This window comes from Cuculus canorus, chromosome 1 (genome assembly GCF_017976375.1).
Source record: "Cuculus canorus isolate bCucCan1 chromosome 1, bCucCan1.pri, whole genome shotgun sequence".
NCBI lineage: Eukaryota > Metazoa > Chordata > Aves > Cuculiformes > Cuculidae > Cuculus > Cuculus canorus.
The window spans coordinates 195,147,000-195,291,178 of NC_071401.1; the positions used below are offsets into that span (position 1 = coordinate 195,147,000).

Here is a 144,179-nt window from a genome sequence, read left to right on the forward strand (position 1 = left end):
CTCCTTAATGAACAGAGCCTGTAAATGTTGCATGAGAAAGAATCCTTGTCTTTGGGTTTAGCGTGTAGAGGTTGAAATGCAGAGGTAAGCAGAGGGGCCTTTGTAATCTGTTCAAAGAAAGAAATGAGAATTTCTGTTTCTCAGAGTGCATTCTACTCCATAAAAATCATTGCCTCCATGTAATTGCTTAAAAATAAGTCTGTAAAACATTTATTTTCTACTGTGCATTTCTAAATGTTTGCATACTATGGTGTAATATTAATTATACTAGTAGTTTTTCTTGATTATATGAACATAATTAGGTAATTTGGGATGTTTTCTGCAGTTGTTATTTTCCAAAAGGATTCTTCTGTTAGAGAGATCAGAAAAATTTGGTGAACAATGACTTAAAAGATAGTATTGATTCATATCCTGTCCTCATGACTTGTGTGAGGATTGGATTTGACACGTCATCTTAAAACATTATTTTCTCTTTCTGGTTACCAAATTCACTTCTTACAGAAATATTTTAATTCCATAAAGGTTTAATTGAAGCTGTAAATTAATATTCAGCTGTAAAATAAATCAGTTTATTAAGTGAAATGCTGGGGTTTAGTAGGGCCTGTGGATAGTATTGCTCAACCGCTTTTCTTTGGAACTTTTGTCACTCATATATAGCATATAATTTTTCTCCTGTCTTCTGCAAAAAGGAATGCAAAACACATTTATACAAATATATTTCACATCTTTTTCTTGGTAGGCCAATATTTAGTTCTTACCTCATCTTTTTCCTCTATGAAAACTTGAAGTTGCATCCTTCATATTTTAATATTTCTACGACATGTAAGGCATAGAAGCTAAGCAAATTTGGCACCATTTTTCTATCTATTTTGATTTAAGTTATAAACATGGTGTTCTAGCTGTGGATTGAGAATCATCTTAATTTCCTTTGAAGATAACCACATAAATTCCAGTTTATTGTCAAACTACCTGTTGTTCACAACTCACTCTGTCAGTTTGACTGCAGTGTTTCCCTAAAAAACACCATTACAGAAACAGGTATTTGCATAACAAAGGGAAGAAAAAAAATCACTGCTTTCATGCCTTCTTTTAATTTCTTCTCTTTTTTTTCTTCAAATTTTTTTAAGCATTGCATAGGAAGCCAAGACATTACAGTCTACTTGGCTGAGCACATTGAACAGATGGGTTTGTGCCTTTATTTTTTGGACACAGCCCGTAAGAATTTTGCCATCAAACCTGGTATTAGTAAACTTCTTCACTAAAATCCACAATTTAAATATTAGCAAGATCATAACCACAAGTGTTTTCATATGATAATCAGTGTTATGTAGAAGCTTTAAACTGGAAAACATGTTTTGAATTATTAAACCTTAAGCAGAGACCAAGTGCTTTTGTTTGTATAAAAAATTGTATGCTTTAATTTGGGGTAGTATTTCTATTCAAATGCTTTGATGAAACTTGCATGTGATCTGAAAGGTTGTAACAGAAAATGGGTGAATTTGCTTCTCCTCTTCCATGTTAAAGATTGAAGTTGTGTAAACTCTTGATTTGGCAATTCCTTTTTTCTCTACCAACATATGAATAGTTTCAAAAATATGTCTGAGATTTCAGCCTTTATTATCATCTGGCAGCTGAAGTGTCATGAAATCAATCTCTTGAGAACTATCATTACTAGCACTCTTCTGGCATGTCATCTTTGTTGGACATCTCGTGTTACCTGTGTTTTCTTATTGCTTCAATTTTTAAAGAAAATCCATAAAGCACTTTGTGATTTTTTCTTTATAGCCTCCATAAATATCTATGACAGTAGTACAGCTTTAACAGTGTGACTTAATTTTATTATACCAAGTTAAAACAAAAATAATGCTTGCAACAAGTAGATGGAGTTACACTTTGTAAAAATAGTACATATACATGGACATTCAGCTACAACAGTTCCAGGCAGGTAATATTCAGAGTTGTGTAACAACATTACAACATTATGCATCTCTTTTCTTTTCTTTTCTTTTCTTTTCTTTTCTTTTCTTTTCTTTTCTTTTCTTTTCTTTTCTTTTCTCACTTGCTCATTCTGTTAAAATTTCTGTGTTTTATGAAGTTTCCTTTAAACACGATGAATAAAAGGACAGTTTCTCTTCTAGCAACTTAGCAGGAAAAAGACATTTTCAAGTAGAAGCTTGTAGATACTGGAAATCATAGTTACCATACAATGAATAGGAGCAAACTGTACATTTAATGCAAAATGATTAAATGTCATCATATTACATATTTGCTCTTCTAAACTATACTTCATAAGTTGCTCTTTTTTTTGTTTAAACAATTCTTTTTTATCCCAAAATAAATATTCTATACCTTTTAAACATGTTCTCGAGTAAAGTTTATGCATCTTGCAATTAAAATTTTCCATTACTCTTTAAAATTGGAATAAAATAAACCAAATCGCACTTCACACTGAAATATCCTTCAAAGTATTTACTTCCTTAAAATATATATATTAATATTTTACAGTTTAGCAATTGCCACTGTTGCTCATTTGTATAACTTGTAACTGCAATACTTCTTGTTACCATCTTAAAAAGCAGTAAAGGTCGTATTTGTAAAGCATAAGGTCACGCGTATACTTTTTTCCTTTGTTATGTGTCTTTTAACCAAAAAGGTTATGCCAGCAAAGTCTATACATTAACTGGTAAAAAACCACTGTCTTAATAGTTTATCTACATCTCAAGATTGGCGTAAGCAATATAGCAAAATAGCTTCTTGCTAAGATAAATTGCATCTCTGCTCAGAATTGGTCACTGTAGGCTTTGAGCAATCTGATCTACAGAGCGGTGGCCCTGCCCAGAGCAGGGTGATTGGAACTGGATGATCATTAATGTCCCTTCCAACCCAAACCATTCTATGATTCTGTGATAATTGTAGAGATGTCCTTTCTAGGATAGGCAGTAGATACATGTAGTCAAATTTATGCTGGCTGTCTGCAACACAAGCTTTACTAAACAGTATCTCTAATTTGCAGTTCCTGAAGTATTTAAAAATTTGATTGCTTCATTTCTAATGTTTTAGAAGAAAAAAAGTTTATAATTGCCAGCGACCTGTTCTGGTTTCTGTGGCTACAAAAGAGATACTCAGAAAATGAGGAGAACACAGTCTTTTTGTATCTTACAAAATATTTACAATCCTTTTGTAACTTTAAGCCTAACAGTACCTAGAGTGAGAAGTACTTAAATGAGAGGTTGAATCGCCACAAGAGTAATGTGGAAGCAGTTGGCTTACCTAAAAGATTCAGGAGAAAACAAAATGGCACTGGGAACTGTTTATGTGTATATTTAGAGGCATTAATGAGAAGGCATTAATTCTTCTTATGTGTCTTCTTCCTACATTTCTACCTGCCTACATAAATGTGCAAAAAGCCATATAACGACTCCTTTCTCCCACAAATGACAAATAGGACCTTAAGCTTGAACAGTGGAACCAAAATGAGCAGGAAATGTTCTCTTTCATTACATACTCTCTACAATATTTCCACTTGCTTTCATTCAATTCTTTAACCAACTTGTTAGAATACTCTTTGACAAAGGAGATAAGATTTGAGGAATCGTCTTCAGTTTCTAAGTTTTCTTCAAGGCTTTTTTTCCTGTCTTTGGACCAGCCATGTGGCCCTCTGTTTTCTTGTCCTTGAAAAAGGACAAGTAGTACTTCTCCTAGCTTGTATTGATATTGCTATGGTACACCTTTGAAGTTGTGTAGGAAAGATGATATAAAACACCAAGCTGTTTCAAAAAGACTAATTTTCATTCTAAGCGTTGACAAGTTTATATGTTAGCAGTTATACCTCCGACTTAATTTCAGGTTAAATTGTAGGTGTTCATTCAGACACAATTTGTAGAAGACCATTTAAATGTTTTAAATCATAAAATCTGGTATATCACAGTCAGTAAAAGCACCAAAAGCAATGTTTAGAATATGTACATAACAATACCAAGACTTAAACTGTGCTAAATTTTAGCAATAACTATTCAGAAACATTCATGCTGTTTTTAATACATTATATGGGACCAACCATCTCTAAAAATTTATGTGGAAATATGTTGTTTTGCCTAGGACTATTTTATGCCAAACATAACTGAATAGTTGAATTCTGAGTATAATACTGAGTAAGTATGACTTTGAGTGCATTCCAATGCAAACTAGTTAGGAGAAAGATATAGAATTACCTCACGAAACTTTTGGGTCTTATCATGATTTTTACTGATTTAAAGGCTTGCCTGTATCCACTGGGAATACCGTCAGACATACCATGCCATGTACCCCAGAAAATGCCATTGCGAACACCTTTGTATTTCTTGTGGTAGTACTTGCCATTGAGGTTGGCAGACAAGCATGCATCAAACCACCAGCCAGAGCTGTAGTATGCTCCACAGTTTCCTGAAGGATACCTATCATTGTCCTTGTCTGGAGTTGTGAAGAACTTTTGGTCATGGTTGTAGTGCTTGCTGTAGTGAAGAGCATCTCCTGCTGTGCCGCTATAGCCGTGAACACTTAGACGGTATTTTAGATATTCGTTGGCCACATAGAAGTGTTCGTATTTCGCATACTCCCTGATACCATCGAAATCTTCAAGTTCAATTCTCAGTTGCATTTCCTGGCTCTTTGTCAAGAGGTGAATTTTGTCATTCCCAAGCCAAAACTCCCTGCTGAGGTTTCCAAAGCCATTTTTGTAGTCGTTCCAGGTTCTGTTAAAGTTAGTGCTACCATCCTGTCGCCGTTGCAGCACTGTCCAGCCACCTCCTTGTGTTTGCATGTCACAGTAAACTTCAAAGCTAGCATTTCTGGGGTCAGGGCTAATCCTGTAGATTCCGTTACTCCTTCTGCCTGCTGTGTAATGATCACCACAGTCTCTCTGCATTATTTGTATAACTGATGGAAGAACAGATAGTGTTAGAATAAACATAATTTCAATCTTAAAATAAAAAAAGTCTTTACCCAGACTGATGTGACATATAAAACTTGAACTGCAGAGATTGGCTTATAGGAAATAGTGTTACAGCAGTTTCAGTTCTAGGGACAAATGTGATTTTTTCTATCGGGTTTGCTTTATAGTGGGTACCACCCAGGATCTCTGCATCAGATAGCTGTCCCAAAAAGCCCATTTAAATTACTTTTTGTATCAAAACTACCTAATATGGGGACATTTTGATTTTTGCTTTCCTTTTTCTCCTTTTCTCTACACTTCTCTTTATCCTTTCATTACCTCCTGTAAATTCAGCCTGATTTCTTCAGTTGACATTTCCAATGCTTTGTGTTTACATACTTGCTGGTTTTTGTATTTAAATATATACCATCACACCTTGGCTGTAATTTAAATCTTCACCTGGCAGTATGTCAGGGAAAAAGTTTGTCCATATGGGAATGACTTTAACCTGGCTATTGTTTAGTTGACATAATTTGATACAGAACATAACATCATTAGGAATGTTTCATGTGTTAATGTTGACTGTACTTTAGGAAGCAGGAAAAAAGTAATAAATTTTTTTCATCTATTGTAGTCATACTGTGATTCCTAGAAAGATGAAGCTAGAACAGGGACAGTGCTTTCCGGTATGTGGTCTTGCTGGCTTTACAGCAGGGAAAAGTTTTAGCATTTACTGTTAACAAAGTTTTTCCCAATGCTAAGTGATGTATTTTATTCAGAAGAAAAATACCCCCAGGTTTTTCCTGCAGAAGGAAAACCCGTTCTTGATCCACAATGTCATCCAGTAGTGGCATTGTGTTCAACATCATGTACTTCAGTAAATGATAGAGAGTTCTCAGAAGTTCTGCTTTAAGTATCAAACCGCTAATGTTCATTCCTTTGAATTTGTGGGCATATTAATTTGCAGGCTTGAATTGCATATTTTTCCTAGAAAAAAAATTAAATAATTGAACTCCTTGAAAAAGAGTTCTCAGGCTGCAGCAGGGGGTGAGGCTCAGGACTCATTGTTTGCCAGTACAGAAAACCGGACATCTGTAGGAGCAAAAACTATAGGAATTGTAGGCTTACAAACCAAATCTAAATCCACTATAGATTCTTGTTTATTTCACTGAACTTTATGTAAGACTAGGTTTCAGAACAGATGTTGGCAAGGGATATACATTTCAGCTAAAATGCCTTTATAATCCAATTCAATTCCTTTTTAAACAAAGTTTTGCTATTACTTTCAGTGGAAGCAGGAAAAGTTCCTGTATGGGAAAAAGTTGTAGCTGTTATGCTTGCTAGTTTTCATAATGGATGTATTGCTGCTACGAACCCTTTTAGCATCAGTTACTGTAAAATTTAAGGAATATCTACATACTCATGTGGTGAACAGTACTCAAAATTTCAGTAAGTATGAGAAATATCTAAAATTAGTTCTGTCTGTTATGAAATAATGTTTAAATCTGAGTCATTGCTCATTATCAGTATACCAAACACCATTCCTTCTTTTAGTGTATGTTTTATATGTGAATTAAAGTAGTTGATTTATACTAATTTAAGCTGATTGCTGATATAGAAAAAGCATTACCTTTATTGTTATTCATTTGCTCTTTTTACTCTATTGCGAATTTCAGCTGTGCATTCACAGTGCCATCTGCAGATCCTTCAGTGTTCAATATGGATAGGCAGAAGAACAGTTTTATTTTAAATTTGAATGCTAAGGAACAGAGGCTTAAAAGCTGTAATGCAGTCTGATCTTTCCCTGTTTTATCTGTAGAGAGCCCTATCTTCATAGATGTGATATCTATGTCCTAGAATACACTGACAATCTCATGAATATTTCTTGTGTTCAACGGTTCTTATATGTGACATAAAAACCTCATGACTTAAAAAAAAGTAAAATTTCCCTTTATAACTCAACATTAGAAAGAAAATCATTAGTTCTATTTCTCAATTTTGATTAGGACAATTATAAAGTAAAAGGAAAAAGTGTTTTTCAGTGATAACACCTGTTTTCTGTTTTATCTTGCTTTTGTATTAGATTAAAGCTAAGGGTTTAGCATTAAAAGGACGATACATACATTAGTCACCTGAGAAGTAATGTTAATAAGCTTTTTTAGCTGAACCTGTCAGATATTTGCTGTGATGGTGGAAAAAATATTTTATTATCCATCTGTTAAATACTAAACATTTTCTAAATTCATTTGATGTTTAATAATGTCTTGCAGACCTTTTCAGAGTAGTTGCAGTTCAGCATTGAGAAAAACCCACACAGTTTTCTAAGGTACACCTGGAGAAAATTTACCCTTTGTCATCCAAGGAGAAAATATATGTATTTCATTGATGCTTGATATCCTTAATGAAGGGTAGTACAGTGTAACATAAAGTTATGTTTTCACATTTACTAAATAAATTGCAAAAAAAAAGACCTTTGAAAAGTCATGTTTTAAATCCCATAATAAAGACCAATTCTAAGAGGAACTGAACACCTGCAGCTCTCAGTAACCCTCTAGTGGCAGCTGAAATGTTTTACAGGAGTATAAATAAACACTAAAAGAGCAAATACTTAAACTTGTGAAGTTAATAACACAGCTATTTGGTTAAAATATTTTAAATTGTTTACCTAGTATTTGTAAAATGCACAGAAAGCTTATACAGGTAGTAAGAATTAACACGTTACATACCAGGTTTTGGTTGCATTGCTGGACATTTAGTAGAACATTTGTTATCAAGGCTGTTCACAACAAATGTCAAATTAGCAACTTTGCTGTCAACATAATGTTCTACATTGTTCATATTTATGAGGCTCATCTTCTCTAAACGACCCTGCAGTGTCTGAATCTGGTTCTTTGCATTTTTTAAGCTGGTTGCCATTCTGTTAACTTTGCTTTGCAGTTCCTTCACTCTGTTATCTTGGATTTCACTGTTTTCTGCTAGAGCTTCTGCATTTGGTGGAAGGAATTCATTGCTACTGTCTCTTTCTCGGTTGTCATCTGCCTGCAGCTTGCAATCTTGGCAGCATTTCTTCAGCTTGTTTACTGCTTCCTTAAGTGTCTGTACTTCTTTGAGAGTCTTCTCAAGCAGTCTGAATTCTTTGGGTAACTGCATGGTCATTGGAGGCAGATTTATCTGATATGGACAATCCTCACCTTCATCACATTTCCGATTAGTTTTGAGCTTTATAGGACAGGTCTCAGTAACTTTTCCTTCTTTAGCATCCTCTTCATCTTCTAAAACAACTGCAAAAACATTTGTTACAGCAAGGAGAGCTGTCTTCAGCAAGAATAAGTAAAGGAGAAGCTTCATCTTTGCAGAGAAACTAGCAGTATGAGGAAGTATGTAAAAGTGGAACTTTATAAGGGCAGCTTCAAGCCTGGGAGTTATCAGACTGCCTACACTGTTCTCAGAAATGGGTGGGAGTGCTTGCATCATGAGTGATTAATAGCAGAGCAAAGTAGGTAGTGCCTGCAAGAGAAGCACATTTCAGTGAGTATTCCTGACTCAGAGTTAGTGTATGTAAGTAAAATTCTGAAATGCATGTCTACTGATCACTTATGCATTTTAATTTCATTCCTTGTTGTACATGGATTTTCTTTTTTTGGGAAGAAAAAAAATCACTTGGCTTGTGTTATAATAGTCTTCTAACATCTGTTTCTTAACATCTGAGTGTTCTAAAACTGCTTTTGAAAACCAGACTATGGTTTTACTTCAGCAGGTGGAAAAGGTGAAAAAAGGCCCCTTTCTGTCTGAGATTTATCTCAGCAATGACTTCACTGACACTCAGTTCCCTTCTTCCTAAACCTTTTTAAAACTGAATAGATATTTTTGTGAAAATGATTTAAATTCAAAAACATGTTGAAACACATGTATAATTTTGGTTCCAAATATTTTTCAGTATAGAGTCACAAGCTAAGGAAGACAAGCAGCAGTTTCTTCTTCCTATATTGCCTAGTGCTTCTTAGGATAATTACCTGACTATCCATGATTTGTATGGCACATCTCAGTTAAAATTCTCTGTTACCTGATTCTGCATACTTCTTATTGAACCCTTCTTAAAGAAGGGAACTTATGACCCAGTTCCTCTCAGTGTGTAGATTCCTAACTGTTGGATTGGTTGTCCAGAAAACACAAAGCAAAGCCTGATGTTCTGAATAATGTCAGAAATTCTAAATGTGAAGTAAGGCAGGCAGCTGGGGAAGGTATTTTCTTCTGTATTCCTGATTTTCAGTTCCTACTTTTCTTTTTCATTGTGCCTTGTATTAGCTTTAAGGCTTCATCATGTACTTTGTATGACTAATCACACCATATGGAATGCTTCAGCTCTAGGTGACAGTTGCCATATACTTCCTTATTTTTATTCATCAGCCACATTTGCCATTCTCACATGGTGACTATGAAATTTTAATGATCTATGTCATTTTCCTTGTGCCTCAAAGCAAGGCTACATGGACATGTCTTTGTGCATTTATAACTCAGTTAAGAGCCAAATAACTTGCATGAGTAAAGGATTTTTACACCAGTTCTTGTTTAATTAGTCCAACCTTAACAATGTATTTCCCCAAGCCCTGTTTGAAATTACTCATAATATGGATTAAACATTAAAATATGGATTAAAAATTAAACAGACATCAGTCACACACATACTCCATAAGTTCACGATCTCTGGAGTGTTACTAGCTTTTATAGGGACAACAGGCTTATATTGATGGTACAGGAGGGAGGCCTGGTAAAAAAACCTACTTGTCCAACCTGCTACAACTATTCCTTTAGATTCTTGCATAGCACAATGGTCAGAGTACTCTTTGGGGAAATGGATTTTGAATCTACCTTTTCTGTATTCTAAATGAACATCCCAGAACGTGCCATAGTGCTTTTAGTTACGTGGCAAAACTGTGTATCTCTCCCATGGTAGTCCCCTAGCAATAAGGTAGAAGACACCACTCTAGACTGTAACATGGGTGTAAGACATTGACATGACTTTGTTTTTCTTAAAAATGCATCAAAACTGAAATGTTTGTAACAGATGAAATCATTTTGATTTGTGAGTAAATTTTTTAAATTTTTCACTTCATCCTACTTTTTTTTCTATCAGTCTGAAATCAGGTATTTATACAGCCTTGTTCTCCTGTATGACTGTTGTGTTGAGGAAAGCTATACCAACCTCTTCTGAGAGTATTTAGAAATATAATAGGATTCCTAAATCCCTGTGATTTGGGGAGGCATTTCCCCCCCCCCTACACTGTTTTTTGTTCTCTTTACAATGAACTCTGCCATCTGGTGTGGGACTTTGGACTGGACAAACTATTCTGTATCTATAAAATTAATAATAATTATCCTTGGTAGGTGACATTTTATTAATTACCTCAAAATGTTTACATTCATATAAAATATTTTTATTATTTATGACTGTTGAGCTGCATTGGAAGCCTAAACTTAGTACTCAGTAACTTCAAAAAGGGCAGAAATATCTATTATCACTGAATGTCAAAGCAAAGAAAGTTCAGATAGAAATCAGAAGTATCTGAGCTTTTCAAATGTCTTTGCCCTGAGACGTTCCTTCCTTGGTCCCTCATATACTTTCATTTTGTGATATTTACTCCCACCTTTGGAGATTTCTGTAACCTTGAGATGCTCTGCTATCGTCCTGGTTTTGTTCTTAATCTGATGTTCTGCTGCTTGGCATCAGCACACTGTTTGGAGCCCGAAAGAGCCGTTTCTCCATCAGATATCTGTATGCTTCTACCCAGAGAAGTTTTGTAATTGGGGACTGGTCTTCCTTCCTGTTCTGTGAAGGAATGTCCATTCTCAACAACTTGTCAGGCCCCTGTTCTTCCTTCGGGAACTCAAAGCAGTACGCCACAGCCTTTTTTAGTGTTTCAAGCCTCTCACCTTCCTTGGGATGAATGAAGCAAACTTTCAAAATTGAGCTTTTCACAAGTCCCTGCTCTCTGCTGAGGCAGCTCAACTAAAGGCAAAAATATTGGACCAGATCAAAATTGAGTACTGTGGGACTGTGGGTTGTTTATATACAAAGTTTCTTCCCAGATGGGGCTTTTCTAGATCCCTAGAGTGTTCTTTATAATACTTAAAATTTTGAAGTAGTTATGCAATCACAAAACCCCAAAGCCAATCTTTTTCAACTGTGAAAGGATCTGACCAAATAAATGCTGATGACCACAAGCGAGAATTTTCTGCCAAGGTCTTTTGTTGGGTTAAAGGTCATTTTCTTGTAGTTTTTCATCTCTTAGTCGTCTTTTTAGGAATCTGTTTTTCCTCCTGTGGACTGAAAACATATCTTACTCTTACAGACATATCTTCCTAAAGATAAAGAAAATAACTGAGAGCTCATGACATTGTTAAATTCTACTGAAGATTTGAATTCCATTCCCAGAACTATCCGGTGGTTACAAGGTTAAAGAAGTAATATATTTTGGTTTAACTGACTTGTCAGGGGACTGTTTATTCAAGGTTTATCAAAACCAGCTTAACCATTTCCCATGATTTCTTAGAGCAAGGTTTTGGTTTTTTCTGGCAGATAATGGAATGTAGGTCAAACAGAAACCAACAAAGTTCAGACTGTAGGCAGATGTTAACTTAACAAGTGACTATGGCAATTTAAAACACAACAGTTTGCCATCTGCTTGTTTTCTCAATTTGCGCTGGGAGTTAAAATTTCCTGTGGAAGAACTGCTGCAAAACATCTAGGTTTGTCTAAGCAGTTCAAATAATTGGTACGAACAAACCTGAAGCACATCTGGACTCATTCATATTGCCGTTTTGGTGGCAAAGGTGGGATGTGTTAAGATTCAGCTGCTGTAGTAATACTTTTGGTATTTCATAGAATCATAGAATGTTTTGGGTTGGAAGTGACCTTAAAGATCTTTCAGTTCCAATGTCCCTGCCGTGGGCAGGAATGCCTTCCACTAGATCAGGTTGCTCAGAGCTTCATCCACCCAGGGATTGCTTTTTCTCATAAACGGGGGACAAAACTACAGTGATGAACTATGCCTTGGGAAAGAATTCATGATATTATTTTTCTTAGTTCTTATTTGTTAGTTTTAGAAAGCTTTTCTGCAGTTTATTTTTCATTAAAGGATGCCTAGCTCATCCATCTGTAATTAAAAAACTGTAAATTCTGTGTAAGGTAATACAATTCTCTATCTACTCTAAATAGGTATATCAGTGTTTTTGTGTATTCTTCTACTTTACCCTCACTCTCAGTTTTGTCTTGTTTCAATCTTGTATTGATATAGAAGACTCCATATCAAAATAAAGTGAGTAGACATTAATAATTTCTCATTTTTTTTAACGTTTGACTTTTGTCTTCTGAGTTAGTGGCTTGTGGTATGTGGAACCAATGTGACCCACTCACTTTCCTTTAAACAACAAAGTCCAAAGAACCATAAACCTTATGCCCTCACTTTGTGAAATAATGATATGCTATATTTTAAAAGTGCATGCTGTCTTCTTATTCATTACATTTATGGTTTTATTGGAAGAGCAAAGAGGGCAAAATAATTTGTGAAGCACTTTGTGAAATACAAAAACATAGTTTTAAAAATTATTTAAGTTATTTTAGCTTCCAAATAGACATCGCTTAGAAAAGCGATTTTTTTCCTGTAAAAATAGCTCTTGAAGGGAAAAGAGATTAACATATAAGTGTGATTTTATACAAATGTACTTATTACTTTTTTATAGTTGTGCTCATCACAAAGATCAGGAGAGAAATATCTGCCTGCATTTGTGCAACCAGTAGCCTCATCTCAGTGACAAATTTTTTTCTACTTGAAAGTCTAGTAAATAGGCTTTCACTGGCGAGTTCCTATACTTACCCTAAAATATCTACTGCCTGTCACTCTGTAGTTACAGATGAGGGGGATTCCACTGGATTTTTTAACCTCAATGACAGCATTAATTTAAAAATTATACTACATTTTTCTTTACCTTCTACTATCATAACCTTTCTCTGGAATAATAACTTGGACAAGGCATATAATTCTCTAAATATCTGCAGCATAGCTATTCCTGTCTGTACTTTTAGGTGTTTCCCCATCTACAAAGTAGAATGCAGAACTGCATTGAAATGCTGGTACCTACAATTTATAGTGTAACTAAATATTTACAGTCTTAAATTAGTGATTTTTATCTTCTTGTCTAAAAATGCTTAGACACATATTCTGGGGCCTGTAACATTGTTGAGTAGAGAAATTGTAGGTTATTTTAGATGCGTTAGTCTTCTATAACTGTGTATGAATATTTGAGGCTTACTGAAAACTGAGTTGATCCAGATGACTGCATAAAAAGTGTAATGATGATATTTATTGGACATATATAAGTTCTGATGCAACACTTTACATTAAAAACAGAGCTTAGGTCATCTAAAGACCTGGTGTTTAGTCTGAGCTAGTTAGTCATCTGTGGCTCCCTCTATTGTCAAAGGCAAAAACCTCAGTGAGGATGTTTCTTTTTCTATAAATGCTGAAAGCATTCTGAAGTAATTTAATCAGTTAAATCGTATTATTAAAAAGAATCAGAATATCAAATACACTGGCTTGATTATTATCATCTATTCTGGCATCTTGCCTTCCTTTTGCTTCCTGAAGTCTAAAGGCAATACTTTTCAGTCTAACTGCATGGGTTGGAAAAGATGTGCAAGTGAGACAAAAAAAAAATATGCAAGTGAGTCGATGTTCAGACACAGTGTACTTCGGGACAAATCAGTGTCTTCTTTTGGGTAAAAGTTAGAGAGAGGTGTTGGTATATCAGCAGAATATAGACACTATCCTATACTTGGTGCAATATTTATTTAGTTACTGTATCCATGTTTGGACACTGCATTTTCAATATTTGTCAGGACAGAATCCTGAAACCTGGTCACAAACTTGGAAGCTATCCTTGCTTTGAGCAGGAGGTTGGATTAAATGGCATCCAGAGGTTCCTTTCACCCTTAATTTTTCTGATTCTACTCCTTTCTTGTATTAAATGGAGTTTGGTTTTTGCTTTACCGTATGTTGTAATAAAAATTATGTAAACAAATTATTTTGGAAAATGAAGTGTACACTTCAAGCCCTTTAGCAAAAGTGGTGGAGATGGTAAAAAATGTCCTATATGTTGTTCAGGGAATCAGATGAAATTGTCGAACAAGTCCTTCCAGTCATTAAATTCTCTGGCATCTGGACTGGTAGTTTTTAGAGCAGATTTTTGTCATTTTGGGGGATTTTTTAAGATAAACCCATTACTATAGAGGTTACAAATACTACCTCTATAGATTATTTTTTTTTAATATTTGGATGCCCTGTCTTGGAGTAGCCAGGAGCTGATCTTCAGAAGTAATGAGAAGCCATAGAAATTCTCAGAAATTGAGAACAATATAAACTATTGTATTTAGCCATTTAGAAGCCAAGTTAGTATTCTGCTTTTTCTTCATTTTATCGTTGGCATATCAGTGACACTTCTAGTTGATGACAATGGTGATGCTAAGGACCCAGAGCAGGTGCTCCTCATTTTCCATTTCTGTGTAGATTGTTCTGCACTGTTCTGGCACAAGTGCAAGCTCAGTTACGAACTTGCTCTGAGCAATGGGCTGAACTTGTGGACAAAGCTTCAGTTCCATTAGTGCTTTCTTATGGGTCCAGCCTTTCCTCCAGACAATTTGTAGCTGTCGGGCACAGGTGAGCCATACACCAGCAGATATCCTTGGCTCACCTCTTCTAAAGGGTTAAATAGGTTCTGTGGAGAATAATAGCCAGCACTATGGATAGGAATGCAAGAGTCAGCATGAGTTCAGAGTGCTTGTACCTGTTTTCCTCCTACAGTGTAGGAAGAAGCACTGAAAAATCGATGGGAGAGGGTGTTGCCTTCTCCCCAGACTAAAAAACACCCAAGCTGTGTGGTAAGTGTCCAGACAGTGTGGACTCAATGAGGATTTTGACAGAGGATAAGGAGTTTTCTCTTCAAAGAGAAGAACTTATCCTTTTTCTTCCCCTAATATTTAAACATATAGATATTATCCAAAAGAGGTAAGAAAAACTCTTCAAATAAACAACATAGAGAGAAAATTCCAAACCTCACATAGCAGACTGGACAGAAGAGCCATTTGCCAGTTGGCTAATACTAATCCTAGTGTATACAAACTATGAAATGTATTAATCCCTTTATATTTTTCTGTTCTCTCCTATTACGAGGCAAAAGAATTATTTGATGAGACCTTTCAGATATTTGAAATAAACTAAATAAGATGTTGGATATTCTATGTGTTAAAATAACATTAAGTGTATTAACAATGTCTTGTTATAATTACAAACCCTACAGTTTAGAAAGAAGTGGTGGAAAGTGTTATTTTTCCATTCAAGCTTAGAATACATTTTAGTTATTTTGCAGTATCTGCAAACATAATTAGAAACATGTGTTGGTTCCATCATTTCCCTGAAATGCAGGGATACTAGGCACTGTTCAAATTAAATGTTTCGTAGGAAGCCTTTAAGTTTTTCACTTTCATAGTGATTATGAGTAACTGATGTTAATCAACAATTTCCTGTTGGTGGCTATATTTATCCTCCATGCTTTTCTTGATGCTTTTTATAAAAAGAGTGCAAGGAGTTAGACCAACATTCAGATTGCATCATTTTTTTTCAGTTTAAAATTTGGCTTTGTTTTATTCAGTTCTGAAGAGTCCCAAAAGAAGCTTAAAAACCCTTGAAATTCAAAATAAGGAGCGTCAGAATTCTTAGACTTCTTATTTATATCACATTTGAGTTACAGGAAACTTGTTTTGAAATTCCAGATGAGTTCCTTGGTGTATTGCTTTGAGCTGACTCTTGGGAGTGAGTATAATCTGTTAAAACGGAGAATGTAAAAGCACTTAATGCAGGGGTGAGGAGGTATCCATGTAGTTAGGGCTGGATTTAACTAGCTTTGCTCATATGGCAAAATATCTCATTTATCTGTTGGGTCCTCTACCTTCCATGGTTTTAATTCTCATTCATATTCTGACATCTTGAGTTTCTTACCAACATCTCAGCTGTATCCACCTTCCAGCCTTGGAGAAACTACTGTGGTTCGACACCAGGGGCTAGTGTCGAATTCCAGCTGAATTCAAGCTGGAAGGATATACGAGAGCTCCCTCAGATTGTGTGTGACCTCAGATTGTGCTCACTTTTTCTTGGAATTTTCTTCAAGAGATTTTGAAAAGAGCTCTGATGGGCACCTGTGGGTAGAAAACGAATATGAACAACTTATTGGTATGGGTAAAGAGAACAGTGATGCGGGTGTACGGAACAGCTATTTAAGCATACGTATTTTATGTTTTCCTCATGGATTCCTATATTTAAAAGGTTCTTGCCCAGAGCCAGAAAACCCACCTTTTCCTGATAGAAAAATATGAAGGATATGTCCTTCCCTTTCCCCTTTTCAGCACAATCTTCCTCAACAGTCTTTATCATAGGACAAGAATATCCTGTACTTTATTTCATGGAAGTTTTCACTGACTGAAGGAAACAAATTTGTTTTGGAATTTGAGTTTGGGTTTGCTTTGTTATGTTTTGTTTTTCTGGTAGGAAAGCCAAGCTTCAAAGAGCAAGGCAACATGAAAAAATGTAACCAAGTTAGAAAATTTCACTCATGTTAATCAGTTAAAGATGAGTGTAAAGTAAAAGAAAGGGTAACTTAAGAGGATAAAATAAGCATAAAAGAAGATTTAAATTAAAGGGGAAAGATACAAATAAATCTAGCAATAAGATACATACTTCCATAATTTTTATGTAATTGCATTTATGGGAGTATGGGGAAAAGGAAAGCAGAAAGTTGCCAGGCAATAATCCGTTAGCAGACAAATCTTCATCCAACTTTCCAATAACTCTCCATCTAGATAAGGAAAATTTATTTTTTATTTTATCCAGATGATCTATGAATTTTGAGCATGTGTAAAAACGTATGAGGTCCCATTTCATTGTATAATGAAAAGCTGAGAAAAGCTTTTAAAAGGCTTTTAAAAAATTAAGTACAACTGACATGGAAAGAGACAGGAGGACTCAACCGTTTAAGAATATCTACCTAACTATATTCCAAACTCCAGAATTGAGGTTATCAGTTCTTTCCAGGGCATGATGTTTAACACAGGACAAAAAAACCCGAACTCATTTGCCAATCACAAGCCCTTTTTTCTCCTCACTACTCCATCTTCTCAGTCATTCTCTTCCTTTTCAGTGTAGCAGCATAATTAGTTGAGCTAAGGAGAACTGCTATTTTATTTATCCCAGCATTGTGAGAGCTTCTAAGCAATAAAGTGAACTGTGAGTGCATCTTGGGAGGAAGAGGGAGGAGTGAAATGTAACTTCTTTTTTTAAACTTGGGATATTAGACTTGTACACGGCATTTTTTATGGAAACGTGGCTAATACAGATCCAACAGACTGGAGTAAAATGATCATAAACTTTCATTTAGAAAGGCTATGTTTGTGTCTCTGTGTGTATGTCTGTGTGTATGTCTTTGTGTATATATATATAAAAACATTGTTGGCTATTTTATCATTACTTGTTTTATTTGTGTGTTCTTGAATGGTGACTTTTTTTGAACTAACTTGCAAGCTTACTTCCCTCAGGGTGAAATCTGGAAGCTCTAACACTCATTCACTGTTGCCAAAGTACAGTGTTTTTTTTAATTAAGCCAGAACTTATTCAAATATACGTTGTTTAAACTCAAGTGTTTTTACAAATTTCCATGTTGCTATTATTAGGAATTAATGAAATTAATCAGTGTAGTCTTGTGTTAGATGTGAAGATGGGCCATTTAGAGATTTTCTTTTTTTTTTTTTTTTTTTTTTTTTTTTTTTTGAGTGATCTCCACAAGACACTTGGCACCAGATTTCACAGGAATCTGGGGGCTTTAATACTGACCTTTATACAAGACATTAATGCAAGCATTCTGAAACTCTGAGGTACTAGGTACCTTGTACAAGATATCTCTCTCCATACAGCCTGCTGCCATGCGTATTTATCATTTGCATGCAAAATCAAATTTATTCTGGATGAGGTGAAAAGCATCAGGAAAGTGAGTATTCACTTAATCCATTTCAACTAGACTTTTTTATTTAACTCGTGCTGCATTTTAAGTAGTTGTGCTAACTACTGTGTATGCCTCTTATAACAGATGTTATAAATATAGTATGAATTTTATTTAATAACTGGTGTATGTAATAGGCACGTTTTTACAAAATTAGGATAATCCAATTGTTGCCCTTAGACTACAGTTTTCCAAATGCTAATTGTATGGCTAAAGGGAAACTGTTCTCTACCATAACAGGTTTATCTTTGAAAACAAAAATATATAAAAGATATGTGAGGAGATACCTGGGATGGACCAGAACTGACTTTCTGATGGCTCTCCAAAGGAAGTTGTCGTAATGGGAACTATCTGGTGATGATACTTTTCACAGAAGTCTCAATCCTTTTGACATGCTGGTATCCTATCAATGCGGTCTTTCTTACGGAACCCTCAAAACTACATGTCTTTTCATTGTATAAGACAAACTGTATTGGAATAGAGCTCTTCTGAACTGAACTGAGAAATCCAAGTAAAAGTCTAACTTGTGGTTATAAAGGAGAAGATGTAGCTTCAAGGACAAGTAAAAGTTTATTACTGCAGAAATATTGTCAAACATGTCTGCAGTGATGTATAGATCAGAGGAGCATGCAGAAAGGACATTAGTGAGGTACCGCCCACAGAACAATTATACCTACATATTCGGCTAAGAAATAAATGGGTTGAAGTAAGGAAAAATTTTCTTTCTCACGGAAAACCTAGTTAGTATTATGAACCTAAGTGAATACTATCTTTGGATCATAGAGGATGCCCAAATAAATATTTCAGAGCTGCTTATCGTTAATCTCGTGTAAACAAGAGAAAGATAGATCTCCTTTCCTTTTCTCAGGGCTGCAGAGAGCAAAGATCGTCTTCGCTGCCATGAAATATTTTCAGCAGATCTTAAAAAAAGTATATAAAATCAAGCAGCTATCAACAAAATGCATACATCTTTTGACATATTTGCTTGAGGTCTCCTTCTTGCTTCTTGACAGCAGGACTGGTTCTGGACAATTTTTCCTGGATATTCAGAGAGGGGCATCCACAAAATAACATATGAATCTCTTAGATGGCCGTTAGTTCAGCTTACGAAAAGGCTTTTCCCTGGAGGTCTTGTCAAGCATAAGGGTTGAAGTATGACTCGAGGGATTTTCCTTGTGCTGTAGTAACTTCTTTTCTTATTTTAGGAGATCTGTGCAACCGCATTTCTTGGCAGGTTCCCACGGGAGCTGCAAATTCAACTTGCTGCCCCCAAAAGCTAGCTATGGACTTCTCTAGAGCCAGATCACCTTACATTTCTTTACCTGGATTTAAACTGGTTCTCCTTACCTGCAACCAAAAAAGGGGAAGAAAAATTTCTTAAATAAATACTCCAGGAGATGCTGCTTTGATATTTCATAGCGGCAAAACTAGGCTCCTAGTCCATTTTACTATGTAAATTAAGAAGGACTGGCTTATTGTCCCAAATTACTGTCCTCAAGACCCCTGAGGAATCTCCTAAAATATGTGCATGCTGCATCACACACATACTGAATTTTGGTATTAAATACATGGAGTAGTTTGGTTTTGGTGGTTGGTGAAGGCCTGCTCAGGCATGTAAGGCAACGTGCCTGGGGATGACCTAGTTTGAGCCCAGCTCCTCTTTTTTGCAACCATATTGCCTGTGGACACAACACTTTAGCACAAAAGAGACTTTAAGCCTCAGTTTCCCCTATTCAGGCCAGTTGATGTATACCAAACCTGAACCAATTAAGCAATATAGAAAACAGGTGACTTAGAGTCCGAATTCAAAGTCAAGACAGAATTATCACGAAATATTAATACAGACAGAAAATCAGAGAAGAAATGGTGGTGCAGGTAGCACTGTAGTCGTGACAAACATTCTCTATATCTTCATATTTACGCTTTGAATTGTTATGTAAATAAGCATTTCTTGTCTATGTATTTCATTTGGTATGTTACCAAAGGCTGTATAAACTGAAAGGCTGCTAATTATAATTATAAAAAGTTGCAGCAGAATGAAAATATTAGCGTTTAAGGAGATTTCATAACTGTCTGTTTCCCTTCCATAGCTATTTTCTGCTGGAAAAATCACAGACACCAGAGTAGCTGAGCTGAAGGGAAAGTACACCCTCCTGCATAAGACTGTGATAAGGTACAATATTCCTTTTTTAGACTTTAAGTATCTAAAGCATTAGACATCTAAGGTAATTTTCTGCTGATGCAGAAGGCCTAATTTAAGGATTGTAAAACTAACTAATGTCGTACGTGCTTACTTGAGTTATGATGGGAGTTGGTGTGCCTCCCAACAATCTAAATAGTAGTTATTGCTAAGTAGTGAATAAAAAATAATAAGAAATTTGAAAAGAGGTTTGCAAAATCCCAAAGACACGATTTTTCCTGAGGTTATCCGAGTCTTCTAGTTTCACCTTAATAGAATGGGGAGTTTGAATATGGCCCTGACTCTGTAAAAAATCATCTGACTTTATTCAGATTACTGCATAGCAAATATATTTGGGAAGAAAAGTTAAGAACACTCCTAAACCAGTTCAACTGCCTAGAATATGCAAGCAGTATGTTCTTAATGCTCAGAACTCAACATATTATGTGGGGTTTGGGTTAGTTGATTGAGAAGTCTTCTACCACATCTACCACAGTCTTCTACTCACTGAGCTGAACTAGAAATTCAGTAGCTGCTGAATTTTGTTGGCTTTTAGCCAGTGCTAGTTTGAAACCAGCTTTTGGGTGGAAAAAATAGGAGCATAAACATATTTTATATGTTTATAGAGCATTCTTTTATACAGAACATTCTTTTATGTAAGGAAAATTCCTGTGTATGTATAATAAGTGGAATATGGCTGAGCAAAAACAGGACTCAGCTGTCTTTTCTGTCACACATAAAACTACCATAAATAGCATGCACCAAAAGAATGAAAAAGTCAGATGGTAGATTACATCTCTCATTCTTTCCATGGTTCTGATAGAAGTGTGAAATCACCATACTCCTGTGAAAAAGTTGATTAAAGGGAATGATATCACATTCTTTGGTTAGACATAGTCACGTGTCAAAGCAAAACACTGATGTGTGAAAGAGTTCTAACTCCCACAGATAAAATTCTTGTACTGATGAAAGAGAGCAAGGGAAGTCAGTTACCAAAAACTGACTGTGATCTCCCATATATTTTAAGGACTTTTCACACATCAAAAGTGGGATTCATTTGCCCATGTGTTAACATCATTAGACACACACATCTGAACTAGGCATCTAGAGTCCCTTAACAATCAATAGAATGAAATAAGGACCGCACACTTCCTCCTTATACAGACATCTGCAAGTGTCTGGTTTTCTCCACTGGCTATAAAAAGAGTCCTGATGATAGGGTCAGGATGTGTGTTTACTCTTTTCCTGCAATGAACCATTCACAGAATCAATACCACTTATTCATTTTTAGTTCTTCACCCTTATGTGTGCAGTACAGTTGATCAAAAACTTATTTTTTCAGTTATTACTATTGAATTTAACCTCTTTTCTATTTAATCCTTATCTGTCCCTGTGCTGTTACAGTGCCATGTGGAAACAAATTATGCTGGATGAGATATTAAAGCTGTGTGTGTTCTTTCCTTTAGTCGCACACTAAAATATCGTGAATAAAGTCCTATGCATCTTAGGCAGCGTAGATCCCTGTGACAGTGATGCCAGATGATTGTAACTGATCTCTCCGATATACAACACAAATTTCGCTAATACAATGAATGAACGAAACTAGTCTGTATGCAGATAGTTTCCAAGGTTGTTGCTGGAGTACATAGAGGTATAAGTGTATAGTGTGGTCCTTCGTATAGAGGTAAATAGTCTTTTAATTCTTGGATTCAGTTTTGTACAATTTGGCATTCTGGAAAGCTGAGAGATGTTACGTGGTAGATAACTTCTTTGGTAAATTTTGAAACACTTTGTAAGTGTTACCTGCTTTTAAATTTATGTTTGCTGCACAACTGAAATTGTCATCCTGTTCTGGTGCTGTGTCACCCATCCATTTTGCAGTGAGGCTGCACCTAAAGCTGATGTATCTGAGCTCTTATTTGGCCCATGAAAACCCATTTGGTCACACAATCATGTGGATGTATTGTAAACGTTATTTTTTATGATCTCATTTAGGAACCTAATATGAAAATTCTCATACAGAATTGACAGTTTAGAAATCTCATCTTTTTAAGACTATGTTAAATTATTAATCACCTCACAAACTCAAAAGCTCTGACATCAGGCTTGGCAAGCCTCCTTTTGCATTCATGTAATTTTAGATGTGTACATTGGGTAGATGTCCAGCTATTCCTTGTCTTCAACTAAATTTAAATCTTCACATGAAAACATACTGTTAGCAACTATAGTGCGCAAGATCAGTTTGTTGCTAAGCTATAAGTACAATCTTTGAGCTAAAATTTATGTATAGAATTTATCAATATGGTAGATTCTAAATTCCTTTATGTTAAATTGCATTATATTTTTTAATTAATGAAAGGTAAGTGATAGAGTTCTTTACTCTTCCATATAATTTGTAGCTAATTTTAGTATACAATTATAGAAAAGTTATGATGTAATAATATTGAAAAGGCATAGACAATGATTTCTATAGCATAAAGAATAGATTTATATGTTGTGCATTGTATATGAATTTCCATACTGTTGCTTCCTTTAAGACTTTTTCGTAATAATCAATATATTTTACTAAAAGCCTTTCAGATCTGATATTTGGCTATTGCCACATAGCTTCCTAATTATATTACAGATATCAGCCTCTTACTATTGGCAGAATATTACAGTTCGTTATTTCCACGAAGCTAGACTTCAGTGATACAAGTCAGTTCAGAAACTGATCATGTCTTCAAGCCTTATAATAAAATTCCACAGCAATTCACAAGCATATTCACAGCTTGGATTTCTTTAAATTAATTACTTCCGATACTGGTAACACTACAGCAATAAGAACATGCAAATCAGCACTGGGTAGTTGTTCTGGTATTTGCTAAGAACTTAAAGGTATCATATAGCCTAGACTGGGCTTTGTCCTGGCCTGTTATTTCCCTTACAATGGCCTGTTATTTCCCTGTTATTTCTTCCCATGCTGATTTACATCTAGTGTTTGGCACTTTTAGCATAAAACTGATTGCCGTATTTCTTCACTGATTCTAGAAAAATAATTTAAACCAAGACGTGGATGTGTCACTTCGGGACATGGTTTAGTGGTGGACTTAGCAGTGTGAGGTTTACGGTTGACTCGATGATCCTAAAAGTCTTTTCCAACATAAATGATTCTGTGATTCTGTGTCATTAAGCAACTTTCCTCTGGTTAAAATTAGATGACACGAATCCACTCCAAATCTAGCATGCAGAAAAAGTCTTCATATCAGATTCCAGTGCTCTCATAGCATCATAGGATAATTCCAGGTTTGAACAGCCCTCAGAAAGTCTCTGGTCCAACTTCCTGTTCAAGGCAGGGTCAGCTAGGAGGTCAAACCAGACCATTCAGGACTTAATCCCATCTCATCTTGAAAACCTTGAATTAAATATTATATGTAGGTAAAGAAGTATAAATACAAAGTTTATGCTTCTCATTGCCCAGTTCTAAATTTTTCTATTTAATGTAGTTTACAGGAATCTGAGATCCAGCTGTTGCAGGAAGCCAAACGTCTTAGTGTAGAACTGGAACAACAGCAACATGAACTGGAAAAAGCAGAACAGTTCCCTGAAGAATCTTCCAGTGAAGTTTCCCAAATAAGGCAGCAACTTCTTAGTTGCCAAAATGAATACAAGGCTATTAAAGAAAGAGAGTATGAAGTGCAGTTCAAGTTGGAATGGTAGGTGATAGTGGTGAAACGCTGATAATTTTATTATAGTTTATTTAGAAAGATGATAACATAGAAAATAATTCAATCTCACCTCCATTTTACATGGATGCAATTCTTGATGGCTGTTGTTAAACAAATTGCCACAAACTTTCTAAGCAATATTTCAGTGATGAATAAAATTACCCTAGTATGAGATTTGTAGATAATTTTAATTTCAGAACATCCTATAGTGTCCTTTGAAATGCTGTTTAAAATTCAGTACATCGCATGATTAATGTTTGAGTAGGTAAAATTAACAGGAATAATTCTAGTCTAGGACGCCTTTAATACAAATGATTAAACTGTCTTAGAGAACTGGTGACTGGGGTTTTATAGAGACAATGTCATAAATAAACCCAATGCTATTTTTAATACCAGAAGCACAGCTTGTTCAGGTTTTTCTATTCAGGTATTTAAAGGAGAAGTCCTTGTATGTTCTCATGTTGAAAAAATTAGAAATGTACTTTGAAAGAAGTGAATACTTGATGTTTCTATAAAAGGAAAAAAGTCCAGAGTAAGCTTGATAGTGTATGTATTTTAATTATCTGCATATATGAGTGTGTTGTGCTTCAAGTTTTTATAGTAAAATTACGAACAGTAATATTGCATCTTTAAAAACACACACCTATGGAGATGAACTCATATTTTCATTTTATGGGGTGCATGCTATTTTTATCCATCTTCAGTCCAGCTAGTTGGTGGTAGTTGGTGTGTATAAATCCAAGTAAATAATGTCAGTCATTTAAACTGGTTTTCTGCAAGGAGAGCAGGGGCACTGTACAAACTGCAGATTTTTCTGGCAGTTCTTTCTTGATTATTTTTAGAGCCAAATGTTTGCTCTAAAAGAGAAAGAAACTTGAGAAAAAAGCAAATGGGGAGCGGGAGAAATAGAGAAACATGGATAGCATCTGGAAAAAATTATTTGCTATGAGATAACTAAGCAACATGAAATTTCCTGAAATAATTATTAAATACAGAAATTTTTGCTATTTCCAAGCAGTCCAGAAATGAGCTCTTCAAAATATCGTGCTTTTTACCATTTGTCCTCATATCTTGTGAACATTTTGCACTGATTTTGTGTTAGTTTTCCAAAACATGATGGGGGCTTATATGTTTAGGAGCTATTTACTCCCATTGTGTTTTCTGCCTCTAGTCGAAGGGTGACTTCTGGCTCACACAAAACACGGTTTAGGTATTATTTCAATTACCCTTGCACATTTACTGCATTAATTTTTATATTTGAATTGACTATCCTATTGTGCAGATTGAAAATACAGGTTTTGGGTCAGTCATAACATGAAAAAATGTTCTTTCACTTTAATAAGAAACTTCCCCTGTTTGGTTTTACATTTTGCATGAGATCAAAACCAGCTGTACACCCTGAGCAGAGGTCCATATGGCACAGTATCTAATGGTGACCAAATGTGTGGCCCTGATCATTTGTGATACAGGGATATCATAAGGCAAATGCCTCTGTGTTTAGGAATACTCAGTTGATCCCTCTTCCTTGAACTTCTGTCTCCTCCTTAACTATTTAAACTTCTGGCATTGCAACACCCTGGGCAAGGAGTTCCACAGATTAACTGCACAAGAACTGCCATCTCCTTTCTTTTTTGAACCTGAATTCTACCAGCTTCATTTCATGTCCTGTAGTTCTTGTGTGGGATGAGATAGTGAACATCTGACCCTCTCTTCATGTTCACTCCTGCAGGATGGTTTGATAGACCTTTTTTGTATGTGTGCCCCCCCCCCCCCTTCCTTAATTCTTCAACTTTCCAAACTGAAGAGTTACAGATTATTTAATTGTTCCTTGTTTGGAATCTGCTTCATGCCCTGTGCTAGCATTGAATCTTTTGTGTATTGTGGGTGTGGAGTGAGGAGGATGTGTGTCTTGGTTATGTGTGGGTTTTGTTTGTTGAGAAAGACACTGCTTTCCAGAAAGGAGTGGGATTTTAGTGTTGGAGTAGTATAAAATGAACAGAGCTAGCAGATACAGATCTGTGCGGGGGAACAGGTGAGTGAAGGTAGAGGGGTGACGAGAAATGAGCTACGAAGAAAAGCAGATAATGGCTGCAAATACCTTCGTGAAGAAGGGATGGGTTTGGTGCCTATGAAAGACAGTGAAAATGGATGTTCAGAACAGAGTTGTGAGTAACAGGTGATCTAATAGCAACACTGATGTAAAATTAAGATCTATTTGGCTGGTGGTTTTAGAAAAATAAGTGATGTCTTCTGATGTATCTGTGTGCATGGGTGGTGTCACAGACAGAGGGGAAGCTGCATCAAAGACACTGTAAGTTTGCTGTTAGGTGACTGCTTGGTTTCCTTCATTTCTCAGAAGGACAAAAACTCATGGTCCAACCTCTCTTGGCCCTTGATCTCTCTGGAGCACAGTTTCCCTTGTTGTCCAACTGTGTCAGTACAGTCCCAGCTGTGCTTGGCACTTACAAGTCAGCTTCTCTTTGGGAATTATGACTAATGCCTGTTTAGTCTGAAAACAAACATATTACTCATTTACCTTCTTATGTATAGCAGGTGGGGAACGTGGAGGGCAAAAGCTTTTGAAGGGAATATTTGTGTCTCTTAGATATTTGTTTATCCTTTTCTTAAAAGTTTTGGATTTTATCTACTCAGGAATACTGCTGAGCTGGCAGTGAGAGAGAGCCTCTGTGGATCTTCTGCTTCTCTTCTGTAATCCTGTCTCTGAAGCATCTCTCTGCTCTCTGCTGCCTTTACTTCATATCTCAGTTTACATTCTCTGATAGCTAAGGGCACTTACCGCCCTGCTGGCGTTCAGTACTTTTTCTTTTAAAGAGTCACATAGATATACCATAACAAGAGCAAAGTTATTTTTGTCTCAAGTTTCCTTAGTATTCTACATTCCATAATCCATTTTCTATTTCCTTGCCTCTGTAAATATATTTTCAGATCACATACCATTTTCAACAGCTGACAGTGATATTTCGTGTTATATTTTGATTCTTTATTTTTCCAATGAGTATTCAACATTCCAAGAGTAAACTTAAATTGCTTTCAGCACTGTAGTATCAGCAGGTTTTCAGAAATTTTTGACATTTTTCATAGCTTCAATAGGTACACAAGATATTCAGAAACAGCTCTGATGCACTTTAGCTGTCAAGAAAGTCACCCGGAGGGTGATTGCATGGGTGTGGTGCACCCCACTGTCTGTGTGACATAGAATCGTAGTATCATTCAATGGTTTAGATTGCAAGGGACCTTAAAGATCATCCAGTTACAACCTCCATGCCATGGGCAGGGTCATCGGCCACTGGATCAGGTTGCTCAAAACCTCATCCAATCTGGCCTTAAACCTAGGGATGGGTTCTGTCCTTTTCTGGTTTGTATTTCTGTTGTACAGTTGCACTGGGTTCACTGATAGTGTGTCTGCCCACGTGCTCAGCACAGGAGGGGAAGAACAGTTGCAAGGATTTAATGTTTGGGTCGCTGCCTCAAAGTCAGACCTGACTCCAGGGGTATTCTTCCTCTCAAAAACTATTAGGCAAGTGTAATAAAATAAGAGAAAAAAATAGTGACCCCAGTACGGTTCTGGTAGAATTGTATTCAGAGCCATAAAGTTTCTTCATACAGATGGGACTGAACATGCCTCAGAAAATAAGAATATAAACTGAAAAATCACTTTAGCGCAAGAACAAAGAAAGGATTGATGTGATCAGCAAGGATTTCTACTAGCTTGAGGAATTTTTTTTCATTTTAATCTCCATGTGAGGTTTAGAGTCCTGGTTTGTGAGATGAAATAAAGAAGAGCTGCTTGTCTTTATTAGGCAATAGTATCAACAATAGTTTATTTCTTGAGAAATAATAAATTTATCATCTAAATTAATTTATCATCTGACCTTTATATTTAAAAGTAAGAAAATAATTTGAAATTAAATTATCTATAGCAAGCAAACATTTCTGAGGTTAAAGGTGCCTGATTATTAAAGCCAATTTTCTTTTACATCCTAGGTCCAATCTATAGCCCTCACAGTCATTTGTGCAGGTAGCAAAATGACTATTCACTGAAGTACTATGTGCTATTGCATGCAAGTCATGATTGCAACACTGAGTTTGTCCTTGTAGAAGGATTGCAAATATGGAAAATTATTTCAATGCTTGTAATTATTTCAGGATTAGTCACTTAGTAATGAATAAGTGAAAAGTTAAGTTTCTGTCCATAGTTTTTCTAGCAAAGCGTTACAAGTCATAACTAAAATAAAGCGAGTTAGACTTAAAGTCATTTTCTGCTAATCTTGTGACTGCCTTCTCCAGTACATGCAAAATAAGCACAGCTAGAAGCCTTACAAGAATCTCATGTTGCAGCTTGTCAGCTGTGATATCTTCTACTTGTGGTCACTATATTTTAGTTGTGAGGTGCTGAGAACCTTCTGTGGATTCCTCAGCAATTCCAGCTATGTGTCAGAGTAGCTGAAGGAGTTTGCTTTCTTACATGATGAGATTTGTAATGATAACAATGTTCTAGCTATTTTTGTGAGCTGAGGAACTGAAATGAACCTCTGTTGACAACTACCACTACATTTCTTAATCTCTCTGACTTAATTTTTTGTTTCTGTGTCAGTTTGCAGCTGTAGACATCTCCCAGGGAAAAGTTTGGAATGTATTTTCATTAATGGTCCAATTTTCTGAGTGCTCTTTTAAAACTCATTAGATCTGCATCCATTATAGCTTTTCATGTACAGTACTGCTATTAAGCTTCATGAAAATAAGTAAAGCAACATGAGAAACATTGGCAAACATTAACACTCAAATGTCCTCTCTTTGTTATTTTTGTTGTTGTAGGTATAATAATGATAAAAAAAAACCACACCATGTTGAAAAGTACACCCATCAAAGAAGGGCTATAAAACAATGGGAATTATAAATGCGTAAGCCAGTTGCAGCTATTTTGTTTCTTGTGATTGACATCTAATTGTAGACAGTGATGAGGCTGATGTCCATATCTCACAAATTAAAAGAGTCATATCCGAAATGGAAACATCAGATTTTCTCTGCTTACCTTACATGAATGTTCTCTGTCCATATAGCTGTTACATCAGAGAATGAACATAACATTTTTGAAGAATCTTTTTCAATTTCTTAATCTGAGTTAATTATCCTGGTCTACCTTTACAGTCAACAGAGACAGACATGTTACCTTCAGCTGGTGATTTATCTCATTATAAAATAGGTACCTGGGATGTCAGATGACCTGCCCTTTGGTGGTTCCTGCTTTTGTCTCTGACAGTAAGGAAATCTAGGGAATGTTAGCATAGATGTTAGCATAGAAGTACCTGTCTGAGGCTTGGATATGGACAGCCGAACCAAACTCATTGCAGAAATGGTGAGAAATAACTTTTCTTCTACCTTCTTTTTCTTTTTACCCTTTCACTGTTTTTTTTTTTTCTGCAAGTAGTTAGTCTACCAGCTCTTAAGATAACTTAATTCGGTGCTTGCAGTTCACTGTTGCCTCTGTTTATGTGACAGACAATGAGGTGTTCAAATCATTTTACTTCTGATGGAGGGCAAAGTCTTTGTTGTGAAACTAGAATGGCTCAACAGGAATTTGTCCTCATGAGTGGAATGTGACAAAAGAAAAGCAGTGTCAACTTTGTTCTCCCAATTTTTAGGATTGCTCTTTTGATCGTCTGGCATAGTATTAAAGAGGACACAACATGGACTGATGGGGAGCAATGCAGTGCCGCTTTAATCAGTTTGCATAGGACGTATTTAATCAGTTTTTGTGCCAGTCAAACCGTTACAGGTATTTGTGCAGAGTGGACATTGATTATAATTATTATGATTATGCCAGTCACAAAGAGTCCAACTAGGAATCCTGCCAAAATGTGTTGGGAATATGAATTGTCCTTATTAACTTATTTATAGATTTAGACAACCTGCTGGTAAGTGAAAACATTACGTTTGACCCATGTGGCGTTCCAACACAATATACTCTGTCGTATCTTACGGCACAGTACAGAGCGGCTGACTGAAGCTGCCAGCACAGATTCAAAGTAGCTCATTTTCAATGCAGTTTGATCCTTGTGCTCTCCCTCACTGACTTTAAACTGTGGAACATTAAAGGAGTAGTTCCTGAGCCTCACTGGAGCAAAGAAGAAATCATCTTATGGTGTTTCCTTCTATTCACCTATTCACATGTACTGTACATCTGCAAAATCGTCCTGTGTCTGTTTTCGCTCTTGTTCTGTGCAATTTCTCTAGTTATAATGTATTTTGCAATAGAACTTTCTTTTATAATTCATGTTATCAATTTTGGAGGAGGAGTCATCTAAATTCAGCTTTTTTCCTTAGAAATATTTTTTGTACAATTCTTCACTTTGTGGGTGTTAAAATGTTCTGGCGTTTAAATTAGTTTTCAGACTTGCCAGTCTTAGGGGCATACTTTCTATCTACCTATACAAATATTCATACATGCCATAAATCAACATCTACTCTGCGCTTTTATTTTTCTGTTTGTTGTTCATCTGAGCCAAAGCTTGCTCTTCATGACTTTTTTTTATTGCAACACTAGCAACCCAGTTCTCTTTTTTGACTGTGTTCTTTCCTTGACTAGAAAGATGTTGCCTGAGGTTTGTAGGTATGAGGTTTTCTCCTTTTGTTGAAGGACCAAAACATAAAAAACAATTAATTGTGAGGGAAGAAACCTTAAATGAGCACTAATGAAGAACGGAGCACAAGATCCTAGGGAGAATCCTTGTATGAAGTTTTTGTGGCAAGATTTTGGTAGCAGGGGGGCTAGAGGGGTAGCTTCTGCGAGAAGCTGCTAGAAGCTTCCCCTGCATCTGATGAAGTCAATGCAAGACAGCTCCAAGATGGACCTGCTGCAGTTCAGTCATGGATATCCACCACCAGCCTGTGGAGGACTCCATGCCAGAGCAGGTGTATGTCCAAAGAACATTGTGACCCTGTGGGAAGAGCATGCCGGAGCAGGCTCCTGGAGGACCTGTGGACCCATGGAGAGAGAGGACCCCATGCCGGAGCATGTCTGCTGGCAAGACTTGTGAGCTTGTGGGGGGCCCGAGCTGGAGCAGTCTGTTCCTGAAGGGCTGCAACCTGTGGAAAGGACCCATGCTGGAGCTGTTTGTGAACAACTGTAATCTGTGGGAAGGACACACATTGAGTTCATGGAGGATTGTCCCTCATGGGATGGACCTCACACTGCATCAGGAGAAGAGTGTGCAGAGTCCTCCCCCTGAGGAGGAAGGAGCAGCAGAGAAAGCATGTGATGAGCTGACTACAACCTCCATTCCCAATGCCCCTCTGCTGCTGTCAGGGAGGAGGTAGAGGATTTGATAGTAAAGTTGAGCCTAGGAAGAAGGTAGGGGTAGGAGGAAGGTGTTTTTAAGGTTTAGATTTTATTTCTCAGTATCCCACTCTGATTTTATTTGCAATAAATTAATGTCCCCAAATCAAGTCTGTTTTGCCCATGATAGTAATTTGTGAGTGATCTCTTCCTGTTCTTATGTTGATCCACAAGCCACGCATTATATTTTCTCTCCCCTGTCCAGCTGAGAAGGGGAGTTGTAGGGCTACTTCAGTGGGCACCTGACATACAGACATGGTCAACCTACCACAATCCACCCGGAGGCTGGTTGCTGGGAGACTGATCTCTCTCCCGATGACCACCACCTTCTGCAAAATGAGACACCACCACCACGCAAAGTCTTAGGCTGCTGCTGAAATGTGTCAGAGAAAAAAAAATACTAATCAGCTGCCTCAGAAGCAACATTTAGAAGCAACTGTAATGCTTTGTGTAGATGAGGCTGCCTCTCATGTCATATTTTATAGTTCAGCTGGTTCAGCCTCTCTTTTGTAGTCACTCCATCTTTCTCAGGGCAACATTACTAAAAATACACTCAGAAGATCTAAAAGCTTTCCTAATTTTCCTTTCCTCCTTCTGTCCTTCAGCATCTGTTTCTATTTTTGTCTGAAATGAATTTGCAATGTAGTTTTGCATATAGGTTATGATCACCATGGCTATTCAATTTAGTTTTCTACTACCTCATCAACTTAGTCTATATCACCTGTTTCTTTTCAGGATGTTTTTTTCACAGGAGCCTGTTCAGACTTGGGGAGCTTCACTTACAGTTGTTTACAGTGTGAATGTGTATGAGGGCAAACTCTCAAAGGAAGAAGAAAGTTTCTCACTGGCATCTGCACTTTCTTTGATGCATGATGTCTTTGTGGATGTTTATAGCCCAGCTACTCTTTCACTTTGCCTCAGTTCCGCATTAAAATTTTGTTTTCTGAGATTGGAAGGAACTGTGGGTGCCTTCTGACCCATTATACTCTGCTAGTATAAAGACAAGTGTGAATGGAACACAAATACAGCCCTGCAGGAGGGGGTAAGACTAAGAAGAATCAGGTTCAAAAGTTTAGGTGTGCATTGTAGAAAAAACCTGCATATGTCTTTCAGGACTTCCAGTTACCAGTCATCAACCTTCCTTTAAATCTGGATAACTTTCAGTTGTCCCTAATAAAATTCACCATACATTTTAGTCTAGCACAAGATAGTCTTCCATACTTTTTATTGTTGGGCATATTACTAATATATTTGGCTCTGCTTTTATTTTCCTGCAGTTTGCAAGAAGAAAAAAGTTTTCTGGAGAGTGAATGTGAAAGAATTCCAAAACAAAGGGTAAGTATGAAACATGAGAAGATCAGTGGTTTATGGTCTGTGAGCTGACAAATCATCAATGAAAATGTTTTCATATTGTGGACCTCTAGAAGTTTTTAAAATCTAGAATACATAGAAATATCAAGACGTAGATTTTAATGTACCATTCTTGTTTGATAACTCCAGGGCAAGCAGTGAAAAGCTGATTCAGAAAAGATATGGATTTTTTCAAATTTCCTAAAGACATTTTTTTACTGTATTCAGTAAATGAGTACTGCATGTAAAAATATCTGCAGGTTTTCAGTTCTAGGATGTGAGTATGGAAAATACATTTACAGTCACAAATCCTGATGGATATGACTGGTGCTGTTGGAGTAAAATTCTGCTGGTTGCTGATAGACGAAAGATGTCTGAAAAAAATTGTTTCATATGTGTTGTAAAAAATGTTATCATCATTCAGTCTTAACAGTTCTGTAATATCACAGTCCTGCAAAATGTAAAATAAATGAAAATAAAAATTATCTGATCTTTTTCGTCACTTTTTTTAAGGAAGCAGATAAGAAAATTAAACAGTTGAAAGAAAATTATGATGACCTCTGCAAAGAAGTAATCCAAAGGAAAGCAGAAATTAATGCATTAAAGGAAGAGGTTTTGTCCCAGCAAAACCTGATATTAACAGACAAGAAGGAAGTGGAAGAGCTCCTGGAGAAGCAGGATGATTTAAAAGTAACACAAAATAAATTGTGTGTACGGATATCTGTGTGTGTGTGTGCGCATGCACACGTGTGTATGGGTATATGCATTTGTCCAAGGAAACAGTGAATCTTCTGGATGTTGTTTGTCATTCCAAATTCATGAGCTGGCTTTACATTATATATTACATCATATTTCAATAAGCGTGAAACATGCTGCTCTGCCAAATCCATTATTACTCCTTTAGGAAATAATAATAGTCATGATTTTGATTAAATAAGCGGTTTCTGTAATGACATGTTGCTATGTTGTGTTATTGTGGGCTGCTCTCGCAGATCCAAGTTAATACAGATTTATGCTGAGAATTAAAAAGCATACTCAGATCTTTGCCACTTTCTCCATGGTATGGAGAACATAATCAGATATACTAATAATATTCAGGCGTAATTTTTATCTTGCAGACATAATGAAATTGTAACTATCATAATGTTTAATATCAAAACTAGCAGCTACGGTTTCCTGGGACAAACTCAAGTAGTCTGAAAATATGTTTCTTGTCCATTTTCACAGCAGTTCTAGGTGAATATTTCTTCTATGAACACTCACCGTATTTTGAGGCTATCAATCTAATCTTTCTGTTTTGTCACCAGGGTGAGCTAGTTAAGGTCCTTCGTGTTCCAGCGCATCATCGAAAGGAAACTGAGAAGATTAATCAGGAAAAAATGTATGCTTTTAATAAATAATTATGTACACCTAAATATGTATGCATGACTTCTTTTCATCCATTTGTTACATAAACAATTGAGTATAGTTGTTGATTAAACTTAGGATTGACATTTTAAAAAGCATCTATAATCCACTTAAGATCCATACACTGTACTGAAAAGTATAGTATGTGCAGTGAAACATTTTAAATTTAAGTAAAGAAAAATTCAGAACAAAGCTTAATGAAAAATTGCTGAACCATCTTACTGTGCTGTGCTCCTATATAGCAGATCTACTTAGTCGACTTCTAGTGAAAAATACTGTTACCACGTAATCTAGCAATCAGGCTTTTTTACAACTATATATTGTTGTAAAAACCTCAGTGACTATATATTAGTTTAGCTCTTTTGGCCTCGGTGGAACTAGCAGCTTTCACAGCTAACAGTCCGGCCTGAGCTAAATACCCGTTTTCCCTCCTCACTTCTGCACCAGTTTTTCAGCCAGAGCTCCTGTAAGCACCTGATGTGAATCCTGGTTTCTGGTATTTCAGCATGGAAAACGTAAGCCAGTAGCCAGCCATTTCTTTTATGCAGTTGGGTTTTTTCTCCCCTGAAGCATGACATGTGCTGCTTTCTGTGTGTGTAAAATCTGATTAGCACTGTACTAATTTGATGCTCTTTTGTACTCTACTCAGGCACAGAGTAACACTGAAGTTTTTGTGTCTCCCGCATGAAGTCCCTATTTGTAATATAGAAATTGTTTGACTATGTTATATTTCTCGGTTTTAAAAGTTGTATAATGGTTTTCTTCTACATTTTCCTCACTATTCTGTTTAATGTAACTCTGCTATTGGAGATGTAAGAATTTTTCTTATAGCATTACAGAGAAGCAATTTAAAAAACCTAGTACACTCTGTAGATTGCTATTAATGAAGCATTTAAATGAGTCTTTCTACTTGTTCTGCATCACAAAATGAACTAACCAACCTTGGGAATAGTATTTTGAAATGTCACACCTGTGTAATTAGTAATTTTGACAGAAATCAATTTACTAGAAGTCTTTTTAATACTGTCACAATGCTAAGCTACCTGTTAGATGGCTGCTTTGTCATCTTTAATTTTATTGTTGAGAGGCTTTGCACTTGAAGATTTTCACTATATATAGTCTGCTTTCAAAAACATAATGTGGATAGTTGCGGTGTTGAAACGATTTTGTGATGAAAACTGGAAAGTTACATTTTGCCATTTAGATATGCATGTGGAAATGTTAACCCATACTATTTTGTTAAAATATATCCACAGTGATGAAGAGAAGAGGAAAGATGCCCTTAATGACAAAATAGAAGAGTTGAATGATACCCTGAAAGCCATTGAGAAAAGAACTGAAGAGATTTTGCAGGAAAGACAAAATGTAATGGAGGAATTGAATGGGAAAAAAAAATTGCTGGAAAGCAAAGAACAAGAAAACATCACTTTGACAAAATCTCTAGAAATCAGCAGAGAGAAGGAATCAGCGATCCTACTAGACAGGTTAGAGTAATCAGCACAAGCCATATAGTATGAGGAAAAATTCTCTGTTCTCAAAGTTCTGTTTCTTTTTTTTCTGCTGTATTGCTTATGTTTTCAAGTATTATGCTGCAACCAGTGCAGGCTAGAAATTCTCAGGCCTGTTTTTCACTTCAGAAAGTTTTATCTAAACTACTAGAATCTAGGATGTGACTTGAAGAACACTCTCTTCGGAGAGTGAAACTGGATTTTGCTCTGAAAGGGAAATCTTTCAGAACATTTCTCTTTCCAGTGATTTTTTTTCCCTGTGTAACCCACGGAACGTAAACTGAGTAAGAAAAATAAAATGGGAATATTTTCATTTTCAAATAAGGATAATGGATTTACGCACCCAAATACTCCAGTATTTTGTTGGGAACTGGTTACTCATCTCTTTAATATTCCCTTGAATTATGAGCTTATACTTGGTAAAGTAAAATAAAATGTTAGGTTGATTGCAAACTTCAAATGATTCCTTCTTTGCAGAGGAAGATGTGTAGTTGTGATCAAGGCCTTTTGCTCAGCAATAATGCTTTTGCATTTCATGTTTTGTATTAAAGGATTGTGGCACTTTAAACCTAAATATTTGAGTGACGTGAACTTATAAATTTTCAGTTACACAAAAAATGTGTTTTCTTTTTATTATAAGCAATAGTTTCTTTGGAAATTTTAGCATATTCAGAACAGTGTGAGACTTTGGTGATATCATTAGGAATATCATATTTGATTTAAGTTATAAAATGCTAGCTTTTTAGGTAATTTGTATGAGTAGTTTATGAGTTTATCTTGCTGTCTTAACCATAACGATGCAGGACTCAAAACCCCTTTAAATGATCATGCCTGTTTGCATGCATATCTTGGTCAAGTTACTAGTTTCTAAATTTCTGTGTTTATCTGTACAGAGAAATTCTGCAAGAGAATATAAATAAATGTGTCTTGGAGAAAAAAAGGCAATATGATATTCTCATTTACCAGGAAGCAGAGAAAGCTAGAGAACTGAAACATTTGAAAAAGGTGGAGTTACAACTGAATGTGATTAATGATTCCTTGGAACAAGACAAGTCGCAGCATAAAAAACTCATATTAGAGGTCTGTATGAACGCATTGATGATAAAGGTTCTAAATTTTCTTGTAAGAAATCAGTCTAGGAAATCTTGTTACTGGTCCTAAAAGAGGGAGGGGGAGAAGACTGTTTTAAGGCTTACACATGAAGAAGTGCCAAGAGTGTTGCCACAACCAACAAAGAAACGTTCTATGGCTGTAATAAAATCTCTGCATCAAGATATATTTGAACTATTCTTAAGAAATGGATTTTGGGTGAGAGCATCCCATCAGGGAGAACTGGGAGATTGTATTGGCAATGCAGTGTCATGTCTTCCTCTAAAGCACTGCGGAACTGCGGTCATTTATGAGTGATATAGTGACTTGCCATTGATTGATATAGTGACTTATATTGGCATCAAATACCTTTGAATCAGAAAAATTATGCCAAGTACTTGCTGGCTCCCAGATAAGGAAAAGATACATAATTCTTAAATTTGAATGTTGTTTGTAAGTTACTGTAAATAATTTATTATGTATTTAACATTATTCCAGAGGACAGGAAACTAGCACTATAAAGTTTGGTGTTAAATAATAGGAAACAATTCCGTATGTTCTTTGTTTCCACTCAAATTTAACCATCCTCTTTTCCTCCCTGCATTAGTATTTCACCTAATCTTGCCTAGTCAGGTGAATATTTTTTCACAGAACTTGATGTTTCTTACTTCACACAGCATCCTTAAAACTTTCCTTGTTCCTTCTAAGCAATTAAGGGCAGAAAAAAATCCTATTTACGTCACTGTAAAGTTTTTTGAAATGACTATATAATGTCAAAACCCACGCATACTTAGCTTTGTTATTTAAACAATTCTAAACACTACTCAAGAATATTTGATATTATTAAATAATACAAGTGGTTTTTTATCTTCACTCAAAATCTTTCTGACTTCACATGTGTATTAATTATGTGGTAATATAAGACCACTTGGGAGAACAGAGGAAAGCTCTGTAACTACACAAAAAAATTTAGATTTAACTTCCTGAAATATTGATTAAAGGGCTGACTCATATTCCAGACTTCAATCTGAAAGCTCATACTGAATTTCTTTTCAGTATCAGCAAAGAGAATTTGGGAAATGACATTTTTTCCTGTGTTCTTATTGAAGAAATATTCCTGGAGGGAGAATCACAATTGTTCAAAACCATGTAATGCTAAAATAAAATACCACAACTCAGGAACAGCTGTGGTTAGAGCTCACTGTCCTGGGTGAAATCCAAATCCAACCTAACCAAACCTCTTTACACTGTGTGAAAGGGTGGGAGATCTGTAATGAGATCCTTAAATGTTAAGCTCCAGTTTATTCCTTATTTTATTTATATCCCTTCAGAACTAATGCTAGGTTACGTTGTAGGCTTGTACGTGTCTTCAAAGTAGCAGCATCATAAGGACTAGGGGGAAGGGAAGGGAATGCCAGCAGAGCTAGAAGTGGAATTCTCTGCAATATTTCACTCCAGCTGTTTCAGGATGCTGCCCTTATTGCCATGGCAATATAGTTGGTTTTAACTCATCTTCTCCATGCTATGTATTTTCTCTGATTTCTTTCTTGGGTCTTTTAGAAGACCAAATGCAAACCCACTTCTCCTCTGCAGCACAGCCGGTTCAAGTGTTATACTGGAGCATGAAAGGCTAGAGTGACAAGCTTAAATCTGCTTGGCTTTTGCTCTCTGAAGAATCATAGAATCATAGAATAGTTTGGGTTGAAAGGGACCTTAAAGATCATCTAGTTCCAACCCCCCCTGCAATGGGCAGGGACACCCCACTAGATCAAGCTGCCCCAGACTATTTGAACTTGGAAGATTTAGTATCACACCTAGCAAAAGTAAAAATATTTTAAGTAATTAAAATTTCTTAAACTACTTAAAAAACCAAATTTATATTATTCATTGTGATTCCAAGTGGAAAAAAAATCACAAGACTTAATTGCTAGTATAAAAATGTAGTCGCAGAAGCAGCAGTACATCAATGTGCTTCCCCAAATTTCTGTTACTTTAAAGCACGTGCTGAGTGCAGAATAACTGGTTTGTAGAATAAGGAAACTACAGGAACACTTCCTTCAAATGTGTTTTTCTTCTCAGTAAGTTGTGAAAGGTCAGTTATTGCTAAACGCTGACATTCTGTGTGAAAGAGAACTGGCCGCTGCAGTTCTTACAGCTCAGGGCCGAACTGCTGTTTCTTTCCATTTCTTTCTCTTCGGTCAGGCCAATGCAGAGACAGCTAAAAGAGCCTGAACTTGGTCATGACCTGTGTGAACAAAAGTCCTTAGTGGATTAAAGATGTTTATATGAGCTTTCTACTTTTAGATTCAAGAACTTCACGGCATCTCTAGAATCCCACCTTGGAAAAGTGAAAATGCCTACTTACAGCCACTACAGCTTTTAAACAGCAGAAGTGGTAACTAATACACGCTGCACAGAAAGGCTGTGTTTGCTTCTTCCACAGGAGAAAAAGCAACTTATTTAGAATAGGTTTTATTGACCTTTTAACAAACCTATGTCAAAAAAAATCTATCTCAGAGTTGGCAGCTGAAACCAAAGTAACTCCAAAGGTTGACCTTTACTGTGTCTTTTGTTTCTTTTTCCCTTAATGCAAGTAAACAACACCTGATTTTATAATATTATCACAAAAGTGAAAACCATAAGGGCGAAACTTCTCATTATCTGTATTGAGGTATAGTGTTTTGAACTTTAACATGTTGTTGAGATCTGAGAAAGACACCACCGGGTTGTGTATATAATCTTTGAATGGCATCCAGATGTGTCCTTCGATGTAATTTTTTTCCCACCTGTATGGACTACAGATTTGCAATTACCGACAGGCAACATATGCCTGCCTCGTTAGCGTGCTCTATTTATTTCTTGCATATAACCATGAAGAATTTTTAAGTGAAGTTAGTCGCTGTGAGGCCAATTCAATTATGAGTTATATCACACAAGTACTTCTAGTGGGATTGTTCAGATATATTTTATCAGAAAACAGTTTCTACCTTGTCTTCCTTTACACACTTCATTTTTAAATCTGACTGAATAAACAGATTTTCTCATAGTGTACAAGAAAAAATAACATATAACTGTTTGTGTTGTTAGTTTTGACTTTCTAGAGCCAACAAGGGAAAAATTTTACTTTAATAACTTAAGGCAAAAACTATGAAATCAAGTTGGATGGGGCTTTGAGCAACCTGCTCAAACGTGGAACACGTCCCTGCCTGTGGCATGGGGGATTGAGACTGGATGATTTTTAAGGTCCCTTCCAACCCAAACCATTCTATGATTCTTAGATGCTATGAAATCTACACAGATGTGAAATTCTGACCCTATTAAAACCAGTGGTAAATCTATTTTTTCTCTCAGTAAGGTCAAAATTTCACTCAGAAAATCCTCTGTGAATTTGAAAGGTAACATCTTTGCATAGTTGTTATTTGTGATTATTTTTTAAGTGATGGTTGTGTTGCTGAAAATCTTAGCTCTTATAAATTCAATTCTTAAATTGGGCTTTCTGAAGTTTTAGTTTTATAGTTAAATTCTTAAAAGAAAAGAATTAGAAACTTGGATGTGTTGTTGAGGAATTCTGCTCAACAATGCATTCTCGGACTAGCAATTTTAACAGGACAGAAAATTCATTTCTTAACGTATGTCACTACATCAAATAGATCATCTGCAGTTTACATTTTTAAAATCTTTTGTTTGCATCACTCAGTGTGCTTGGTTTATTTTCATAGGCAGAAGCCATCCCTAAAAGTAACAGAGAATTATTAGAAAGACGACAAGAACTGCAGAAGGAAGTTGAAATGGCCAAGAGGAGTTTAGCTGAGCAGGTGCCAAGTTCTGTTTTCTCATACTTTTTCACTATAACAGTTGGTTTTCAACCATGAGAATAAGGGCATTATTTGAATGAAAAATTATGGGAGTTTCTAGTTGCAGCTTTCTGAGGAGAAGACATGTGGTAATATTTGTTCAATTTTAAAGACTGCTGGCTTGATGTATTTAAAAAAACATTTTTCAGTGTTACCGGTCACATATTAGAAGGCAGAAAGCAATTCTGCTTTCTAGGTTAAGTCTTTCTGAATATTGTTAAACACATTGCAGCTAGAAATGTGATGGGTATAAATTTCCTTTGGATATGGCACAGTGTCTTGTTGAAACAAGGACAATTCAGTATTTGTACATCATAAATTTCAATCTCCATGGCTTTGTCATTTGTGGATGTCTGTCTATACTCACAGCCATATATGATGTGAAAATGCAGATGTCTCAATCATGAGAGTATTAGGACTTGCCATTATGTAAATGACTTTATAAGAAGCAATATATTTCAGACATCCCTTCTTCTCAAGATCATTTCTTCTTGTGCTGTCTTTGAACTTGTTAGCATTATCAGATGGGATTCACCTTGTGTTTGAACACTTATACGTTGGAGATCTACATGTCACTGTGTTTAGGATATGTATCTAGTGTGCCATGATAGTCAATAACAATCTGGTCACGTAGACAGAGGAGCCTAGGAAGCCATCCGTTCATCTGTTTAAATGTCCAAGTTTGGTCTCTTAATGTGAAAGCTCAGTGTATTCCGTTGTGCAGTATGGACCTATCAAGACAACTGTGGTTTTGCCAACACTGATGCATTGATGCATATGTAACTGAATTTAATTTTCTTTAGGAAATGTTATCAGACATGGATGCTCGCATGATAGAAGAATGTATTGCTGAAGAAGATCGGCTTTTCAAGGAGCAGGAAAAATGCAGAAATGAGTTATCCAGGCTAGCACATCTGACTTCTCGCAAAGTTGAAGAGAAGGAACAGAAATGCAGAGATGTTCAGAAAATCCAAGTAAAGAAAAATCTCTTATAATTGGAAGACCCTCCTAAAGTAAAATCAAGTATATGGAGAAATTAAATGACTAATGAGGAGACCCTTATGGACACTCATTGCCCACTGTACTTTGAAGTTCCAGCACAATGCAGGAAGCTCACAATACTGTGTCGTTCTATTGTCAATTTATGGTGCAGTGCGATAGGATATTAAAATATTATGCTGTAATTGAAACGAGGTATTTGAAAGGATATTTTTCTTTCAAGCCTATGGGATAAAGAGGCAGAAAAGCAGATAGGCTCAACTGAGATACTTGGAAGTATAACTGTGTTTTATTTTACAAATATATGGACATTGGAAAATAAACAGAATGCTACTTATTCATGAAGCAGCAATTTTTCTTTTCCTGACACATTTTCCAGTGTAAATTGTTACAAATGTGAAGAAAGAAAGAAAACTTTTTCTGTGGTCACAGAAACTAAGAGTAGTCATTTGGTTTACTGCCTGCAGTTTGCTGCCATTATAATATATATGTGCTGTGATGTTGCACTGTTTATACAAACCACCAGATTTGTACACAGGAATGAAGTAGTTATGCTTCTACAATGTAGTCTCTATTCAAATAAATTAGATATGCTACCCTTCTTGCACCTGGGAAGCTTTGACTCTCTATAAAAATAGAGTGAACAAACATGTCAGGCTATGCACCTTCAATAAAAATCAGGCCACAAACAGATCATAAAAATAAACAATACAAAGTAATGTATACAAACACACGCCCAGAGTTGCAACGAAATATCCACCAGATTTTTTAATACCATTTTCTTCATCCTGATACCAGTGAGAAAAGGCCTGTCCATTGAAGGTTAATGATACCAGCTGTTAGGACCAATCATAACTGAAATGAAAAGGTCCAGAGCCTTAGCAAAATGTAAATGTACCATTCTACTTAATCAGTGATTTCTTAAAAGCCGGGAAAGAGTGAAAAATAATTTTTATTTGAAAAGGTACAGTTTCAGTCGTGCATATGCCAAATAATTATATAGTGATGGAACCACGAGGCTGATCAATAGAAACAATGGAACTCCAGAGACAAAGGATCAAGCATATTAAGATGCAGCATGAAATTATCTACATTAGTAACAGTCCTTGTAAGCCTACTATACATAGAAAAAATGTATTTTTAATATCGTAATGATAAAAGCTTTAAATAATAATTGCAATAAGTTCTTAGAATAAAGTTGCTTTACTGTCTTTTCTTTGTCTAAGTATAGCTGTTCTGAGTAATTTCTTTGAAGACATTTCTTTGTTACACATAAAGTGTTTACTGAATGCTATTTAAATTTCAGATACAACTCCAAAATTGTATTAAAAAAATAAAAAGAAAGGATCTTGAAATAAGAGAATATAAAAGGAGGACAAGAGAAATCCAAAAAGAGTAAGAAAATAATAACAAAACCTTAGTTAAAAAAATGTCTTTTGAAACAGTTTTTATCCAAGTAATGTATCCACAAAATTATAATAACAATTTCTTTTGTATTTGTCATTTTTTTCAGAATACAAGGATTTGCTAAAATGTATGAAGTTATCCAAAACGAAAGGAATAAATGTATAAACCTGGTGCGTGCTGCTCAGCAGAAAGCAAGTAAAATTAAAAACCGGGTAAAATTGGTAGAAAATCAAATAGAAAGTTTAAGGAATACTGTTTTGACCAAGGAAAGGTGAGTTTTAAGTAAGCTGTACATCAGAATTATAGAAATGTAAGATTAGAAAGAAACTTAAGTGAGAAACTAGTCCAACTTCAACTATGCCTATATCATCCTTCGTACTTATTATCCTGGTTTTTAAAATCTGATTAAAGAAAGACACTTAGCAACACCGTTACATAGTTTCTTATTACTCTAACACTTTACAATTAGCTTGGCATGAACCATTTTTGAACGTTGTTGGGCTACTCCTTCACCTTCCCACCCTTTCCAGGCAATCCTAGTTTAAGTCAAGGGTTACATTCACAACAAAGAGGATGGGGTGGAACAGGGGGTGCATATGACTATTTTTTCCTAGGTTATTATTTAGTGGAGATGTCCTTTTGACACCCTTTTGTCATCATAGTGATGCTATTAAGCTTAGTGCAACATAGACTGCAAAAGCAGGAAGCTAGCAAATAACTAACTGTATATGTAAAACACTACAGCCAAAACTGAGTAATTTAAAAATAAATTTATTTTCCCAAAACTTTGGGGGTTTTATTCCAAAACATTGTACAACCAGACCAAAGAGGGCATTCAGGGTACATTCATTTAAAGTGTATTGTGAATCTCTGTGTAACCTGATTTCAGTCATGCTAGAGTTAGCTAGATAAGAAGGGGAACTTAGTAATTGAAGAGGTCTTTGTCAAGTTGCTGAAGCCGACATTTTGTGCTAAAATTTTTGAGGCCTTCCCAATAAATCAGTCATGAAAGGATGTGGGGAGAGGGGCTAAAAAGGCAGACATATTTCCTAGATCTCAGAAATATCTGTTTATTATGGATGACTCTATTCCAGTACAGATCCAACAGACATTTCGATCTCTGCAAACCTAGTTTTAAAACTAGCAAGAGTTACTGAATTATCAGTAGTTCTCTTGCCTATGGAAAAGATTTTTGATCCCAGTAACAGACACTAGTATCATATTATCTCTGACTTAACTGCAACCCACACAATCTGGAGGACAGACAGAGTATCAGTCCATACAAGATAAAGGTTTTTCAGAAAATATTTAATAACACATTGCATTTTTGCAATACTGTCATGCTTTCAGTCTGAAACTGCTTTGCTAAAGTTTAATTCAATTAATTAATACCCTGTGGAACTGGAGAGTGTTATAGAGACAGGGGAAATCAACCAGAAAGCAGCTAACTGTTCTGTGTAGAGTAATTCAGCAATTTAATATGAGCCCACAAGGAGAGGCAGAATACTCCACGTGCAGTTCTGTAATTTATCAGAGGACTATGCTTCTCCTTTCACTACCTCTTTTGTATGTTGACGTGACTATCTCTGGAGTTTAAATAAAGTAGTGTTATTTGATCAAGAAGTGATACTTACCACAGATCAAATGCAGTAACTCTAAGTTCCATGTTGTGAGAAAAAAAATCATTTTTGTGGCAACAACAATCTGTTAAGTGAGGGACCATCATCCAGTGGCCAGCAAGGTCACTGGAAATGAGTTCTGTTCTTCGTTTTTACATAATGTGATCTTGTCACTAACCTTTTATTGTGATTTTTTTTTCTTATCTGTCAAACGGGGAAAAATAATTTTCTTCCTTGCATGAGTGTTGTGATACATTGTTTTATAAACAATAAACTTGCAGATACTTGAATCGCAATCACAAAATTATTGAAATATCTCTGTTTAAACAGAAGGGAAGGATTTGTACACCTTAAGAATATGCACCTGTTTATGTTTCTGCTCTTGAGCTTCATTTCTTACAGTCCCATGAGTTACTCGGTGGAGAAAAGAGCTGTAGTGCGGTGCTCCGTTTACAGCATTTTTCTTGGGCCATAATCCAGTTCTATTTCAGCTGGAAAGAGCTTGGAGAGGGAAGCTGTTCTCAGAGACTCTGTCTACTTCTTATAATGCTTCTGTGAAGCAGAGTGACATAGAAGATTCTTTGTGTATTTGAGGAATTAATTTAAGCTCTGCTTTTAATTGTTGAAATTGCTTTCCAATTGAAAGGACTAAATCATTTCCTACTTTTCTGTTATGTTAAAGAAAATTGCAGAAGCAACGTCTGAAGAATACAAATAATGTAGTAATTAAAGACAGTCTCAAAAGTGATTATTGCAAAATTGTAGAAATCATACACGAGATGCAATCAAGGAAAAAGCAACTGTGTCTGGATCTCGAGAGGCTCACCAACACTGTCACCCGCATTGAAGAGGAAATTGAGGAGCTACACAAAAAATATGAAAGGGCTATTCAGCAAAAAAATGAGAGGTATACATGTAAATGTGATGTGATATAGTATTTAATCTTGACATTCATGGAGCAACGGTATTTTTCAGCTTATGAGCACTCCTAGTTAGGAATACTATAGAATTGCCTTACTACACTGTTACGCTACTCAGTCAGCCTCACTGCGATGTCAGTGCTGCTTTGCATTACACAGATGTGTGCTTTTTCTCTATTGGAGATAATCTTCATTCTTCAGAACTATTATTAAAAGGAGGTTGTAGCAAGGTGGGTGTTGGTGTCTTCTCCCAAGTAACAAAAGATAGGATGAGAGGAAACAGCCTCAAGTTGTGCCAGGAGAAGCTTGGACTGGATATTAGGAAAAATTTCTGTACTGAAAGAGTGCTGAAGCATTGGAACAGGCTGCCCAGGGAAGTGGTGGAGTCACCATCCCTAGGGGTGTTCAAAAAAGTGTAGACATGGCACTTGGGGCCATGGCACAGTGGGGTTGAGCTGACGGTCGAACTGCATGATCTTAGAGATCTTTTCCAACTTTAATGAAAAACATACGGTGGCTTGGCTACTGAAAGCTTTGAGAGCTTGTATCCTCCTGCTCTGTTTGTGCTTTGTGCACAGATGAGGTATGAAAATGCAAAAGATATAAAACTCCCTGATAATGTTAAGCCATTTTTAAATGACTAGTGTGGAAGGCCAGAAGAGCTTTTAGAACTAAATGAGAGACTAAAGTAACCTTTGCAATTGTTTGTTCTCTGGTTTTCACACTGTAACTATTTTGTTTCCCATTTAAAATGCTGGGATGAAATTAAAATAATATTTGTGAAAGCTTTGTACATTTTCCCAAATTATTACTGTCTTTCAAGGTCACCATTTGTGCTCTTGAATGGAATACACTGAATAAGAGAAATTTTTTTAAAAAATGTTACCTTTTCACCTTGGGCTTATTGCAGTGGTCTTATGCTCAGAAATCGAGAAGAAGAACTATGCATTTTATATGAGAAAGTGAACATACAAGAGATGTTATGTAGAAATGGAGCTATTGAGATGGAAGTTATGAATGAAAAGATCAGATTTCTGAAGCTGAAGGTAGCTGAGAAAAAGAGACAGATTAAATCAGCATTCAAAGCACTCCCAGAGAAGAACGCCCTGGAGGCACAGCTGGTGGTACTTCAGATACAGGTCAGTGGGGAAAAACCCTTTATTTTTCTTTGTAGTAGTCTGTATTTTAAAACTTCAGGTAATTTCATAGAGAAAAATGATTGCATGTTCAAGGGTTGTTAAAACAGAAAGTTCACTAATGCATCTGTCTAACAAAGAACTGATGCGTGTCTGTAACTTCAGATATGTGAGTTTCTACACTTCTGTGTAACTGGCTGATCCACTGGGTCATGGACATGCCAAATGCTTCCTGGGCATGGAGGCTTAGCTGACCCTCCCCACAGAATGAAATGTCAGTGTGACTAAGCTGGAGAATGGGAGTCATGGGGAAAAAATGGGCATGTAGATAAAATGTGTTAAAACTGTATTGATGGGGGTAGGCGGAGGGGTGGGAGATATACTTAGCTCTTCAAATTTCTGAAATAATAACTCAATTCACACTTGACCCTGAGCCTCCTCTGCAAACTCTGCTGCCTACAATGATATGATCCACATATACTTTCTTCTACACAAAAACAGCGTAAGTTTTATTTCTAGTTACAGCATGACATTAAACGACTAACAAACTGCAGTGTTTGGGACATTCTTTCCTTGCTTTCTGAAATGGCTCATTTACTTTTGACCTTATCTCCAGATGGTAATTCTTTCCATATATATTCTGTTAGTGCCTGCATAAAATCATAACTTAGGGTGTACCATCGCCTTTCATAATTGCATCGATGGGAGCTGTGACTCACGGTTAAATAGTGCTTGCATTTTTCTGTTACTTGTGGTCTTTTCAAGAAACTGTATGCTCTGCTGAAAGAATAAAATGTTGTACAACGCTTTATGCAAAGCATTCCCCAAAGGACTTTACAGTACCATTACAGATTCACATGATGAATAGAGGCAGCATGAAATAAAATTGACAGACTAAATTAAAAAAAGAAATGTTTTCAGGTAAGATTTAGATGAGGCTGAGAACAGTGAGACAAATGCAGTAACTAAAGGCAGATGATTTTTTTAAATTGAGGAAGTCAATTATGAAACTTTGATTATTCTATTCTGCATCCCTAAAACTGTCTCCCTCATGGTGATGGTTCATGTCAAGCCTGAACTCACCATCAAAGGGAGGCAGTTGTTACAGGTGCTTTAAATATTTTGACAATATCAACACAAAATTTAAAAGTAGGAAAATACTGCACATTGTGGTATTACACAGGGAGCAGTCAATACATGTTCCCAAGTCAGAGATTGGATCTGGATGATCTTCAAGGTCCCTTCCAACCCAAACCATTCTATGATTCTATGTATTTCTTGGAATAGGTGAATGAATGAGTGCATTGTAGTCAGTAGCCTGTGGAAACTGACCCCAATCTCAGTGGCTGTGGTGCCCACTGGGAAGGGAAATAGCACAGTCAGGGCTATGTATGAGTTCAGGAAGAACTACAATTTTACTTGTGTCTCCTATACTCCTGCGCTTCCTTCATTTGATACAAAAAACACCTGGTGAGATTCTAAGGTGGTTTTGCCTGGCATAAAAGTATGTCACTTTTAATTGGGACTGAACATCAAAGGACTGGTCCTGCTGGCTGAACTGACCCATGAAAACTGATCTGCCTTCATGCATCAGTGAGAAATCATTAGCATGAAACATTAATTAATCCCACACATAGACCTGCAGAGCTGTCAAGGTGCTGTAGACGTGACTTTCATGCCTCAGAGTTCAACTAATGTAACAGGGACTGACAATTTTGTTGAGGCGTTTGGCATTAAGATTTATTTGGGTTTTAATACAACGCCATAAAAATCTACAAACTGCATCATTGCAGTCATAGAAAAATGAGGCTAGTGAAGTGGTAAAGAGTTTATCCTGCTCCTACTCAAGCATAAGACTGCCTGTCATTCCTGAGAGGGCTAAGCTGTACTTTCAAACCACCACTGTCCTACCTTTACAGGGATTTTCTTAACTTTTACCCTGAATCTTTCTTGCTGCGCTGTAAGAATATTGTTTTGTATTGTCCACCAGGGACATGACAAATGGATCACCATCCTCATCCCTGCAACATTTCATGATACTGGATGATGGCTAATGACGTTCCTCCGCCATCTTTTTGCTCGGCTACACAACGCTGTTTCTTTCCATCAGCCCTTACAGATATTTCTTAGACGATTCTTTTGTTTTGCCTTTCTTTTAGTTTCAGCAGTATGGTCTTTATTTTTCTTGATGTGCAATGCTGAGAGTGAAAAGATACATTCAGGCATCTTGCAGGTTATAATTCTGCTTATGTGTCCAGGTACAATGGCAGCCTTTCTTGTAACACCAGTACATAGTGATGTTCAGCTTGTGTCCATTTGTAACAACAAGACGGTTCTATTAAGAAAGGGTGTCTGATCAAGTTTGCCTTGATTCTGTATTTGTATGGGTATTTTTTCCTGCCTCCATATGGCATCTTGTGTTTGTTATTTAATATTATCCCTTTAATTCTGACCTTTTATCAGACAAAGGTAATTTTAAATTTGAATCTTCTCTGCCAGAACGTATTTGCAGTCTCTCTGAGTTTAATCTCATTCAACTGATGTAGTACTTACCTCGTATTTTCATCAAAACCACATTTCTTTAGTTTGTTTATGAGAATATAACGTGAAACAATATTAAAACTACGTAAAAATCAAGATGTATGATACCTACTCTTTGTTGTCCACATCCCTGTTAAATTATCATGGTAGGAAATCGGGCTGGTTTGCCATGACTCAACGCACCTGTGTTGGCTGTTATTCCAAACCTCTTTCTTTTCTAGCTATCTAGAACGAAAGCCTAATGATTTGCTACAGATTTATTCTTCAGAAAGTAGTTATCTATAGTTCCATAAGTCCTTTCCTCCCATTTTTAAAAATAGGTATGATATTTGCCCTTTTCTAGTGTTCCGTATACCTCGCCTACCTGCTCTGAGATTTCCAAAATAACCACCAGGTCTCCACATTTTTAGACCAGCCCCTTTATCTAGATATGTGTTCCATCTCCTCTGTTCATCCTTCAACAATTCCTCCCAAATGATAACAATCAAATGTAGAAAAGCCTCTATTGAAGAGCTTTTTCCTGTCCCCTGCATCAAATCCATTCCAAGAAAGAAGGGGTTTCTTTGGTTTTAAGATTTAGAATCTCGTAGAACTCAGATAAAGTTTTGTGCAAGGAAAACACCACAAATAAGGAGAAAATAAAGAGTGATGTCTACAGTCACATCATTTAAGCAGACACAGAAGACCATGGCTATCTCTAAAAGTGCTTTGTTTTCCTTACTTTTGAATTAGCCTGCATTTTATCACTCCAATTCGTATTGCATTTAAAAGTAAGCCTAATATTTAATATTTAATTTTTTTTTCTTTCTTGTTTGAACAGTATTTTTGCTGCAGCAGTCCTTCTCTAAATTAAATATTCAATCCTGCAAAATTTTACTTGGCGAGCTGTCCCTAGTCTCATGAAGTTACTACAGCCTCCAACAATGCATTTTCAGCTGAGTTAGTGGTTGAAAAATTTGGCCCCAGATACGTAACACTACTGGACACGGACCTGCATCCTGTTGTTTGTGCTAGTCCTGCTCTTACATTCTTCCGCTCTGTGTATTATTTGGCTTGAGTTTTAGTTGTTTATAATTAAAATAAATAAATCTTTCAGTACCCCTGAAACTTGTTACGCACTGAAGGGTATTCATTTTAAATTGAATCATGTTTTGACAAGGAAATTGTTCATTACAGCAATTTAAAGTTTTTATTTTGCCTGCTCGTAAACAAAATGTAAAAGAAAGAGCTGTGTGATGCTTTTTTTACCAGAAAAAGAAGTATTTAAAAACTGATGTTCTGGTAATGTCCCATAATCACACAAGGAGATCTATGCCTTTTCCCTTTTCCAGTTAAATATGGCTTGCTAACTTTCAGGGAGCAAACTCCATCCCAGTAGCAACATCTAAAGATTTACTTTGTCTTTTTGCTGACTGTTTGTAAGAGCCAGTGACTGCTTATTTCCTTAATACCATCACCTGCAATTCATGATTAGCATTTATGGCCTTGATTTGGGTCATGTTATGTTAGAGCTACTAGATCAAGGTCAGAGTGACAACGTGCTGACAGGTGGCCAGGTGCATATCAAAGTAGAAAAAGACTGACCACTGTCAGTTCTGCAAATCCAAACAAGAAGAAATGCTCCCAGTTGCTCCTTCTGCAAGTATTTATGCAAAGCATGGATGTCCATCTACAGTGTTCTGGGTACCATTATTCCACGGAAAGGACTCACATCAGAAAGGTCAGGGAACACCTGCCTCTCTTGGTCCCAGGAGAACCACATTGCTCAGTGTCATCACTGAGTCACTTCAGGACACACATCTGGGAAGTTTAACACGGAAAATTTGGACGCTTACAGGGATGAGACCTTCAGCACTAACCAGCAGGGAGGTGGGATTCTCAGATTTAACTCGCAACTAAACTCATAGACTTCCTACATCCCTAAGTGGATCCTATGGGTCAAACAGAAGATTGTAGGGATAAAGGAAGGCTCTCTACCTCAAAACATCTGTTGTATTTCTGAGGATAAAAGAAGTAGTCTGAGTACAAAGCTTCAGGTGGGACTTGGTTTCTAGCAGTCAGCAGAGTTCATTTGCGTTCTGCAACTGTCACATCGTCTCCCTTAAAAAAAGAACTAAAAATTGCTCATAATCCTATGTATTCAGCCCCTCGCCTACACAAGGAAGTCTTGCCTGTTAATGTTGAAAAAGTCTGCAGGGGGGTGGCTCTATCTGTGAGTCCCAGAGAAGCCCCAGACACCCACCGCACAGCCCCATCCATCACTGAAGGTGCCCCCTTGGCCAGGCTGCAGAGACTTGGTGAGAGGGAAGGAAGCGGATACTGGTGGGGGCTCCCACCTTCCTGGTGTTCCTCTCCCTCCTCAGGACACTCCATTCCCCTGCCTGCCGGCAGGGACTGTGGAGGGTGGCCCTGAGCCCACCCCACTATGGCCTAAAGGACATAATTTTGTACAAACCACCTGCAGCTTTTCATCCAGGCCACCAGCAGAAGCTGAAGAAATTATCAGTCTCTGGGGCAGCCTTTTTCTGACCTCCCAAACATGTTCTGAAGGTGAAAATAATCTTCCAGTCCAGGGTTCTTGCTGTGGTACCTGGTGGCTCAGAGAAAAAGCCTCTTCTGTGCAGCTAAATTATTTAGACACAGTTTTAGGTGGTTGTGTTGCACATGGAGAAGGATTCAAGGTAACGCACATTAAAGACATTTAAACCACTAATAAGATGAAGCTGATTTCCATTTGTGCATTATAGGGAAGACCTGTGACATAATCTACTGTTTTTTCAAATTCCCATTCATTAGCAACAGCACAGGTGAATGATGTATGTCCACCTCTGGTTTCGTATGGAAATGTTTCCCAGTGTTTGACTGGTATCATTTTTGCTTAGTCCTACACCACCTGGGCATCCAAACATCTCCCAACAAGGCTGGAGTCCTCCTTCCAAGCCCAAGTGTTGGCAGTGCAGCCACACACCAGTACATCCCGAATGCTTTAGTGCAGTTCTCCTGGCATAAATCAAGAACACTGAGACCTTCCATCTCCAGTCATGGAGTAACAGTGGAACTTCAGGCTTCTTATTGGAAAAAATAACCATTGTGACTTTTCATTTCCTAGTATTCCAAATGCAAGGAAAGGATTAAACAGATGGAGGCAATCTTTGCAGACCCCACAAATGAGACGAGAAAGCGAGAGTTGGGAGGGAAGGACCTATCGCCACCTGAACTGCTAAAAAAGATTGAGCAGGTAACATCACTTCTCACATCACAAGCTCTCACACCAATCAACCTCTTCTAGAAAAAGCAAGTAGTACCTTTTATTTTTAAAGTAAACTTTGTGGAAGTGGAATTAAAATAATTATGATGGGCTGATGGGAACTCCAGCGCAGCATCTGCTTTCCAGGAAAACTGGGCGTGGGACATTTTAACTTCTTCCAGCAGAGGCTGGAGAACAGGAGCAAAACATGGGCTCTGTGTGGTATTCTGGCTCTGCTGCATCCTCTGCTTGCCAGTCTGTTCACATAACTGGGACCTCAGCGCAGACCCTCCTGCTTCACCATGGAAAACCACAGAAAAGGCAGCAGAGGGAAATTAAAGTGGAATAATAGATTGCAAACAAATGAAGTTGTTGTTCTTCCATTAGCGGCTATGCAGTGTTCCACTACGCTGCTCGGGCTGAGTGGGAGGCAGACCCACCACCCTTTTAACAAGGTCTGCATACGTGACCCAGGATTAAACACCCTTCTCAGGCTATGGCTTTACTTTGTTTCCATGCGGAATGGGGAGCCCCAGAAGGGACCTTCACGGAAGCCGCAGTCAGGCCAGCCAAGCAGCTCCGCCGCCAGGGACTGCCGGAGCAGGCTTCAGAACAGAAGGACGTTTAAGGTGCAATTTCAGGGCACCTCCTGTATTGCATATGGGGAAAAAGTAAAGGAATGGAATGAGCAACTTTGGTATTTTCTTATATATTATTGTCTGCCCCTGTTACAGGGGCACAAAAGTCCCCTCACTTAGGGGGGGATTCACACAGGGCTCTGAAGGTATTAAGGTACCAACAAGCTCAGAACAGACACCCAAGTCCCCTTTTTGAAATCCTGTTTACCGTGCTTCACCACAAACCCTTCACAGTATCTGCTTCAATTTGTTGAGCTTTTTCCTTTACTTCCACCAGTTCCTTGACAGGAGGGAGCTCTACATAACCAAGCAGGCTACAACACAGCCTGCTATTGCCAATCTGCATGGTAAACAGTCAGGTTTCTTGGAGTTATAAGATAAGTTTAAATATTCTTTTTCAATCTCCTTGTGGTTTTAAAGTCCTTTTAGTGGCACAGTACTTTCTTTCTAGGCTTTGGAACACATACTTCCTTGTAATTTGTTTTTGCAGCAGGAGGAAAAAGGTATTTAAAGCAAGAGCTGAAGCCTTCTCATTACAGTGTGACTCAAGGAGCCAGAAGATTAAAAATGAAAAATCACTAGGAATAAAAAATCACTGTATTCAAGAAAATCATGGCAAGACAGCAGTAATGCTGGTGTAACCCCCTGCTCTCTGAAAGGGCTTGATCTGATATAGAACAGCTGTACTACTTCCAGTAACCAATTGAACCAACTTTGGCCTGAAAGTTAGTAGAGAAGGTGAAAAATCTGAAAAAAAATGATGGTGAAGTGATTATTTATGGCTGTTCAGTGGTATTATTGCAGCAGCTCTCTAGTCAATAACAGCAACACCTTGTGTTGCACCTTCCCCTGCCATTTACCTACACCCTCTATTCTTCCCTCTGCAGCTAGAGGTGGAGCTGGCACAGAAGGAAAAGAAGCTGCTGGAGACAGATTTTCTCTATGAGTACGTTTGCCGGCTGACAGACAGCATCCGTGCCATGGTAGAGGACGGGAAACAGGACAAGCTGCTGTTAGCTAAAAGGGTAAGAGGGGCGTTGCATGTGCTGCTTGCTATTCTATGTGAAATGAAATAATATCTGGGCAAGAGGTAAGAGGAGTCACTTGCAAATTACAAAACTATGGCTGGAAATATCAATAGACAAGTCATGTGTCAGCCTTCAGGAATTACAGACATTTAGTGATACCAGCAATACAGACCCAGGGAGAGCATTAGGCGAGTGTACATTCTTATTCAACAGAAGTTGCATCATCTCCCCAGGATCCAGGATTAGTTATTTCTCAGGTCGAGTGCTTAGAAATTTGGGAGAATTCTCCTTTTGTGTGTGTACACAACAGCCCTTCCACAAGAAACATGTAATGGATTAAAAGTGGGGAAAAGCCAGGTAAGCTTTATATTCCTCCAATACAGAAGAAGATAAAGCCAGTATCTGGCTCAAAGTTTCTTTGCTATTTAGGGAACCAGAGAGGAAAGAAATATCATTTTCATTACAGTTACTTCTATGGAACGATATCTATTTCATTTTAACTGCCAGCAATATTGTTTGGGGAAGAGCAAAAATCCTATCACCTCCACCTCCTTAATGAAAAAACTCCATATCAAGAACTGAGTGAAAGATGTGAAAAAAAAATACAAAGCAATTAATGTAAAACAAGGCCAGAGTTGATTTTTTTTTTCCTTAGGTGTTAGGTTTGGCACTCGGAAAGTGTTAAAGAAACCACATATCTTTATAGTAAAACTTTAATTTTCCACAGATGGAAAAACAAGGCTGTTATTTGGGTTTGTGAAATCATGGCCATGGGCTAATAACTACTGTAACAATGGCAATGTGCCAGAAGTTACAGTTGATTGCTCTGACTCTCCCAATTCCCTATTTGTCACTTTAAAAAGAGTATTTGAGCTTTGCTGGGTTTTTTTTTTGTTTGTTTAAATCATCTCCAGTCAGACTCAAGGATTCCCATCTTGCTCTTGTCTGTTCCCCCCCTGCTAAGGATAACTTCCCAACCTAAGCCCCACTGTGACCACATTATCACTCAATTGTCTTGTAAGGATCAGGCTTATTAGACCTTTATTACAGTTACTTGTGCACAAGGTCAGTTGGAATCTGGGTTCAATCCCTGCCTCTGAGGGCAACAGGAGTTTTGCTGTTCAGCTGAAAAGGACAGGAGACAAACACAAACTTGCTTTCTGTATCTTCTGGTGCTGCCAGTATCTGTGGTTCTGAGCGTATCCAGAAACACAAATCCTGTTTCATTACGGCATTTTCAAGTATGGAACTATTTTTTAAACCAAGTCAAGTTGGGCTTGTTTTTACACACTTAATACTTACCTAACCATCATGCCCAGTAGCATCTAAAGGGAAGCCCTAACTACAAAGCAGTCATTACTTATTCCAGACAAACAACCTGCAGAAGAAGATAAAGGACAGAACCCAGAAGATGATGGCTCTTGTTGCAGAGCTATCCATGAAGAAAGCACTTGTCATTAAGCTCCAGCAGGAAATGAGAAACAAAGAACAATTTTTGATGACTGTTTCATCACGGATAGATCAAGGTCTTCCCCTTCCCAAAGAAACAGAAAATGAATGGTTGAAGGTATTACGCAATGAGAAGATGCGGAAAGAAGCAGCTGAAGCCAGAGCGAAAGTAAGTTTCTACCGTATGTTGCCATTAGATCTTCAGCCCCTTCTTTTCACTGTTCTCGCTTGTCTTTCTGAAAGAGCTGTGCTAACTCGCTGCGTGGCTGCTCCATGACAACATGGAGCTCTGGGCTTCAGTGGAGATAATGGTGCAGAAACAACTACAAAAGCAGTACAGTGTGGGCTTTGAGTTATGACTGTATTCAGGTGCACTGCTCAGAACTGGTCAATGAATCTTAAGGAGAGGGTACATTGAAAGGAAGACTTACCTTCAATTATTAATGTGTGTGACCATATTTAGGATGATGGGTGAGACAGTCATCAGTGAAGTACTGCTTTTCATTTGATTTCAAGGTAAAGCTGCAAAAGGTGTGGTGTGGCGTTCAGGAAAAATAAGTTTAGCATCGTCCACCTACCAGATGCAGATTGCTGCGTGAGGCACAGAGGATCAGCATGGCAGCGTAGCAAACAGCGCTTCAATTCTAACCTGCTAGATCCTGCACCTCCTTAGTTGAGACCATCAGTGATCCCTGAGCAGAAAGCTCCCATAGTATAATAATGACATGTGTGAACTTAGGGAACTCTTGCTGATGGGAAATTATAGCTTTACCATACAAATCCTTTAGGGAATCTGAATGGTGCACAAAGCTGGGAGACAAATACACTGTATAAGCACTTAGAACTTGAAGTCAGGCAGAACTGCTGTGGTAAAACTGTTTTAGAATAAGAAACTGTTTAGTCATTAGCACTTCTCATGCTGTGACTCAGTTTCCTTTCAGAGCTGTGGATACACGCTCACTGCAGTAACTGTACTTAGTAATAGCTGCTGTCAACATAAATACAGCCACGTTCTAAGCATCAGAACTATTATCTTGTTCCCGAGATGTTCTGTGCACACTTATTACAGCTTCTATTAGTTAATCTAACGTGCTTTCTTCACAAATAACACAAGTATTACAAGCTCAAACTGTACACTGTTTAAAAAGATAAACTTACACCTACATGGTCAATAACTCATGCTTTCCTTTCAAGGAGCATTTATTAATACCACTCTGGGCTTCCTGGTTGCAAAGGATTAGACTAATGGTGCTTCCTTTGTCAGACATTCTGTACCTTGGCTCAAGAATACTGGAATTTTAGAGCACGTAATCACAAAGTGATCAAAACGTGTTTCTTTCACAGCGTGCAGCAGAAGAGGAACAAGCTGCAGTGCCCGGCTGCCGCCACATGATCGCCTGTATCCCAGGTGATGAATACAGTCTCCCATTGCTGCAGGCCTGTGGTACGCTGGCTCCTCTCAAACCACGCGAGCCTGGCTCCAATACGAGGCACTTCACAAAACCTGTTGTGAAGCCAACTGAAATCTAAAGAGACAGCAGCTACAGCAGGAGAGGCCGGCACCAGTTGCTGACTCTCTGGGGTCAATAGCATTTCCACTGCACTGAAGGAAAGTCCATTATTGTTCAGCCAAATTCCTTATTAAAAACAAAGACGTTAATGCCAGAAGCACAGCTAGATAGCCTGTGATACAAGCTCCCTTCTCCTGGCCAGAAGGAGCCTGGTATCCCACATGCAGTGCAGTGTTTTAAAACATTAAGAAAAATGAGAAATCACCGTACTACACTTATTTTCTTTACTGGTGAAGTTTTATTGCATCTGATTATATTTTCTAATACATCTTATTACAAAGAAAAGTCTAGAAAATCTCTCGTTATTAATATAATACAAACAAAGTCCCCCAGTGCTTACACAAGCGCACTGACATCACTTTTTGCACTCTGGCCCTGGAGTTCATGCTTGCCAGACACATTTTAATTATATTGAGAAAAATATTCCTTCCCTGTACGCAGTTACTGAGGAAGCTACAGCTCTTGTTTTGCTGATGGCAATGGCAAGGGAACGACTATGAACCTGCCATGCCGCTCCTAAGAACTGGATCTTTTAATTCCATTGGTTAGGAACAGGAAGCATCAGTGGAAAGTGCTCAGAGAGAAAATCAGAAGTAGTTATTGAAACCTCCAAAATCTATCAAATTGTCAATGATTTTACCAGTTTAATAATCTGGAACTTTGATAGAGATGTCTTTAAATCCATAAAGACTGCAGAAATCCTACATGTCAGAACTTAAGATTTGCTCTGCATAGCGGACCACTATTGCCATGATAAATTATTGTCACAGTTCAGAACATAAAAAACCAAACAAACCAAACAAACAGAAGTACTGGTTCGGTTATATATAAAGAAAAGCTAAAAAAAAGGAAAGAAAAGCAATCTCCATCACTTTGTTTTGAAGCTGAGGTTTAAACTGTAGCACTAGAAGCTGTAAGGAAATACTCCAGTAAAAAACTCTGTCCAAGCCAACGTTAAGGTAAATTTCTAAAGAGCTTTTTTCTTATTCTGTATTGCTTACAATATTATACATATCTTAAAAAAAAAAAAACCACAACACAACCCCATCACATGCACTTTAGGAAGATGAATTTTTGTGCCAATTACAAAACTGAATGTATTAGACTCCAACTCCAAAGGCAGAAGTGCTGTACGATAACACATGGCCACCGAAAGGAACAAACACCCAGCTACTATTGCATTGTATTCAGACACTGATTCATTATTTCTTCTTCTCATTTGCTTTATGAAAACACACCAAGAAAATGAGAAAACATTTACTGGTTTCTCATTACTGTACAATGCAACTGGTCTACCTGTTTCAGGATTGTCCATCTGATTAAAATAGTCAACATTAATACCAATTTTCACAGCATGTTTTGATACGTGATGCAGTTCCACTTATTTACCAATTCAACATGAAACAGTGAAGCCACAGATATCTTTCCAGGTTTGTGTCAGACAAATTTCTCAAGGTTTTATCTAGAAGTCAGTGATTTTGGCTTTAATACCTTGCACCAAACAATATTTTGAGTAGCTTATGTCAGTAATGGTCAGTACACAAAACTGCAGATTATTAGGACATTTAAAACAAACACACAAGAAAAGCTGGTTGCACACTTCTGCACAAATGCTTTTATCCAAGAGCACCACAGTTCACTTTCTTCATCAGCAGGTTATTTCAGGAATATTTGAGGCCCAAAAGCATCATAGTGTGTTTGAGTGCTGTTTCCTCTACAAATCTTACATTCACATGGTCTCGTTTTTCATATGGATGCCCACCTAGAAAAACATGGCGAGAAAGTCAGTGCTTACAAATGCTGAGTGTTCTTGTGCACTGAGTCCTGCAGTCTAGGGAACACCTTGATCTGCGCTCTGACCAGTAAAGTAACACGTGGACCTGTGTTTTCCTTTACACAAAATACTTGCACCTTTCAGTGGAGGCTTTCGGATGCTCACCCATGGCAGAAACGTTCTTGTTTGCGGTATCTAAGTAAATGACAGACCATCTCCGGAGGCTGTCAGGGATTTCCATAATAATTCAACACTGGGGATCTAAAACCAGAGTTAAGGACAGTGGCTATGTTTGTGCTAGTACGTAAAACAGACCAAGGCACATTCTCATGCTCCTGTATGGTTTAACTTCTTTTCCTCCCCAAACGGAGTGATATCCACACACATGAACAACCCCATTTTAGCCTTCAGGTCCTTATTCTGACTTTATTTTGTTTATTAGTATAGGCACAGCCAGCAACGCTATAAAGTACAACACTTCCCTTCATGCATCTTGCTTTTTCAGTGGAATTAAAAACCTCCAGATGCTCCGGTTCACTGGATGAAGGAAATACCCTAACCAATTTGAATTTAATTTCAAACAAAAAGGAATAGCATTGAAATAAAAAATGCCTGTTACTTCAGAGCACCTCCTAAACCCAGTGATCTGGGTGCTCTTTTCTGAGGTGGAAGATGTGATTTTGGCTGCCTCTTGGCCACCATACAGTGTAAATAAGGAACAAACCCTTCTTCCCAACTTGAACACAGAGTATCAGCTACCATCATGTTGTACATAAACCACGTTTCACTACATGTGTTCTGAAAAAAATGCCCATTTGCTAATGATTCAACACAGAGAGCATGTGGATGAAAGGGTATGTAGTGAAGAAGCCTCCTGACCATTCCCATCAGCAGGAAGAGGGCAAACCTACCTGTTCAGACATCACTGGAATTTTAAAATTCACTTATGGCTTTAAAACTCAGTTATGGTTCATACAGTCAGGATACAGCTAAGTGTGAGCATCAAAGGGTAACAATGATCAGTCTTCCAAACTACAGAATTAACCTTACCTTGATTCTCTATCTCTGCCAGCATATTAGTCAGGTAGTTAAGTGGCAAAAACTCCATAGGGACCGAGAGTCTCTCAGGGAGAGGCCTGCTACACTATAAGGGAGAATATGTCAGGTTAATTCATAAAGTTTCACAGTGCCAACTTTCAGTGTTATCTTTGGTGTCTTATGGTCAGGAATCTCAACACAGTCAAAGCACAAGTTAAAAAAAAGTCCCATATGCTCTTACCTGTCTCTTCTCCAGCTTCTCAAGCAACAGTTTCACATATTTCTGTGCAATTAAATTGGCATTTATTGGATGATTCCAAAACTGGCGGACCTTTAGACCAAGAGCCTAATAAAGGAGAAAAAAAAAAAAAAAAAGCAAACCCTGAGAACAAAAAAAAAGCAAACCCTGAGAACAAACACAGGACAATGGAAACTTAGGAGGGGGGGAAAGGAAAATCCAGAAAGAAAATTCAGGCTGCAGCGTAGCTTTCAGATGCTAGTGACAGAAGCTAAGATGTCATCATATTTAGCCATGGAGCCTTCCTTTCACAGCCAGTAACTAAGAGATTGCAATATGCTTCCAAAACGTGGAAATCCATCAAAACCTTGCAACTTCGTACCCACGGAGCTACTCAGTAAGTTTCTATCAGTCTGTCCCATTACCTCTGTCCCACTCTCCATCTGCACTTAAGTATCAACTGAGACTTAAAATAGCCATTTACGCTTTGCTGTGACTCTGGTTCGTTTCCATTCATCTTCCAAAGAATAACACAGATGCTCCGTTCCTCAATGCTCTGCTCACAACAGAGCTTCTCTCAGGCTCAGTCTAAGGAATCTTACAAAAGCAGAAAGCCAACAAGAGATACCAGGAACACAATTTTCATCCCACTACGTAGGGCATCATCCTAGGAATTGATAACATTGATTCACATTCTCAAAGGCAAGAGAGATTCAAACACAGATATCCCAAAGCTGCCAGTCCTTACCAATAAGCAAACGAATATGAAGACACTGCGAAATCAGCTCCAACTTCTGCTATTTTCCTAATCAATCTCTTTTCCCCTCACTTTGATGTATTGCAATGGAGACTACTGAAAGAGTTCATTTTGGAAATACTGGACAGCTTCAATGGTGCATAAAGATTTGCTTCTGATGCTACTTAAGTCATCTAGTGAATATAACCTGCTCAAAATAGTGCAAGTCACCCCAAAGTGTCCTTCTGGAAAACAAACTGTTCCCTGCGTTTCTTCCCAAAGCTATAAACAGATACAATAAGGCACTGAGCCCCCTGTGCGTAATTGGCAGTATGTGTCCCCTAAGGCACCCACAGCTCAGCCCCTCACATCAAAGTACGTCTGGAATGGTGTTCCCCACCCAGCAGGCCTGGGCTGACAGCTCAGAGAGGCCCCATGCTGACCCCAGCTCACCAAGCCATGCCCAAAACAAGATACAGAGGACAAAGAACATCTTGTGTAGTTCTCCTTCCTTACCCCTTCTCAAAACTGCTGCCAAATAAAGAAGCCCTTGTTCAAGGACAACCAAAGCACTTCTGGACATCTGAACTATACATAACAGCCCCTAATGTGCAAACAACAAGCAATTTATGTCGAGAAAAGCCTGTTTTACCACAAGGCACTCCCCAAGAGGGAATCCCTGCTTTTCCTCTGCTCATTGAGATGTTGTGCTTCCTCTACAGTGCTGTGGTGTACACTAAGAACAAAAGGGGAAAAGGAGGAGTCAATCTCCCATTCTGTTGGAACTTTTAATGGCACATCAAGAATTAGTTCCAGCAAGTGGCTAAACCAGTCACCTTACTGATGTGCGAGGCTCTGAGATTTCAGACAGGGAGATCTGGTAATTCAGTCCCCGCCACAGAGGTGTGATACGATCAAATTTTACAGCTTGTGCTGCACTGGCTTTTGAATATATTTGATAAAATGAATAAAGCCAAATGCAGAGGTGACAAGTGAGAAAGGCATTTTTGGATGCTATAAAACACAGACACACACAACATCCTCTTGAACCCCATCAAACCAGCATTGCTTCACACAGATGAGCACTCAATGGAACAGTGTCAGTCCTGCCTATTTGATTCCTGCAGGGCAGCACAGCACAGAGACTGTAAGAGTAAGACTGTGGACAGACCTGTAATTTCTCAGGGTACCCTACTGGTCACGAGCAGCAGATGGAGAAACTGTGGAGGTTAAGCTCATATCTGCACCCTGTTTGAATCACAGCTACATCTTCCACTGGCTTGATCCTATGCTCAAGGGGCAATTTTCTGTGGATATCAAAGTCAAGGAAATTATATCCAAAGTTATTAGTTACCTCAGGAAGCCTCATGACAATACTGAGCTTCAGCTTTTCATTCTTTTCAGTGTCGTCCAGATCTAAAAGAGAAATGAAAAAAAACAAACAACACACCAAAATTAGTGGCAACCACATAACTGAGACTTCCAATTTTCGCTTACGACATTCTGAATAAATATCATTTCTGTAATTAAATCTTTAATTTTAAATAAGAGATCTTAGGAGTCTTATTTATGTTTATACTGTTTACATAAATATTTTTCTGCCTATTTGCATGTAACTTCACTATTTTATGTAACAATTTATATAGTAATTCAAACATGTTTCGACTAAGCAGAACTTTCCATTTCTATATTTCATTTACCAAGACCAGGCACAGGCTAACTCTGCATATTGGGTCCCTTTTCCTGTACACTGGAGCAGCAACACATTACAGAGGAACATGGATGCAGCTGTGATGAAATGCATTACTGCTGCAGAAATGTATGTTGGTGCTGCTGTATCCCAGGAAACAGATGCTACAGTTCTCTCTTCCTCCATTCTGATCTCAAAAAGGCAATTAACATGTTTGTAACACATACTGTGCTTGCAGTGCCAGTTTGTCTCACTCCCTATTTCATTCTGAAGCCTTAGGTCCCTCTTGATGACTGTATGGGTTCATGCAGAACAGATTTTAACTCCAATCTTTATGTAAGCTTACCTTCTCTTTAGAAGACATTCACAACATCAATATTTACTACAAATACTGGGATACTGGGTCAAGAAGAGTTTTGTTTATTTATTTTGAATTTTTTCCTTCCTAGCACTGAGTTTCTAGCTATTTGCCAATTCCAGCACTAGGATTATCTTGTTTCAAACAATTTCTGGATAGCAGACCACCTTCCTAACACATAGGTGTGCACTTCCATAGAGTCACAGAAATCCCTCAAGAAATTCTACAATAATCTTTAATAATCACACTTCTAAGAAGTCCCAGGTGGAAAAATTATAAGCTCCACTTCTCCAAACGGGTATTTCTTTGTCTACTACAGTAAGGCTCAATCATATATTCCAAGCCCTAATTTTCTCTTTTCAACTGGGCAATGCCATCAGCTCCAGCCCTCCCTGAAAAAGCACTCTGGAAGAACTGAGTTTCCTGGGCAGTAAATCCTGTGCTGAGTTAGAATGGTTGAATGGATATCACCCCCAATTAGCTGGCTGGTAACAAATGAAACACATGAAGCTCACTGTACCTTTCAGCAATTTCCTGACACACGTTTCTGTCAAATGCAAGACTCCAATATCGATATAGTGCAGGAGGGTGTGCAGAGGGAGACATCGAACACCAAGTCCCAAGTGCAGAGTGTGGAAACCTATGATAGAGAAAAACTTGTTTGGTATAACAATATGTATTCTTTCCTAAGTCTGTATTAGAGACTGGCATTACTCTATCTAAAGCCAACACTCCCTAACTTCTGGATGTTTCCAGGTGGTTAGAAAATCAGTTTATCAAAGGCCATATAGTCTTATTTAGGCAATCTTTAAATCTTCTCAAATACAATCCTGCCAGAAAGAGGAAAGCCAAGGGGACTGAATAGAGTCATAGTCATACACAGCCATTAAGCACATCCAACCTGTTGCCTTGTATCTGAGTTGTGCCATCAATTTGTCTTTTATCTCCCTCTCTCCTCCCGATCAATCAAAAACTGAGGCCTCGCCACCCTCAGTCTGTGGCTGCCACCTACGCTTTCCCACAGGAAGCATCAAGACTTCAGTTTGTCACTTAACATCAAGTCTTCCAACACGTGACACCATTATGTGGCAGCACTTGTACCCACACAATGTGTGTTTGAGGGAAAACCTCATACCGAAAACAAAGACTGAAGACAGATCATGAAATACAAACCAGAGAGATTCAAACAGAATCAGAAAGCATTAAGAAGTTAAGAAGTCTTTCCCTAATAAAAACAAGCAAGTGCTTTGAAAAGACTAAGCGATTCTGAGGAGCTCTAGGAAATAAATGTCAGCTATCAAGATCAGCCCTTCCATCAAAGCTGGAGCAAATACTTCCAGGATAAAGCTGAAAAACACTAGCAAGGCAACACCATCAGAACAAAAACTCCTTTTTTGCTCCAGGACAGGATTTCCCTCATAGCCCTTGACACTAATTGTCTAAGAAAAATAAGTCTAAGTCCAGTTGTCTAAAAAAGCACACGTAAGTGAAAGAAGTCCAAATCCTAGTTCTAAGCTAAAAGTGCGCCCAAGCATTCTGCTGGAAGCTGCAAACCGAGAACTTAAGCCTCTGACTTCTTCTCTCTATTTGTAGCAACAATTCAGTTTTGTTTCATTTCACTTGCAGGTCTTTATGGAGGGTCTTCCCCTCTCTAACCATCTTGAATAGATTTCAGTACTGCCAAAGCTAACTTGACAGATGTGCTGCAGCTACTGCCCTTCTGGGAGGAATTCATAGCATTGTTCTCCCACTTACAATTAAAACAGCAAAACATAGTACTTACCAGGAGGTAATGGCATGCACATGCCATTTGCAGCTTCCAGAATCCGACTCATGACATGGAACACTGCAAACTCTCCTGCACTTCCTCTCTCATCACTGTATGTAACAAAGCAGCATCATATTAAGAACCTGAGATGCCCACACACTCCTAGAAATATGGTCAATTTGTTGTACTACATGTGCACCGCATTCTGAGTGAATTGCCATGGAATGCTCTCTCATTTACTGAGGTGTCTGACAGCATTAGCTGTTCAGTGCTGACACGCCAAGTGTCTGTGGCTCTTCTCCCTCCCTCCCACATATTTACAAGGCTCTCAGCACTACCTGCTGTCAACAACAACAGGAGAAATATTTTGAGCACTGGTATAAGTGACCTGAATTTTACAGGTGTCCAACGTCCACTGCCCAGCTTAAAACCACTATGAACTCAGCAACTTTGAACTCCAGCTGTAAAACTGCTTATATGACAAATACTCACGTTTGTTTAGAGAAGGCCAGCGAGATTGTTAAAAAGAGCACATGACATTCATATCAACATTCACAGCACAGTAAGCACTGGCTGTTCAAGCAAGTAAGTACTGTTGAAGGCCAAAATTATTATGCCTATATTTTAAAAGGCAGGATGAAAACTTTATCAAATGACTTGCTCACAAGCAGAGGATGCAGGAATGAAGCTGGTATCTCCTCCAAACTTCTTTCATTATTCGATGTACCAGATTGAGCTAAATAAAAAAGAAAACACTGAATGTTTCTAAGGGCCTCATGAGACTCCTACTAAGACTTCAGTTATCTTTTTTATCTAGGGGCTTGAAATGTAAAATTGATTAAAATTTGCATCGTAACTGAATTTCCCTATTCCAGAAATGTAAATAAGTGCTTCCAGCTCATCAAAGCATTGTGCAACACATACGGCATCTTAACAAATCATGCTTCTTACACTCTCACATCAAATTCTCAAAGATCAGTTTGTCACCGAAGCCAAGGTTGCATGTCCAAATGACTGTGTGTTTGGCAAGGAAAGGATGCGAGGGCCCAGACAAAACTGGACGATGCTGAAGTCAATGGAGAACTCAGTTTGATGAAATAAGTCTGCAAGAGGAATCACAAATGTAGCCTTGGCAAGGAGAAAAGAGGAGATAAAGAAATGCATCTCTCCCTCTACCGAGTTTCCTTTCAGACCATAGTGAAGTAAAAAAAAAAAAAAACCCTTGGCCCATACAGTTGCTTCTCTGCAGTCCCAGGCTGGCCTCCAGTACAGACAGTCAGCACACAAAAGCCACAAGCCCCATCCTCACTTAGGCCGTCTAAGCTTCTGCAGCTGAAAGAGAGAAACCACACATGAAAGAGCTGAAATAGCTTCCTCTAACCGGCCCCTCACAGCTATCACGTGCCACCACTTCCGTACCTCAGTAACAGAACTGAGACACTTCCTCTACGCCTTTTATCTCTGGGCCTCAAAGCACACTAATCAATCCCAGGAAACTCTGAGGAAGCAAGTGTGACCCCCGTTTTGCAGAGAGGTGTCACAAGAAGTTAGAAACACTTTTCACCCAAGGATGGCCAGAATCCAGGAATCCTTTCCCCACTCTATTTTCTCCTCATAGGCTTTGCCCTCTCCAGCCTCTAGCTTGTCACAGGCTCTGAGCAAGAGGGAAACAAGATACACAGAAATTCATATGCAAAGGCTGGACCAGGAATATTGGTCTTCAGTAATGCTCCTGAGTGCTCTCTGTACCTTGGCCAAGGTACTTCTACAGGGTAGCCTTTTCCCTCCACCCTCCACCACTCCACTCCATCAAACCTTGCACAGCTACCTGGCACAGCATAACCACCTAGTACTTTCCATCTTGATATTTCCCAAGTGCAATGGAAAGCTCCAGTTTGATCTCTTTGGAGTATGCCAAATTTTCTCCACTGATTTTTCAGGAAATGAGTGATTTCCAGTTTTCAGAGAATGTCCGCAAGAACTGCACCTGCTGCTGGAATGACTTTCATCTCTGGCCACCACACAGGGTGCAGCTACAGCCTCTGCACAAGGAACTACAGCTAGAGCCGAAAAACCAGTGCTGTGTTGAAGGGAGGCTTCTTAACAACTACAGAATCACCTCTTGTTATTTGCACAACAAACACTGTTTTGACAGTTATGACACACCAGAATGAATATTCTTTGTTTCACAATACAACAAACCGCATGGCTTTCACAGGGTACAGAAAGACTTCTTAAGTTAATGTCAATCACAATACACTTAAATACATGCATGCTTGTGACATGACACCTTCATCAACAGCTCTACTCACTTTGGAAATCAGCCACATCATAGAAAATGCATAGGGAGAGAAGCCTGACTCAAACTTTTATCAGTGTATAATACAAAGGACAACTTGCATGAGAAAAAGGAAACATTTTCAGTTTTACAAAGAGAGTACAGGCAGCTTACTCTCCAAGGCTAGCAGCAGGTCCTCTGGGGGACCCAAGTTAAAAGCTAAACCCACAGCTTCAATGCAAAGTAATTATTCACTTAGTAAAAAAGATGCAAAATATGAGTTTTTTCTGGGTAAATATCAGAAGCCACTTCCCTTGGGTTGCTCTAAACCAGTGAGAGAAAATCAACAGCAAGACAGCGCGTGCAGTAGGGCCTAGGCTGACATTTGCTAAGCACTTCACTGTCTTGAAACATCTATATTTCCAAGCAAACGTGTTGAGTAGACTGAAGTTCCACTGAAACCATCTGGAACCACAAGTGCTCAGCTACCGCACTGTTTCTATAGGAAAAACAAGGCAGCAGCCAGAGAAGAATCGGGAGCAAAGGAGAAAAGGGAGTGAAACCAGGTCTTGTTGTCTTCCAGAACCCCTTGTGCAGAGGGAAAATGAGGCAGTCCTCCTCCTTCTGAGGAAACTCATATCCAAGTATTGTCTGTCTTCTACTCCTCTGCAGCTGAGACCACATCAGACGACAGCCAGCCACAGACATCACTGAAAGGTGCAGCCGCTGCAATGACTTTTGGGGACATTTCAATAGTTTATTCTAGTCTGCCTCTTCCCTGCAGCACAGGCTGTCCTGCTTGCTCTTCCTCCCCTTCCACTTGCTGTCAGGGCAGCAAGTGTCATGCTGCTTCTCTAAGTTATTTCCCCCCCTTTCCTGCCCCACTGCAATGAAAAGAGCAAAACAGGTATGCGGTAAAGCTAAGATAGAGCGATCACAGGGGAGAGAGCAAATATGGGCATGCAAACAACTACTGTGGCCTGGGTGTCATGTAACTGGTAATGAGGCATACTTGGGCTCTGCAGACTTCCTCTGCAAACAAGAGAATTCCCACGGAGACATTTCATTCACACTTCCCCACATTACCTCTCTGTACACAAACACACACAGTTCCCTGGCAGCAGCAAGCCACTCGTCTGTGGTTTTTCAAGGAACTGTCAGTGCTCTCATGTCTTGGCTACTCCAGCTTCAGCTGCCATTGATTTACACAGTGGCTACAAACAATGGAGCCCTATCTTCAGCCATTCCTTTACTCCTTAATGCAATAAAAAATATTTTATAGAAGCAGACAAGCAAATCATATCAAGCTTCTCCCTATTTCATTAATTTCAGTAGCTGTGCGACCCGCTGCTGCTGCTACAGAAAAAATTGGAAAAATCAAAGCAATGCATTCCCCTGTAGAAGTTCCAAACACTTAGGATATAAAAAGGCTTAAGACTTAAGAGTTTCTGACCAAGATGATGGAAAACCTAAGCCTAACAATGAAATAATCTCTTAAGATTTCCAAACAGCACCTCAGATGTGCCACCCAGAGGGCAGAAGGAATTTTTAGAGACATATTATCTTTTTTTACACTAGTTTTTCCAAGAATAAGAAGTCTGTTAATTAAACTGACAGAATTCTTGCTTTGAATGACATTAAAAAAAAAAAATCAAAAAAAAATCAACCCCCCACAAAGAGCTAAGAGTTTGCTGATGTGGAGGGCTGAGACTTGTTTGGACTGCAAGATCTACCATAATCCAGACTTGCAGATCAAGGCTGCAGAGGTGTTTTCATATTTTCTATCTTAGTTTACATTAAGAATTAACAAATGATAACTGGAAAACAAATGAAAGAACAAACATTCCACTTTTGCTTCTTTGAGCACTGTCTTCAGGTACAAAGCTTTGGTTCATGCTGTACTGTTTCTATATTAATCAGTCACTGTTTTTTCTTGCCTACCTATAAAGATACAGAAAAGAGACTGCCAGTTGCCAGCCAAACAACTTGCCGGGCTATAGAGCAAGGCCTGAATAGAAAAGTCAGTAACCTCGAGTGGAAGCTGCAGTGGTTCAGAGAACACTGTAATGTCAACAGCACAACTGATTTGCACAGGACTTCAGAAAAGAGACAGACACCAGCAGCCTCAAGAAAGTTTCCTGACATTTCTATTCCTAGAAAACAGCTCTGTGGGGAGTTTCTGCAGAATGAGGTGACAGGGCTAGCACAAAGACAAAGAACACAATTTACTGGTTTCCAGGTGAGCTCTTCTGGACTCTGCCTTCTGCGCTTAAAGGATTTGAAGTTGAGATAGACTAAACCAGGTACAACAATTTCTATGCACAACAGTTGCAGTTTTTACAGCTTTTTTTTAAAGTTTCTCTTCAAAGGATGAAAAATGGAAAATTAAGAATTTCGAAAGCAAGCTTTTGCTGTAGTTTATATAGATTTTTTTTTTACATGGCAAAACTGTCTCCTGTTACAAACACAAAAAGCCAATCTAAGTCCATATGTAGTAGTGACAATTTACTCTCACACCATACTGGAGAGAAATGTTTTCTTCTTAATTTGTATTTCTCCTGATGGCACTTTCAGTATTCAAACCATGCAACAATGTATCCCACGGGAAACAAAACAGATCTTAAGACCATTCTTTCAGTTTTCATGATGAGTTCACATTTCCACTTCTCGAGTAGACCATATTTGTACAAGCTGTAAAGGGAACTGTTTCTTCTGTTTTCTTAGCGACTAATACAACTCTTCTTAATATTATTTAAGTATTATTTCCTTCATCAATATAAACAATATTAACCAGCAAAATATGGTTAGACATCTTAAAAATTATTTCCTCCCACCAAACATACACTATAGACACATGCAATACATACCCAAGACACTCCCTCCCACCAAATACATGCTTGCTCACAACAGTGACTGTGAAATCAAACTAACCAGGTTTGCAACGTAATCCAAAACTATTTGGTCAATCTTCTTTTTTCCTACATACTGTAGATGTCTCATAAGGTGATCCTTCAGCTGAGCAACCATCTAGAAAGAAAAGCCAACAATTCTGTCTCCTTGTGGCTTCTTTAAAAAGATGCAAAAGCTCTACCTGATCAACACAAATTAGCACAACAAAACTTCCCCCGTTACAAAACCCCAATTCTCAGTGATATTTCAAGCAACCATTCAAACTTGCCAAGTTTAACAGCTGATCTGAATGGTTCCTTGGTAAATACAGCAAAATGATTGCTAAATTAAACTTTCAATGATATTGAATAGAAAACACAGTTCTTATAGCTCTCTTGGTCAAGCCAAGTGAACAGGGTGAAAGGAGGATTTTAATACGAACGCTGAATCCCGAGAATGTAAGTATTTAATTACATACAAAGAAACTTGAAGGATTTTATGACAGAGAAAACTAGCACAAGTACAGTTTGTAGTAGTAGCCAAGAACCTGAGAACCCGAGTGACTGGTGGCAACTTTAGTTAAATATTAATTGTAAAGCCTTTTAAAGAAGACATTTGTTACCATACAGTCCGTGCCACTCCCTGCCCTGTCCTTTCTGAAATATACTCTAACCTCACGTAGCTTCCGATTGCAACTCAAGTCCATGCTGGTTCTTTACTGAGAATTACTGTGAAGCAATATTTGCTTCAAAGCTCAGGAGAAAAATGGAAGCAAATAAAATCTCCATCTCAAGCAGTTTATAAGAGGATTAATCTCAATGTGTCAGGACAGAAATGTAAGTATTAGGAAAGCACAAAGGACAGCAGCAACCTACTTTTTGCATCTGTCCAAATTAACTATGGGGAAGGAAGGTAGAGAAGCTTCAGAGAATGAGGCAGAACTTGGAAACAACAGGACAAGACTGTAAAGAATGAAAATTTGCTTAGATTTGGACAGACAGGACAGCATTGATATGCTTTTCACAGATGCAGTGCTGAGACCTTCCAGTGCTTGCTGAATAGTTTTATCTGGTTTTAATTGTAAGAGAACAAGAGATAGGTGAAGAAGTGTATTTTGACAGAAGGAGGACAGGTAGAGGCTTGAGATTGGAATTACTACCCAGAAGCACCAGGATGGTAGATCCTTCAGGGAAAGCATCAGTGAACACAGCGCAGAAGGGGGAAAGGGCTTCAGAATAGCCATAGCAGTGTCAGAAGTGAGGCAGAAGGAAAAGGAGATGGTAAAAAGTGTTAAAATGAGGAGCAAGGTCTGTGATCTCCTCTTTAAGGGAAGCAGTGGATGGGAATTTCACTTATGTTTTAAGGATGTAGAGTGGCCAGATTAAAATTAAGACTGATTAAGATCAGCTCCAGAAGGACGAAATAGCAGTTGCCAGGCAAAGAAAAGCTGTACACAAAAACTTGAAAAAAAACCAGAAAGTTTTGAGCAAAAAGCATTTTGACAAATCAACTTTCCATAGCTGGTTTTCCCCAATGCGTTATGATATAATCACCTGTTAAGATGATATCACGATGTTATGACTATGAACTCTAAAACTTTAAAAATACCATGTTTGTCCCATAGCTACTTTGAGGGAGCTCCTACACCGCACTGGAAGTTAGAAGCTTACTCTTTACATTTATTGAGGCCGCGCGTCCTCTAGTGCACACGGTGACAAAAGCACATACCAGTCCCATTAGTAATTGCTGCTGATAATCTTCCTCTTGAAAGAGAGGTACTAACCTTTCCTCTGAAATAAACAGAGCAAGAGTCATTCAAGGACACGATGCTACAGAAATACAACCAGACTCCAAACAGCTTCACAAGTACTTGGGAACATACACAAGCAAACAGAAGTTGTGGTTTGATCTACTCACCTACAGAACTAAGACATAGAAGAATCAAGGACTGTCAAAGAGAGAACTGTAGAAAGGAAAATAACCCTGCATCTGCCATCTTCTTCCTCAAGCACTTAACACTGAGCACAGAGGAAAACAACCCTGTCAACACCACTTTATACTTGATTCCCACTACTCTCTTATCTGATTTTTAAGGGAGGGTCGTCACAGCATGGTGATTCAGTAGAGCAAAGGGGCTCAGAGAACCTCCTGGTAACACCAGCGTAAATGCATATGCTATTTAGAACTTGTCATTTACAAACAAACAAGCCAAAACAGCTACCTGGGTTTTGCAAGGAAATGGCTAAAAAGTAAATATCCCACAAAGTAAATATCGACAGAATCACCTCCCACTTTCCTGGTTCTCCCTCAGGCTGCTTCCCTTACTCAGATTTTCTGACCATTATGTAAAAGAACACAACTTTGCTAAATAAATGGAAGGAGGTTACAGTATCTACTGTAATTTGATACCCTGTATTTCCTATTCAGTGCTTCCTGTCTACTAACAAAGGAAGAAAAACAATCTTGTATTTCATCATGCAGCATAAGATCAAATCAAAATTTTACAGATCTAAGTGCTACATTTTTTTACAAAGTTCTTTCCAGCCATCTTTGCTCACTTTGAAATATATTTACCCCTCCACTTAGCAGCACAAAGACCTGCGGTGCTTGATTTTAAAGGACATGAAGAAACATCTACAGGGAAGATGCACTACACTGACGCTTGTTACCAGCTGGCAGCTACCTAGAAGTTCTCTAGTAACAGTTAAACATCTGACTTCTTTATCAAAAAACACCTTTGTAAAACATGAACCTGAGGTTGGCAAAGTTAACACAAAGTGCCTCTGAGTCAGAGCCCACAGTAATAACCAGCAGTGGCACAAACAGTGTTAGGGGCTGGAAATGAACACACTGAAAATTCTTTGTAATAGAAGGAATAAGTAGCACTTAGACCAGTATCATTTCACAGCACACGGGCAGGGCATGTGAGAGGCGCTGATGCATGAACAGCAGGAACATAATTTACTACAAAATTAAGTTTTCTTATTTGTGACATTGGAACTGAACGTAAAATCTGAAGTGTTCCTGGTCTAGGGAAATTCAGTACATATCTGCTTTCTCTACATCATGATTTTTCACTAGCCATCATCTCCTACTCTACACAAGCTCTAGAGTTGTAAAGGCAGCTTAAGCGGACACAATTCAGCAGTAACATGGCATACGCCATTGATATTCTGCTCAAGGAGAGAAGTCCTGAAGAAGAAATCCTAGGCCAACAAAGGTTTACTGCTTATGTTGTTAGATCCAATGTAAAGTACGAACTTTATTTTCAAGGGTTTCCTAGTCAGTGTATGACCCTACCACTACTAACAGAGCAACATTTTTCCTCTAATTTAATAACTACTCATCTTAATGTCTTGAGCTCTTCAGTGCTGAAAACGCACCTATCTGTCTTCCACCAACAACAGTTAGATGAAAAAATTCTAATACACATTACAGCTACTGTCTACATTGAGACAAGTTTTACTCACCGGAGTCCAAAGTGTCCAGATGAGAAAGCACCCTGAGGTTTAAAACAAAAATCTGCTTGTTTCATATGCATTACTCTGAAGGATTTCATAGGAACATTCAAAAGCTTAAATAACCCTTTATTCATTCAGTAGACAGCTAAAGAAATCCAAGAACTGTACAGATGACTACATTTAGTAAAGATATTAATCAGCATTAAAAAATTTTCTGCCTGGGTTGCATAAGAATAACTGGGTTGCGTGGTTCAGGGAGTGTTAGGAATGGTTGGACTCGATGACCCAGTGGGTCCCCTCAAACCTAGTAATTCTATGATTCCATGATTCTAACTCTTATACCTACCATAAATTCCCTAACTCTACATGCAGGCCTGGATATTTCAGACCATGTTGTAATGATTACAAGGATTCCAGTAACTGATTGTCAGCTGGATAATCTAAGGTATCTAACCAGACAGCTAATCAACCACTGGAATGGCACGTTAAATCCTTCAACATACTTCTGAAACACCAAGAAAGGGTAAATATAATAGAAAACGGTACCTACTTTCTGGCATTTTCAAAAACATTCCTCAAATAGGCTGTGGTGGTTCTCTCCTCTATCTGGTTTGCAAACAAACAAAAAAAAGAGATGAACAAAGTAGAAGGCCAATTAGTATACTTCCTGATACAATGCAGATGAGAAATTAAGCTGGTTTTCCCTTTGAATGGAAATAATGCACAGTTGGGTTTCAACACACCTTCCAACTATCCACACTTGTACGCACTCTCACACTTCTAACAAAAATAACAATACAGGCACATGCAAGCTCTGCTTTTGTTTATGTTGTTGCATTATTTTAACAGAGTAAGACAGCAATCACCTTGTAAGTAAAAGGACTGTCAGTCTTTGCGCTTCTCATAATCAGATTCTCCTTTCTTTATCCCCAAAACTTAAAATAGGTAACTCTTCTGTGTTTGGGTTTAAAACATCCACTCCAGAGGCAGTTCTGGAGACTGTTCCAATGCATGCACATTTACCTGTTCTGAAAGGTTACGCCATTCCCTTCTGAGCACATTATTGTGGTAATGCAAGTGTGGCTCTGCATACTTCACACTCTCCAAGTTTGAGTTGAGTTTCTCCCAGAAGCCTTTGGAGTTCTGGAACTGTAAAGTATTGCAAGTAAAGCATGAACACTGGCTGCACTCTTAAAGAAACACCTAATCCCCTCCCACTAAGCGCTTGGAAAGAACTGTGATTACTGTAGCTTCATAACAGTCTAAGCAGAAAAAGTTAAACAAAAGCAGTTAAGACTATTTTTCCGCAGTACTTTAGCTTCCTTGATTTGATGGCAGGGTTAGTATTTTCTTAAAATTGAGATCAATATTTGGTGCTTGTAATGCAGATACTTGCCACCTTAGGATCCTTCTATGTCATTGGGAAGAAATAAGTACTTCTAAGTCATAATTTATTTGACCTATTTCATATATTTGGGATGGGGCAGGAAAAACTGCACCACAGACTACACCAACCATATTGTCTAGACTCTACTGGCTGTAAAAGGAGTCTTAGGCTTAGCTCCTGACTTAGATATAAATGTTTACATTTGTCACATAAATCCCTTCCTGGGTTTCTAGTAGTTTCAAAAACTGGAACATCACCACGACCCCGGCAGCTGCAGGCTGCCACTATTTTCAAGATGCATCAATACTTACATAGCAAACGTCTGTTTGCCAACCTCAAGTTACAGGAAAAAAAAAAAAGAAAATCTAAATAGTTCCATAGCAATTCTAATGCCTTTGACTCTAATGCTGACACTATTTTAAACTCAGCTGTGAACAAGCAGGAGGAAAAAAACCCAAACACACACAGACTGGTTTCCTGAGCTAGTTCTTGGACCGGACATAAAGATTAGATGCTGCAGTTTATAAAGGGAGAGTCATGTGATCATTGTTGATGAAAAGATGACATTAAGGCAACTCTTTTTGGCAATTTTAAAAAACAAGAGTAGTACAAGCTGTTGTTGCTCCATTTTACATACATTCACCTGCCCATATGGACACTACAGTGATATGTGAAGGAAGAGAAGTTTGAGTTCACAACATTCTTCCATCTCAGATAAAAATGTTGGATTTTGCTCTTTCTTCCCTATTTTTCTACGATAACAATAACTTTAGAAGAAAACATTAGAAACCTTCAAACCCACTTCCCACTATAAACTGCAATTTTCCAAGAAAATAAATTGCAGAGACTGAATCCTGCCAGCCACTTGGGTCTTGATGCCAGTGCTGGTTGTTGCTTTATTGTAGCTGCAGCAGAGAAAAATAAATCTCCTTTTTACTTCATGTTAGTTATATTTAGCAGCTGGAAACTAGGAGTGCATATGGCACCATACGTTCACCCCGCTGGAGTTAACAAAATCCACAACCCACTCTTGCAGCACGCTGCCTAAATGTTATCTATATGAAATCAGAGACTGTAGCGTAAGAGTATCATCTAGTGACCGATTTATGCAACTGCGACAGCAACACCACTAATTCAGGCCACACTGGATTATGCTTGATGGGTGGCAGAGAGGAAGCAAGACAGCAAGTTTCTTTCATACATTGAGTCTGCAACATGAAGTGGTAGGCTTCAGAATTAAAAGCAGATACCACTGAAAGCCTTCACTACAATAAATCATTAAAAAGTCGGGAGTTTAAAATAAAAATTATTTTCATTAAATCTGTTATTTCCTAATGATCATCTGGGCAAGGACAAGAAAGAGAAGGCTTACTCTTAGCTGGTGTTTATTTTGCAGACATTTTTACAGTCAGGAATTAATACCTAGGCATGAACACCTAAAAGACTTTGTATCACCAGAAGTCAAAGTAAGGCCTTACCAGTCTGCAACCCATGAAAACCTCCCATGAGGCCCTCCCTAAGCAGAGTCTTTGTAATCGAAAACAAAGAGAGCTCTCAGCTGCACCCCACTCTGAAAGGGTGACAATAAACTGAAAGAGGCACATGTCCTCTCCAGGGGAACTGCAGTACTACATCTCCCAGGCAGTGAAGGGATTCAGAGAGCCGGGTAACTAACTATGCAGCTGCACAGGCAGCTACTCCTTAAAACACCGCTCTGCACCCAAGTGGCTCAGTGCAGCACGAGGGAGAGGCTGCCTTTTCCTGTGCTGATCTCTCCGAGAACTGCTTGCATTACACATATTTACTCCTCTCCTGAACCTTTTCCTATTGGCTCCACTTCTTCCTCCTGCCTCTTCCTCCTCCCCTTCTGATCAAGCATATTTGCACCACTTCAAACTTGGACTCTGTGCTTATAAGGAGAAAAAGGTGAGTTATTAATTACAATCCTTACATAAAGCTTTTCGACAATCAGACTCTGACTGTTCCCCCTTTCTCATAGACTCTTTCAATATCTCTTGCTGAACAGGAGTTTAGTGATAAAAGCACACTCCTTACCTACATAGCACAATATTTTTGTGAATATGGACCTTGCCCTCCCAAAGCTCTCAACAATTCCTGGGCTTGAGAACTCCAAGAAGCTTCTCAAAGCAACAATTCACCCATGTTTCTGTGAAATGCCATAAAATCTGTGCAAACGAAACACTACTTACAGGACCAGATTTGTCACCAGGGTCACACTGGTGATGCCAACACCACACACCACCTGAAACCCCAACAACTGACCACCTGAACTCGAGCCACAGTGGGTGTGTGTCATCAGAGTGGCACAAAAGCAGCCAAAACACTGAACCTTACCCTGTGCATTACCATCTTTGTCCTCACTCAAGAGTCAAGAGCAATTTGCAGTCAAAAGTAGCAGGAAATATTTGTCTTTAGTTCAACTCTGACCTTTTCAATCTGTTTAGGTTTCAGACAGAAATAGGAAATGAGTTCCACAATCAGGAAGTAGAGCTGCTAAAGGCATTTGTCCCTAGGGGCTTGAGGTTCTATCTGAGACAAATTAAAGGCCCGCTAACTTTGACCTTAGTGAATTACAGGGATTATCTACCAACAAATTTTCTCAAGATCCGACTTTCCCAGGTGTCTCAGCTCTCAGGGCTACTTTCCCAAGCAAAACATGAAAACTCTGATTCCCTGACAGCAGTCATGTACATCTGCATCAGCACAACCGTGGTACACTGTTGCAGACTGAGTGAACAGTGGGTAATTTCACTGATTTTAAAAGATTTTGAGAATGCTGAAGCTTTATAAGCTATGTAAGCACTGGAGAGGGAACAGACTCTCACCTCCTTAAAGTGCTACAAGCAATGTTGTCATGTATCTGTACTCTATTTCCATGTGTTGCTGGTGCTGACTCTTCACATTAGCCCTCCACAACAAGCAGCTTATTAAAAGCCTCTTTCAGATTTTGTAGGGAAAATTTCAAGTATTTCTCTTATTGGAGCTGAGAGAGTGGAATGGAATGGAAGACGGGAAAAATCATACACGTTGTTTTCAATGGAAAGTACAGTACAATTTCCTACCCAAACAGCATGTACTCTCCACATCCAGCTCACCAACTTTTCCAAGCTGTGCAGGAATTTGTCTAGATTTAGCCAGCCAAAGCCCTGACATGAGTGCAGTCACAGGATGATTGAACGAAAGAAGTCTCTTCAGGAAGGCGAAAAAAAAAAAATACATCTTTGAGCTAGCAAACATCAGTCTGAATAACTGATAGTTTAGTAAAAGCATAAGCCACTTTCAACAGGGCAATTCTCTGTTCACCTCTGGTTTTGGATAGGGCTGTGGGACATTGCTTCATTAGTATTTAGCACACATTCACAGCACACAAAAAAAAAAGCTCCTAACCTGCAAATATGAATGTAGTTTTATACCAGAACTTACCTCTAACACAGGTAGAGAAATAATGTCTGTTGCACATGTGACTCCACGGATAATCTATATATATAAACAAATTATAAAAATATAAGTAATTTATCATAAAACATGGGCCTACTTGGGTAACCCAAGTGCATCTCCATTACCCACTTCCCTTGTGAAGCTACCCAGCCAAAACCAAACATTCAGGTTTGCCAAAAAGAAATACAGAAGAAGCTTCTCTCATTCATCTTATTTAAAAGGACAACATACCAGAACAGTGTCAGATCACAGAAAATGAAATAAGCCGTTTGCTCTAACTGTAGGGTCTTATGTGAAATTATTTTACTTCTGCAAGTTTACTTATAAATTGTAACTCTACTGATAATGTTTGTCTTGAGAATAACTGCACGATTTTGCTGTTAAATATATCCTGTATGCACTATAAACCTCACAAGATAACAAATGAATACCTCATGATGAAGACAGAAATTTAATCATCCATTCCATTATTGTAGCTGTTCTTGTTTTATTAATGCTTTTATTGCTTTTATTTGTTGACAAAAAAATAGGATTCACGGAAAACACCACGAAGGTTAAGACTTGACAAACATAAAGCTTGATGGATTTAAAGCATAAAGCACAGATGCATTTAGAGCACGTCTATGAAAAGGTAAGGCTGTATTGAAGGAGAAAAACAGACTCCCTCTAGCTATTAATTAAAGTACCACCTGTTATCTTACCCCAATCCAGTCAAGCAGTGATGTGTAGGGCAAAAGTTTATCCAGGTTGGGAGTTTCTGGACACATTCTGCAGTACAGGGACGCTGAATGAAATAGAAAGATTTATAAGGGCAAGACTGTATAAACTATCAGTTAACAACAGTAGGCTTCACAGTCAGTTCCTCATCTAACACTTTTTTGGGGACAAATCCTGCTGCTGTCTCTGAAACTGCTTCCTCCATGGTGGAACTGGTCCCACTCTGTGTACAAAAGGAGGAAGAGCAGTCCAGATGGCTGCAGGGCTGGGTCAGCTGCTTGGCTACAGCTCAGCACTGCAGGGGTCCTTTGTACAAAGGCTCAGGGCACAGGACATGCCCTGGCTGGGCTGAGGAATCAGCTGTTAGAAGAGAATATAATCATATGCCAAATCCTTATGAAAAGATAGGTTGGGCTGGGCCATAGGAGATTTGTTCCTCCACTCCAGCCGCAATTATTTACATCCCACATATCCAAGACGAGAGCCAGATGGAGAATTTTCATATTCAGAAAATAATGATAAATCTATTTGTCCATCTACACAGAAGAATGCATTTGAAAAGTATTATTGCCAATTTGATTTTGAGCAATCTATGTATCTTCTAAACTACTGATATTGCCTGTAACACCACAAAACGCAGGACAGTTAACACAAATCATTACCAAAAAGTCTGGAAAGAAAGTCGGTTTGTGACATTGTAGCTTCTCCCTAAGTCACAACTAAGGTATGCAGAAAAATTCAGCATGCAGGAAGAGAAATACCTACCAATGATAAATTCTTGAATGGGGTCAAAAGAATGACATGTTGACAGGTTCTTAGAAATCCACCAAATAATCTGTCAGAATGAGAACAGAGCAGTTTGTCACATTTCTCTATTTCAAGGCATGTGTTGCAAGACACTATAGAAACTTTGTTTCTAGTAGCAAGACTTTACATGCAGTAGTGGTACAGAGATAATTGTTTTCAGGACAGCAATGACCAATAAAGCAGTTCAGGCAGCACAGTTGATGAGCCTCTTGGCACTACAAAAAGGTACATGTGAATCAGAACTTTCTCTCTCTGGCTGATGCCATCGGTGCCCTGACCCTGCTTTGCATAAGACATCAGTGGAAAAAAACTTAGACGAGGTTCTTCTCCCACCTGCATTTCCAAGTCTCCTGTGCATCGGAAGTACAAGAGAGCACAATGTAGAGCTGCCAGTCTCTCGCTGTCTTGTTTGCTGTTCCATAGGAACTGCAATAAGGCGCTGTCACTGATGCTTACAGCATACATACTTCCCACGCAGCAATCCAAGACTGTTGACACGCGTGGGGATTGGGTGGAGCAGTTTTGCAACATGTCAATTCTTGCATCCTCACCTGGAGAACATTGAGAACAGTATTTCATGATAAATATATAACAGGTATTAACTTCCTGTGATGCTGCCCCTCCACCAGTTCCCACTACTTGTCTCTCCTTCATGCAGTCAGAAGAATGGACTTCTGTTTTCAAACAAAGGCCCTCCACTTCCAAAAATAACCCACTTCCCATAAACACATGTTTGTTGGAAATAAAATAACATGCCTCTCAGATGAGACTCTAAATCATATTGCATCAGCCTGATGTGGTGAAGGAAACACAGATTTCCTCTACCCGCACACTCCAAACACACACATTTGGAGCAACTCAATTGGAGGAAGGAAATGTAAAATCAAATTTACATCTCCATGTGAAATTTGAGAACAGTGGAGGACCAAGAAGCATGTGCAAAGATCAGGGAAGGGAAACTATGAAACTAAGGCAAATAATTTCAAATTCAGTGAAAGGTCTTCCTCCATCTCATAACAAGCTGGAAGTACGTAGTAGATGAAGTACGAAATGTAACTTCAGATTCTCTTTCTAAAATGGGAGGTGGCAAAAACGCCATTCTTATTTTTTCAGTCTCTCTCTCTTCTTCAGAACATCGTGCAATAAAGCAAAGGTTGAGAAATACAAATTTCACATGAAGAGATTTGAACAAGTTTCCACCACAACAATAAAGTCACTTCAAGCAGCAGTCTTACCATACCTGTCAGAAACAAACTGTAGCACAGGAGGTCAGGATGCTGAATATTCAGGAGGTGCAGGAACTGGCCAGGCAAATAGGCAGCCACATAATAGTCTATTTAAGGAAATAACAGTGGTCAATTTAGCACTTGTTCATTTATTTGCTTTAAGAGGCTGTTTCACATGTTTCTCATCTAGGCTCACTTCTCTCTGATGGAAGTGATGATATCTAGGAAATATAAAAGGTGTTAATTAAGAGCTACTGTTGTATTAACACAGGAAACACTACCAATACATTCGTGTTTCCAGGGGAGGATTAAAGAGGCTTGAGACACTCAAGAACTCAGTAGCTTATCTCCAGAGCAGATTCTGAGGCAATTTCAGGGGAAGTTGCTTGCTTACTAATAGTGAGGTATTGAACTATCAAATGCCACTCACACGGGGAAATAACACAAGTAACCTACCAAGACTCATAAAAGCCACTTCCTTCAATTGATGGGATTCTCTTCTTTCTAGAGAAACTGTAAAAGTTTTGCTGTAACCTGGGGAAAAATAATAATACTTTAAAAAAACTAGAACAATAAACACCATCTGTTAAAACCCAGGTATGACTTTAGAGCTACAAACTTCAACAACTGCTTTAGAGAAATTTCAGTTCATCTGCAGGCCATATTGCTGTTCAGTTCTACTCAAACAAAGGCTAATTTCAGATCTGCTATGTTTGCATGGATTTTGCATCAGCACAGCTGTTCTTTTATTCTAGACTTAGAATCATAGAATTGCTAGGTTGGAAAAGTCCTTTGAGATCATCAAGCCAACTGTACCTTGTCCACTACTAAACCGTATCCCTGAGCACTTCATTTACCCGTCTTTAAAATACTTCCAGGGATGGTGACTCAACCACCTCCCTGGGCAGCCTGTTCCAGTGCCTGGTAACCCTTTTGAGAAAGAAACTTTTCCAGATATCTAATCTGAACCTCCCCTGGTACAACTTGAGGCCATGCCCACTCATCCTATCACTTATCACTTGGGAGAAGAGACCAGCACCCAGCTCCCTACAACCGTCTTTCAAGTAGTGATAAGATCTCCCCTCACCCTCCTTTTCTCTAGCCTAAAAAAACCCAGTTCCCTCAGCCACTCCTCACACACTTGCCCTCCGGCCCCTTCACCAGCTTTGTTGCCCTTCTCTGGACACCCTCCAGGACCTCAACGTCCTTCTTGTAGTGACGGGCCCAAAACTCAACACAGTATTTGAGGTGCGGCTTCACCAATGCCACATACAGGGGCAGAATCATTTCCCTGGTCCTGCTGGCCATGCTGTGACTTGCACCATCCTTCTTACATCTGTTAAGAATGGCACAGAGTCCCCAAACTTCCTCAATATCTGAGACAAGCGAAGACTGAAATAAATATCTAAGGAGACAATGATTGCCTTCAAATGTCCACACTGTAATATCCTAAAGGCTGAATGATGCCATGATCAGGATGCTATTTAATACTGCACAGAAATGCAAGGTAAGGTGGGAGACCCACGGTTTAAAGAATCAACAAGGAAAAAAGTACATCATGAGCCACTCATCCAGGACTGTTGATTCCTCATCCTAGCAGAGAGATATCCTTTATCTATGCTGCAAAAAAAAGAAAAATGAGACCTCCAAAACCAACCGCAACACTACAGATGAAGGGGTATCTGAAACACTTTTTCACACAAGATAGTGACTGAAGTGTGCCTGCAATGAGCCCCTATATTCATGACCACCACTTTGTCACTTGCCAATGCAAACACATGCAGGCTAATACCAGCACTGCAGAACACAACTGCATCATCGTCACTTCCATGTTTATGCTACATCCAGTGACAGGAGGGACCTGCTTTAAAGGTGAGGGAAGTTTCCTTCCAAGTTTACAGACGCTGGAGCACAGACCGAACTCCTTAAATGTCTCCCAAACATGGTGTATGGACCTGACACACTGCCACTTGACTGGGTCACCTCATGACCAGTCTTAAAATTCTCTCATTCAACTGATGAATCTCACATGGATCCACGAACAGCTCTGCACCAAACAACTCCATTCCACAAAGGTTATTTCAGAAGCAGCTGGTCAATGTCACCATGTTTATCTTTAGTTTCTTGCTGCTACAGATAGGGCCGTACAAAGGCTATGGGTGGCTCCAACCAACGCAACCACCCTTCAGCTACACATCAAGTACATCTAGGGAAATCAGCCCTTCACAGCAGTACAATGCAGAGTGCTGCCACACCCAGAATGGACTTTTCCAATCTGTTAATGCCTCCAAGAACACAAAAATGCAGTTAATTCAATCCCACAACATTCCAGCAGCAAAGCAACATGTTAGTGCAGCTCTAACACACGAAAAGTTTCCTGACACAAGAAAGCAAACACTCAGAGTAAAACAGAGGTACGTTGTCCATGGTTACTCCATGCTACACAGTTTCTCAGTTGAGAAATAGTTTGCTCTCTCCTCCATGTATCAAAGGAGAAAGACCTTGCTAATGGCAAGCTTTGTTCAGATCAGAATAAAACAAAGTTCTTTATTCTTTTCAAGACAAAAATAGGGTCTTAAAATTAAGAGCTAGAGCACCACTTAGACGGAAAGTATTCTTAGAGTCAGCGGGTGTTGCATCTCTTGCTGTGAAAATGACATGTTGAACTGAAACTCTAAACAGACATTCAGGCTAAGAGCTGTTGGCTCTATTTCCCATATAAATGCCTTATGGCCTAAGTACAACACACCTGCAAGCTCCCACAGATTTCATTAATGTTTGTGCTCAGCATGCCGGAAAGTCTGGTTAGAAATAAGGGAACAAATTAATAGCATGAGGCCACTGGTCTGAAGCTACTTGTTCAGCATCAGGCAGGAAGTCTACAGCAGGAAAGTCAACTTTGCAGCTAAAGGCAGCTGCTGTCTTTAAACACCAGCCACAGTAGTTCATTGTCCGCAGATTTTGGCAGCTATTTGTTTTGCAAGGCATTCTGAGACCCTTACAGAAAAGTGACCTTCTCCAAAATAAAGCATAACTCAACAGGTTATTCTTACCTTTATGTAAAAAATATACGGAGTATGTTATTTCATCAGGAATATCAGAGGCCAGACTACAACACACACACAAACCTCCTAAAAAGAAAGAAAAGGAAAAGAAAATTGACTTGCCCACCTGAACACCCAGACATCTTTACACTGCATAGAACTAAAGCAAGACTGTTTCAAATTAGAAACTAAAAATAACCTCTCATAAAGGTGAAGATTACAGACATACACATATGTCTAACCATCATTTAGCAAGCAAAACACAAAATAAGAGAGACCAGAGGAGGCAACATGGCACAGTAAAAGCCTGGGTTCTGACATGGCCAGCTCTTCTCTTAAGCAGAGAAGCAGTAAATTTTTAGCCTTTATGAGTAGAAACCATGCCTGCAGACGGAAAACTGATCAAGCCTTTCTCTCCATAGACTGCACGAATCTCTAGATATTTTCTGTTTGGGGGCCATCAAATATGCACAGAACACCACAGTAAAACACAGTTTGTTTGCTTTCTAAGTAATTTTGTATTGGCAGCAGCACTACACACTACTAGAGCTCTCTCACACTAGAAATGACAGTCACTTTTCCCTCTTTCCAGCCCAAAGAGCGATTAATTCAATTTTTAGGAGAAAAGTCAGTCCTTGGCACAAGCTTATTTCAGCCAAGGTATTCCGTGCAGAAATGCTTCCCCCCCTCCAGCCTGCTTCTAAATCAGACATAGACTGCTTTGACTCCACTGGATGGTAGCACTCCCTCCATCTCCTAGAAAAACTTTAATCCACTTACTCTGATGCTTTGGCAAGCTGCTTTGGCATTCATTTTAGAAACAGCTTCCAAATCACATTATCCCAATACAGTTAAGAAAGCTGGGCCACAACTATGACCATTCACCTTTTGCCTTTATTGAAAGTCTATTACTTAAAAGAAAAAAAGATAATACTACTACAGATACTGTTCTGTACAAAAAAAAATGTTTATGTATATAAAGTGTACAGAAAAAGGAACAGTATGGAAAAAGCACAGCTACCAAAGTATTTCACTTGGTTAAACGCCTCATATGTCAGACAACAAGGCTGTCCCACAGCTGTGACACAGATACAGCTGTGGCACTTCACACTTTTGGGGAAGGCAAATACTTTCTTCTGAGATGCATTTTTTTTCCTGATTATTCTTAGCTGATTGAACATTGTTTGATACAGTTTTGCTTGGATATCTGAGCCATTTAGACAACAGACAGGGCATTTTGCCAGAGCACTTGGCATCTTTCAGAGCATGCATAATTTTTAAAGTAGCAGCATCAGGACTCATGAGGAAGACTGGAAACGCTCCAGCAACCCATAATGCTGTTTTATTATCAACAGCTCCCTTCCAACACTGCAAATTTCTTTCTTGTACGCTGGAGGCTACTGTGTACACTGTTCTGTAAATTGCACAACATGCACGGCAGTCTTTTCAGACTGAAGTGTTAGTGGGTGTACACACAAGCTGATCACAAGAACAGTGGCTAGGGGGGACTATTAATAGCATATGCGTTTTTCAGTTCTGGCATAGCAGTTAGCAAACATAACTACGAAAACCAGAAAATATCAAATGATGCTTCGTTAATACAGACAGAAACACTGCAGTCTCAGATCAGCAAGTGCCCATGCAACATTACATCTCATACTGCCTTAGCAATCCCATTGAAGCAGCCAGAGACTGCCAATGTAAGACAAATTCCTTTCCTACCCTTACTGCTATCCTCTATCTAGCTATAGAGGTGCTATCCTCTTGCACCTGCATGGCAAATGTTTTATGTGAAGGCAGAACCAAGTCTTCTACATCACACAATCATTTGCACACAGCTGTAGCCAAATGTCACAAGGTGAGAAGATTCACATGAAGATATATTTGGATGAACTCTTATCTTTTCAGAAATAAAAGGGAAAGAAAGCTCTCAACCACAACAAAGTACAAAAAAGAAGAAGTATTTAAGAATTAAGTTCTACACATACAGGGTAACAGTGAGTTAGTACAGTCAGTAGAATTTGGGAAACAACAATTACAACTCTGTCATTTGATAAACAAACATCATACCATGGAAATTGTTTGAATCTTCTATGAAAAAAAGAAGGTTTCCCTAGGAAACTTAAACTTCAAATTCCTCATTCCTGTTCATGCAGAAGCATAAAACAGAAGACTGTACCAACATCTCAACAGGATATTCGAGTGTCACAATTCAAATATGACATTGCACCATGGTATTTCGTCTACTTGTACTGGCTTAGGAGCGACCCGCCTCACCTAACTTAGGTCATCCAAACACCTCTCATGTAGATTCTTACACAGCTAATGAAGAAATATGGACAGAAGCAATCATCCTCTGGTGATTCCTATTTGTCTCTATAAAGAAGCTTCTCTGTCTGTCCCAAGTATAAGGAACAGGGCTACTTTTCTTCTACTGTGGAAGTTAGAGAACGAAAGAGTGCTTTCATTCAGAGTTCAGATTGGCAGTAGCCAATAACAGTTTTATTAAATGGGAAATTGCATGGAATATTCCATTTTGAAGTTATGCCAATTTTTCTTTGCCAGAGATGTACAAATGGTACAAATAGGGATTTGGGCATTGATATTTGAAGCGTGCTAGCAATTCCAAAGAAGGAATAGTCTGTGCTCCAGAAAGCTTGCAGGACAGTTTTCCAAATCACCAAAAATAAGAGGTACAAAAGGGAACTTCAGTGTGACTATATACAGTGTTCTTTGACAACTAGATCTGGTACCAGTGCCAAAACCATTTGCTCCAAACCATCAGTTACTTAAAAAGGGATGTGCAAAGGAATCCTCAAACAATATTCAATGAAAAGCCACATATAATCTCATGTATTACGTGTCATTGTCAAATTATTTGTTCTACATCAAGCACAATGTCGCCACATGGAAAAGATTTTCTTTCAGGATTGCTCCTTGTTGGTTTAAAAAGAAACATATATATACAAATCATTAACATTTTCCATTACTGGACAGGCTGTTTGTATAATGCTCTGCCTTGCTAACAGAGAAAAAAAAAGCCTAATCTACATTTGGTAGATAGAAATAAGACAAAGCCAAGTGTCTAAGTCCATTCCTCTAATCTTTGCAAGCGTGCTGTCTGCCTTGGTAAGAAAAAAATCTGTGTAAGGAAACTGTATTTCACTTCATTTGCATCAATAGTCATTTCAACACAACTGGCAAATACCTCAGCCACATGCATACTGCATGCCTGAAGAAGTGAGATGTAAAGCTACTTCTGCAACGTGTCATATCTCTGTACAACTCTGTATGCTATTCAAAGGTTAATCAGATATCATCTCTGCTTGGCAGTATGGTCTAATTTAGAAGCTGAAGACACAGGCATCTGTGATGAACAGGCACCATTTGAAACCAGTTTCTAATGACAAAAAAGCTCATGGCATGCATAAGAATATAAAGAGACTCCCAAATCCTAAAGGTTGAAGAAACATCTTAGGTTTACGTTTGAGTTTAAGGAAACATATATATATATATAAAAAAAAACCTTACGAATCACATACTAAATTTAGTTTCCCCATACTTGGACCTTCTGGTTCAAGTATCACATACTAACAGCAACACAAAGCTCTTAAAAGCAGATGCCCTGTTTACGCTTGTGTACTCTTTAACACAATTACATATTATGTCAGATACCCAGACAACAGTTCTAGTCCAAACCTTCCTTGAATTTACTATCTAATACATTTTTGATCAGCTTTACCATTAAATTGCTCTAATGTAATACACAACCATACTTGGTACCACCTGTGAAACTAGCAGAAAACGCTACAGTTTTATGAGATATTAGAATGAGAATTAGAATGAGATATTTCACCATACAAGTGAAAGACACCAGTTCTCTAAAGCTGGGCTACCAGACAATTTCTGGGTGACTGTTTTACTGTTAGTGATGATATTATGAAACCCAAGGTGCTCTTCAGCTCAACTTGGAATGAAGATTTCAGAGGGTAAAATAATAAGTAGTGCATAGTTGCCTTCTCCCTCTTCTCATAGGAACCTGTCAAGTATGCTCTAAAAGAATAAAAATCTGACACTCATACAAAGAAAACCACACAAAAATGCATATATTACACATTATAATAATAGATGTTTATTATTATCCTATATAATACATATATAATGTATTATGAAGAAATATAGAAATCAATTATGATTGCACTCTGTGATAATTACTAGTGGAGATCATTCTGACAATACTTGTAATGATTCATTACCTGCTTTACTTGTAAAAACCTGAAGATTCAAAGATTTAGATGCAACATCTTGGTCTTGACAATAATCATATCCAAAATTCACAAGTCTATGAGCAAATAAAGATCACTAAATAAATCATTTCTTCATCCATCATGATTCATCACAAAAATCACAAGAACAGTCACTATGTAATCAAAGTATATTAATTAAATTATAATCAAATGTTCTCTAATGCAAGTAAAACTAGGCTTTAACCAATCTGCTCAATGTTGTTAGAAATAAGAATTCCAAGACTGCACACTGTTATCAGAAACTAACAATTTTGATTACACCCTGCAAGCTTCAAATTCATTTACTGCAGCACTAACTATTCCTATGATTTGAAGTTAAAACAAGTTCTTAGGAAGTACTGGAAATCCAAACATTCATCATATCTGATAATGGAAAGGATTTGCAGCCTGATTCTACCATTCTTATGTTTGCAAAGCTGCACTTTAATCTGCAATTAGGCACACTAATTTCTGTGGAAATACTGAAAAAGAAAAGCACAAAATTACTCTCACTCAGAATGTGTTACACCATCACATTCTTTTTGTGCTGCCTGTGCTATAACGGCTTTTCATACCTACAAGTCCTATTTTTACATGCAGAACATGTAACAGAAGATCGTAGTCAGTTTGCTTTGGTTTTTTGTTGTTGTTGGGGTTTTTTTGGTTGGTTGGGTTTTTGGTTGGTTAGGATTTTTTTCCCAGAAAAGATTTTGATCCTGTAGAGATTTTCCCTTAGGTCTTCTGCAATAATTTTAAAAGAAAATGACACTGTTGAAGCTCTTACAAGAGCTGGATTTTTTTCAGGACCAACTGCAAGAGGATATACTGCTCATTTAGAGCAACTCACATGGGCAGTAGCAGCACACTGAGCCTCCTGCTCAGCACTGAGACCTTCTCAGCTTCACAGGCTGGGCAGGGCAGAACTCAACTACCTTCAGTTATTGATGTCTGATCTGGTAGTTTTGGCCTCACTTTTTATTCACAAGGCAAAACAGGTCCCTTTGGAACGTTAATTTAACTGATTGAAGATAGATGAGGATGAGATGAATTATGACCAAGTCAGACTATCCTGACTAGTTTTTCCTCTATTTAAAGGGAGCCTTAAGGAGATAAGCTCAGATGCAGCAACGTGCACGGCAGACACAGATAGAATCAGATGAATCTTAGCCTTTGAGAGTGCTGCCTGCCTGGAGGAGAAAAGAGTACAGGCCAGTGTCTCAAAGGCTACAAAAATGAGCTGCTGATTTAGTTAACTGCCCAGTAAAACACGTAACAGCAATTGAAAATTGAGAGCTTCCCCGACAGAAATTTTGACGTCACTACTACAACATGCCCAAAATTACAACAAATTCATTTGAAGAGGCACAGAATACGCAGGGAAAGGACAGTTTAGCCTACAGCTAGTTCTTCAGACAAATAATTTTAAAAAATGGCAACAAAAAGCCATCAAAATTACATTTTATAGTTGACCCTAATGAAAATGAGAGGAACTGGAGGCTTGAACACAGCGTTCACATTATTCTTATGTTCCAGTATCACATAGGCAAATGCAAACAGGATACTCCGGTTTGGACACAAATTTTACTTGGATTTGTAAAACATCATGTATGAAAAGGAAAGCAAAACAAAATATTAAAAAAAAAAATCTTACTTTAATTGTGTGTCATTTAGAGACATGTCCAGGTTTGATTCCAGCTGTTAACAGAAGAAAATCTAATATTTAGTGAGGTCAGTATACTATGATTAATATTTCAGTCCAGTAAAAGTATAAAACTAAGATTTCACCAGATTCAATTTATCCTCCTCTAATCCTTAGAGTCACATTCAAAACCAAAAAAGCCTCTTTCAAAGAAAAAAAAAAGAATAAATTGTGAGATATTTAACCTCCTGCACTACAGCAAATTTCTGCCACTGCAGCAAAAGCCTAGTAACAATTACACATTCAACAGTTGTAACTTTTATGTGTTCTGTTCTCTGTATTTTGCCCACAACAGATTTTCCTGTCTCACTTAAAACTTACAGAATTAGTACATAATTTCTTTTTCTAGTGCACTTGATAACCCCGCTTTTCAGTACCCCAATATAATACTAGTATAGCATCGTGATGTGAATGTCACTTACTTCTGGGTCAGTATCTGTGCAATTCCACTGGAGTTACCTAATATGGTGCAATCTCAATCTGACTGAATTTATTCTTGAAAAGAATACAATGCAAAAAAAAAAAAAACCAACAAAACCAGAAACGGAAATACAAAACAATTTTCCCTGCAAAAGTTCCAATAAAAAAAGACAATAAAATGGATCTCTACCAATGCCTGGAACACAATTACATTCAACTAAAACCCTTCGTATAATAAAATACTAATGACTTACTATTGAGTTAGAATTCTCATCAGGATAGAACTGGACACATTTTAAAGTGCTCCTCGATTCCTGGAATTAAGAGGATGCGTTTTGTAATAAAATAGAAAGCATATCATATAGACTGAAAAGTGACTGGCTACTCCACAGCACTCTACACACTCAACCCGCTTTGATATGCAAGGGACAAAAGACGACTTTAAAAACCACATATAACTCCCCACAATAAAACTATTACATGCTTCCTTCCTGTTCCAGATCATTATCTGCCAATCATCTATTATTGCATGGGCCTCCACTTGAAGCACAGCATTACATTTGTCTCACAAACACATTCTAGAAAGTTAAAAAAATGTTTTCCATAACCACCTATACAGCAAAAGGAACCCTATCTTATTTTGGTCAGTTCCAAAAGGTATTTCAGAAACAAAACAGGAATAAGTTTCTTCATTAAAGTTCACTTCCTGTTATTTCCTAACACTCATATATTTTTGGCGGCTAAAAAGAGTTAAGAAAAATTTATTTTCATTTATGTAGAATGAATCAAGTGCCAATAGTCCCAACAAACAAAGAAAAAGAAGTGTTTCAGCACTTCCAGCCAAGAACCTGCCCTCATTTGCTTATTCAGTAAGTCTGTGTTCAATACACTTTATAGATGTGAATTCTCTAGAACAAGGACATGGTACTCATGACAGTTTTTGGTAGATTTAGATCCTTGTGAATAAAAGACCTTTTTAAAGCCAGAAAATCTAATAAACCCACCCTTTTTATAAAAAGCACTGAGACCACCAGTCTTACTGCAATTAGCTATGCACAAATAGGAGTTAAGGCAAGCGTGGCTTTTGTTTGGGGTTATTTGAGGCAGGAACTAGACAGACTACTATAATGAAAACTGAAATCACACTATTATTACCCCACACACTCAGGACTTTACTGTCATGAGACAGGCAGGAACAAACTACTAGAAGAAGTTTCATCACCTTTGGAACAATGTAGAAGAGTCTTTGTTCCATCATATCCCATTGTGCCCAGACAAGATCATCTGCAACTCTGGCTTTTGGAATCTGACCTGAGTTTTGAATCACCTAAAGGGAAAAAAACAATATTAGAAGTCATCAAATAAGGTTCTGTAATGAGGATTGCACAGTCTGTGCTTTAAAGAGAAAAGCAATGACAAAAGAGGTGCAAATAGTTAGGTGCTTGGAAGGAATATGCTACTTGTTAGCTGCACAAGGTCCACCTTCGTGTGCAAGGAGCTCAGTTTAGAGAGATGGGAAGCACATCTGGGAGTCTATCTGTCCCAGTAAAGGGACAGATACTCCTACGACCAAATATTTGCATGCAAGAAATTTCGCACTTAAGCTGCTTGAAGTGAACAAAGTAAACCAGATGACACTCGTCATCGTAGAGAAGGGGAGAGGAGTGAAATACCAAAGTCAGTGCAGAAGCAGCTACATTAACGACTGAAGGAAGATGGCATAGCTCCAAAGGGATTTCTATACAAAACCTCAGCCATGCTATGGAAAGCGCTGGCGGGAAAAGCGCTAGAATTGTGGAAAACTGTTGGGACTGCATATATGCAGTCTTGAAAGACCTAAGGAGATTTCACATCAATAGAATCTGTTTGTTAGAAGGACATTAGACTCATCTGGTTTTTTCTGGTTACAATCTTAATCTTCACTCCAGAACTGTAGTCTGACAGATAAAATTAATCTGCTTTAAAAGCTATGATAAACCTTTTTCTTCCAAACCTACGTTTGTCTCCATAAAGCAAAACATGAGTTTTTGTGACACAATTCTTCATCATATTAGATGTATGTTTATTAATAGTAAGTCTTGTAAGCAAAACATACACAATCAATTTGTTGATAACAAATTCAAGTTAAAAAACAGGAAAAAAAGATGAGGGGAGAGACATTGGAGCATTCACTGTACTTGGAGTACATATACATTTCACATCTTTTGTTTGTTTGTTTTTAAAAGAATCCTTCGCTGGGACAGATAGACTCCCAGAATGCAAGGTTAGGAAGGTGAGCCCAAATATTTTGAATGGTTTAAAAATAAATCTACACTATGTTTTCTCCCAGTTTCTAACATACAGACACATTCAATAACTACAAAAAAACCCTAATAAAATAAGTAACTTTCCTCACAGATTACATGGTACACAGGTTTTTCAATCTGCATTGTGGTAGGCTGCAGAAGTTGCCATACTATCAATACTTTCTTTAACATACTCTGTGTTGCTCAAGGATAAAGCTACAAAAATGTTTAGCTAAAATTACAGAAATTTAAATTTTCAAGTAGAGGAAAAGAACCTCAAACACCCAAGATTTTTCAACTCTTACCACTTTGTGTTCTTCTTCTGCAACAACATGAATGTCAAATTGTTCAATATCTTTAAAACACATTAAAAAAAATAATTACAAACATACTTTTTTAGATGCTTTTATACAGGTAATTAAACACCCTCACCTCTTAGAATGCTGTCAGAACATATTAGGGCCAGGAAAGTTCAAGTAAGTTTAAGAGGAAGTCTGCGATACATGCAGAGTCCTGGACTCTACCTTTCCTGAGCCAGGGCTGGCCTCAGCCGTATCACCTCAAGAAATAGGTCTCTGCCCATACAGCGCAGCACCATCAGGAAGGCTGCTAATTGAAGTACACCAAATCAAGCCACGGAGCACACTTACAAAGAGCATGCAAAACTGCATGTTTGTGCCCAAGAGGACACCCTAGCTCTGTTTTACTTTCTAGCATGAAGATCACCTCACAGTCCTTTTCCCAAGCAAAATTCATGTAAGTTATTGGTAGTTTGCCGGTGCAAAGGGTGCAAGATTCACCAGCAGATGTTATAAATGTTTTTGATACAGTTGAAGGCACTATGTGGATGTATTAGGAGGTGAACTCTGCCCACCTAAGTCCAGCTACCTAATGGCTGGTGTCCAGCTTAGCAAAGAAGACAGGCTTCTCCAAAAAGATGGGAAAAATGATCTCTTTAAAAGACTGAAAGGCAAGAGGGATAATAATAAAACAGCCTTTTCCAAGTGTTTACCTGCATCCATTCTCTCCCATTAGACTAGGCTGAACAAGGAAAGTTAGCTGAATCCAAGGAACTATTGTCCTATTCTTACCCTACTCGTCATGTGCTAAATCACAATCCATCTCTCACAGTCAACTGATCTGCTCTGAATCTATGCAGACAGCTATAAAAAGCCTATTTTAGCTTTTTTAGAAATAAAGATAACAGATGAATACATAAACTAAGCAAAAAACATTGGAAAGCTGGCCATTCCGCTAACATTGAAAGAAATCCCATTGATTTTTGAAAGACATTCAGAATAAATACACCTCACACCTCTTTTTTCCATTTTTTTTCCAATAATAAACTATGAAAAATATAATCTATAGCAATCTCTTTAAAGTAAAAGAATGATAATGTACTTTCAATGTATTAACTCACATTTATCTTCTGAAACTACCAAGAGGTGACTTTCCATAGTACTTCTGCCTTCAAGTGGATAAAGAAACTACACAGAAAGTTTCACAAAAGTAAATAAATAACCACAGTAGTTTACAACACTTATTTAAATTTTTAACTGCATATTTACATATTTTACATTAAAACAGTTATGCTAATTAATTAAAATAACTATTATTACAGAGTAATAGCCAGCATTCACTATAACCGCAATCTTCAGGGGATTGAACAGAAATAAAAAAGTAGCTTTCGTGTTAGAGAAATATTCTACATCAAACAGTATATGATGTTTCTCATTTTTTTCATTCTATGAAAAAATATTGGCACACTGTCTCTGTTGAAAGACAATGAGATATTTCGGCACTCAGTCACTTTGTCTCTCCAGTACAGTGGATTTAAAAAGGTTTACATTTAGGTTAGCTGAATAATTTACCTGTACTCGAACACAGCTATCCACAGCCTTCAGGACTCTCACATTATTAATGGGATGAATTTCAATTAGCAAGGTTAAATACTTGGATACTGCAAAAAGAACATGTTTTAGATAACTTTCTTCATAAACAATTTTGGGTTTTAAGTAGAAATTGGGGGGGGGGGAAGCAAAAGGGTACAATATTTCTAACACTATTAAAACAATCCACTTGTAGTACCTGACTGTAATAGCTGACTTACTCTTTCTTCCTCTGTATATTGATGGAAGCTGACCGCTACGAGGAAAAAAAAAACACAGCCATACGTATTTGGTATTAATCTTATCAAACATTTTTGGAGAGCAATCATGATTTTCTTCACCAAAAACATGCACATTAAAGGAAAACCAGAAGCTCTTCCAGACACAGGAGGCATGTAGAAATGCAGGAGGGGGAAGTGAACAAAAGGTCAGTGCATCTTAGGAGTTTTCTTTTAATACAGCAGCAACGTAGTTACAGTTGTGTCTTAATGTTGTTACCTATATGACTTGGTGATGGATCCACTGAAATGCATAGACTGCTGTGAGCAACATATAGGTCAAAATAGACTTAAGTAATTCTATATCCAAATGTATCATCCTACTAAATTCATCTTTACCATGACAAAAAAAATTCAAAAAATTTAATGATAAAACACATATTTACCCAGCAACGTCCTTTCATTGTTGACCGAACAGCTGATTATACGTAGATCTCTCTCAAACATATAGAGGTGCTATAGAAAAAGATATGAATGCTAATAAATTATTTTTTTAAATATATAAAGAAAACCACCTAATTACTCCTCCTTAGGAAAACACTGCTGACCAGTAGACTGCTTTTATTTTAAAAGCAAATTATTTAATGGTCAGAAGAACAATATTTCAAGCCTCAATTGTATCACTCCTCTTTTTTTTCATTTGTTTCTTGCTGGTTCTGTTAAGCTCTATGTTGCCACTAGAGCAGCACAGCAGACCTTTACGTAAATACAAAATTTCACCCATTTCATACTGTTACGGGGACACCTGCAAAGGCCCATTATGATTCTAGCCACTGAATTGCAGTACGTGCAGTTTTAGAACAATTTCTTACAGATGGCAGCACCAAACAGACTGAGGAAGCACACACACAAAAAAGACCACCCAAAACATTTAATTCTCAGGACAGTGCCCTGTGTGAAGAGAAGCAGAAAAGGATGGAACTGGTTGTTTAGAAATAAAGACCACAGACATGACGCTTTACTACTCCCAAGTCATTCAGATGTTCTTTAATATTCTTCATCTTAATACCAGTGAGCATCATTCAAATGCCTTCTCTGGTCTCTCCTCTGTTTCAAACAAGCATACACTCCTTAAGGACACAACACACTGTTTGGCAAAGCACAAAAATCTGAAACACTACAGCACTGCCTTCACCAGGGGGAAGTCTGGTATTGCTCTCACCTCATTTTGTTTCGTTTGAAGATCGTATAATCCAATGTGAGTATTTCTTTGATTTCCCTATGGATGAAAATAAATCAGCACTGGCAATGTTAATATATACAAAGTTAAATACTGGTTTTATTTTCTTCTACCTCCCTCTCTTCTTCCCCCTGCCCCTTGACACACATCCTCACACAATTCTCTGTCCTATAAATAGGCAGTTAATTATCTAATTCCAAGAAAGCGAGGCAAGAAAGAGAAGAATTTTTTTTTTCCTTTTAGAACTAACACATGGAATAAAGCTGAAGTGTGGCCAGTCGGCAGCCCACAAGCCACTGTGGGCCATAACATAAGCCAAGCATGTCTCTCACTTTGGTTCTAAACTGGTTTTAGTTATATAGGCAGTCGGGCTAGGAAGAGAGAGGTCTATACAAGAAAGAATGAGGATGCTACAGCCCCTGGAAGATTTAAGGCTGGTTACTCCAAACCCCAACAACTTGGCAAGTTGGTGCTCTGAAAGGGAGCACAGAAACTTCAAACGTCACCAAACACAGCTTCCTATGATCTGGCTGCAGGCTGGAAAAAGAATTCCAGCTCTATCTTTGAAAACGATTGTTTGAAGACTAAATACATTTCGTAAGCTCAGATGACACCATTAGCCTGCTGTCTTAGAAAAGAAATATAATACACATCCTTTCCAGCTTATTGATAATTACATACAATGATTTTGTTTGGAGCACTTCTAAGACAACATAAATCAACACTTTTCTTCTTGATCATTTTAATCATGCTTTAAATTTTCAAAATATTAAAAGAACAAAAAAAATGCCACTTGGCAGCATATGTTGTGCTTTGAATCAAGCCCAAGTCCATCCTTGTAGTCTAGGTATATGGACTACATTGCTGAACTGTTGAAATTAAATCCAGCCACACAGGCTGTACTCAAAACAGCAATCATCAATGTTTTTAACCACAGCTTGGGAGGAAAGGGGAGAAATCTGCGGTTATTTACAAAGTTATGGTATCTTGCTTTTTGTGAAGAAATATAAGCCTGAGCATTCTCTTCCTAAGGGGTCTATTTCTGAGTGTCTCATTATTGTTGTGGCAGTGACAAAAGTCTTTGACTTCTGATTTAAACAAGGAAACAAAATGCCTTTATGTTACGACACAGGCTTCAGGCCTACTAACTTAAGGTTAAGCAAGTGCTTCCACAAACAACCACTGTTTCCAAGTGTGTCTGAAATGCTAACATCCTCTGCACTTAGATACTGAAAAATATACTTTACAAGACTGGTAAGAGGACTACACCCATATCTGTGCATAAGCTAATACACTTGTTTTCATGTCTCTCTAAAGGTTCTTGTATTGCCTTACAAAACAGAAGCACTGACACAGGAATTCACTTCTGTTAAAAATACCTTCCTTAACACCAACTCTCAATGTCATGAGAGACACTTTCAAAACTGCAGTACCATGCAATGCTCTAAAACTAGCTTGAAAATAAAGCTCATTCTCCACCTTCCCTTGACTTCAGGGCAGAATGCACTTGATTTTCTTCTGCTTAGAAGACAAAGGTTGTTATCTATTTGTACCTATTAGTAAACAAGTGAGGGCAGCTCAGTTTAGTTTATATCCTTATTTGTGCACTATCCTCACTGACAACGTCACAGCTAAAGTTTGCTGCTATGAAACCAACAGGAAAGGCCCACAGACATACAGCTGTGTCTAGCAAAATTGGTAGCTCATTAGTTATAAACAGTTTATCATGAAGAGGGGAAAGAGAGAGAACAGCAAAAGAGAGATTAGACTGCCTTAACAACTCACTAACAACTCAGATTAAACTGCCTTAACTACAGCTTCTTGTTTGTTAGAAGCTGTAATTACATTATGATTTCTCCAACATAAATTTGAGGAAACAGAAGAACTAACTGCAGACACTAAAAGCAGTCCATTTCCCCAGGTGAGCTTTCCAGTGTGGTGAGGTATATTGGCAGAATAGAACAGCAAAGCACAAAGAATACTTATATTTTAGAGCATGTTTGTAAAAATTTAAGAATCAAACTGGGGCCTAAAACTACTCGTCATTCACTAAGATGCATACACCAAAACTCTTTTTTTCTTCTATGACAATATTAATGGATATTCCTCTTAAAAGGTTCGCAGTAAACTCCAGAACTACAAAACTATACTCATACATAGCCAATGGATTGATTTCAGAAAAGGAAACATTTGTTTCAAACCCTTGTTATATCAGATTGAAAGTGTAACAAGACAGACAGGCAGGATACTCCCAACACTTGCTGGTTTTTAGCATTCTACTCTTGAGAGAGGAAAAACAAATTTGGTTCTGCTTCAAAGAATAACAGTCCCAAGGTACGATTGCAGCTGACACAGACATTATTAATTTGACAAAAGCGCAGACATCAGGAAAGGCGCAGCACTAGCAGCTCAAGGACTCAGCCTGTTCAGGACACAGGGCGAGTGCTATGCAGCTGCAGTCCGGACCTCCACACGTGCTCCTACCAATACACAACCACCCAGACTAGCACAAGCTCTAGGGCAGACAAATCCACAGGTTCTTATCATTCACGCAGACAAACGTGGATGTGTTGACTCCTATTCGTATCAATAGCACCAAAGTAGGTACCAACACTTTCAGCTCATGAGCATAATCTTTACTGATCCAAGAAAGAAACATGTACAAGATACTATGAACAACTTCCCTCCAGGAAAAGCATCGTATATTTAATGCAATACCACCTAAAGATGCATTTGTTCTTTGTGAGAACAAATGTCTTCCTGTTTGCCCACTAACAAATGTAAAGAACACTTATAGTAGAAGCAAATAAAGTATGTCAGCATCCTTCCCAATTGAGGAATAACAGATGCTGTTTCTTTAGCAGGCTGACTCACTCAGGAAAAAAAAGATCAGGCTACTTTACCATGGTAAAAGAACAGGAAAAGAAGCAGCAGTAGCATCTCCTTTGGGATGGCACTTGAGAGGTCAAAACTGCTGCACTAAAACTGCAGTTTGCTAGTTCTAGTTCCCAGGCTTTGTCATCCAGCCATTTCTACCACACAGGCTGCAGAGTCATTTTATTCCCAAAATTAAGAAAGAGTAACTACAGTGAAGATTTTTAGTGACTTCCTATGCAGCCTTCACCCCTGGGTTCAGGGAACTAAGCCTAGGTGCTTAAATCCTCCTGAGAGTCATTGGCATATTCAGCCAACAGAATCTAGTGGGCATTTGTCTACCTCCTCCACCCAAAGTACAGGCTACAAGCTCCAGCATCTGTTTTGACCACATCTCTAGTGACTACAATGGGAACTTAGGCACCTAGAATGCAGACAGACACCTATGTTTAGGTGTGTGAACCTTGAACTACCACTCACCCCTTGTGACCGTCACAAGAGCCTAAACAACACACAAGGCAGATGGAGACCACTGTCATAAGCCCAAAAAAGCTTTGTGTGAGATTCCACAGATGCTAGACAGCAGCAATATCACACATACATGGCACCAGATCTCTTGTAGGGAGCTAGATGTATTATTTTCATTATGTCTTTCTAGAGTTCTGAGCATTGAAGAAAAAAAAAAATTGACACATTCTTTAGTTGGTTTTATGGTTACTGTTGTCTTGTACAGACTCCCTTCCCTATGCTTGTACTAAAGGAAACATCCACCCACAGCTAAACTGTATTATACCTTGATGAAGGCCTCACCTCTTCCCTTAACCCCAGAGAAGCTGGAGAGTTTTAGCATTGTTCAGCAAGGGGAATGAAAGGCAGCCCTATTCTACTGGATTTATCTCCAATCCACACTCTTCAAGAACCAAAATCTTCCAGAATCCAGCTGGGCCTACAGATTTCTCCAAGGCGCACAGAAAAGAGCCACAGTTCGTCTCATCAAGGGGAAACCTTATCAAACCATTTCAAAATCTCTTGCAACTACAGGCATTTCCACCCAAAAGCTACAAATACGCCATGGAGAGCAGGATGCTGTGTGGGAAATGATAGCTCTAGATACTTGAAGACATCAAATAAAATTATTACTACTTGCAATAAAGTGCTATAGATGAAAAGTAATAAAGAAGAAAGGCTGAAGAGTTAGTGTTAGATAAATGGCATCTTAACATACGTATTAGTAGGAGGAAACATATTTAACCAAAGCAGTGCACATGAATTAATAATCAGACTTCCCTGAGAAATCCTGAGGATGAAAGAATGTGCTGCCTATGAAGAGTTTACCTGTTAAAGCAAGGCTTTTCATTTGAGGTGAGACTGATCTCCAAAAAAAAAAAAAAAAAAATCAACAGCAGAAACTGCATGGACTTAAATTGAGTCAGCACTTCACGCTCCATTTCATCACTCAAACTTTGTCTGAAGCAAAGACATTGCCCAACCCCGAAGCTGTAATCAGTCAAGTCTTCATGTTCTAAACTTCACAACAAACTTTTAACTGCAAGGACTCAATTATACATACACATACAGTGATATTCTCTCCTTATTATTAAGTTCCAAGACAAACTTACCTTCCAGGTATAAATAATTTTTCCATTTCTTTCAACATTTACAATGTAGAGCACTGAAGAATTCTCAGAAGTATCTGAAATAAGTATCAAAAGGCACCGGGTTTTCATTTGAGCTGGTTCACCATCCAGTTTATGCACACTTTAAGCAGAGATACTAAATACATTTCTACATATAAATACTTCTTTGCATATGTCTGAATTACTCCCTTCTAAAGAAAGAGAATATTTCTTTAGCCATGGTTTAAATCTGATAACTTCAACATAAAATAGCTAAACATATAGGAAAGAATTATTTATTCTAATTCTTCATTATAACTGTGCTTCTAATGGCCACTACCTTTTGTGATGAAAATGGAATGTAATTTTTCACTCTCTTCCATTCCCCGAAAAAAAACCCCTGCATTTATCCATTATACACAACACGGGGTTCAAACAGTTAACTTTCATTCCAGTCCTCAGAACACTACAGGGAGACAGAACTATCCTGAGGAAAAATATCACTTGCTCCCACCTGCCCTTTCAGCATCCTAAAGGAATGCCTGGAAATAAACTACATCTTTGGAGGTTAGCTCTGCACTAGCAACCCCCCAAAAAAAACAAGAACCACAAGATTAAGCACCATATATATACATGCAACATACCTACAAGTACAAGGGAATTAAACAATGCAGGACTAGAGATATGATATGGGTGTGAGCATAAGGGCAGGGAGAGAAGTGAATCGGATGAGCAGGAAGCTAGGATGGACACAGAAAGAGAAGAGAGCACCTAAACAAAGCAGCATAAAATAAAAAGTAAGAAAAAATAAAATAAAAAAACTACAAAACATTATATTAAGCTGACAAAAACATCCTCTTCTGACACGGCTTTTCTGTTTTATGATCACTGCAGCCAACAAATATTCATTTATCTCAGATGGCACTTTTAATGAAAGTGGAAATTTTGCCCTCCGTAACACTGACAGCTGCATGATAGGTCCTAGTTTTAAGATAAAAGTCACTCATGGTTCAGTAAGCATCAACAAAAGGAATTCTCCACCATTCATTTAGTCAAGTTCAACACTATTCACTTTGCAGTTATCACAAAGTGTTGACAAAAGGAAGACATGTGAAACTTGGTTTCAGAAGCTTGATATTATAAACCAGCTTGTGCAGCCTGCAGTAATAAGAAAAAACACCTTTTATAAGTATTACCAGAAGGAACTAAATTCTGTATTTTGTTGTGGGAAGACAATGAAAATATTTATCGTATATTTAACAACACATTGCTTTCTGCTGGTTTCAGCTCATTCAAAGTATTCTACAATACCACTACATTAGGGCTAGTTGGTGAGAGCTGAGAAAGTCTCATAACCACATATTCTGCTCTTCTTTTAGAGGAAACTTCCGAGAATTTAACCACCACCTCAAACTTTGAAGACGAGTACCACAGTCTTCACACTTGTCTCTCATATAACACTTCCTCAGAACAGAAGCCTGCTAGAAAAGAGGTCCACGAGAAATCTCCTTATCAATTAATTTCTCTATCACCCAATACAATGGTTTTAAAGGTGTTTGAAAAAGTTCCACGTCAGAAGCAATTCTCATGTCAGCAGGAATATGGAGCCAAAGAAGTGGGAATCATCTCTGCCCTTTGAAAGTCCTGCAGTAAAACTCTGCATGTAGAGCTACAACTTACTTCTTTCTCATCCCCACAGTTTAGCCCAGCAGATGAAAGACTGCAAAAGAACCAACCCAACCTGCCTGCCCAGCAAACAACTCTTATCAACATACGCAGGGGAATGCAGAGTGTGGTTTCCTGAAGGCCATTATATGCAGCTCATACAAAAATAAGTGGAATAAAGAGAACAAGGCTGGTTCTCTTCACTTGGCACACCACTCCCATCATCATAGCAACTCCCAGCTCTCACACAATTAGAAATTCTCACACGCTATCAAGGGCTTTGAAGTCCTCACAACAGAAAATAATAAATATGAATAACATTTGAAACTACAGAAACGAAAGTACCATGACTCCTAAAAATCACTTGCTTTCTTTGATGTTTAAAGGAATCTTTTCAAATTCCTGCCTTCCACCTTCACACTCCTACAATGACAGCACATCAGGGGAAAAATACAGAGACAAATGCTGAAAAGTAATACAGGAAAGCTAGTGGCTGATCAGATGCGCCTTGCAACCCAGATTCTTCTGATACTGTAATACCAGGGGCATTTACTGAACAAAAGGTTTGTATGGAGAGCAGCCCTGCAGAGAAGGACTTGGGGATGCTGGTCGATGAGAAGCATGATGTGAGCCGGCAACGTGTGTTTGCAGCCCAGAAGGCCAATCGTATCCTGGGCTGCAACAAAAGAAGCGTGGCCAGCAGGGCGAGGGAGGGGATTCTGCCCCTCTATTCCTCTCTTGTGAGACCTCAGCTGGAATACTGTGTCCAGTTCTGCAATCCTCAACATAAGAAGGATATGGAGATGTTGGAATGGGTCCAGAGGAGGGCTGCAAAGATGACTGGAGGGCTGCAGCACCTTCCCTACGAGGACAGGCTGAGAGAGTTGGGCTTGTTCAAGCCGGAGAAGAGAAGGCTCCAAGGAGATCTTATAGAGACCTTCCAGTACCTGAAAGGGGCCTACAGGAAAGCTGAGGAGGGATTATTCATAAAGGCTTGTGGGGATAGGAAGAATTTCTTCACCATGAGAGTGGTAAGACACTAGAACAAGCTGCCAAGGGAAGTTGTGTCTGCCCCATTCCCTGGAGGTGTTCAAGGCCAGATTGGATGGGGCATTGAGCAGCCTGACCCAGTGGGACGTGTCCCTGCCCATGCCAGCGGGGTTGGAGCTAGATGATCTTTAAGGTCCCTTCCAACCCCAACTATTCTATGATTCTACTACATTTTAAGAAGCTGAATGCAATTGTCTCTTTCCCAAACACAAGTCAGCACCATTTTGAGATCTTTGTGACATAAAGTGCAGCTTAATTGACTCATTGAAATCATCATAGTTGAACTGATAAATTCATAGATGAAGGACCATGCATGGAGAATTTCAGAATTTTACCTCTTCAATACACCATGCAACAGTTGTTCAGTAAACTATCTAGTATATGTGAAATAATTTTTAACAGATTTTTCAACTGATGGCTTGGTAAATATTTTTCTTCTATAAAAGCAAAAAAATATGATACTTTCTGGTTTACCTCCAAACAAGTAACTGTTTGAAACCATTTGATAACAGCTCCTCAATGTGGGATGCAAGTTAAATATTTTGAGTTAATTAAAAGCAACCAAAGAAGCTGAGGTTTTAAGTCCATCACACACTGCATCAATGATCATCTATTCTTACCGAAATAGTAATTTTGACAGTATGGTTTTTTTTAGACTAAGATTTCCATCAGTTTCTGAGAAGCAGAACTGAGCCAGCTGCCTGGCAGATGAATGAGGACAAACCTGAGGACAAAGCAAAAAAACACAGTGCCAAGAATACAGGAGGGGGTAATTGTTTTTTTCCAACCACTACATCAAGCACTCGCTACTCTGGCTATCACACACTGCTGTGACACCCAACACTTCATCTAATTTTAACTAGCACTCATTTACCACATAGGCAAAGTGTTTGGGTTCCCTCCCACACAGAAAGGGGACTAGTGTGAGAGTCACGCTAGAAGTCACACACATGTTTTCTGCATGGAGCAACAGATGAGAGAAACAAGCCATGGTGCATATCAGAGATGCAGAAGGGCTTTCAGCATGTGAGAAGCAAATTGAAGACATTCAGCTTCCCTCCCTCAAGCAGACTGGTGTAAGAGATTGATTCTTTTTGCCTGCCTTAAACCACCGTTGAGACTGCAGCAGAGGCACTGTCCTTCAACACCTTATCTGACTCTCACAAGCATCCCAGCTGCGCTTGCTGCCTATAGAGGCCTCCTGGAAGGAGCAGCCCCCTCAAATCAGCTCCAGAACTTTCCTAGAAGAAGCACTGCACAGGGCCACCAAAAAAACTACAAATAATACTTTGGAAGAGGGGCATTTGCAGCAGCACGCCCACCATCCTGGGAGGAAAAAGAGGACTGGAGCCTATGCAGTGTCCTTGTACTCTCTCTCCCTTTCCTGTCTTTCTTTCTTCTCTCTTAACACAGACTTAGCAAGCGAATGTCAGTCTTATTCCCAAGAATGCCTGTACAAATAAGCTCCTTTTTTTTGACCACTCATAGAATGGCTTGGGTTGGAAGGTACCTTAAAGATCATCCAGTTCCAACCCCCCCTGCCATGGGCAGGGACACCTCCCACCAGACCAAGGCCCCATCCAACATGGCCTTGAACACACCCAGGGATAGGGGCATCCACAACTTCTCTGGACAACCTGTGCAAGTGCCTCACCACTCTTCATCACGAAGAATTTCTTCCTAATGTCTAACTAAATCTTTCCCCTTCCAATTTAAAGCCATTCTCCGTAGTCCTATCACTACACGCTCTTGTAAAACGTCCCTCCCCAGCTTTCTTGTAAGTCCTCTTCACGTACTAGAAGGCCATTATAAGGTGTCCCCACAGCTTTCTCTTCTCTAAGCCAAACAACCTCAACTCTCTCAGCCTGTCCTCATACCAGAGACGCTCCAGCCCTCTGATCATCTTCATGGCCCTTCTCTGAACCTGCTGCAACAGTTCCATACCCTTCTTATGTTGGGGATTCCAGAACTGGACACAAAACTCCAGGTGGGGTCACACAAGAGCGGAGTCGAAGGGTAGAATCACCTCCCTTGACTTGCTGGCTGTGCTACTTTTGATGCAGCCCAGGACACAGCTGGTACCTGGGCTGCAAGCACACATTACTGGTTCATATCAAGCTCCTCATCAATCAGCACCCCAACTCCTCCACAGGGCTGCTCTCAGTTATGTTGTCCCCTGTCTTGTATTGAAATCTTGGATTGCCCTGACCCAGGTGGAGGAAAATAGTTTGGCATCATTTTGCCTTCATTTATCCCGGTGGGTATTGAACCCATACATTGCACAGAACCCAGGGTCTCACCCTGGTGACCCCTGGACTGCCCAGGCTTTGGTCATGACACCCACCCAGGGGCACCTGTGGGAGGGGGGAAGAGGGATGGAGGGAGGGAAGGGGGGTCGAAGGGATAGAAGAGGGGGAACTGAGGGATGGAAGGGAGGGATGGAAAGGGAGGACAGAGGGGGCAGAGGAATGGAGAAGGGGAATGGAGGGATGGCAGGACGACGGAGGGATGGGGGGACGACGGAGGGATGGAGCGGGGGCAAGGGATGGCGGGGGACGGAAGGATTGGGGGGGACGGAAGGATCGGGGGGAGGAGAGGATGGATTGCGGGGGGGAGGAGAGGAGGGATTGGGGGGAGGAGAGGAGGAATGGACGGGCGGGAGGAATGGAGGGCCTCCCCTCCACCCTCCCCGCGGAGCGGGCAGCCCGCAGCCCCGGCGTTACCTAGAGCGGCGGCCCAGCCCCGCGCCGCCAGCCAGGGAACCACATCCCTCCGCAGATCAAACTCGGGCAGCAGGTGAAGCAGCATCCCGGCCCCGGAGCGCCCCGGCCGCCGCCGTGCCCCGCCCCGGGCGCCCATTGGCCGCGGCGCGCCCCGCTCAGCGCGGGTCCCGTGGGCTGTTCCGGGGCCGCGTTCCCGCCTCCGGGGGGGGCGGGGCTGGGGGAGCCGTGGGCGGTGTTGGACCGCGGGAAGGGGGTGTGGTCAGATCGGGGCGTGTGCTGGGAGACCTTACCGGGAGTGTTGTGTCCTCTGGAATCCTCAATGTAAGAGGGATATAGAGCTGTTGGAACGCGTCCAGAGGAGGCTACAAGGATGGTCAGAGGGCTGGAGTACTCTCCATGTGAGGACAGGCTGGGAGAGTTGGGCTTGTTCAGCCTGGAGAAGAGAAGGCTCCGAGGAGATCTTCTAGCGACCTTCCAGTACTTGAAGGGGCTACAAGAAAGCTGGGGAGGGACTGTTCACAAAGGGTTGTAGTGATGGGACGAGGGGGAGTGGGTATGAACTGGAGAGGGGCAGATTTAGACTAGACATAAGGCGGAATTTCTTCACCAGGAGAGTGGTGAGGCACTGGCACAGGTCGCCCAGGGAAATTGTAGCTGCCCCATCCCTGGAGGGCCAGGTTGGATGGGGCCTTGGGCAGCCTGATCCAGCGGGATGTGTCCCTGCCCATGGCAGGGGGTTTGGAACCGGGGGATCTTTAAGGTCCCTTCCAACCCAAACTATGCTATGATTCTATGAAAATATTGTATAAAATTAGGGTCATGTAAGACTGGAATCACGGCACTGTTATTCTGTGAACGACTCATAGCAGGAACAGGGTGTGAGGCGGTGTTGGTGTCCCAGGACATGGAGCCCTAGTCATGAGTTAACCGTCCTCGTAATGTTAGGGGTTTTCCAGAGTTGCCAGCAGTATCCCCTGCTGCCTGACGTGACGTGCTTGTTGAATAGACAAGAGTCTCTCTCTGCAAACTGCTTATGCTTGGTGAATTGCTTGTGCTTAGGTTTTGGGGCCCTTGCACTACCAGAAGGACATTGAGGTCCTAGAGTGTGTCCAAAGAAGGGTGATAAAGCTGGTGAAGGGGCTGGAGAACAAGTTTTAATGAGGAACAGCTGAGGGAACTGGGTTGTTTAGCCCAGAGAAAAGGAGGCTGAGGGGAGACCTTATAGCTCTCTACAACTACTTGAAAGGAGATTGTGATGAGGTGGATGTTGATCTCTTCTCCCAAGTTGATAGGTGATAGGGCAAGAGGAAATGGCCTCAGATTGCACCAGAGGAGGTTCAGTTTAGCTATCAGGAAAAACTTCTTCACCAAAAGGTTTATCAAGCACTGGAACAGGCTGCCTAGGGATATGTTGGAGTCACCATCCCTGGAGATGTTTAAAAGATGGGTGGATGAGGTGCATGGTGATAGGGTTTAGTAGCGGATAGGTATGGTTGGACTTGATGATCTCAAAGGTTTTTTCCAACTAAACAATTCTGTGATTCTATGAATGGATCGAGTCTCTCTGGGTAAACTGCTTTGGCAGAGCTCAAGACGTCATCTCAGGCTAGGCCTGGCCTGATCCTTCTTTTCATCACTCTACAAGCAAAGGAGGTAAAGCTTAGTGTAATCCTAAGAGGGGTTGTGGTTTTTTTGGTTGAGTGTTTTCTTAGCTTTTGAAAATGTTTGTAGCTCTGATAAGATCCTACTGCATGGCTATCTATAGCCTGTCTGTAATTACCATTTCCCTTCTGACATGTGCTGGCTGATGTCAGCCAGCTAAAAGTGGCACAATACTGGCTAGGCTGTAGAGACACAGACCAAACTAGATATACAGTGAGTACAGAACAGCTCAAGCCTTTTCAAAGAGGTAATCAAAGAACCAAGGTTTTTCCCCTCATTGCAAAGCTTTGGAGCTATATAAAGACCAGATGAGAATCAGGTATGTCTGCAAAGTATGGATGAAAAGGAACTTGATAATCAAAATGCAAGGCAGACATAAGCTTCCTTTCAAACTCCATATTGCGAACTTTTATAATTTTATCACAAATTTCATAATTTTATCACAAATTTCATAATTGACATTCTTTTGAAAGCTGCTTGGATCAAGTGGTTGGTTGTACAAGAATTTGAGTTTATACCTTCACTGTCATGAAACAAAGCTTGAAAATGTGACCAGAATATTTATTTCAGAGGCAAAAGTAGAAAACAGACAAAAGTTCCCAGATAGATGCGTTTTTTAAGAGATGAGGTGGGGCTAATTCAAGATTCTGAGTATTTGGGAATGACACAACTGGAGGGGCAAGCAAAGGTGGGAAACGCAACCACTGAAATGACTGATTCTGTAAGTACGAGATCTGACACAAGAAAAAAATTAGACTAACCGTATAGCTCAGGAACCAAGAGTGGGAGGGGGGGATACAAAGAGGTGGTTAAAGAACATGTTCTAAGATGTCATAGTGGCGCAAGGCTAAACTCGATCACTTTACTCGGGATAAGTGGACACGTTCAGGTAGAGATGTTTTCTTACCCTCAGTTGTAAAATATCAGTGTGCAAGAGTGAACAGCGAGTTAACAACAAGTTTCTTGTGAAATTAAATAAATCTGTGATGGAAACTTTTCATTTATTGACTGAGGCTTATGGTGAAGAGATCCCAAAGATCAAGTCAGCACTCCAAGGAACTCATTTTTTTGTCAGTAGAAGATGTGAATGTAAAAGCAATAGAGATCCTCAACAGCCTTTCAGAAAATTACCTGAGGAATTGCTTTGAACATTGGCAGCATCATATGCAGCTTTGTGTCAACTCAGAAGGGGACTATTTTGAAGCAGATCGTAATTGATTTTCTTAATTTCTTAAATAAAAAGAGTTACAGGCACAATCTCAGGTTTTTTTGTGGTGTCGGACCATGTACGTGCAACATGGAAATTTTCACATCAACAAAATCTGTCCCGAGAGCTACAGGGTGCATTCACGGCCAGGATGAGGGTAACTACTAGAATTTTTCCTTCTGCTGTAAAGAAAAATAAAAAGAACTGTGGAGACGAGTAACAAAGAGACTACCTGTAACAAATAAAGGAGGCACAGTAAATAGCGAAAGTGTTGCAGTTTCTGAATTGACTAACTGTAGTAGTCAGGCTTTTTAGATTATCGCAGGAAACATTATTAACCTTAAAATAAAGCTCAGAGTGTCTCCTTACTAAAAATGTACAAGATACCCCATCTTTCAGGAAACAGGAGGCAATCACAGATTTGGGGCTGTACAGTCCTACATTTAAGGATCAAGCTTGTATAAGAATTTGCAATGCGATGAAGAAAACTTAATCCACTACTGCTCTTTCTCATCAAGATACCACTATCTTGATGATAGCCACTGTCACCTGAATAACACATAGTACTTTGAAGTGGGATGGGGTTTCTTCTCTCTCTTCCTGTGTTACCATTGTGAATCTGATGGTTTTATTTTTTCACTTCTACCTTTAATATCTATTTCCTTCACAACTCTAATAATAATTCACAGACTTAGAGCTTATTACGTAGAACTCATTATTCCCTGAGCCAGCAGTCTGGCTATGCACGTTCGAGGCCATATCTATAGACCCAAAGATCCGGGTTGAATTCCTAGAAGCACAACGTATTCCTCAGAAACCACAAAGCCGACTCATTCCAGTACTTCAAGTAATGCTACAGCGTATCACAGCACATCAACCCTGATATGTAAAATTAAAAGCTTAATGCAAAAGTCATAAGTTTCTAAAAAAAACCTTACTTTCTTCAGCTTTGAAATAAGACAGAGGGCCTGGTGTATTCCTGATAACATTTGCCAGCTTCGCTAGACAGAGAAAGAAGCTTCTGGTTTAAAAAATCCAACCCAAATTCTTATCTCAGCCAAGTGAAATTAATGTTATAACCTATTTCTGACTTTTGCTTCCTTTTTGCTTGCACCATGAAACCAAATAATGAATTTAACTGTCTATTTATATATATTTATATATATTTCCCTTTCTGATTATCATGCTCAGTTAATTTTGGTTTCTAGAGCCAGGCATGGGAGCTGATCCCAATGGAGCCATCTCTAGTGCAGGAATGTGGAACGGATGCTCTTAGAAAAAGAAAGACAGATTATATTTTTCTATCTTTTTTTATCAGCAATCTGTTCCCACCTTAATAATGGGAAGATCTCCATCAAATTTTCAGCTGGAATGGGTCAGGCCAGTCGTCAGAAAGCACTAGTGGCCCTACTGCTAGCACTGTAATCAGCATCAGCATTTTTTACCACTGACAATAATTTCTGTGCTAACTGCGTATGTGGCTGTCATCCATTTTCAAACAGTCCGTGTGGCAGGAATTACAAAATCATACCATGAAACAACTGTGGGTCTGATGAGGCATTGTCCCCTGTCCTGGCACTGATGGGCATAACATAGTGCTTAGCTCTCTCAACAGAATAAAGCTTCATTCACGGGAAAAAAACATACAGAGCCATAAATCATCAATGTGTTCCACATTGGGAACTTATACTTAAGGCTTCTTATGAAGAATGAATATCTGATATAATTATTTAAACACATGACAGCCTGGCAAACAGCTCATGACTTCGTTGGGAAGCACTGCTTACTGAGGGCAACCTCTTTTCCCGCCATTCCAGCAACAGAGGGTTTATTGTCATCATGTCTAGACAGTTGTTTCCTTTAAGAATGTTTTCAGCCAGTCAAACAGAAAATATATAAATAAATTGTTTTCCTCAGGGATGTGGTCAATATGTATATTAAACCCTCCAGGAAACACAAATAAGATGCAATAAGAAATCAGTATTTCAGTAGCAAAAATGAAAGCTGCAATTCAAAGGTGGTAAAGGAAGATATTTTTATTTCCATGTGTGAGAATAACATTTTTTTAATTATCTTTAATCAGAGAATATCAACATAAATTGGAGTAGTTTCACTGAAGTCAGTCAGCATCCATTATGGATGCCAGTGGTTCATGGATGTGTTTTGCTATGCTTTGTTTAATAATTAATCATAGGAAATAGTCTTTTAACTACCAAGGAAAAAAAATCCACCTTGTAATTCGTGCTTATATTGAACAGCATCTTCTTTTAAAGAGCTTCATTGAAGTCAATAACATGCTGAAGCCAATAACATATTTCTAGTCAACAAGGCCTCTGAAATATTAAGGCGTTCCTCAAAGTGAGGGAGGGGAAAAGAACAGGACCTAGAGAAGTCCCTGACCGTTGTCCAAATGGCTTAAAATTTTGTTTCCACTGGTTTTCCCTCCATGGTGCAGTTCTGAGGCTCCTTTGTTCTTTCCACAGACTCACCCCTGCTAGCACCGATGAAAGCTCTGTGAGCGCACACTGTCTCAACAGCTGTTGAAGGAGCTCTTTGCTCTGTGTTTATTCTTCCAGCAACAGCCTCATTAGGACACAGTAGTGTTTAGAAACTTGCCCTTTTTTCCTTTGTGATCTTTCCATTTTGACTCACTTTACATTGTAAGAGGACAGTGTTGATACTCTGCAGCGGGCTTGCAACTCTTCTGGGAACAGATATAACAATGCCTTTATCAGCAGATCAGTTCAAATTTCTTTCACTTTTTAGGTGTATTTATTTTTCATTGTTATTTTTATTGTAAAATTTGGCACAAATGCAGTCCTTTGAAATGGAGGGCTACAGCATGGTAGAGTGGAGACTACAGACAGGAATATCACAGTATGAATGCATCAGTTGAATTTCATTTCATTGAGCTTCAGCTGTTTTGAACCAGGGTCCTAATGAGTTCTTTGTCTAGGTGCCTCGTAGTTAATGAAGAAAAATAAGAACTCTAGAGATCAATTGATACAACTTGGTTTACCACTTAATTTAGGGTCCATTTTACATAATCTGACCCAATTCTACATATTGGGTCTCTTGTCCCCTCCTGTCTGCTGTCATGCCTAGAATTTGCAGCTGGAGGCCTGGGGGAAACCAGGACTGTCCCTTTCCATGCCTGCCTGCAATTAGATCACACATAACATAATATGGAAGGGGGCCCTGAGGGTGCGGTTTGATGAGCAGCTGATCTAACAGCTCATGACTGTTGAAAGGGTGGTCCCAGACTTCTTTCTCTTCTCATTTCTTTGCCTCCTATCCTCACCCCCAGGTTATCCAGCCTCTTTGTTTGCCAGCTCTGCTGCACTGACACCTCTACTTGCTAACCCACTAAAATCTATATACCTGTTTTTGATGATTTATTTGTCTGCCAGGTTGTGAAGGTATCTCTGATCAGAGAAGGCTTTTACAAGTTGCAAAGGGAAGTGGTGGTAGCCTGCACCTGGCGGCAGGGAGGGGAACAGACGAATAGAAGACGACCTCCATGTATTGGCAGCAGAGAAGTGTCAGACCTGCATGGGTCATTCAGAGCCCTTGCCAAACACTTTCCTCTAACTCTCAGGTTGAAAGAAACAGACATTTTGGTCCAGTATTCCTCTTATCCATTGCCCAGCCACCACCATCACAATTTCGAGATCAGAGAACTGATCCAGCTGCAAAATAACTTTGAGGGAAGAAAGGACAAGATGGGAAGAGCTGGTTTCAGTAATATCACCCACCAAGTTTACTGAACCCTTACGCTAGCAAAAAAGAAGAATGGAATGGAATGGAATGGAGCAATTGGATGGGACTTACAATGATCATCTAGGTATTCTACAGAAGTGGGAACGAACCACTCATGCTACCAAAGGGCCTTGTGGAAACTGCTTTTCATCATGTTAGTGCTGCTCAGCTAGGCCAGTTTAAGTTTGTGCCTACAGCCTTAGGAGGAGGTTAATTGACCACAGAGGCATCTCCTTCTCTCAACTTAGAGTAAAATGAGTCTAGATATCAGCCCTTAGCTGATATAAGTCAGGCAAGTAAATCCCATTCTTAGTGTTCCAGGCCTGGTTTCCTGTTTCCATCAGAATCAATAGAAACCACTCATTTTTAATGCCTTATTTATATGCTGTAGCAACCATTCCTTTGACACAGTGCAACATTTTAAATAAATTCAAATTATTCTCTCAAAATCTGAATACATTTCCCTGGCATGTCCTGAAAATATCTTTATTACAGGTGTTGGTTCCAAACAAATGTCACATTAATAAGAAGAGAGAGTTGGGTAGGTGTACATCATTAGTCATGCAGTGGTTTCTTTTTCAAAAATACTTCCAGAATTCATTCTGACCTCTTGTAACAATGAACTATTTATAGGATTTATAAGGACCTTCTCCTCCAGCCCTGACTCAGCCAAAACTCACCACCAGCCTTGACCTCCTATAGTCTGTTCTTGTAGCTTATTCATGTGAGGAGCTTTTAATCCCTGACCTGTCCTGAGGAGTGTATTCTCATGAGTGTGATTTTGCAGGCTTGGTTCCTAGCTCAGTGGGACTTGGTAAACGTCACAGAACTTCATCTGAAAGACAGGCGTATTATCTTCACACTATTATAAATAGAAAAACCAGGGAAAAATACACAACTAAGCCCTGCTTCCAGTATCACAACAATAAACTGAGTGTAACTACATTATGTTTTTACAGCTACAAATGAAAGCATTGAATTATCCTTATTTTGGATATTTTGCATTTATTTTCTGGATATTTTTACTCTTGTTTTGTAACATCTAAAAAACTCCTGATCTATAACTAATGTTGATGTCCCTAATAATTTTCTGTCTTTCATTCTGATACAGGATGATACATTTTTAGAAGCTAATATATTGCTGCTAGTGGAGTTTGGTAACAAGATCTGTTGTCTGAGTCAAACAATGTACTCTTAGCAGTCTACTGTCTTTCACTTTATTTGAATGTCTCTTCCAGTTATAAAGATTATAAATAGGTGTAATTGATGTGTCTTCTTTCCAACCTATATTGTCTTACATTTCTCTTCCGAGAGAAGGCACTGGGGACACCTTATCACAGCCTTACAGTACTTAAAGGGGGGGCCCATAGGAAAGCTGAGGAGGAGCTCTTTACCAGGGATTGCAATGATAGGATGAGACATAATGGTTTTAAGCTGAAAGAGGGGAGATTTAGATGAGATATTAGGAAGAATTGGTTTTGCTGTGAGGGTGGTGAGGCACTGGCAGAGATTGCCCAAAGAAGTCATGGATGCTCCATCCGTGGAGGTGTTGAAAGCCAGTTTGGATGAGGCTTAAAGCAACCTGATCTAGTGGGAGGTGTCCCTGCCCATGGCAGCGGGGCTGGAAATGGATGATTTTTAAGTCCCCTTCCAACCCAAACCATTCTATGACTCTATGATTCTATGATTTCCTTTCTTGTTTTCTTACTTTAAAGAGTCCAGATCTTTAGTTTCTTTTGTAAGTCCTCCGTGCTTTTTTTGTTCACATCTGAACAACTTATTTTTATTTCCTTAAATTTTATTGTATGTGGTGAAAGTGTATTTATTATATACTTGGATCATTGGTATATTACTATATAGTGGTCTTTTGTAGTTCCTGTATTTTATTTGTCCTTTTGAATATAAGCATGCAATGAAGAAGTGTCTTCAGCTGCCTTTCTACTGCAATGCCTAGGCCTTTTTCTTGAGTAGTTACAGTAAAGGTGGAATCCATTATGTTTACCAGTAATTGAAGAAATTCCTTCCAGTCAGCACTGTCACGCATTTATCAGCATTTGGCTTCATCTGTCTGTATTGCTAGTTAGCCTAGTATCACCAGCCCTCGGAGCATTCTGTGTTCATGTATAGTTCTAGGTGAACTTTGTAAAAAAACTTTGGTAATCTGCAGATGTTGCCAATGCACAACATTGTACTTATTTCTCTAGTTATTCTGAAGCAGAGATATACCTCCCCAAAGCAAAGTAGTAGCCTTTCTTTCTGTAGTAGTTGCCTTCCTCTGTATCCTTCATGAGATGTACCTGATCATCATGATAGCAGCACAACTTCTTTTAGGTTTTCTTGGAGATGGTGTAGAAGGTGCTTACAGGACACACAGAGTTTAGCATCTTTCTCCTCTTGTTTCTTTTCCTAGTCTCTTCACGCCATGAGTTAATTGCCACAAGTCACTTAAAAAAATAAGTCTCAGAGGCACATACATCTTTCCTTGCTTCTGAAGACCCACAAACAGCAGGGGCACGGGCAGAAAGAAAGTTCTGTTACTGGATGCCAGGACAATTCTTGACAGCTAGGTTGATATTAACCAGCAGTATCTACAAGGGGACTTGCTTGCTTTAGTTATATGCAGGCCCCACATGGATAAACATTAATTTTAAACCTAGGTTTGACACTTCTACCCATTCCAGTTCCTTCATGCAGTCCTCACATTTAATGGCCATTGACCCCAAGGTCCTACAAGCAGCAGTCTTCATGATTTGTCATTTATTTTTTCCTAAGGTCTTCAGCCTCCCTCCATTCCCTCCAAAACACAGCTGCCACAGACAACTCTGCGAAGTTCCCTACAAGACCATGCTGGCCATCCTCCTCTTCCATCTTTTCCTTTGCACCTCCTCTCCTTTAACTCCAATCAGCAAACACAAGCACTGAAATCATCATACCTGACATCCTTAGAGCTGACCATCTGCCCTGGTGTCTAAACAAAAGCCTTCTTTTTTCCTTTGCTCTTCCTCTTTCTCTGATTATGTACTGCTGGCTCCTCATTCTACTACAAATACCACCAGTCTTACACTAAGAAATGGTGCAGCTGGGCTTGTTTCTACCCCTTCTCACAGCCCTACTTAATTGTTCTTGTCGTGGCAGGAGTACAGAAGCTGAAATTGTATTTAAAATTGCCTATGGATTGCCTTGTTTTGCCTTCAGAAGTGGTTGATTTGAAATGCTTCTGAGAAAGGTACAAGAAGCCATGCACTTGTCAACTAAAGATATTGTGCACCTGTCTTGGACATTAGGTTTCATTCTTATCTCTAATAGTCAGAGACTGATTTATGCTTCGAACTGAAACATTTAATATTCCAGGGCATTCAGATCAATTAGAACTCTGCATATTCTTGAAATATGTAGGAATGTTTAATTCCTTTTTAACTTTTAAGCTCAATGACCTTTTTTATTCATAGTGTAATTACAAGGTACATGAGAATTAAGAAAGAGAATTGTTTAAGAAACTACCATCAATTGCTTTGAATTAAATTCAAATTCCTGCTTTACCCTCCCTATAACACTTCTAGTCTTCTTTTTTAGCGCTCTTTCCTAAGTTAATCACAATTTATCTTTCAAATTTGTCTTCAAAGAAGATGCTTTCCATGCTCTGGGTCATTCTTATAGCCTTCCCTGAACATCTTCTGAAGAGGGTCTTTGAAAAACTTCCTTTTAAAAGCAGATATGAGGTATATGCATTTGTTTTCCCATTTTATCAGCACACTTATATGATAAGGAGCATGGCTTTCCTTTAAAAGGGCAGAGCTGTTTGTCCTATCATGCTCATGGCTAGGCCTTTTATAATTCTGTCATTAGAGACTGCGTCAACCACTTGACTTTGTGATAAAGACTCATCTTATAATTAGTAGAAATATTTTGTAGATATATATGCAAGCTACAGACTTATAATACTATTAGAAAATTAGATTATTTAAATGGAAAGTTTTCATGTTATCTCATAAACTTTCTCATTCTTGAAGTATGGTTGGATGTATCCTGCCTGATTTTTATTGTAAATTTATCCATTTATATTAGTAACTTTATTATTTACTTTGTAATTCTTTTGCTTTGTTGTATTTTTATTTCAAGAAAAATATTATTTTAACCAATGTTCTTTGCTAGGAAAAAAAGCTAAACAGGGGAAATTATTTGTTTTGTGTAAAACTTCAGACTAACTGTGCCAGTCAGATCAAAGGTCCATCTAACTAGTGTCATGCTTCTGGCAGCGGTCAGTAATAGATGCTAAGAGAAAGCATGTATAAAAACATAAAAGATTGTATTTCCCTCTGCTGAAACTCTTCCTGATTAAAAATATCAGGGATAAAGACAATCTGGAACCTAATAATTCTTTTGGCATCTAAAAAATCCCGTGACAATTAGTTTAATGGTTTAATAAATGTGAAAAAGTACATCTGTCTGTTTAATTCTCCTGCCTGATAATTCTGTATGATGCGGTCTGGTTTTTATATTAATAGATATAGTGTATAATCATTTTCTAATCAGGATTTTATATACATTTATTATGTTTTCTTTCCCTATCATCTTCTTTCCAAGATGAGTAGCCTATTATATGTGGTGTCTCTTCACGTAAAATCTATCCCCTACCTCTTATCCTTGTTACACTTCTTGGTGTTTGTCTGTGACTGCATATTATATTTGAAATGGGATACAGAGGCTTTATTCTTTGTAATTGGGTGGGGTTTTTTTTTTATTTTCCTGGGAGTCTCATTGATCCATAATTTGTATCTTTAATAGTGTAAAAAGTTCTCTGTAATGATCTTACATCAATGCCTGTTTGTGTGTCAAATTCTCACCCAGGTCTTCTAATTTCCATTTTATATTTTACTCTCCATAAGTATCCTTTATGCAAATGAGAGGTTTGCTTTTCATAGACACAAAAGTCATCTAATGTTAATTATCAATTGCAGTTCACACATTGCTTTTAGCTTTAGCCCTAAGGCAAGCAGCAGCTGTCTAGGATGGCAGACTGGTGGAGAGAGCAAAATTGCTGTAGAAACAGTCTGTACTCAGCACCATCCACACAGAAGGCTTCAGAGCATCAAGATGAACTGAATTCTTCAGTTTCAGTAGTAACACACCATAGCATCATGTGAACCTCAAGATATTCAAAAAGGCCAGGTGCAAGGTTCTTCACCTGAGTCGGGGCAACTCCCAGTATCAGGACAGGCTGGGGGATGAAAGGATTGGAGAAACTCTGAGGAGAGTAGCTGGTACTGGTGGATGAAAAACTACCCGTGAGTTGGCAGTGTGTGCTTGCAGCCCAGAAAGCCAGAAGTACTCTGGGCTACATAAAAAGAAGCATGGCCGGCAGGTCAAGGGTGATGATTCTGCCCCTCTACTCCACTTTGGTGAGATCCCACCTGGAGTACTGTGTCCAGCTCTGGAGGCCCTCAGCAGAAGAAAGTCATGGACCTGTTGGAGCAAGTGCAGAAGAGTGTCATGAAAATGATCAGAGGGCTGGAGGACCTCTCCTATGGAGAACGGTTGAGAGACTTGTGGTTGTTCAGTCTGGAGAAGAGAAGTACTGGGCTTCTGGGAAAAATGCAGGAAGACTTTTTACCAAGGCCTGCAGTGACAATACAAGGGACAATGGTTTTAAACTGAAAGGTAGTAGATTTATATCAGATATAAGGGAGAAATATTTTACAATGAGGGTGTTGAGACATTGTAACAGGTTGCCCAGAGAAGTTGGGGATGCCCCATTTTTGGATGTGTTCAACGTTGGATAGGGCACTGAGCAATTCGATCTAGCTGAAGATGTCCCAGCTCATTGTACAGGAGTTGGACTAGATGATCTTTAAGGTGCCTTCCAACACAGACCATGCTGTAATTCTATGATCAATGCTTGCCAAACCCATTTTCTGACCTGCTTCTTGCCCATCAGGAGAGAGTGGCCACAAAAACCAGATGTGGCATGCAGTTGCAATAAGGTTTTGGGGACTGTGGGCAGAGAAACATGCAGGGTGGTGCTAGGCACACAAGCAGTGAGACTGTGGTTCTTGGTTATGGGAACAAGAAGCTTGATTAGTTTTCATGCTCTGAACTGTTTAAGGACCTCAAATTAGATACTATGAACTGCCATGTGGACTGAGAAACTAAGGAGGTTAGCTAATGAGTTGCATGTCCCATATTGTGCAGAAAGAATATTTCTACAAAACTGAATTTTAAGAACTCCATGAATAATAGCCTTGAGTGGTATTCTCTGGCTGGAAGAAAAAAAAACATTTACATAAAAAATGTAAATACAGCTTTAAAAAAACCTGTTTTAATTATCTATGAGCTAAATGCAGCAAAGAATACCTTAATTCTCATTGTTTTGTGACTTCCCTCTGAAGTGAGGTAGCAGTTGTTTATGGTAAGGACACATTGCTATTTGGAAGCATTTTATTTCTGCTGTATCTAAATTGAACACTGACTAGTCTAGGATTCAAAAACATTTCTCTTTGTTAATTACCACAATCTTATTCTTTATTCTACATTTTAACTACTGGTACATACTCTGTATCAATATTAATCTACTGTTCTCAAAACCCCGAAATGGTATTTTTGTTTCTCAATATAAAGGTCAGCTTCGTAGGTCATTTTAAATATCAGTACATCTCAAATTGCCTGAACTAAAGCCAGTGAAGTCAGTGGAAAGTAATACAGCCCACTGCTGTCTGCTCTCTGTCATTTCTGGAAAGGTTTGAAGTTGTTTAACCTATGGAAATTTTGCAAAAGAGTAACCTTTCTTAAAATCTAGGTGGAGTTACAAAACTTGCTCCACAAAACAACACAATGAAGTAATCACCAGGGTCATGGAAGAGGGCAGGCAGGCTCTGTTCATGCCACTGGGAAATGTGGAGGAGTGTACAGATGTACAACATGCAACCCCCGCCCCGCTTGTTTGTACTTTTTGTAGTTCTCACATGACAAAGAAGCTAATGATCATGACTGATGTATTTCAGCCTTTTATGCTTTTTTTTTATCTAAAGATGGGATCCCCAAAACGTCACCTTCCCCAAACGGTGGAGAGCACAGAGCACGTATTTGTAGAGATCCTCTCAGTGCAACATTTTCAGATGCATCAGTCTGTAAAGCTGCCATTCTTCAGCACATCTAATGGGCTCACTAGGCATGAAGTTTGCTTCTCACTTTGAAACAATCAGTGTAAGTACATCTGTTCCATGGGCTGCAAGGACTGTAAGAGTAGCTCTGTGTCTGCTAGCTTTCATTTTGACCAGGACTGCAGCCCTGCTGTAATGACTGCTCTCCAATCATCCTTTCAGCAAGAGCTGTCAGAATCTGAATACTGTCAGAATGCTGAATACTTTGAAACATGCTGTTATTTCTGGAAGACCAGTTTAGCCAGAGGAGACTGGTTCTTTCAGGTGAAATTCCATTAATTCACTTCTAAGTCCAGGATGCACAAAATTGGGGTAACTATGTGACTACTTTGGAGAGTGAACTGAGTCATCCCCTTGAGTGAAGCCAATGAGTGAGAGATGGAAGGCTTTATCTTCTCCAGCGGGGGCTACAAAGTTTTGAAATATACCCCAAGGCTAATGACAACATCCAAATAGTAAAGAATTACCTAAGAAACTAAACTTGAGAAACTTACTTAGCCAGTGGAGGAAGAGGGGGAAGAGTTGTTATCCCCGAGGTGCTTTGTACCCATCCATCCTATAATATGAACACAGACAAACAACGTGTAAGAATAATGAACTCAACTAGCACAACAATTGCAACCACAGGTTAGCCCTGCTACTGAACTAAATTGGGCTTGGTAGTCTGTGAGGGTGAGTAGTTTTCATAAATGTGGAGGGAACGTGTGGGTTTTTCTTACAGGTTTCGGGGGATTAGGCTAGACAAAGGTATAAATGTTGCAGAAGCAGAAAAGCACAAGAGTTGTTGCTGAGAATGAAAAATAAAATTACAACTTTAACACAACTGTGCATGTTTGAGCCGTGTATTGTTTTTTGCTTAAATGGGGTGTCTTTGAACAGGAAGAAGAAGATATGTTAGAGTCTGTAAGTACCACAGGAAGTATCTTCTATTTTCATTTGCCCGAGAGAGTCATTGTAAATTAACCAGCTTTTTGAGCTCAGACTGTCCCAGATGCTCAATTGGTACTTCAGCTGCTGCTACCCCATGACTATATAGCTGAAGCTCCTAGGAGATACATTGCACAGCATAGTTTCTAAGCAGTGTGATCCAGTCTTTGGTTAGGTTTCCACCTCTCCCAGCCCATATAGAATACAAAATAAGTGTGAAGAGAATTAAAGGCTGATATTAAAATCTTGGAAATAGAACTAATAAATATAAAAGCTGGGAAAATAAAATCTATGCAGCAAAAGTAAATTAACATGATTAGTGTAGCGTCTTTAAACTTTCTTTTTTTTTAATTGAAGTAACTGCGCAATTAAAGTCACTTAAGGCTTATCTTCAGGCCAGACTGACTGGAAAATATTTCAATTTCAATAAACCACTGTTTGGTTTAGTCTAAAACTGGTTGGACATGAAAAACTTCAACAAAACCTCATTTAAATATAGTGATGCCCAATTTCAGTAGTGTAACATGTATAAACAAGATGTCCATCAGTTTAGCTGGCAATTTTGAAAGACTTCCACTGAATACTCCACAATCCTCTGAAACATTTGAAAATCACAAATACTCTGCACTTACTTTGTCTGCTATTTAGAGAATAAAAGTAACTTACTTTCTACAGTTATTTTATGCTAGTAGTTTTTATTGCTGCTTCAGTGTGGTTGGCACAGTAAAGCTTTGCTCAGAGCTCAGCTGGGCTCTTTTATTCGCTGGGCTACTGGTTGTGCCTTTGACCTTGCTGGGGATTTACTGGTGGAAAACTAGAACATAATTTGGTTTGGGGTTGGACCAGAATTCGATATAATGTTTGTAACATTTGCATTCCATTTGTATCTTTACAGATTATATTTAGGGGCAAAGTATGGATGCACATTTGAAACTGGCTTTCTGGACACTAGCTCAACAGGTAATATTGCTAGTGGGAATAAAATCAGGTGGAATTAGGTGGAATATTAGTGAAGTTCATGTGCTGAATTTTTCTTTTTATTTTTTGTTTCTATTATTTCTATATTAGTAAGAATTACTGTATATTTTCAAATGTGTCATTTCAGCTTTCAGTTTCTAATTTTATAGTATTAGATGGACAAGACTGCATTCAGGTCAGAGTTTGGATTTTTATAGACAAATGTCATTCATACAATGAATAATGCATGTGAAAACTCAAGTCACAAATTTGCTAAAACTGAACAAAGCAGAAGGTGTGTCAAAGGAGTTACACCAGTGAAGGATTTGATTCAGAGGCTGAATTCTGGCTACTCAAAGCAATTTGCCCTCTCTGAAGAGGTGATACAGACAATATGACTGCAATAGGGCATCATTTGGGCATTTTTGGTTTGGTTCATTTAAACCATTTCTTTACCAGAAGTGCAGGAAGTTTGCCACAAAAATGGCCCAACCAGGAATATATTGTTCTAATGTTTATCTAGAAAAAAAAAAAACAGCAGAAACCCTCCAGCCATGCTATCCCACTTTGTCGACTCTTCTAAAGTCTTGCAAAGACAGCATGATATGAAATGTTTCATTTACAATAAAACGTTCCCAGAGGAATTCTGAGGGCATAAGCCACATTTCTGAAAATTGCAATGACTCAAGTGACCTCTTGTTCTGACAACTGCAATTTTAAGCCTCTACTGCTCTGATCTGTAATCAAGATAGGGAAAAAGAAACAGTGATGTGGGCAACGCAGACAGGATTGGATTGCGTCAGAAGATGGTATTTGTTTTCTTGGTTGACCCATAAGTTTGAGAGTAGTAAGAGTAGTAAGAAAACTGCAAGGACATTTTCTTTCTCTTAAATTTATTCAGTTGTACAATTGTTTCAAGTTGGTAATTTACTTTCAGGTTTGTTAGTGTTGCACCAGTCTAAGAGCAGTCCTGGCTCTCTTGAATAATAGCACTGAAAAGCTGGATGGGATTTCAAGAGATCAGTGGTCCATTCCCCTACACTGAGCTGGACAGCTGTGTCCTAGACCATCCTCAATGAAGAAATGCCTGATCTGTTAACACTTCCAGCTTCCTAAAGCCTTCCTAGTCTATGGCCTGCCAAGCTAACCTATTTTTGTGTTTAACAATCCTTTAGGTTGGAAAGCATTTTCCTAATGTCTATGCCATAAATTACACGTGCTATTTCTTGGGTTTCCTCTTGTGGCCATGAATGAGAGTAAACCATCTGCTTTTTAATGAGAGATTGTTTCATTTTTTTAAATCTGCAATTATTTAAATATATTTTTACTGTTATAAAATGCAATAATCCTGATAGGATGAGGATTTGCTGTATTGGACCTACAGTTAGTGAACTGCAGACTCACCCCTCTTTTTCTGTGCCAGCCCACAGGTGTTCCTCTGCAATAAGTGAAACACTTCCTTCTGCTGGCTGCATGTCTGCATCTACAAGCGTTGGTGTAGCATTGAGTAAATTCAGTAACATCTTGTTCTGTTCTGAAATTTTACACTTATTGAGTAGACGTAGCAAGGACTGAGGGTGTTGGCAAATACCTGACAGTGAATTTGTCTCAGGCATAAATTTCATCCCACAAACATAGTAACCCTGCTATATAGGCCTAACCTCAAAACGAGTAGATCCTACCATTGCTCAAAACTATGGAATCCTGTGAGACCACAGCAACAGCGCTGAAGATCAGGACAAAATTTATTTCAGTGTTTTAACCTCTTTTAAACAGTTGTAAACACTAAAAGCCAAATTACATTTTTATGTAAAGGTGGAGAAACTGAGTTCTGCCGAGTTATTCCTGAGTAACAGTTCTGCCTGTGAAAACAAGTTTGTCCTCAATGTGTATGACAGATAGGATCAATCAATTTAAAATATTTCCAGTATTTCAGAGACATGAAAGGTTGTGTAAATTGTAAATATTAGTTTCTCTACATAATGTGGATTTTACTTGGCAATGGAAGAAAGCATTTACCCCTGTGACCTAAATTTGGTGCCAGTGTTAAGTTCCAAACTGTAGCTCTGCAGAGTGGCTGTGGTCATCCTGCTCTTACTCCAGGCTCTGTAGGGAGAACTTAGTGGAAGCACAGTAAATCGAGATAATAAAAAGCTCAGGATAACAAAAACTTAAGAGCAACTCAGCAGAACAAAGCTAACTCCAGCGAACAATAAGTACATTTCAGCAGGTCCCTTTACATCTATTCCTCTCAATGCTTTGAAACAGTATTATCACATACACAGATTGTGCAATGGATCTGTGTCATTTAACGGTGCATTTATGGAGCCTACCAATGAACTCAGACTGTCCAGAGTTTCAGGAATCATTAAAAAAAAGAGATTTTTTTAATTTATTTTTTACCTCATGGTTACAGAAAAATCTCCAATGTAGGTTATTTTATCCAGGCTGCAGAAATGATGCCACACTATTTTATTCAATTTGCAGAGATACCAGATATCCTCAAAGTGTGAATACTTCTGCCTTTCCTTAGGTCTCATAACCATATACTACTTTATAATACTTCTGTAGCAGTACCACGTAACTGCTTAAATGCTGGCCAGGTTCTACCTATGATCATTGTAAAAATCATCCTCTAGTGTTAATTAAGAAGTGACTAGGGCAGATGTAAAGTGCAGATTTGGGAATTCTGCATTCCCTTGGCCTTTTTGCAGCTTCAAACATGCCTGCTAAACCCAACATCGTATTCCTAACTGCAAACTAATGATGATAGTTCTCCACAACCATCCACGCAACACAGTCTTACTTGGTGGTTTCAGATTTACACAGAAATCTGAGTACTATGTTTAAAATTCAGTGGGATTTTTCCAGAAAAATTAAAGTGAGAGGGTATTTCCATATGAGTTAGAAGAACAGAAGCAACATAAATATGGAAATAACTGCACGTCTTGCACTCAGTACTCCGGTGGAAAACCCAAGCATTCAGTTTCCCAGTATAACTTCTCAGTGCTGATATTCATGCAAAAATACCTACTGCTTAGAGTGCTAATATGTTCTTGCTATGACTTGTAAGACATGTTTCACTGTTTTAGTACATTCTTTTGTAGGTGCAATAGCAATGTGTTGCCTACAAAAGATTGCATTTTCAAAATCTAATCTTTTTAATGTATGTGCCATTGTTCTGGCAATTTGAATTGCATATAAAAATTATTATGGAATTTTGCATTGTAAATTGGCTTTTAATGTGCAAATTATAGTGCATGCATGAAATTTTTTAGTCTAAACATTGGGAAAATAGGCATAAAATGCATTTTTTTAGAAGAACTGATAAGGATTATATGGAATATGCAAAGAAAAAAAAAGTAAGAAAAGGGGGAAGCACAGATAAAATGGCAGCCTGGACATTTTTGTCACTGCTTATTTATATTTTCATAAATAAAGTTCCTGATTAGCTTTTATTTTCCTTAATTTGAAGTAGCATTTTTAATAGTAAAGGTTAGATATTTACTATCTAGGGCAGAATTGGTCTTCTGCAGTCCTAGATTTAAGTTGTTACTTTCTATTAAACTTTCCCTAAGGAAAGAATTTGAGATTTGGTTCTCCCAAAACATGGCATAGATTTGATGGGGAAAATTCCTTCTACTTGAAATGGGCTTTGCTTCTCAAAAACAAAGAAGCAATGAGATGGTATAGTTTTATTCTGTGCACACTACACTAAGTAGGAAATCTACAGAACAGCATCAGCCTCCTAGGAAACATAACTAGTAACAATTATCTTTTGAGACAAAGTTTGATGGCAAACATACAGTCACCAAGCAATCTAGCTGCAGTCTAGCTCCCTGGGGTTGCAAAAAGACTCATGTGGGCTTTGAATTAGTTCCAAAGGGCCTTCAAGCCAATCTCCACAGTTAAACTTGTCTTTGGAGCTCTGCAAATGCATTATATTACTTTTTTATTAAAGTTGTCTCTACCTGTTGTGCACACAGTGCAAAAAATGAAAAGCTGTTTAAATAATATCACTACAGACATCTGAATGATAATCAAATATTAATAATCTCCTTGTTTACTTTTGCAATTGATAGACGGCAGGGAAGTTAAGCCTTCCAGGTGCCATTGTAGAACAGAAAGGCCATATGAGCAGAAAGTCCTTGTATATATATGGTGGAAACCGTACAAAGTAATACTAAAAAGTAGCCATCTTATTCAGATGGATATGTTGCAAAAAAATCAACAAAGCCTCTGTATGTAGCATTTCACAAAGTTGTTAGATTAGCTAGAGGTCAATGGGCAAGGTTCACCCAGTGTTTATAGTATACTTTTGTTTTCAAGTATTTTAAAAGCTTATGTCGATCACCAAAGACTTTGGAAGAAACTGAGGTACCATATAACAAAAGAGAAAGTTTTCTACGGGTTTCTTAGCTTCACAATGAAGGATGTTATGAGCAGTATCTGAAAGTATCCGTACTGAGATGGATAGTACTCAATCAATCAGGCATAACAACTCCTGGATAGACAGGGAAGATCCCGGTGACAAGTTTGAAAATGGTCAAGTTTAGGGATGACAGCTTAAAATTCCAAACATTGAGCAGCTGAAATAGCTTCTTTATGCAGAAAGCCAAAATAGATTTGGACTGATCAGCTTACAAAAGAAAATTTAAAGAGGGATTTGAGAGAGAACTCTGAACTTGCCAATGCAATGAAGGCCTGTCATCATTTTCTGTGATACAAGGAACGACGAGGAATCAAATGAAATCCTATCAGGCGACAGATTTAAAATGAACAAAGGGATGTACATTTTCAGGTAAAATATGATTGTGTTGTGGGACTCAATACCACAGAATGTTTTGGAATGAAATATACAGTGTCAAGAACAGGAGCTGATATATTGGCAGATACTGTTGGTAACTGTAGCACAGGACAGTCAATAGTTAAGGAACTCCTTCAGCTGCTACATGCCAGTGCCTGTGGAGGACCCGCCTATGGATGTGTCACCTCTTGCATTCATTCTCTTAGCATCCACTGCTGGCCCCTTTAGAGACAGGTTACAGGAGGACGTGGACCCAGATGGACTCAGGTCTGACCTACCATGACAAAAAAGTTGCGTTACATTTTTTGCTGAAATTTTGGAAGGAAACACAGTTAATTGAGTTTGCTGAAATTCACTCTTTGACCTCAGTGTACACCAAATACCAGTATGAAAAATTTAGAGGTGCAAAAATAGACAAATTATTAATGTCAAGGTTTTCAGTGACTATTACTGGGATGATCTTTAAGGTCCCTTCCAACCCTTACTATAATATGGTACTATGATACTATAACTGTCCACTAGTTGAATTTGAGGAGAACGGGACATGGGGAAGGATTTTAATTTACCTTGCTAGTAGCTACATGCACATTAGTGTGTCATGTACATACAACAGACTTAGGCTTTCTACACTCAATTCCTAATCCTTAGAGTGTTATCCTTTTTCAACTGACATTATTGGAAAAACTCTTTTTCTGTTGAAATATTTCACTTCATAGCAAAATTGAACTGAAAATGTTATGTCCACTTGTCTCACAAACATAAAAATGTAGAAAGTAAAGCTTTTTAAAGCTTGCATCATGAATTTTTTGTATTCAACTTTGGTAGAAATTAAAGCTTTAGTGAGTAGAAATCTATATTTAGTAACCATCTACCATAATCCATTGTGAAAGATAAACTCAAAAGGTGTCAAGAAAATAGTAACTGAAAACTTATTATCATGAACCCTTCTGAAAGGTAGGTTCTTCTGTCAGAAACAACCCAGATCACTGGTAGGCCAAAATTAAGAAGTTTGCTTTAGTCAAGCATGCAAAGAGCAATGTGCACAAAAATAGCAGCAAAAGGAGAGAGGGGGTTAGGTAGTTGGCACACATAGGCCATAATCTACAGCCAACTGAATTATGAAGTAATAATATTAAAAAATATTTACCTGACCCTCAGAAAGCTGTTTTAAAAATCCAAGTTTTTGCAACAGATGCTTCACAGTTTTTAATACAGAAGCTGAAACTATTTTAAAATGTTAAAGTTTCTGTATGCATTTTTTGCCATTAGGGGGTACGATATTTATGAGATCAATTTTGTTTCTGCCCTTGCAAATTATTACTGTATTTTCTTGTGGCTGCAGCACAAAGAGATTCAGAGTTCAGCAGCTATTCATACACTCCAAAAGAATCGCTAAAGATGGTGCCAACTAGAATCCAGAAGTTTTACCAGCAATTCCCTGTACCCCTTTGCCTGTGGTTGACCCAAATCAGTGTTCTTGCTGGCTGCCTCCATTCTTCTTCACAGAGCATGTGGAATAAGAAGTCTAAGCAAGGTTTATCTCCTCCAGCAGAGATACTGTGGACAAAAGGCTGCAAATATCTGCTCCCACATTGGCCTCTGAACCCTGGTAGGCTGTTGGCTACATAGGAACTTCCTGCAGAAACTGTATTGCAGTTGCTGCTGAGGGTGTCTGAAATCAACGTGTTGTTATTTGGGACATTTTTCAGCTTAAAATATGGCCCTTTTTCAAGTGTAAACTAAGCTGTTCATTACTGATGAATTACATTTGCTTAAGTCTTTAGGAGATGACATGAGAAGAATCTGTAATACATACCTATATCCATATCTTCCTTTAAGAAAAGCCAAGCAGTTGAAATCAATGGAGGCTACAGCTTTTTGATGACTGACTGCTTTCTGCTGAGCTGAGTGCTAAAAGCAAAATATGAGCTAGAAATCCTGATAATTCCTGAACACACGGAAAACAGGGAGAGGTGCTTCATAAGCAGCCCTTGGAGCAGCCTTGTGGCAGGAATGGAGCAAATGGAGAACACTGATGCTAGGTTAGCAGAATTATACTTAAGCAGAAAAATAATTATTTCACATTGTCACTAAATGTCAGAAAGTTTATCTGTGGTCTTTCAGCAACACTCAAAACAACCAACCTCTGCTCAGTAGAAAGGCACACTAATAACAGTAAGAAAACTCTCCATATTTTGTTGTGAGACACATGGAAATCATAATATGCCTACAAGAACTTTGAAGTCAGACACAATGATAGGGACAGCAAGGATAACAGTCTAGGCAAGCTCTGGATAGGTGAATTGTTTAAACAATTCCTAGAAAATATTCTTGAGGAAGATTTGGCTTCTCCACTGTCAACTTTTCTGTGAGGAAACTTAAAAGATGGAAAAATGTAGCTTGTAAACTAATGTAAGCCTGAAGGCTTACATTACATTTTGACAAACAGGTCTTACTATATTTCAGAGTACGATAAGATGTAAAAGATGTTAGAGCAAGGAAAGAGAAAAATACACTTATTATAATCTACAAATAATCTATCAGATGTAGAGAGAAGCAATGCTATGCTTTTAAAGAAACAAAAAAACTTCTCTATGACTGGAAGAAAATTTCATCAGTTCTTACTGATATCTGAAATAAAAACAGAGAATTGACTGCAGTGAGTGGACTAGTCCTAAAAGCAAAGGGAGCGATTCCTCTGAGGAAAACATGTAGATTTGGGGAAAGTCCCACAGAGGTCATGCTATATTATGCTGACCAAAGAATGTGCAAGATTAATAATAAAAATTCCAATACAAGGCAGAAACAGAACAAATTATTTTTTCACTGTATGCAGAATATTAAGGATGAACTTACAATAAGCCTGTGTTTATTTGTGAGGCAGCTAGTGGAGCCTGGAAGCATTTGGTAATGGAGTTATCTGAATACAGAATTGACCAGGACCTACTCAGAGTTGACTATTGCACTAGTTTTATTAAAGAAATTCAGTTAAGCAATTTGTTAGTCAGCAAAGATATGAAGACAGCATTAGCCAACAACTATCTTTGATAAAGTTGTTTCAGATAAGAGAACATATTAAATATCTCAGGAATTTAAAATATTTGAAGGATATGGAGGTTTCATTGGCACACTTGCAGCCTGTATTATTCTGAGGTCAATGGACTTTGAAAACTATGTCGAAACAGCAAAGCAAACACTAAAGCAAATGCAGATGATTAAGCCTATCTTGGCTTGCTTCACTGCAAAGCCACACCTCTGCATTCGAGAGCCTCATTCACATCTGTAATACAGACCAGGAAGATCAATTTGGCACAAACGCAGACGTTTGAGGGTGTTCTCATGAACTTAACTACCTCTCATTATGAGAGAGCAACTTGTGATGACAAAAAATATGACACAGAAGTAACTAACAGATGTTTAGACCCTACCGCCATGCAGAGAAAAAGAGGCAGCTTATTTGCAGACGATGAAAGCAAGAATCACCAAATGATATAAAACCTATCTTTGAAGTCAGAGAAGCGACATTCACTCCAGATAAAAGATGATATTCCAAGTAGGACTACCATCCTTCTGTTTTCTTATTAATATGTCTTCTTGCTCACTTAGAAATTTTGCCTGGCATGATATAGAAGAATTCTGTATTTATGTAAGATTTCCAGATATGCAGCAGCCCGGTTCCGGGTAATTCTGATGGTTTTGCAATGGCAATGAGCATGCACAGTTGTGAGTGTAGGTTTAACCTAGTTTTGGAAAACCTGGATATTCACAACACATTGGAGATTGTGGCTCCGTGTGTACAGTAGGTTCGATATTTCCCCCAAAAGTACAGCTGTGTGTGTACAGTATGATGAAAATTCCCAGAAATTCCAGGCTCATTCTTCAGGTCCAACACAGAAGGCTTTTATTGTGCACAATGACAGTGCATAACGCCAATTCAAACCTGAATAATAGCAATACGGGTAAGATCGGATTTTCATCTAGCTCTGCACCTTGTCTCCAATAATGATCACCAAGTGAGTTTCTGGAGATAATAAGAACCCACCAGAGACCCCTCCCAAAATATTTTTTGAGTATCTACTGATCTATTATTCTAGGGCTTCTTAAACTAGATGTTGTGGTTTTGTATTGAATAGCCTTGGGTGTCCTTTTCTTTAATGAATCTATCAAATTCTTTTTTGAGTTGAGGTAACACTCACAACTCCTAAGGCAGAATGTTTACAGTTTGCTGTACTCATGTTTTAAAGCTGCGTTTCATTTTAGCCTTTGCTTCCATTATACGAATGCAGTGAATCCAACAGTCACAGTATCGTGAAACTAGTTGAACCAAATAAAGAGTCTTCTAATGTGCTCAGCAAAATACACCAACCCTGAAAAGCCTGATCTATGGTTAAGCTCAAATCTAGATGCTGCCTGAACTTGTTGTTTTATACTTTTTTCATTTTAAATGAAACATGAATGGTCATCTTCTGTATCGCTTACAGAAATGTAGATCCACACAGGAGAGCAAACATTCAGCAGTACTTTTATTAAGAGTCTTCTCAAACGTGATGATCCCAGCATCACTGCTCAACCCATGCCATGGCATGGACGTAGCTTCTTTGAACTGTCTCCTGTTTGGACTTGAAAGGGGCAGAGCTCCGACTGCCTCACTGCATTCATTTAATACACCTCCCATAAAAGATGGCTCAGAGAAGCCATTGCTAAACTTAGTCCTTATTATCCTGAAACCGGTTTTTAAGCAGGATTCCAGGGCAGATCTTCAACACTCGGAACTAATAACTTGTACTGGTTAAACCAGAAGAAACAACAATAAACAATAGAACTAGTAGACATCAGGATAACTATGGCACAATGAAGAAGAGTCAACATGGGTTTTGTAAAGGGAAGTCGTGCTTCACTAATCTACCAAAGTCCTCTGACAGAGTCAATAAAACATGTTGGCAACATAGATCTGTGTGATACCATCTGCCTAGATTTCCAGAAGGCACTCAGAAAGTTGCCTCCCTCGAGGCTCTCAAGGAAGATAATCAGACATGAAGAAACATTCAGAAGATAGGAAGAAGGGAGAGGAACTAATAGTTGCCTTTCACAGTAGAACGACAATACACTGGAGTCCCACGTGGCTCTTTGCTGAGGCGTGCATTGCTCAACACGCATCACAAGTGATCAGAAAACAGTGTTGAAAAGGGGTGAAAATGTTTGCTGATGACACTGAATTAGTCAGAGTGATACAGACTGTGGCTGATTGCAGACTTGCAGAAGAACCTTCTACCACAAAATGACTAGACAATAAAAATTCATTGGAGAGAAATGTAAAATGAAGGCAAACAATGCTAGAAATCACTACAAAAGGTATCGGGAACATAAAATATCCTTTTGCTATTGTATAAATACACAACACATCCACACCTTCAATATTTGTAGCTACATATCCATCTGAAGACAGGTATAGAGGTGCTGTGAAAGATGCAGATATGTACAGCAAGTATGGTTAAATAAATAGAGTGGTTACAGGATGAAGAGCAATAAAATAGATGAAGATTTTTGTTGTGAAAAACACTAAGAAATCCTAGCGCAATAAAATCAGGAGAGACTTGGACAAAGTGAATAAGAAATATCTGTTTCTTTCAATCCAAAATCTGCAAGAATTGAACAAAACCAGAAGATGCCAGCCTCCAAGTGAACAAAAGGAGCTGTGTCTTCAGTCATTACTTAATTAACCAGTAGGAGTTCTGCCAGGACTTTGTGGAAGTAAAAAAGCAAGTAGTTTACTACGTTACAGGCTCTTGTGTTCTTGGTTATTTGAGAGAAAAATAATGTAATCCAAAGAGTTTCTAATGGATTCTGCAGCTATTTCCAGTATGACAGCCTTCTGTTCACATATATAACATTTAATTTATTAGATTTTTGTCAATTATATATCTTATTCCAGGAGACTTCCTGGCTACTTCGTCAGCAGATATATCCTTCCAAAACACTGACACCACAGTCACTTCTAAAAAACATCAAGACTCCAGACAGCGTGTCTGTCACAGGGCACATGCTGTAACTGAAAAACACACTGATGGAATGGATTGGCCTCTTCTTTTCTTTGGACATTGCTTGTGATTATTGCTATCACAAATTAGAAGCTCTCAGGAGTGTTCTTGATCTTGCAAACTTTCAGTATGGCCTGATGCTGTCTCTAATGAAAGGCACAAATTATCTTGCAGCTCTGCCTACGTGCTTATGCCATCTTTCTCTTTCCTGAAATTATTTTCATCCTGTTACATTCTTTGACACTTACTGCTTTGAAAATGCTTAGTATATGTTAGAATACCTAATGATGATCTATATCTTGCTTACTTAGTGTGTGAGATCACATCAACAGGGGAGGGAAAGCCATTCTTAATTGGAGAACACTAAGTCCCCGGACAGTACAACCATCCAGATGGCAGTGACTGTGAAGTTTGCATTTTCATTGAGATGGTTAATATTGATGTGAACACAACAAAAACCCACATGTTGGCAGAAAACTGTGTACTGACAATGCATGTGCCAATGTAGCAGGTACATCAATTATTCCAGCTACAGAGAACACATTGCACTTAGAAAACAAAGCATTATAGAATCATAGAATAGTCAGGGTTGGAACGGACCTTAAAGATCATCTAGTTCCAACACTACTGCCATGGGCAGGGACATGTCCCACTAAAGCAGGCTGCCCAAGGTCCCATCCAACCTGGCCTTGAACAGCTCCAGGGATGGGGCATCTACAACTTCCCCAGGCAACCTGTGCCAGTGTCTCACCACTCTCATAGTGAAGAAATTCTCCCTAATGTCTAATCTAAATCTGCCCCTCTCCAGTTTATACCCATGCCCCCTGGCCCTATCCCCACAAGCCTTTATGAATAGCCCCTCTCCAGCATTCCTGTAGGACCCCATTCACACACTGGAAGGTCACTAGAAGGTGTACTCAGAACCTTCTCTTCTCCAGGATGAACAAGCCCAACTCTCTCCGCCTGTCCTCGTAGGGAAGGTGTTCCAGCCCTCCAATCATCTTTGTAGCCCTCCTCTGGACCCATTCCAACAGCTCCATATCCTTCTCATGTTGAGGACTCCAGAACTGGACACAGTATTCCAGCTGAGGTCTCACAAGAGAGGAATGGAGGGGCAGAATCACTTCCCTCGCCCTGCTGGCCACGCTTTTTTTGATGCAGCCCAGGATGCGGTTGGTCTTCTGGGCTGCGAGCGCACATTGCCGGCTCATGTTGAGCTTCTCATTGACCAGCACCCCCAAGTCCTTCTCTGCAGGGCTGCTCTCAATCACATCATCCTGCATCGTGTATTGAATATGGGGATTGCCCCAACCCAGGTTCAGGACCTTACACTTGGCCTTGTTGAACCTCATGAGGTCCTCAGAGGCCCACTTCTGCAGCCTGTCCAGGTGCCTCTGGATGACATCCTGTGCTTCCAGTGTGGCAACTACATCACTCAGCTTGGTGTCATCCTCAAAATCCTTGAGGGTCCACTTGATCTTGCTGTCAATATTATTGATAAAGACATTGAACAGCACCAGTCCCAGTACAGACCCCTGAGGGACACCACTAATCACGGATGTCTATCTGGATTTTGAACCATTGACCACTACTCTTTGAATACGACCATCCAACCAGTTTCTTATCCACCTTACCGTCCACCCGTAAAATCCATATCTCTCCAATTTAGAGAGAAAGGATGCATCTCATCAGGTCCCATAGACTTACACATGTTCAGGCTCCTCAAGTGTTTGCCAACTTGATCCTCCACTAATGTGGGAGGGGACCTATCCCCCTGGTCATATAACCGAGGATAATGGTTTCTGTCTCTAATCAGATAGTTTCTTTTGTGATGGTAGGAAATCAAGGTGTTCCTTACTTGTGGAAAGTATAAATTGGTACAATACCAAGTAAGGAAAAAGCAGTGAGTTGTTTTAAAGTTAAATAAATAACCATTAAATGCATATACTATCAACACTGCAACCAAGTCATGTTAACGCCGATTGCATGCTCAAAACTGATTGCCAAATGCACATGTAAAATAGTTTTATGACTGATTTATTTGAGCAACTACTGCATTTTTTTACATAAAAGCTAAATAGAAGGAGGAAAATAATTAATTTTAAAAGAACCTTGTATTACTTTTCTTCAATGAGTGATCCTGAAATCTAACAGCTGCATTGTATTCTACCCTCATTCTTTTGCAGATTTCCTTTATCATAACTGAATAATATTTTTCTTCCTCATTCTATTTTAGTTCATACATTTATAGATTTTACCATCCACTATAGTTTCCTATGAAATTAAGAAGCCCAGTTTGTGCTATCAAAATGGAACAGTTTTAACTACTGAACACTGCATGCTAATGTTTTGGATGCTCTGGATTCTTTTGTTCCATCCAATTTAATTCAACAATTGTCAATACAGGTGCCAGCAGACAGAAAGCAGCTTTTAAAAATGAATATTCCATCATAATGTCGGATTAGATGAGCCAAAACTGCATGCCAATGATTTTTAAATGATCACGTATGTTAGCATCCAGCTTCAATGCTGATATTTGCTTTTTTTACAAAACAAAAACAAAGAAGAGGAGGCAAATCTAACCTTAATAAGCAGTCAGGCAGTGCTTCTCAATGACTAGTTATCATAAGGAGATGGGGATTAGTTCAGGAATTGTATGGTAGATATGAAACTGTCTAAAGCAAAGAGTGGTTTGTACTTGCAAGATGATCTTCAGGGTCACTACTTGCAAGTGGGATTTCTCAGAATTCAGGATTGGGCACTGTATTATCCAATGGTTCTGTTCATCACTTTGATTAATGATCAAAAATAAGTATATACTAACGAAATCTTTGATGGCAGAAGGCTAAAGTATGTCAAGAAGGAAAGAAAGGCGATCCTTGAGGACATGAGGACTAGGAACAGCGTGGAAGTTACAAGGAACTCCATTGCACTGAAGGCCTGTTCCTCTGACAGCTTTTGTTACAGAGCCTGCATTTACATCTTGTGGTCATCTCATCTTCTTCTAGATGGGGTAAAAATCCTTCCCCTTCAGAACTTGCATGTGAATGAGAACACTCATCACCTCTACTATATCGTGATTCTTCTTTCTCATGGAAGCTGGCTAAATTCTGCCCCTGCCATCTAGAATGTCTTTTGTGAGTCTGAGGTCATAACAGTGACTCCTGAACTGAGACTTTTGGCTCGTGGCTAAGTTTGTCCAGGTATTTCTCCTGGACAAACCTGGCAGGTTTCTAAGGAAGTTCTACGCTCAAGGGCAGAAAATACCAGGCACCTTATTGATGTAGTTATCCAGCATTTCCAGTGGGTACTTTTGGCCATTCCTGGCTGTTGTTCTCAGGCAGTAAGCATAGATCCTGTGACATGCTGGTCTGCTCTTGTTTACCATTGAACAACAATACTCTAAGCAAAAGCTTCCTCCTGCGTTTGCTTCTTTTTTCTCAGAACTGTACTACTCATTGCATCTTTCACTCTTCATCCCTGGCCAGCAGACCCAGATGTTTTTCAATAATCTGGGGCTTGCTACATGTCTAATCTTCCTTACCCAAGAAAGACTGATTCAGCTTAAAGAACTAATTTGATTCTCCAGCTATGGACAAGATTTGTTAAAAATGATTAGAGGTGTATGGCATAAGAGGAGAGCAGAAGAGCAGAAGTGTAGCTTCTCTAATATAGTAAGACACAGATGACTGCAATGAAGAGATATTTTGCACTGGAAACAAAATATCCATGAAAAATTGAGGATGGAAATAAGAAAAAATGCCTAACATTACAGCAATAAGGTTTTGGAACAGTCTTCTCATGTGTCTAGCAGAGGTGAATAGTGTGATTTATTTTGAGATGAAGCTTGACGGTGTTATTAATCAGATTATATCCAGGTCTACACGTGATGGCAAGAGCATGGACTTTGTGATTTGTGCTACTTCCTTCAAGTTCTTACCCTATATTCATCAATTCCCAAAGTAAAGGGACAGTTCTGCCCACAGCTTTCAGCTATACATGAGGCTATTATGCTTTTATGTTTTTCTTTCTCTGTCACTAACTGTTCACCATGCCTAAAGCCCGTAGCATGGCATGTGGCATATCTGGTGGAGATGGTGAATTAACGGAGGTAAATGAACTGCCACGTTTTTTTCTACATTTTCATTAAGGACATGATATGCATCAGATCCCAATATTTAGAACAGTACTGCAAATAAATTCCTGCAGAAGGGATGCTTCTCTAAGGCTTTGAGTATAATGTGTGTTTCTTATGTCAGGAAAATAATTCTGAAGAATTTCTCCTTTTCTGAATGAGTTTCCTTCTGAGATAGACATGGTGAGCAGTCAGAGAATTGATAAGGAATGAAAGACTTGCAGGGGATCTCCCAGGTGAACCCCACAACATGGTCTTGAAGGCAACAGCGTTAGATAATTCTCTTACAGAAATCCAGCCCACCCTCATCACTTCACAAAGGCTGCTTGAGAATTCCTTATTCTTCTCAGAGTAAGATGCCAAATAATTTCTAGGTTTCACAGTCTGGATTTACTTATTCTTATGACAGTGTCGTCTTTTAGCTTAAGTAGAAATTCTTTCCCCTTGATTTTTTTATTCCCTTAATATATTTCTAGAACAGTCGTGTCCCTTTTCAACAATAATATCCAATTCCTTAGCAAAGGAAAGCTGGGGAGGAGCTCTTTATCAGGTAATGCAGTTACAGGATGACAGGTAATGGTTTTAAGCTGAAAGAGGGGAAATTTAGAATAGATATAAGGAAGAAATGTTTTACTGTGAGGGTGGTGAGGCATTGGCCCAGGTTCCCTGGAGAAGTCATGGGTACCTCATAGCTGGAGGTGTTCAAGGCCAGTTTGGATAAGGAGGAACCTGGTCCTGTGGAAAGTGTCCCTGACCATGGTAAGGGGGTTGAAACTAGGTGATCTTTAAGGTCCATTCCAACCCAAACCATTCTATAAGTCTTCTCTGGAAAGAGAGATTTATCATTCTCCTTTTCGTATTAGTAGTCCCTCTGAATATGAATGCAGTCTCATTACAGGTACATTGGTAAAGCAACACTAAAACTCATTTTATTTGATTTTTTTTCTATAAGGTCTTGAAGAATTCAAGATGAATAATGAGTATACAGAGAAAATTGGCTTTCCTACCTCTATTCAACCTGTTTATTTTTAGCTGAGCATTACTGAATATGGAAGCAGTCCAGTTTACATCCTGGTTTGATTTCCTGTTTACGTGAGCCAGTCCGGTGTCACCATCGTATTTCTGGACCACTCTGGAAGGCTGTGTGCAGCCTTCCTTCCACCTCCAAGGAGAGCTGCCTTACACAATAGAACTATTGTTGTGCTCTCCGATAACGAAATATGACTATTACCAAACACAATATATGCTGCTGTTATGTCACTTGGCTAAATGTGCACAAAGTGTTATACACCAGATATTATAGCAAACCTCCCATTGAAATCTCTAGGGAGACTCACTTTAGAAAGTAAAGTCAGAACTTTACCGACATTTGTTCAAAGTTAATATAAAACCAGATTTGATCACATATAGTGTGGCTCCTTATAGTAGAGTTTTTGTGGGCTTGAGAGGGAGAAGTGGGGAGAAGTAAGTGGTTTTAGTTTGGGTTTTTTTCTTTTGGGGGGGGTTGATTTTTTTTTTTTCCAAAACTATAAAGCTCACCACTAAGAGACTATTAAAAATATTTTTTTATTAATCTGCAAAATAGTTGAGAATCTAAACTGGTCATTATGACTACTAATGGTCATAATGGCAGGCATTTGCAGGAGGGAGTCTTAGAGAGCTCAGTTTCACCAGCACATCTAATGCATTGGTAGCAACCGTCTCCATCCTTGTTTTAATAGAATTCTCAGAATAAAATCGAATAGTATGTGCATTCAGAGAGTGATCACATCAGGTAAAAGAGCAGTGTTTAATCATTTTGGCTTAGATTTTGTCTTATCATTTTAAGGTTTATTTTCAGTAAAGAGAGGTTTTAGATAAGTGGAGATATTTTAGTTCCTATCGATTAATATGAAACTAGAGACAAACTTTAGCCTGAGGTTTGTTTAAGGATAATACAAATATTGCTACAGTAATGTATAAGAACCTTGAAATAGAACAGATAATAAACCAATTAATTCTTTTGTTCCTGAGGCTGATATACAAAACCTAAACATCATAAATGTTGCCAAGCTCATTCAGTTTCGACACATCCTTCAGACTCATTGACACAAGATTTTAGTAGTAGAATTTTTGGATGTTTTCTAATAGGGGCACTGCAATCATAAATTTTGTTCAAACATGCTGATTTTTTTTTAATGTTGCTGTTTCTGTACTTTGAGGGTGCAAACACTCAACACGCCCTGTGCACAGGCTTACCTTCTGCTGCTGGTATTTCCATTTCAGATGTGCTGTGGCGGTGCCTGGGGAATACCCTTCATGAAAGCTTTGTCACAAGGAGGCAAATGAGGTTCCCCCAGAGCAGCCCCCGGTGGTGCTGCAGCTGGCTGCTGGCTGACAGCAAACCAGACCTGGCTCACGTTGTGCCAAATGTATGCCTAGTCATAAGACAGAAATAGTTCCGTTTTAGAAACGGAATGTTCAATTTTAGTAAGGTCAAAATATACAGATGGAAAATGACTCCTGATTTTCCTGATCTTACATCCAATAGTGCAAAGCAGGTGTCCCCCTGAAGTCAGCGTTCCAACATTAAAAGTGACTGGTACAAATAATGGCCATCAGGCCTCTTGGTGATTTTCAATGAAACTATTGAAAAGTAGCTATTGAAGGACACACGGCAATTTATTCGGGGCCCAGATGGTATTTTTTTAAACACAGTTAAAATCTTGCTGAAAATACTCATTATATTCTCTATATTCTCTTTTTTCACATTCATAAAAATCAGACAAAATACCTCGGTCAACAGAATGTATCTTTAATTATACGAAAATATTTAGAAGTTAAACAGAAAAATTTTAAGTTTGACAGTATTTCACCGCTCTTTTCTTTTTAGAACTGGTCATGGTATAGAATAATATTGATGATCATAATGCATCCACTTATTTTCTCTTCTGTTGCATGTTAGCAGTGCCTAAAAACCACTTTAAACCTGAATGAGGCTACTGCTGTAAGTACTGCAGCAAGAATAAAGATTCTTCTATGTATGGAAGATCTGTGCATATTGAGGGGGAGAGGTGTCTGCATAAGTTACAATTAGAGAGGAATCCAAATTATGCTCTGATTATGAAACTCAATAATTATGATCTAAAATATCTGTGAGCTTTATAAGAAATGTCACATTTAAAGTGTTTTACTAATATTATGTAATGAATCCCAGAAAATGACAAGTAAATAAAAAAAAAACTAAGCAAGCCAGGTAAAATTAAACAGCACTACTAGTATTTTCTGTGGTAATTAAAGAACAGGAGTCTTTCATGGTCTGAGAGTGATAGAGGCAAATCTCAAGAAATCCAGCGGTCACATGGCACTTAATTAGAATGAATGGAACATATTATACAGACACTGATTAGGTCTTTATGACTCATTTAAAATGAGATTAGTTTTGGGTTTAAATCAGAATTAAATGTATTTGTTGTATACAAAAGATACGACGCATCTTCCTCAGATTTATTGTCCACGAAGTCCTCTGTGTTCAAAGAGAGTATTTCCAGAATCCAGGATTGCTGTTTGTTAGTTACTTATAATATAAGTGGTCAAATTGTAACTGAGGATCAGCCAGAAAACGCTATGATTATTTTTATCCTCTTCGGAAACAAAAGTGACTACATACCAGAATGTTCTGAGGGTCAGAGTATACAAAAAGTACTTGATGCTGATATTTCTGTACATTTCATTTAACTACTTTCAACCAGCATGAAACATTTTGACATTTGTGGACAGACACATTGCGTTTCAGTTTGTCAGATCAAAGACAATGTTTCATTTTGCATTAGTTTTTATGTGTCCCCTTGAGCTGTTCAACAGCTTCCTGGCATTTATACTCCATGCTCCAGCTCTTTCAAGTGCTGGGTCCCTGTCCCAAGTTGTGCTGTCTACAATAGTAGAGACATTCCTGCATCTGTAAGTATAACAGTGCATTGTTTTTGTCAGAAAGCAGAAAAACTTTGGCAAAATTGTTTCCTGTGGAAAATTTAGCTTTTAAAGAAGCAGCATTTTCCACTGAAACACCAAGTCTTTAGAAAACTTCCAAACAACCGCACTTAAAATATATTTCAGGAGTGTTATTTTAGAATCTATGAATGCTAACATCTATTTTTATCCTGAATGGTCTTGATTACAAGAATATTTTTTAGACTCTTGGTGTAGATAAAATGGATTTCATGTACAGGATATATTGATCATAATTTAATTATAAGTACAGTAATTTGTTAATAATTACACGCTACTGTATCTAATAAGTTATTCGTTTGTAGTTTCTTAGAAAGGGGAGGAGAAATTGGGAATGAAGTAATCTATCATTTTAATGTAGTCATGCCAAATCACAAGGAGTGCACAAAGTCTTGTTTTGCTGGACAAAGGAGGAATCAAATCATAGGAGATGATGCCCTTGCTCAGAGCTGTAAAGTTCTTTCAGCCTTCCCTCCCACCCTAGTTCTTTGATATTTTCCAGAACAAGGTTTGGGGTAGATATACGCTGAGGTTTGAACACGGATCCGAGTCACACAGACATTGCAGTCAAAAGCTTTAAGGTGAGTTTGTGCTCCATCTCAATCTTCAGGGAAATCTCTGAAGCTTAGTAAACTGGGATGTTTGGTACTCCCACCCATTGACTGGGCATAACTACTGTATACATGCCAGGAAACATATTTACAAGTTAACACATGCTTACCATGTGGGAACATGAGAGGCCACCTTTGAAGAGAAAAAAATCTGGCTGCCTTCCTTCCCATCAGCAGCTGGAGTAGTGCCAGGCAAGGCAAGATGAGAATAGTAGCAGAGAAGCTGCAGGTGATCCACATGGCTTCTTCCCGGGACCATACTTGCATGGATTGTTAAGATACAACCGCAATTTTCTTCTACAGATGTTGGTTGCAACTTCCTGTTCTATCTATAGGGTGAGTAATTCACCCTGAGTCTCTCTCTTTTTCCGCCTCTCTGCCACAGCTACACAAATACACACTCATGCACACATGCTAGATTGGTCAGATGTCTGGGTTTAACCCAGACAGTATGCGTTTCGGATCAAAAGTCTCAGTTAGAGCACTGCTTTTGCTGCTGGAAATTTAGGTTTCTGTGTTCACAGCACAGAGGCGAGACAGCCTCATGTAACATTTGCAGAGCTGGGGCAGACAGAACTGGTGCTATTGAGTTTGTGCTCAGGGCTGTCCGGCAGTTCTCACAGGTACACGTGCTTATGCAAACAAGGCTAAGCAAAGCTCTCCACCCAGCTGTTTCTGATGTCTTTGTTTCACATATGCCTTTGTTTTGGCTAGTTTGGGGGCTTTTGTTTTCTTCTGAGATTGTACATCCTTCTTAGCAGGTAACCTAAATGAAAGGTCACTGTTACTCTTGCTAGTCTACGACAGTTTATTACAAGGCAACAACAGATCATGAACGAGGCCGGACTGATAACTGAGTCCTTTCAATGTAAGGCAATAGTGATGTGAGATTTAAGTGCAATACATCATGGTCTTTCCTTCTCTCCTAGTAAGTTCTCTGTAACTCTATTGTGTGAATAAATGAGCAGAGTGAAGAAGATTGGATCACATTCAAGATCCTATTCATTGGTTGCTTAGTCCCACATATCAGTTTTCTAAAGTTACATCTGGCCCTGCGAGCAGGTTTGCTGAGCAAACTAAGCAACCTTCCTGAAGCAGATGGAAACCAAGCAAGGTGGCATGCAAAGATTATATGACTATCCAAGTCACAGCTATTTTTAGTGATCTCAATGCCCTTTCTATCTATCTGTCTATATGCATGTCTAGTTTCTGTATTTCCTTTTCAGACTGCTTTTTGTTAGAGAAGCTTGGAGAGGGTAAAGGAGAAGGAAGAGAGATATTAAAGCAAGAAACGAGGCATATTTGTGGCTTTTCAGTGCTGAATGATTAGCTTACATCTGGAGGCTGGTGCAAAGGATGTGGAGAGGAGACTGACCTCTGAGAGCTGACGCAATTATGTGGGGTGCTCGGGCTTCAATATTTGAGGGTAGCGGGAGTTTTTCACGCCTCAACATCTCAGCACAGAAGAATTGGTGCCCTTTCCCAGTTCCTTGCCAGAGACAACTGCTTTTGTAGCAGATGCAGAAGGAAACATGTCCATTACCAGCAGCTACAACTCAAGTTCCTACACTGCAGCTCAAAAGTTATCTTCACTAGAAAGATGATGAGTTGATGGGTATTGAGCTGGTAACATGACATTTTGCTGATTCTGGTATAGAGTTGGTAATCTTTGGCAGTCGTCTAAAATGATAATATCTTACACCACCACAGGAAGACCAAGCTTTTATGTAGGTTTGTTTTGGTAGCAAAGCCAACTTAACTGAATCATCTGAGAAGAAAACACCAGTTTATCTAAGGGCTTTTACTGCAGCTGAAGTAGTTCTCTGAGCAGGTTTGATGTCTTGTCCAAGAAGTGGTTGTGCTGGTGCAACTGCAAAGACCACACATTGCAGTGGGTGGGAACATGTAGTAGAAAACAGGCAATTTGGTAGATTAGTTTTGAGTTTAAAGCAGAATTCAATTTATTTATTGTATACAAAGGATACAATGCATCTTCTTCAGATTTGTTGTCCACAATGTCCTTTGTGTTCAAAGAGAGTGTTTTGAGAATACAGGAGGATTGCTGTTCATTAGTTTTTTACTTATAATCTAAGCGGTCAAATTCTAACTGAGGATCTGCCAGAAAACCTGCTACGATTATTTTTGTCCTTAGCTGCATTATGGTTCTCAGCACAGACCTTTATCGTCAGTCTGTGCAACAAAGTTTTCTTGGATCAGCTCCATCAATAAAGGCTGCAAAGTTCTTCACAATAGAATTATGCTTTGAAAGACTTTATTTAGTACATCTGTTATGCTGTGAGGCTGTACACACACACACACACATCTTTAGAAATATTTCACTCTGCTGCAGCATGTATATAAATGTGACCAGGAAGTTCAACAAGAATCGCAGATTCACTGAGTCAGAATGGACACACAAGGATCATTGAGTCCAACTCCTATCCCTACACAGGACAACCCCAAAATTTACACCATGTGTCTGAGGGCATTGTCCAAATGCTCCTTGAATACTGGTAGGCTTGGCCTCAGTGCTCCAGTGCTCCACCACTCCACCACACTCTGAATGAAAAAACGTTTCCTAATATCCAACCTAAACCTCTCCTGACACATCTTCCCATCATCCCCTTGGGTCCTATCATTGGTCACCAGAGAGAAGAGATCAGCTCCTCCTCCTTCCCTTGTGAGGAAGCAGTAAACTGCTATGACGTCCCCCCCTCAGTCTCCTTTTCTCCAGGCTGAACAGACCAAGTGATTTCAGCTGCTCCTCACATGACTTCCCTTCTAGACCCCTCACCAACTTCGTGGCCCTCCTCTGGACACTCTCCAGTAGCTTGATATCCCTTTTATATTGCAGTGCCCAAAACTGTGTACAATACTCAAGGTAGGGCCACACCAGTGCAGAGTAGAGCAGGACAATCACCTCCCTTGACCCGCTGGCGATGCCATGCTTGATGCACTCCAGGACATGGTTGCCCGCTTGGCTGCCAGGGCACACTTGGCTCATTTTGAACTTGTCATCAACCAGAATCCCCAGATCCCTTTTTGCAGGGCTCTCCAGCAGATGTTTTCATGTGTAACTTT

General features: G+C 38.7%; 3 protein-coding genes across 4 annotated transcripts; 1 reads left to right on the forward strand and 2 right to left on the reverse strand.

The window, feature by feature from the left end:
• Positions 1 to 2,033: 2,033 nt before the first annotated feature.
• Positions 2,034 to 8,417, reverse strand: FGL2 (fibrinogen like 2). Its single transcript, XM_009561385.2, has 2 exons — positions 7,636 to 8,417; positions 2,034 to 4,914 (listed from the first exon to the last, which is right to left on the reverse strand). Exons 1-2 carry the CDS (start codon positions 8,381 to 8,383, stop codon positions 4,208 to 4,210), a joined length of 1,455 nt encoding a protein of 484 aa, XP_009559680.2. The 5' UTR covers positions 8,384 to 8,417; the 3' UTR covers positions 2,034 to 4,207.
• Positions 8,414 to 57,099, forward strand: CCDC146 (coiled-coil domain containing 146; the record flags this gene model as incomplete). Its single annotated transcript, XM_054068571.1, has 18 exons — positions 8,414 to 8,467; positions 20,101 to 20,183; positions 23,675 to 23,884; positions 32,531 to 32,588; positions 33,117 to 33,293; positions 33,911 to 33,984; positions 35,267 to 35,494; positions 36,412 to 36,598; positions 40,327 to 40,422; positions 41,265 to 41,435; positions 42,767 to 42,855; positions 42,974 to 43,138; positions 45,169 to 45,393; positions 46,317 to 46,545; positions 52,193 to 52,321; positions 53,856 to 53,993; positions 55,366 to 55,614; positions 56,790 to 57,099. Coding segments are annotated over 18 exons (2,748 nt in total), but the record flags the coding sequence as incomplete, so codon positions are not given.
• Positions 57,100 to 57,254: 155 nt separating this feature from the next.
• GSAP (gamma-secretase activating protein) lies at positions 57,255 to 106,009 on the reverse strand. 2 transcript variants are annotated; one of them, XM_054061892.1, is made up of 31 exons: positions 105,852 to 106,009; positions 100,417 to 100,490; positions 95,906 to 95,962; positions 95,130 to 95,199; positions 94,665 to 94,721; positions 94,448 to 94,536; positions 93,997 to 94,063; positions 92,882 to 92,931; positions 91,514 to 91,618; positions 90,546 to 90,605; positions 89,824 to 89,867; positions 88,143 to 88,228; positions 83,896 to 83,973; positions 81,299 to 81,376; positions 80,857 to 80,949; positions 79,950 to 80,167; positions 79,575 to 79,644; positions 78,794 to 78,876; positions 78,078 to 78,131; positions 74,270 to 74,395; positions 73,797 to 73,852; positions 73,256 to 73,287; positions 71,514 to 71,575; positions 69,828 to 69,923; positions 65,284 to 65,354; positions 64,634 to 64,728; positions 63,371 to 63,490; positions 62,157 to 62,218; positions 60,070 to 60,174; positions 59,841 to 59,934; positions 57,255 to 58,778 (listed from the first exon to the last, which is right to left on the reverse strand). In XM_054061892.1, the coding sequence occupies exons 1-31, from the start codon at positions 105,985 to 105,987 to the stop codon at positions 58,678 to 58,680; spliced, it is 2,589 nt and encodes an 862-aa protein (XP_053917867.1). In that variant the 5' UTR covers positions 105,988 to 106,009; the 3' UTR covers positions 57,255 to 58,677. The 2 variants fall into 2 exon arrangements, with proteins under 2 accessions (XP_053917867.1, XP_053917878.1); XM_054061903.1 differs by lacking the exon at positions 95,906 to 95,962.
• Between the last annotated feature and the right edge of the window lie 38,170 nt (positions 106,010 to 144,179).

Coding starts and splice junctions, on each gene's coding strand:
- FGL2 (XM_009561385.2), bottom strand. CDS start 8,383: ATGATGCAAGCACTCCCACCCATTTCTGAGAACAGTGTAGGCAGTCTG. Junction 4,915..7,635: donor AGCAATGCAACCAAAACCTG/GTATGTAACGTG, acceptor TTCTTCCATCAG/TTATACAAATAATGCAGAGA.
- GSAP (XM_054061892.1), bottom strand. CDS start 105,987: ATGGGCGCCCGGGGCGGGGCACGGCGGCGGCCGGGGCGCTCCGGGGCC. Junction 73,853..74,269: donor GGCGTAACCTTTCAGAACAG/GTAAATGTGCAT, acceptor TTTGCAAACCAG/ATAGAGGAGAGAACCACCAC. Junction 64,729..65,283: donor CATTCCTGCATCCTCTGCTT/GTGAGCAAGTCA, acceptor TGTTACATACAG/TGATGAGAGAGGAAGTGCAG.